Source organism: Thermobia domestica, chromosome 4 (assembly GCF_964235325.1).
Source record: "Thermobia domestica chromosome 4, izTheDome1.hap1.1, whole genome shotgun sequence".
Taxonomy (NCBI): Eukaryota; Metazoa; Arthropoda; class Insecta; order Zygentoma; family Lepismatidae; genus Thermobia; species Thermobia domestica.
In genome coordinates this window covers 248,458,241-248,602,419 of record NC_137457.1, presented here as the reverse complement: position 1 = coordinate 248,602,419, position 144,179 = coordinate 248,458,241, and the positions used below count along the sequence as shown (strand labels likewise).

Here is a 144,179-nt window from a genome sequence, read left to right as displayed (position 1 = left end):
GGTTCATTATCTATCATAAGACATAGGTACATTGGTGCACCCCGGGAGGGGTACCTTGGCCCACCCCTTAAATTTTGGAAATTGCCCAATTTAAACATTTGGTATTATAGTACAGGTCCTCAATATGTATCATGATAAATTTGGATGGTCTACATCGTTCCCTTTTAGGGGTACAAAAATTGCCAAAATATAAACGTAAGTAATACGTTGTACCACGTGTTTGTTTTTTTGGTCCATTTTATCCCCTTTGATGAGATCCTATGATTACAAGGGGTCCATATCCTATCATAAGACATGGGTATATTGTTGCACCCTTCTTAAATTTTGGCAGTGGGGGTCCACTGAAATTGTCCAATTTAAGCATAGTACAGGACCTCAATATGTTTCGGTGGTCCTATTTTCAAATTTTTAAGTACAACCACGTGTTCGGTTACTGACTCAATTTATCCTATTTGATAAAGTTATAAGGTATGGACGGTATCTCCTTTCAATTTGGTAGTACCCTTCGGGTGTAGTACGGTCACGTGATCAATGATTTGGTTTTGATGCGCGACGAGGTCCCTGGTCAATGTTCTCTAGGAATTAGGTGGAAACTTTGTCCAGGGTTCTCGTCTTATATCGCACAGTTCTTTAGGAGAATCTGATAACGTTGTATATGGAATGGACAATAAAAAGACATAAATAAGTATAAATTGTATTTTATTCATTTTTCTGGTTTCTTCTTTTTCTTTCTTATTGACAATGTTTGTATATTGAGCTGGGTTTCTTCATTAGACCGCCTCCTCTTCTTGATTGTAATGATTTGTTTCCATGTTTTGCAGCATAGCACCCGTTTGCAAAGCTTCGTATTGTGAATTCTGTAAAAAAGAACGAGGAAAAAGATGATTAGTATAGAAATAGATGATGATTAAACAATACATTTGCAATGATAAATATGATAAAATTACCTGGAAGGTATATTGCAGCAGTCTACGATCATTAACCGTGGGTACTGTTGTGAACAAGTATTGAATTTCACGCAGAGATTTTCCTTGGGCTTTACAGCAGAAATAAAAATAAGCATAATATCCACATACGGATGAACCAAGACTTTGCATTTGGCTATTATTATATTTATAGTACATACAATGAAGTTTTAAGAATGCAACATGTTGTGGTACATAAGGAGGAAGGCCATAGCTGTCAAAATATTCTCCAACACCGCGATGATCAATATAAATTGCAATCCAATGACTTCCTAGTTTTGTGGGTGGATCTATATTTACAATCATTGCCAGAGGAAGAGAAATCCGTGAGGGCAACTCATCGCTTGCAAATACCCCGGTAAAATGATTTCTGAATAATGGACTACCGTGTAAAGCACTAGCTAATTGTAATGTATTCAACATCGTGAATGGAAATGATACATAACGTATACGTACCTTGTAATTTAAAAGTCCAGGATAATGTTACGCTGGTGGTCGATCTCTAGGAGTGAGGAAAACTCTCCATACACAATACAGTTTGCAGGTGCTGCTAATTTCTCTTGGAAATGAACTTCCAATCGGATGGCGCCATGTCGTTAAATTCCAATAGTGACAATCTCCAGCAGAAGAATCGGGAGTTAGGTCAAATACAAACAGTGTATATCCATTCTTGTAGTCGGCTCTTGAAATTGTATTTCCAGTATTGGTAAAATGTATGCCAGAGCCTGAGAACAATGTGTGGTACGATGAAATGTAGAGATTTTCTTCAAAGTTGGGTTGCAATGGTTTTGAAGGTACAGCTTTTCCATCCACGTACAATGTAAAGAAATTAATGTTTAGATGTTGAAATTCAAATGGATTGGTGGTAATAGTTCCACTGGATGCTTCATTCGATGTAAATCCTACAATAATACGATTTGGCAATGTTCCCATAAACAGGTTATCAATAGTTTTGGATTATATATCCTTCGGGATGGTAAATGATTTCATTTGAACCCTTGTCAGAGGATACTTTGCCGGTGTAGATTGTAAAATTTTATTGTGTGCCAATTTAACACTAGGGCTGATGCTGACTTTTTTCACCTGCAACGATGCATCTAGGATATTGATTTTTGCATTGACACCACTTTCACCGGCCATGAGACAAAAGTTTGGTTTTGCAGGAATAAGTTTCACACGTAATTCCACTCCATGAATTAAAAATTTATCTTGATTAAAAATGTCACAATGAAGATGTCCAATCATATCGAATTTCATACTTTGTTTTGTCAGTTCATAGCGTTGTTGAAATCCTTTGTTCTCACTTGTGGTTGCGTTCATATGACCAGCCGTATCTTGAAACCACATTGCTGTTTGTAAATGTGTATTTTTAGCTCCATCACTATAATTGAGCAGTTTTTCCATGTACGAACGATATGGATGATTATGTGACGGAAATGAAATCAGTTTATTGTTCAAGTAGATTTGTACTTCACTAAACATAGCATTTAGAAAATCATTGACAGGTGCAATTGCTTTATCCGTATTGGTGAAGGAGGAACCATCTGGTTTCACAATTTGTGCTTGGATGTACAATAAGGTTTGTGGCAAATCAATGTATTCATCACTGCTACCACTCACTACAAATTCTATGGTGAATTTTCAGCTATTGAACTAATTGGTTTGTAGCCTATAATACGATTGTCCAGAACACTGGTTTGCGTGGGCAACGTTGAAAAAATGTCCAATTCACTTTTTACACATTCACAGGATTGATGATGTAAGAAAGCCATCGTTGAATTAATCAAAAATATCTGGTGACGATGCCAATGATTTCTTCTTCTTCTTATGTGATAATTTACGTTTCTTTGTAGGATTGATGGTGTTGTTGATCGTTGGAAGGTCAACCTCAAACTGAGAGCAGTCATCCCATTTTCGTTTATGATATCCACTTCCCAGCATAGTTTTCAACTTATTTTTAGCTTTTTCTTGTAAATTTGATTTTGCCTCTTGCATCCGTTGATGAAACGATTCTTCCAGCGGTTGATTCGAGATCACAACATCATTAATCATATTGGCACCTGATTTTAATAATTCTTTTCCCACAGTTTTAGCTCCTTGCTTCACAAGTGGTAACACTGAACGAAATAAGCCACCAAGGAAACTTCCAATGCCATGTCCTGCTTGATAGGGACTTCCCACATAGACGTTGCCGATACCGGACGCTTGTTTTTGGTAGTATTGCAAATACGGATCAGTCATGACGACGACGACGGAAATGTAGTTTTGTACACACCGTTCCAAAGGTGAATGGCATCCGATGACCTGTGCTATCCCTTATATCGATTTGTATTTGCTCAAAATTCATTTTTTCCACCGGAACATAATGTGCAGGATTAAAGATTTGTACTGCATGACTTCCAAAAGTATGATTCACAGGATCCATGTTGACAATTCGTAGCAATGGTACCATTGTATCTCCAACAATGACAGATTCAATAATGTCACAATAGACGTACATTTGTGATGGTAAGCCTAATCGTACATCCGGTGTATATTGTCCCTTTTCCATATCTTTTAAATCACTTTTCGGTTCAAATCCAAGCATTAAACTAACACTTGGTGAAATTTGTACAGAAGTATGGATTTCCTTTTTGGGATGTCTTATGAGGCATATATTATTAGTTGCGTCATGAGATATAAATAAATTGGTTTCTTTATGATGTATATTAATTGCATGAATAAGATCCCGTATATTGTTATAATAGCGAACAGGGATCGTTACAACCTTCCACGGTTCTTGATCATTACTACTTGATGATTTGTAATATATTTTATTGTTTTCACTGTTAATGTTCAGCAAAGAATGTGGATAATGAATCTCTACAATTGCCACATCCCATTTCTGGCGAAACTCTACACGTCGTTGTAATTTCGTAATATATGAAGTCAATGTATTTTCTGGAAAATAATCCATGGAACTATTACTGGGAAGTGTAACGTAAAAATCTTGATCAGGTTCCATTCTTCTTCTTCTTCTTCAATGAAGTTGCAGGGATCCACGAATTGAATGAGGAAGGATATCCTTTCCACTGGACGAGATACTCCTTTCTGCGACCTTTTGTTCTTGTACGTAATATTTTATCGATGAGGAACGTCGAAGGGAGCGGCACTGGTTGTAATTCTTCTCTGTAGAAAACACCATCGATGAGTTGATGATTTAAATCCTCTAGTCGATACACTGGTGGGTTTCTTGGTACAATGGCTTTTACTCTGAATATTTCCCAAGTCCAGTTCTCGAGGTAACCCTTGTCAAAGATACGTTTTGTTTTACTTATACGAACAGTATCACCAACAGATAAATCCGTATCTTGTTTTGAACGTTGTAGCTTTTTGTCGTACAAGTTATGCCACACCTCCAGTAAATTGTCCTGAGAAACGTTTGCAGGTGCCATTTTAATACTGGAATGCCGACTTTCATTGTATGCTTTTACAAGTAAAGGCAATACTTTGATGTAATTGTATGTTTGATATTTGGTAAAGTATTTCCACATACGATGTTTCAATGTCTGATTAAATCTTTCTGCGATGCTGACTTTAATATCTGGATCCTTTGTTGTAACATGTTGCACGTTGTGTTTCCTGAGAAACTTTTGTACTGTCTTGTTGGTAAATTCAGTTCCTTGATCACTACGTAGCACAATTGGTTTCCTGTCCTGGAAAATCATTTCAAATGCATTCACTATATCCTCGGCACTTTTTGATTTTAGTGGTACAGCCCACCCGTACCGACTAAACACATCAATCACTGTAAGAATATAGCGGTAATTGTCATTATAGTTTTGAAGTGATTGTAAATCATTTAAATCACATTCCCATTGATCATCAATATTGTTGACAAGATAAAAATCTCTACGGAAACGACGACGTACAGGACGGTGTAACGTGTAGGTAGGTTGTTTGTTTAACCAAAGTTTTATTTTGGCTAGAGGTATAGATTTTCCTGTGGCTTGCCATAATTTCTTTGCAGTAGAAAACGATGCAGGGTGTGCTGGATTGTAATAAATGGATTTCAACTTTTTGTTCATGGTTTGTACGTTGACCATTGTGGAATAATACGTTTTCTTTTTGGTCGGACTTCTAAAACATCATCATCATCATCATCTTCTTCTTCTTCTCCGGAAGAAAATAATTCAGGTGCCGGTTTTGGTGGTGCAGATCCTTCAGATGCTGATGTACTATTATGCTTGACAATATAGTTTAATCTTCGTGGATTACCAATCAATTCTTGAGGTGTGTTTGACGATGCAAGGTAGTTGCAAAACAATTCCCAGCCTTGAGGATTAGAATGTTTCCTCGGTCGAGTCACATCACACATTAAATCTACAATATTGGATCCATGTAGTTTATTATCGTTGATGTACACTGTTCCTTTATGATCCCACGTAATTGCGTCATCTTGTTTTAAACGACGGAATAGTAGTTCGGCTTTCTTACGATACATTTGTGGTATTGCGGCTAAAATTTCTTGTTTCGTGCTATCGTCAACATTCGGGACGTCACCATCAGGTTTCATTGATGTAATTGTAAGTGGTATTGGTTCTTCTTGTTTACGTATCACATAAAGATATTTCTGTAATATTCTATTGTACTGATTCCATTTTTCTTCATCACTTGGATACGATGTATTCAATATGGATTGCATTTCACGATCGAGATTAGATTCTCGATTTTCACTCGCACGGGATGATGATGCATGCATTCGTTGAAGCATTTCTGGTGGCACTAAAACCATCTTCTTGCTATGTTCCATGACGTTTATTGTTTAAACAAAATACTGGATAACACACTTCCTACAATAGGTGCAAGTAATGCAGGTAAGAATCCTCCTTGTTGTACGGCTAAATGTTTCTTCTTTTTATCCAATGATTTTGTATTGTCTACGAGATAGCGGAGCGTGTTCTTGTAACGCTTTAATCTTGACTTCTGCGCACTTGTCAGTGGAACATTGCCTTTTAAGACATTATAACAACATTCACAAATACTATGAATTAATGAAGCGTCTGCATTGGCAATAATAGCTTTACGCAATCTTGGTTTAGCTTTGTGCAGAGCACGTAGCAGATCAGCGTGTTTCACTGTAGGAGACATCGTGACAGACTAAGTCATTCTTTTCACATGCACAATAATTTAAACATGTTTTGTTGGTACGTAAACATAATGATGCAAATCGTCGGGAAAAATATTTGTACGAAATCGCATTTCATCGGGTGTATCTTGTTTAAGATCCATCAGTAAATAGCCATGTGGATTTCTTGTTGCGTCTGCATAACTTTCTTGTAGAAACAGTGGATGCTCAGGCATGATTTGATAACTCATATGCTTGATTTGTGACTTGTCACGTGGATTTTTAAACAACACCAAATACGAACAATTTAAACTCATATTTCTATTTGCTTTACTTTGATGAAATACATTTTGTGTTATAAAAATCACACTAATATTTCGATGATGCGATCCTTTCGTGAACATATCAACAATATCACTGTTCACTTCTCGCATATGGTCATCAATAATAATCAAATGTGGTCCATCTTGAGGCTGAAAATCTTTCATTCGTGGAAGTCCTTCGTGAAATTCTACTGGAACTGGCATTGTTGCATACATGTCTTGCCATTCTGCATAATACCAGTATATCTTACGAAATTTTGCATTGATCATGGTTGGGAGATGTGACAGTAATCGCTTCACAAAATACGTTTTTCCACACCCACTAGGCCCTGCGAGAATACAGGTAAATGGATGTTTCCACTGTGTATCCATGATGAACACTAACACCTTGTTTCAAAAATGATGCGTATTTAAAGCGAGTAAAATTTTTTTTTGTTTTAGTTTGTAAATTCTTGCACTCACTGGTGTGGAAAGGTTAAAACAGTTCATCTGTTTATCGAGTAGTTGAAAACCGTTTATTTGTTAATCGAATAGTTGAAAACCGTTTATTTGTTAATCGAATAGTTAAAAACCGGATAAAGTTTAACGGTTAACCGTGAAAGCTGATCACTGTTTGATTTAAATTCTAATTGAAAATTTTTCGTTTGAAATTTGTTTTGAAAATTGTTTCAAAAATTTTTGTTTGAAAATTTTTGTTTCAAATTTTTTTCAAATTTTTTTCGTTTGAAATTTTTTTGTTTGTAAATTTATTGTTTCAAAATTTTTGTTTGAAAATTTTTTGTTTCAATTTTTTTTGTTGAAAATTTTTCGTTTCAAAATTTTTGTTTCAAATGTTTTCGTTTCAAATTTTTGTTTTGAAAAATTTTTTAGTTTCAAGATTTTTGTTTAAAAGTTTTCGTTTTCAATTTTTTGTTTTGATTTTTTTAGTTTGAAAAGTTGAAAAAAAAAGTTTTAAATGCCAAGAATCTTGTTCAAAGTTTCCGCCTAATTCCTAGAGAACATTGACCAGGGACCTCGTCGCGCATCAAAACCAAATCATTGATCACGTGACCGTACTACACCCGAAGGGTACTACCAAATTGAAAGGAGATACCGTCCATACCTTATAACTTTATCAAATAGGATAAATTGAGTCAGTAACCGAACACGTGGCTGTACTTAAAAATTTGAAAATAGGACCACCGAAACATATTGAGGTCCTGTACTATGCTTAAATTGGACAATTTCAGTGGACCCCCATTGCCAAAATTTAAGAAGGGTGCAACAATATACCCATGTCTTATGATAGGATATGGACCCCTTGTAATCATAGGATCTCATCAAAAGGGGATAAAATGGACCAAAAAAACAAACACGTGGTACAACGTATTACTTACGTTTATATTTTGGCAATTTTTGTACCCCTAAAAGGGAACGATGTAGACCATCCAAATTTATCATGATACATATTGAGGACCTGTACTATAATACCAAATGTTTAAATTGGGCAATTTCCAAAATTTAAGGGGTGGGCCAAGGTACCCCTCCCGGGGTGCACCAATGTACCTATGTCTTATGATAGATAATGAACCCCTATACATGACCATATAACCATATAAGGTAATAGAACCTCATCAAAGGGGGATAAAATGTACCAAATACCAAACACGTGGTTGTACTAAAATTTTGGCAATTTTGTACCCCTAAAAGGGAACGAGGTGGACCACCCAAATTTATAGTTATCTATATTAGTGTCCTATACTATAATACCAAATGTTTAAATTGGGCAATTTCCAAAATTAAAGGGGTGGGCCAAGGTACCCCTCCCAAAAATTTAAAGGGGTGCACAAATGTACCTATGTCTTATGATAGGTAATGGACCCCTATACATGACCATATAATCATATAAGGTAATAGGACCTCATCCAAGGAGATAAATTAGGTCGAAAACCAAACACGTGGTACAACGTATTGCTTACGTTTATAGTTTTGGCAATTTTGTACCCCTAGAAGGGAATGAGGTAGACCACCCAAATTTATCATAATACATATTAGGGTCCTATACTATTATACCCAATGTTTAAATTGGTCAATTTCCAAAATTTAAGGGGTGGGCCATGGTACCCCTCCCAAATTTTTCAAGGGGTGCATTAATATACCCATGTCTTATGAAAGGTAATGGACCCCTGTATACGCCCATATAACTATATAGGGTAATAATACCTCATCAAAGGGGATAAATTAGGTCAAAAACCCCCGAAATTTGAATTTTTGGCAATTTTTTACCCATGAAAGGGAACGACATAGACACCCAATACTGATAGAGGTACATACTATGGTCCTAGGCTACCATACCAAATTTTTAGATTTGGCAATTTCCGAAATTTAAGGGGGGTGGTCCTATGTACCCCTGCCAAAATTTAGGGGGTGGGCCAAGGTACCCCTGCCAAAATTTAGAGGGGGTGGTCCTAGGTACCCCTAGGTCATTGACCCCTGGCCTTGGGGCCCCTCATTGAGGATAATCCAAAGTTAGGCCAAGTGGGGCGATTACTACTCTGAAATAAAAGTTATTTTCTCCTCTGATGATTCTTCCCGGAGTAGTTCCCACCCGGAGATCCGAACGGGGGACTATTTTACCTCCGGAATGTTTTTCCTCAGGAAGAGCCATCATATTTCTTTATTCTCCTCCTTCGTCCCTCCTGGGAAAAAAGATAATGTGGTAGTATTCCCATTTCCTTTCCACATCTCCATACCGTTGACCATCTAGTGGTTCATCCTCCTTTTAGACAGTTTCCCCTCCTAAGGATAAGAAGGTGCCCTGACCTCCACCCGCTCATCCGCCTTCCGAGAAGGCCGTTGGCACTTGGTAGAAGCTGACTCCTTATCCCGGGAATCGGTCGGTCCCCACCTACGTTAGCCGCCAAAGACGTTGTCCGCTTTCTTCCGCGAGGAGGTGTAGGTTGGGATTTTTCCTTCGTTTAGGATGAGACCCGAAGGCTTTTCTCAAATCTCTCCAGTACTTTTAGAAAGCCATCCGAAGTAGTGAGGATAATTGGGAAGTCTCAATAAAACATAAGCTGTAATACATCAAAATGAAGTAATTTGGGAGAAATTTATCGATTAAAATTATTTTCTGATCATATTATTTAAGTAAGGAAACTTTAGTGATTAGTTAAACTTACCCACTTTTACCCGTTTATTGTTGAACGATTTCAACCGCAAACAGTGGTGATTATCAGGAATCTCTGAAGAAAGTATACATTATTATATCAAAATCGAAAATATTTTATGTTGATTATACTGGAAATTTGTGTTGTTATTGCATTATGAATATTGTAAACTTGCAACACAGGGTGGGTTTTCCCCCTCTTTTTACTCCTGTTATTTTTGACGAATTTCAATATCGAACAATAGGTTTATTTCCTAAAGTTTTATTGAAATCGGAAAAAAAAATACGAGAACTAACTATCGTGGAAGAGACAGTCAGGCAGACATAGTTGATTGAGTCAGATTGTGGAAGCTAGTTTAGGATCGCTTCAATATTTGGCGTCACCGCCTTTATTGGGGGACTTGGGTTCGATTTCAGATGGAGCTCATATGGTTTTAATCCAACGTAAAGTTATAGATCTATGTCTCATATATTAGCACATCTACCTTCACTGGTTGTCTCAAGTTGATGGCGTTTGTGTACCTGCCTTCAGTGCGGCAGACACGGGTCCAGAGCTGGATTTAAAATTTAGATTGGATAAGACCCTAAGCTATTGAAGGTAACGGGGTCCTTTATCTGTCCAGCTGTCCGTTGTCAATGATCAATTGTCTGCATTGCTGTGTGCAGCTGCACGCTACATGTTGTCATGCAGCCAGTTCATGAAGAACGTAGGCATCCTACAGGGACGTACGAAGAGGGTGAGTCCTGGGGATTCGGACCCCCCGAAATTTTGATTTTTGTGTAAATTTAGCCTAAATTTAGGGGCAATTTTAGAAATTTTAATATAAAATACCCTCATATTGAGTTTGCCGAAATAAATTCCTTCGTACGCTACTGGCACTCTAGGTGTAGAAATGAGCAAACTAGTGATATTTTTGGGAGCATGCTAGCAGGAGGGGCCCCATTACTTACAACATAGGAGACTAAACAAAACAAAATATTGTTATGTATTCTATGCGTCTTATAATTTTCTTTTATTATGTAATTTGGAAATGTATATCAACATTTATCTGTAAATTTTTGGGCCCTGAAAAGAGTGGGGCCCTAAACTATAGGTTGTTTAGCTTATACATAAATCTGGCACTCCACAGGTCTAATGCGCCGGTGGGAACTCGTATGGTTTGAGTTCATGCTAAGCAATAGGTCGATGTCTCATATAGCCTTGGTGCTGGAAAGGGCCGCTAAACTCCAAACAATCAAACCGGCCAATCACAATATTGAGTCAAAAATTATGTGTTCCCGACGATATTGCACTAACCGAAGACACGTGCTCCAACCACAAAAGAACGTGTGTAATTGTTTTATTTTTTTGAAATGGAGAGGAAAGAGGAAGAAAGCTGAGGTGGAATTTGTATTTTGATTCAGCCAGGGGTAAAAGTGGAACTGAAAAGGTGGGGGGTAGGTAGCGGCATGACGTCATGCCGTCCCCCTGCCTATTTTTGCCCATTGTATTTTTTTTAGGAACTGAGGGGACGCCGTTGCATATCTTGTGGAGGTGGGGGACGACATTTTTACGCATTACCCTTCACTTTTACCCCTGGATTCAGCAAGAAAACTGGTACTATTGATTACGCAAAAGTCTAGGATATGGAATTGATAAAGTTATTTGATTATAGAACGAACGCCACTTCTAACTTGAAAACGGTAGTGCTGCAGTCAAAGTACAATCCAACGTGAGGAAATGTTGTCATGCAGAAGTATGTGTAGTTGGATGACACACAAGTTAATGCAATGCATTTAGAAATCCCAGTCGTATCCAACGATGAATACAAACCAGGAATAGCACGTGACAACAATACAGGGCCGAACATTCCTTTCTGTTTCCAATATTCAACCTACCTACATAAGGAGGCGAGTTGATGAACGATCAAGAATACTCAACACTGTTCATTGTTCTTTTATTGTATAGAGTAATCGAAAAGTTATCTGCTAGTACTGGGGATTACGTTCATTGATGAAAATATATGAATCCCAATAAAAACGGGAAACATCACACTAACCCTAATAATAAATAATCAATCATACTAATAAATGTCGCTAGCTATATTATCACTTGCCTGCAAAATGAAGTCTTTAAATAATTATATACAGTAAAGCCCGGATTATTCGCGAGCGTACGATCCGCGAGTGCCCCGAAAAATTTTAAAACTAATGCATTCGCGATCAATTATTTTTCATAAGTAGTCGCTGCGAACTGACACTCCGCATGAAAATAACTACTGCATGTTACAAAACATAAAAATAAATTCCATTATTCTAACAATAGGGCACGTTTCGAAGTGCAACTATACTCTGATAGGCAGAAATCGATTGTTGTAAGATATGAAAAACGGAAATTGGGAAGAGTGATTTGCGTGGTAGTAAATTATATTCATTGTTCAGTGCTGAGTGCGAGTCAGTGGGCGAATGGAGGGTTAATTACTTTTTTTTTTTAAGTCCAAGCCAACAACTGGGAATATACAGTAGGCTCTACAATGCGAAGGTTGAAAATTACTTACAGGTTTATCGTGCATTATAAGCCTTCTCGGAATTTATGGTCTTGTTCTTTTCTTTTGGTCATGGCTAGAGATGCAAAACAGCCGGCTTTTTTGGGAAAAAAACGAGAATTTTGGAAATTTTGGCTTTTTTCAACTTCATGATTTTTCTATCTAAATAGCTTTCTTATAGTATATTCTATAGTTAGATAAGAATTCCATGACCTGAATGTGATATTTCGCTCTGAAATTCACCATCAAGATGGATGGAGCACATGTTTTACGAATTAAAGCTAACATGAAGAATTTAGTATTTGAGGGTAATTTTAGAGGCTATTTAACTTTATTTTAACTTTTAAGTTATCGACATCTTTTTTCTTCTCTAGTTTGTCATCCGTGTTTCATTTCTAAGAGCTTTTAGTACTCTAGCTTCTAGCGCAAAAGTTAAACTTGCCCGTTTTTCTATTTATCCGTCAAAGCGTACGTTTTTCAATATATCCGTCAAACCGTACTTCCACATTTCTGTTATACTGTAGCTGTGAAGTGATTTAGCAATAATTTTCCGGACACAACCTTGAATACCAATTTATACAAATAATCAGTAGCGGATTTAGAAAAGTACTTTAGGAGGGGTTTTTCTGATTGTTTCGTTTCCTAAAAAGTCCTAATTTTATTTGGGAAGTGCTTGAAGTTTATGAGTAGAGGCATAACTAATATTTCGTTTCGTTTATATGTTTAGCAATAGGGATGGTATCGCGACGAGACGAGACGAGACTTTGTACAGTCTCGGTCTCGTCTCGGTTGATAAATAACGGTCTCGGTCTCGGTCTCGTCTCGAGTAAAAAATCACCGTCTCGGTCTCGTCTCGGTCAACAGATGCTTGTCTCGATCTCGGTCTCGGTCTCGAGTACCAAATCTCGGTCTCGTCTCGAAAGTATCGAAATAAATAGTGTGAAATTAAAATAGTGAAAGTATTATTCTCGTACAGTCTGTCGTTTCCGCTTATTTTTTCCTTTCATTTTGACTTAGAATTATGGTATGGTGTACCTCTTCATAGCTAATTTGCTAGTGCTAATGCTTTCCATGCGCGTATTCCAGGTTCAATGATCAGTGGGTATATCACGCTAAAACCCTAATAGAACCCATATTTCACTTTCAGCGATAGACTTTGTCTCATATAGCTTCAGAACTGCGTATACAATTAAACTCTGTTAAATTAACTCAATTACTATACAGTAGTTTATTTCCTTCCTTTGAATCAGAATTGTTCAATACCTCCTAACGGATAACGCAACACATAGCAGCACGAATGTATTTAATCATACCGAAATTGAAATTTTACAATTTCTCATTTATTATTCAATACATTCTGCTTTGACTGTCATTTTAAAAACAAAATATAACGTTCATTATCTTAAAAAATAGGGTAAATTATTACTACAATATACGTATTTTGTTTGAAATTGATGAAATGCTATATTACCGTTTCACATCTCTGTGTTTAATTGACACTTTATAACACGAACGTCCTGAACCTTGTGGTGGGAGCTACTACACTCATCTTTGCTATGTGAGGTCTCGAGTTGGATCACAAAACAAGTTAGATTCAAAGTCCGATGTTTCGCATAGTTCGCGTCTCATTTTAAGTGCATTCTGTTTCTTATACAAGTTCATAAGGTCGTAATGCATTACGTAAGCACATATCCAGTGCTGTAACATAGATTAATCTTATTCCTGAGCTCTCAATGGTGCATGAAATCTTTATTCGAGAAAACTAATCTTGCGTTCATTACTTTGAAATTTTATATTGATTAAAAATTACTTGCGAAACATGGACATACATATTACATAAGTATATAGGTAATTTGAGTTATCTGTATCTATTTTTTCTCACTCGCCAAAACAAGTGATTCTTAACTTTCTAGTTTTTTTTTTGTATTAATTTTCGTAGTTTTGCTGCAACATGATGGATTGAATAGTCAAAAATATTTTTTTCGCTCTATGACTTTCATTAAATCTTGGATCCATTTTTACCCTACCTTACCTAGTAAAAGTTATATATTTAGTCTTAGTCGAGGAACCGGTTTTTCGCTTCTGTAAAATTACGAAATTATGACTTGGTTTACTTTACCTCCGAGGTCCAGATATAACAAAATCATCACCATCATCATAATCAACCATTATCAATCCATTGCTAGATGAAGGTCTTTCCAAGTCTTCTCCACAACTATCTAACTTGGGCAATTCTTTTCCAGGTTACTCCTCCGTGGTTCTTGATTTCGTCACACCTTCTTGTATGCGGAGGTTTCCTAGGCTGTTTTTGTCTCGTGGGATCCAGTCTAGAAATGTTTTCGTCCGTCGATCATAATTTCTTTTTGCAATACGTCCAGCACACTTTCCAGCTCATATTAAATTATTTCATTAGCACCATCAGTATTCATTTCTATATATTTGGGCTACAAATAGTTCGAATTCGGTACTTTCGGAGTACAGACACGCTACTTTTTAATCTTCAGATCTGACAACACTGATTTAAATCAATACAATGTGAGGATCCCCATTTGGTCTAGCGGCTAGCACTCTTGATTTCGGTTCGCGTGGTCCCGAGTTCGATTTCTGGTAGGGGTAAAGTTGAATGATTGAAGTGGTTTGGATTCCACTATAATCATTAACTCTACGTCTCCTTTAGCCGCCCTAGCATAACTGGGACGTTAAACTAAAACAAAACAAAACAAAAGTGAACACTGTGTATTACTAACTGTAAGTTCTTGAATAATTGCATATAGCTATATGGTATGTATTGAGTTTGAGGTGGTCGCTGGTCAAACTAAAGCAAGTGAAATGTAATTAGGGTGTAATTAGAACTTTTAATTAAGCACGGTCTTAATATAAAGTGTACACCAGGCCTAAGTCTTAGAAGGAACAACTACTGTTATTGAAAATGTATCCGTTACAATTTGTATTTACATGTATTGCTGGAACGAAGACTTAAACATTAACATCATAAGTAGTCCAAAGACTATGAAAAACGTCGTCTCTTGAAAGCATTCTTGCACCATGAAACAAATTACGAGTAACTTTAAAATATTTTGCAGTTTATCTACGTTATTTGCACATATTTAGAATAATATTTAGCAATTTATTTAAGTGGGCAACACTGCTTAAAACAATGTAACTGCGACTTGTTGTAATTAAAACCACCCAAAACTATTGTTGTAATGTTATAAAAGCAAAGGAAAGCAATAATCATTATAAAAATTTAATACAAATACGTCATTATAACAATCACTACCAATGTGTTTGATATCTCTGAAACGATTTGAAATAACAATTGTTGTAAATGGCGTTATAAGCATTTAAGTCTTTTGGAAGCATCTGCATGATGAGACGTGATATGTCAGCGCGTTTTCGAAGTAAAGTCTTTAGAAACATTTAAATTTTTCGTTTCTTGTAACTTTGTTCCTTCATTCATTCCAAATATATTATACTATGATCACAGTATTTGACGCTAAGGTACAGTGGATGCGCATTGCACCGTCCATGCCATTTGCGTTATTTGAGATTTCCAAGCTACACTAAATAATATATGAGCTATTGTGTTTTTTTTAAAATAACTAAATTAGAAATATGTAATATTTTACATTGCGCAACTTGAGAAAATACAACTTTATTTTGATTTAGCAACATTGCTTGTTTATCTAGTGATATTGCAGAGTATTTCCCAACTTGGTACAAAATTTCAGCATTTTTAATATATATATATATATATATATATATATATATATATATATATATATATATATATATATATATATATATATATATATATATATATATATATATATATATATATATCGCAGATTCTAGGGGAGGGCTATAGGGACTATAGCCCCCCTTTACGCTCAGGTATGCACTGGATAAAATTTATTTACACTGGATAAAGCGGCAAACCATGGTTTAGCCCCTCCCTTGATCATATACTGGTCCGTGGCTATATATATATCCAAGATGGCCCATTTTAATCTTTCCACGGAGATATCTAAAAAAACGGTTGAACGTAAATGAACCGAACAAAAACTCAAATAGGAAATGCCATGGGGCACACTGAATGGTGTCGCGGCGCCTCCCGGGGCCGCCTTTCATGGGGTACCAGGGACAAACTTTAAAATTTTAAATGGAAAGATGGGGCGAGTAATACCTCGCTCCATTGATCTTTAAAAAGGAAAAAGCGTTGTGGCAAAAGATTTTTCATATCGGTCACCGTATTCAAGATGGCCGCCAATAGGCATGGGCGCGAGACCAAACGAGACGAGAACTGAAACAAGTCTCGTCTCGTCTCGCAAAACCAAAAGCTCTTCTCGTCTCGCGTCTCGTCTCGTCTCGCAGACCTAAGTTCTCGTCTCGCGTCTCGCAAAATTTTGGAAGTCTCGTCTCGCGGTCTCGCGCGAGACTTCTCGCGTTGGTCTCGCGGTCTCGCAAATCAATACTGGAATAATGTAGTCTTCATTCGACCCTTTTAAAATAATGTATACTCAAAGTTTACATGGTTTTGTTTCATAGTTGCATTGTTACACAATGCTTATCCACTCATTCCGATTCACAATGCTTGATTTTACACCCCACATTCTCGGTATTAAAAAATGCCAGTTTTGGGTAGTCTCTATGTGAAGTATGAATGAAATCGGCATGTTATATTTGAGTAATCTTACTTGCAAGATAAAAGCTTTCAAATAACTTGGTAAGAACGGTAACTCTAATAGCCGTATTTATAGTAAACATGCAGCGTTAGTAATATATATATTTCACAACTTAAATGCACTTTCATCTAAACGTTTTCTTAACAATTGAGAGTTAGAGATTAATCTTTAATAACTACAAGAAAGACTACAATGAGCTTAAATAAAAATTTATTATTATTATTATTATTATTATTATTATTATTATTATTATTATTATTATTATTATTATTATTATTATTATTATTATTATTATTATTATTATTATTATTTAGTCTAACCGAATTACATACAAGATTTCCAATACTTGGAATTATTGTCACATGGAATTAAACAGTTACAATTTTAGATCTAACTCTATTACAAGTAACACACGTTGGAGATACAGAAAGCACAATGCAGAATCGATGGTCACCTTGAACAACTAACATAAATCTGAATCTTACTTACATACTCTACAAAGACAATCACAAAATATTACCTAAGAAATTTAATATTATCTAAGAAGAAGCAGATATCAGTTCTGGTTTTGGTGAGAGGATCCGTCTTGCAGCCATAAATCCATTTATCCTAAATTTATGTTTACGGAAAGACACAACTGCTTTATTTTGACTAAAAAATTTTCCTTCTTAAACAAGCCAATAGGCCCTTTTTCTGCCTTCATAAAACAAGTTACCGTAAGAAAACAATTTGGTGGGCAGGGGGAACAAATATGTTCTAAACCCAGAGGCTTTACATCACATTGGAACTAAACACGTGTCTTTTTCCCTCATATATATATATATATATATATATATATATATATATATATATATATATATATATATATATATATATATATATATATATATATATATATATATATAATGCATTGAAAATAGGAAGAAGAAAGTCAGAGTGTCAGAGACAGACAGAAACAGAGAGAGAGAGAGAAGATATGGTATCCTCTGACGACGCCTCGAATTTCTGCACTGAAGGAAAATCAAAGCGAGCCGTATATTTTTGAACTAGGATATTTTTACTGAGGGTGCAATAACAGAAGACCCGAAACCGCAGCCGCGAATATGCAATGTTACCTAAGTTCATTGTTTCCGTCTACAAAATTTTCCGAAAAGACAGCTTCCAAATATGTCCTCAATAAAGAAATAAATGAAAAAAAAATGTATTGTACTGGTGTTTGCTATCCTGCTTTTATGATTTGTCAAGATGTTGTCTCATCGTCAGGAGGATGGTGGATACACAAGACAAAACGTGTCGTTTCCCCCCCATTTGCCTCCCCCTCCTCAAGAACTTTACGACCAAAGATCTTGGCTCACGACCCCAAAGAGAAAATAAAGAAAACAGTGTAGATAATGGAAGAATCTATTTTATTACATTTTGGGATAGTAGTGATAAAGAAAAACTATCACAATCTTTATTTCTTGAATCTTTTGTCATGAGGAAATCTAAAATAACTAGATCTTGATTAACCTTGTTAACTTAAACCTATCATGAAATCAGTAATTGTGACAACCTGACCAAACCATTTCAAGAAACAAGAACAGCTAACTAAGCAACTATCAGTATTGCCGAAAAGTCACAACACTTACTCCGTTAACTAGATACTTTGAAACTACCAAAATAACAGTAAAACATTAAAAAATCAATACAAATTTCATAATACAAAGGAAAATTGTATTTTTTTTTATTTCCACTAGTCGACATAATTTATAGTAAATGTTCAAATAAATGCTAACCCAAAAGTTTAGAAATAAACTATTAGTTACTGACTTGCCTTCGTCTGCGATTATCTCTACGATTTCAGGTGATGATGTTGTGTGGAAAGGATGTTTCAATGAGAACCATGCACTTCTAAGGTATCAATTTTGTAGAACATTAACATATGTGGGGAGTTCATAATTATGACAGCATTGTTCTTTACTGCAAAGTACAGCACGAACGCACAATATTGATTTACCTTTTCTGGACCCATTCTGTTCGAGGGTTGGGGACGAGCAAGTTCAAACAAATTTTCTTTAAATTTGGCTTCACTCGAAATAAAAATATTTTATATCCACTCGTGAACTCTGTTCAAAAAATCTCCAATTCGACTCGATATTTGCTCAAGTTTCGAGTAGTGCCGGGTCCAAACGAGTTTAATTCTATAATATTAGTAGTTTTTATATTAACTAGTGGTGTTCATGAGATGCTACAAGAGGAAAAATTAGTCTATCTTGAGATGTCGTTAATGTATTATCTCGAAACAAATGTGAACTGTTTCTTGAATATCACCAGTCCTGGTCACGAGGTGAGACAGATTTGATTTTGCCTCGCCCAATCTCTATCTCTCGCCTCAAAAACAAGATTAAACAAAACAAAATACGGAAATTTAGCTGTTTGTTTAGGCAAATAGTAAACATTTTCACTTTCGGTATGACCAGGCCTGAATTCAATTCATTTTTGGCCTTTATTTAGCGTGGTAATGGTACAGGAGGAGTTATATAAAGAATAAACACTCGAAATCAGTGGACAATTTACTGACGATATTTTCAGCGAAACAATTGTTATTGTTCTCCTTCTTTTGCGAAAGCTTCATCCTCAACCATATAAGTGTCTACACGTTCAGCCGAATCTTTATCGAATTCATCGTCTAGACCGTCTGAATTCTTGTCAGCTTGTCAGAATTTCTCTCGAAACTGTTTTCGTATTGAAAACATGGATGATAAGTTCCGAAGGCTTTTGGCAACAACAGATCCTTTCATTTCTTCTTTGGGCAAATCATTTCATAAGAAAATGAAGAATTTGTCATCTGAAGCTGTAAACCTTTTAATTATCTCCAACACGGAAGCTGACAAAAATTTAGATGACATAAACGAAGGTGATTAAGGAAATAACTTCCATGGAGATTCGGCTGAACATGTAGACAATACCTATAGAGTTATTCCATGTGGAAACGACAAATTATGCCAAAATCTTCGTGCAGTCGCATTCGAGATTTGAGTGTTTGTCTGAACACTTATCAATATGTGATAGGAAGGAAAATGGAAAGGTTTGTAATGCACGCCATTCATGTTGAAGATACGGCCGTAGTTGAATCTTAAGTTATGTTCATTTTCTTGGAGCTCTATCGAAAATGAAAAAATAAATAAATAAATAAATTCAAAATTGCACTATAGATATGTGGACAGTCTTTTTTTTTTTTTACCATGTAGTAGTGACGCAAATACGCATTTTGGGTTACGAAATATTTGGATCTTTTTAGTCCAAGTCGATGAATTAAACCAAAATTATATTTTCGGAAGAAATATTGAAAAATTTGTTGTGTCAAAGGGAACGTAATTTTGAGAGAATAATAAGTATCATCTGTACTTTCTATAGAAAAAAATCATCTTTTGTGTTTCTAATTCCTATTAGTGCTAGTGGTATAAAGTATATAGTGCATAGAGAACGGATGCTGAGCTATGCCCCCTCTAACTTCTGATCGGAAATGACTAAAACGCTCAAATTTGTTTCTGAGCCTCACTCAAGTATCATTTTTCATGTTGTCACTTTATATTGTTGTTGTTGCTCCAAAATTCAAAAAAAGAAGAACAAAGAAAGAAAGAAAGAAAGAAAGAGAGAGAGAAAGAAGGAAAGAAAAGAAAGCAATACATATCAATCTCCAAAAGAGATATGACTATTACAGCCTTTTGAAGCTCCAATGCTACATCAAGATTGTTGTGTTGTCTGCATTCCAGGGTCTGAAACCGCTACAAACAAAATCAAATTTTGCAAGCAATTACAAACAATCGTGAACTGAGTCTACTAAAAGGAGTGAAAACAGAAAAACACGACTCTCGTTTGTGATTGCATTCCTTTTTCCGGACTTTGTTCACAAGAATGTTTTTGTGGAATTTTACAGCTGCTAAGGAACGTGAAGCAGCAAGGAACGTGCAGCCACGTAAACACATGCCGGGACAGAAGTAAGTCGAAATACAAATTGAAATTTTCACCACTTGTGGAGGAAGCATATTTCTTGCTGGAATCAAAATATTGTTAGTATTCCACTGTGCCTTTTTGTTCCACACGGTTTAGAACTTTATATATATTTCTGGTTATTATCATTCACATAATCGACCGTCTTGCTCGATTTTTCGCTTTCAGGTGGAATGACTCTATATGGTTGAGGACTAAGCTTTCGAAAAATAAGGGAGAGAAGAACAATTGTTTAACTGAAAAATTAAAATGACTTCATTAAGTTATATTTTAATTAAGAAATGACTGGTAGATTGACTCTGTCCTAGCTATTGAAGTAGACAAAGTATCTTTCCCTCTCGACTCTCAAATTTTTTCAGACGCAGTCCGCTATATGGATCCGCCATTTTGAATTTTTAAATTTTAATGTCAAATTAGTAAGTTTGTAATCAACAAAGTCAAATGCACCAATGTACCAAGTCCAGTTCGCCAATTTTACTTTTTCCAAATTTGGTCCTCCATTTTTTTTTTATTTGATGTCAAATTGATAATTAACAAGATCAAAAGCCTCATTATAGCAACCTTTTGTCCATTTTTACTGATTTTGAATTATGCGTTTCAAGCATTTGATCCATAGTTTATCGATCTCTGTGCGTCGCCCTTTCGGACCGTCGCTCTCCTGGCTGTCGCTTTCTTTGTGTGTCGCCTCTTGACCCGTCGATCTCTTGCCTAACGCTCTCCTGGTCGTCGCTCTTTTGCCATCACTCTTTTTGCTGGCGCTCTACTGTCGGTACACCCACGTTTATTACAAAACTTGATCCTGACATTATTAACTATCTTCTCTTCAATATGTATGACGGTACTTGCAAAAGAATAGCATATCAATATCACAAATGTTAACTATGCGAGACCGCGAGAAGTCTCGCGAGACTTGCTGAAGTCTCGTCTCGCGTTCTCGTCTCGCAAAAGATATCAGGTCTCGTCTCGCGTTCTCGTCTCGCAAAATATTATAAGTCTCGTCTCGCGTTCTCGTCTCGTTTGCGAGACGAGACGAGACGAGACTTCTCGCGTTCTCGCGTCTCGCGCCCATGCCTAGCCGCCAAGACATGGTGCCTGGATCTGATAAAACGTCCAGTACCATTAATATGAAAACAGTTGGAGATAAACGAACAGTCAGAAAGTGAAACATGAAAGGCATGGGGCGCGTCGAGTAATGTTCTCGCAGTGCTCCCAGGGCTGCCTTTTAAGGGGGCCAAACTTAGAAATTTTAAACCGAAATATGGGTCAAGTGATACGTCGTTGGATAAATCTTGAAACACTAAACAGTGTTGTAGCAAAAGATTTTTCATATAAGTCACCGTTTACAAAATGGCCGCCAAGACATGGTGCCTTTATCAGATAAAACGTCCAGTACAACTAGACCCCTAATATGAAAATAGTTGGTGATAAATGAACAGAATAAAACTCGTATAGGAGAGCACAGAGGGTAATTATCATTCCATGGCTCGAGTATAATGCAACGGGGAAAAAGATTATTAAAGTATAATTTACATGATGCAAAAGAGGAAATGATAGAAAATTATCTTTCCGATCTCTGCCCGTAGGTAGGTGAAGCGGAAATGAATGGTAAAATCTCAAATGAGAACCTCAGTTTTATTTGCAATAGATATGGTTTGTCTGAAACACGTGTGTACAAATGACTGGTACTATAATAAATAAACATAAAGTGAAATAAGGTGAATAAAAATAAGGTGAAATTCAAGTTTAACAACATTTTACCGACTCTTCGCCCCTGATAATTTAACGCATTGCGTTCAAGATTTTTGGAACATATCTGCATCAGTATGTACCGTTTCGTTACTAAGGATCACAACTGAAATCACCGTTAAAAGTTATTCGGAATGTAACTGGACATCTCAGTGAAACTCATATTCTATCACATGCAAGAAGACATAGAAGGAAAAGAAGCGAACCAATATCACGCAGACGACTGTTGAACAAAACCAACGTTTGTAAACATTGTTCTAAAATTGCATTGTTCGACCAATTGGTTTCGCATTTCAGTTGATTCATTTTTGCATCAAACCATTGCCCCCAATCAAAATGGAAGGTAACATTTAACAAGAATTTTACATACTTTATCCCATTACAGAGACATTTATCTCTTATAAAAACACATTTCAAATAACTTTGTTTCGTAGATACAATTTGCAAAAACTAAGGCTCTCATTTGCAATTTCACCGATCTTTCCCGCTTCACTCACGTACAGAGTGAGGTTGGAGCGATACTTTTCTAGGAGTTAGATTTCTTCCTCTCCATTATGGCACTTTCATTCTAATCATCTTTTCGACTGTTGCAACATTCCAGAGCTATAGAATGATAAATACCCTCTGTGATTTCCTATTCGAATATTTGTTCTGGTGTTTTCATATTAGTGATACTGGACGTTTTATCTCATGCAGGTACCATGTCTTGGTGGTCATTTTGAAAACGGTGACCCATATGAACAATCTTTTGCAACAGCACTCTTTAGTTTTTCAAGATCTATCGAACGAGGTACTACTCACCCCTTGCTTCCATTTAAAATTAAAGTTGGGCTCAGGGAACCCATACAGGGCGGACCTGGGTGGCACCGCGACTATTATATATATATATATATATATATATATATATATATATATATATATATATATATATATATATATATATATATATATATATATATATATATATATAGAGAGAGAGAGAGAGAGAGAGAGAGAGAGGGGGGGAGAGAGAGAATTCTATTTGCATCAGCAGTGGATTCGGGAGAGGCTTGAGGAACGAGTAAGAAACATTTGCGTTGTACGTGCAATGCAAAATATTATCACAAATTTATTTCGGGAGGGGTTTGAGCCCGATAACCACCCCGTAAATACGCCACTTTACATCAGTCAACTGTTCTCATATTATCTAACACAGCAACGAAACACATTTTGTGTGAAGGCAATTTTAGCATCTATCAATATCAATGTTCGAGACGAGACCAAGACTTTCGAGACTGACCTAACTCTCGTCTCGGTCTCGTCTCGATTTATAGAGGTCTGTCTCGGTCTCGGTCTCGTCTCGGTATTTAAAAGTCCGTCTCGGTCTCGGTCTCGTCTCGGTATATAAAAGTCCGTCTCGGTCTCGGTCTCGTCTCGATAATTCGAGACGATACCGAGACGAGACCGAGACTAGTCTCGGTCTCGGTACCATCCCTAGCAATAATCTTCCGGATACAACTTTAAAAATCATTTTATACTGAGAATCAGTGGCGGATTTAGAAAAGTATTTTGGGAAAGGTTTCTTACTAATGTTTAGTTTTTCTAAACATTCGTAATTTTTATTTATCGAGAGCTTAAAGTTTATGAGTAAAGGCATAAATAATAGATATTTCGTTTGTTGCAGACATTCCGTAGCTTTGGGGAACGGGCTTCAGTCCGAAAGATCGCCCCCCTAACCTTCGCAAAAGCGTCACTGCTGGTAATTAGTAATAATAACGATTTAAAAACAATAAAAAAAGGAAGTCGCCCAACTCACAGTATACGCACTATTTCTACATTCACAGATGGAATGAAGAAAAGCTTTGTCAGAATGGTCGAATGCTGGTTGAATCCCGGACTTCCCGATAGAAGCGCAAAAGCTAATCACTCAGTCATGTTTGTTGTGCAGTTGTATTTAGCTTAACTTAAATATATTCCGTAGTCTATTTTTTTTTGGGGGGGGGGGGGAGTTCCGTAATGATATGTTGAATCCCTCTTGTTAAAAATTCAGAAAACTTGAGGATTGGGTAAACTGTGATGGTGGTTCTATAAAACTTAACTGTAGAATTTCAAGAATATACAGAACCAAAAGCTCTAGATGTGCAGCCTTCAAGTGTATCATATAAATCTAAGTATTTCTCTTATGTTTTATTTTAATTTTATTTTGTTTCAAAAAGAGGGTATGGAATATTTTGAAGTAAAAATACTACATACTATTTTGCTAGTTATTTGTGTATTCTTTAAAAAGAAGTGTTTACTTTTAGGGTTACCTGGTTTACACCAACTTTTTTTTTTAATAACTGGTTTAAACCACAAAAATAAAAAGAATGAAAAATGCGAATCGTGTGAACTTCATGGTGACTTTTCCAGATATCAAACCACCTGCAATAGCTTTATTTCCCTTTCACCTTTTAATCAAGGTGTCCCATGTTCAACTCTCGGTCGAACCACAAACCTTCTTTCATGCGTAACCCAAGTAGCGGTTCGGATGTCAGTTTAAGCGAAAGTCTTCTCCTTGATAACCTCAGTATTTCGTAAGGATGTTAAGCCTAAATATACGAAACAAACCAAATTGTATATTTCTGCATGCCTAAATGCGTGTTGTTTTATAAAGAAGCCAAGATTGCTTAAATATATTGATAGAAATTGGCAAAATTTATCGATTGCCTACGTAGCTTTCAACATTAGCTTGGATTGGAATTTCAATGATATCTACGTACTAAATTTGTAATTTAATACCTCAGTTTTAGCGTACTGATTATGGTACGTTAAATTTTACATGCAAAGCAATAACAGGATTTTCCCGTTATTGTCTTACATTTCAAGTAATGACGGGATTTTCCCAATGGCTAGGGCGGGAGATTCTCAACTTAAGAAATTTACTGACCGCACTTCTTTAAGCTTATGGGAGTTCTTCCGGCATAACCCCGCTGTTGCATAATAACACCAAGGCGAAACAAACTTATTTCTGTGAATATGTAATATAAATACATAAAGCAAAAAATCTAAATTAAAAAAGCCTGGTTTAAACATCCCCCCAAAAACGTTTTTTTTGGCATTTTCAAAAACAACCACGGTTCTTGCCAACTCTGCTTACTTTTGTATATAGGAGGTTAAAATGTTCTTATTATATACATTGGTTAATCCTGTGGAATTCATAATGTAAATATGTTGAAGAAAAATTGTTTGAAATATTTTTTCGAAATTCACAGTTTATTTTCGATGTTTTATATTATTATCAACATCAACCACTAATTAAATGAAATTTTTGTGTTATAGAGAAGCGATACAAAGTCTGTTTTATCAATTTAAAGCAGTATTTTGAAAAAAGCCCAAAATTTCCCAAGCAAAAAAGCGAAGCAGAAAAAACCGAGTTTTTTTCCAAAAAGCCGGTTTTTTTCCGAGCCCTTGCATCTCTAGTCATGGCTTTCGCATTCTCTGATCACTGACCTTGACGATCCGAGTAGTAGGGGAAACTGGCCGAAAATGATATGCCATTTTATTAACGAGAAAAAAATCTATAACCAAAAGAGCTAAAAAAAAAAAGTTATTTTTTGTTCTAAGTACCAGTACATCATAACGTAACTACTCAAATTAAATCTGGCTTTGGATGTTAAAATGTAGCTGTAATTATTTTTTCTTTCTTTTTGGGCTCAATGTGTCATTTTAGGCTGATACTTGGATAAAATGACATACAGGTGTGCCATTTTGCCCTAAACGTGCAGTAAATATTCAAAAAAAATTAAATCACTTTTATTATAGAAGAAACTGTACAAAATGAACTGGAAATACAATTTTTCAAATCCAATGTGAAAAAATAATACATAGTTACTTTCTTTGTTACTTGTTAGTATTACAGAAATAACTGGAAATACAAATTCTGAAATATATGAAAAAAAGGTTTTGATTTATGCACATAGGTACTTTCCTTTGCGGTTACTACTACCAATTTCCATTTTTTTCTTTAAAAAACAGATTGTACTAACAAAGAAAGTTTTTTTTCGTTTTTAGATAATATTATATTAGAGAAAATAGACTGTGATAACTTGCAAATGCCACGGAAATATTACATCAAATAGAATATCAATTGTGTGCACGAAAGTTAATGACAAAGTTCACAAACAAACACTTCTGTTTTAGCAGAAACGTCCACACATTCACAATGTACTCATTTTTTGCGCTGGTAACACCTCATTCAAGGTTCTTTTGGACGGGACACAAAGAATAACGCGTCGCAATAGAGACATGGACAATCTTCATCATCGTCGTCGTTAGTGAAGAGTTCGTCCTCATTCAAATTTTCAACACGTAGATCTAGTTTCTACCCACTTGTATTTTTGACTTCCTCATGCCCTTTTCAATCTTCCCTACATTTTTTTCCTTCAATGCACTAAGGTATGGACTGCTAGTGAGAATTGCAGATTCATGAATCTTGGTTGTTCTTAGGATGCCTGCATGAGTCATCGGCACTGGGGAAATCTCTTTCACTGGCACATGCCGAACCTCTGAATCAAGGTGGATTGCTGTGAAACACAAGTTTCATCAGATATGACTGGTCCCTTTTTCTGAGGAGTAGAATCATCAGACACCGATGTGGATCCGTTGCTTTGGGGTCCCGCAGTTTTATCTGAGCTTTCAACTGGTTTTGCTGAGAATAGAATAATTGTTGTTTCTGTTGGTGCAAACAACTGGTGAAATACATTAGGATCAATGAGTCACAAACCTGTCTTCCGATATCCACTCTCTGCATTATGAGCCGTTGCAGTTTTTCCATGAGCTGAGCAAAAAAGAGAGCTTATCTGCTACTGAGGACAGTTCAACCTGGATGGCATTTCATTAATGTTGACACTTCTTGATTATAGTAAATCTTTAATGGGCCAAGAAATGCTATATCCAAGGGCTGCATGCGATGCGTACAGTGAGGTGGGAGACACAGAATTACGATTCCATTTTCATTGGCAAAATAAGAACCTCCAAGTTCTTGTGACTGGAATGTCCATCTACAATGAGCAAAACCTCTTCCATACTAGGTTTCACGAACGAAGCGGAATGTTTCAAAACTGTAAGAAATGCCTCACCGGTTATCCAGCCAGATTCTTGTGCAAGTCCAAGAGTACCAATAGGTGCACCATCGAGTAATTAATTTTTCCGGTTTCTCCTAGGACAGTTACTCAGAGGAAACCTTTATTTGTTTCCATAATTCCAATACACTGGAAGAGAAAATGAAAGGATAAAATGGCATACCTTAGGATAAAATAACATACTATGTCATTTTGACATAACGATAGGTATGTCATTTTGCCCTTCAACAGTTGATCAAGCAAAAACACCACGGAACCAAGATCTTTGTTTTCACATCTTTTAAAACGCTGCGTTGCCTTTCTATAATCCCACCAATATGTACAGCCATGATTGAAATGTTAAAACAACACTACGTTTTTGAACTACGAGCAAGTAGAAAAGCATATACAAATATTTGGGATACTTACTTTTCAAAAATAATTTTTTCACTACGTCTATGTCGAAGCTTCAGTACTGCCATTTGCAGAGGATCACTGTTACCAGCTCCAGGCTTACCTTAAAAATTCTCAGAGCTCTTCTTTGCACCAATCGTTCAAAACCCCTGGTATGTAGTTTTATCATGGTATGTCATTTTAGGCCAGTTCCCCCCCCCCGAATCAATTAAACATAGTTTTCATACTGAAATATTGTTTTTTTTTCTTTTTTTGTTTGTTTGTTTCTTTTTGCACCTCATTTTATCGGGTTATCCACAATTTTCGCTATCCGCGGTGCTCTTGTCAGCCAATCCCGCGAGATTTTACTGTAAATGTATGGAGGACGGTAAAACATAATAGGCCACTCTTAGGACATTTTCTTATTTTTCGCTTCGCTAGTGGTTACACAGCTCTCTATATGTTAAAAAAAAATGTTGACAATGGCTTAATTGAAAATCCGTATTTTGTGGTCAACTTTTTAAAACATCGTTTTTCGCTAGTGAACTGAAAGTAAGCTTATTTTAATTTTAGTTTTGGGGAAGGGGGTGAAAGATGGGAGCGCTTGTCTTATGTGTTTGGTCTTTGGATTTATTTACAAGTAATTTATAGCTCTTTAATCTCATTTGAACAAAGATCCAAATCAATTAACTGTGAGAAAACAATCAATATGATAGTGAATAGTAATACAAGTGCTAATAATAACCAGAAATAACATTTTTCATAAACGATTGACAATCACCTCAATTAAAGACTAAATATAATCAATACAACTTCAACTTATTGTTATTCACTTATTTGCTAACAACATTACAAGGGTATTCGACCAATACATAGTATACAATTTATAGAAATAACGTGTTACTTTTTAAGATTTTAAATCAGAACGTCTAATGCAAATAGTAATGGACTATACTGGTATTGTATATCATAAAAACAGTGCCATTAAAAACAACATAATTATACAGTAGATTAAAACAAATTCAGATTGTGGACAATTCAGAGAAATATCACTACTGATGTAATATTACCTACCTCCCGAAAAATTATATGCCTAAAACTACCTATAAGTATAAAAACATTTTTAGATTTGTAGCACATAAGAATGTTGCTCGTCCAGTGCAACAATTATTATTACCAATAAACGTGTTCAAGGAAGGAAGGAAGGAATTTACATCATGTGGTAACCATAAATAAATAAATAAATAAACATTCTTGTTTTTTTTAGAAGTTAAATGAAAACAATTAAAACTGAATTAAATACTAAATTAAAAGTATAGTGCACAATGGGCCAAATGAGTAGAGCAACTATTGTTGTATAATAAAAGGTACGGGCTAACGCACTGAACATTCTCGCTTCAATTCCTTGAACGAAATCATTCCTACTAGCAGAGACAACTTGCAAACCGCTTCCTGTAAGCTTGCAGTGGGAGTCAGCAAGCTTACATGGGGGCAACCTTGCATTCAGTGTTCCATTCAACCTTGACGCAAGCGTTTTACAGCTGGCGGCATGTCAATAGCCAATAAACGGCCAGTGATGCTATGACGAAGAATCTAAATTATCGCTTGCAAATATAACAAAAGGCAGATTGTATGAAAGCACGCGTTGAAAGTGCAAGCGTAGAAAGCCAAAAGCCAAGCACGCGCCAACTGACCAAAAGCTTTATTGATACTTGGTATGTTGTGTTGCAATTATTAATGAAACATTTTCTTATGAAATACAAACAAAATTTTGATCCAAGACGTTTTCGGAAAACTTCATCGAAAGGCAACTTGAAATAGAAACGCTCTAGCTATTCGAAGGCAAAATATCCTAAATTACACAGTGTCATGTAAGTAATACAAGTAAGATACATTGTGGACGAACATTATCCTACTACAAACAGATGGAAGTCGCAGTTATTTTGTTTTTATTTACGTTTTAACGGTTTGGTTGACAGAAATGTTTAATTACCGCTAAAGACAAAAATGGCTAGAAATTGACAATTATGCGTGTAGAATTGGCCAAAATTATAAGTAATAGATAAACTAATTTTTTATTGGCCAAACTCCATGTGAAAATAGTTACATTTAGCTATAAAATGTCTAAATTGGCAACACTGGTCAAGCTTAATATAGTTAACGGTCTTGTCCTATTTTGTAATAATTGAATAAAACAATGCACTTTTCTAAGTTGCAATTACATTGTCGGAATATTTCTATTTATTTATTTTTATGTCCTTTATATATATTTGGGGGTATTACCAATATATATAGCCTTAAGTCCGTCAATTATGAGGGATGAGTCCTTTGGCAAGCACACTATCAGGAGAAGAAAGAAGGAAAAATGAGACCTGGGATCGTATGTTAGGTACATCCCAGTCGTTATCTGGTGTGGTGAAAAAGGAAAACCGAGGATGACTGGGCTGAAAAAGCCGTTACACCCCAAGTAGCAAGTAAACTTTCGGCCAGTTGGCGCATGCTAGGCTTTTGACTTTCTACGCTTGCCCTTTTAACGCGTGCTTTCATACAATCTGTCTTTTGCTGTACTTGCAAGTGATACTTTGGATCCTTTGCAGAGCGTCATAGTACCACTGGTCGTTCGTTGACTATTGACTTGTCGCCAGGGTAAAACGCTTGCGAGCTGGGATCGAACTAGGGAACTCACGCATGAGAAGTGAACGCTCTACCACTGAGCCACCGTGGCCCTGTCTCAGTCTGTGAGTAGCTCTAATTGCTAACAGCTAATACTCTCCTCTCCACTACATGGTCTACCCTCACGGCAATGTATGGTGGTAGCGTGCAGGCAATTTGAGATCTAAAGCTGTTCCTCGATTTTCATGCGAGCGGTCCCGGGTTCTCTTCCCGCTGGGACTCTCGGTTGGGAACGTCCCTAGTAGCAGAGACAGCTTGCAAACCACTTGCTGTGAGCTTGCATTGGAAGTAGGCAAACCTTGCATCCGGTTTGGTTGGAAAGTGTGCATGCATATTGCAAACTAGGATTCCAGTAACAAAGTTATATGGAGGTAACCTTGTATTCAGTGTTCCATGGTATTAAAAGTTTTAAAGTAGGTCTAAAATTTGGAAAAACTTACTTAAACGTAGGGATTTCGGAGAAGGGTTTTCGTACCTTCAAGATACACCTCTGCAACTACCCACATTTTAAACAAAAGCTTTCCACTAACCTTTCATGTAGAAAGTGTTCTACTGTATGGTTTAAGAAAAATAACTGTAATAGAAATAATTGAATATCAATCAACAGTAAGGCATATAATATACTAATTTTTAGGATATGCAGAGGTAAGTATAAAAGCTTTGCTAAAAAAAATACCTACACAGACCATAATTCAATGAGCTGTAAAATACAAAGTAACAAAAAGCTTATAAGATTCCGTCTACAGAGCAATTCTTACTTAAACAATGGACATGCACTATTTCTTGAATCGTAACAAGACGAGAAATGTTTACGATACTTTTTATCTCGTCTCGATTCTCATCTCTAAAGCGACATGATAATTTGAGTTACCCTTATCCCGTCTCGAATGTAAAATGATAATTCTCATGTTATAGTGTTTGTTTTAGAAACAAGACGAGAAATTTCTCTTCTCGTGGGCAACATTAAACAAAACCGAAATATTCTTGCCAAATGTCACGTTTCTGCTTATAACGGTATGACCGGAGCGATAATTAGCTCCTAGCTTTTAATCTTCTACGAGATAATTATAAGTATTATTATTACTATTATTACCCCTGAAGATTTGATAGTTCAAGTACTGAAACATCCGAGTATTCAAATATCTGAATATAATAAAACGTGTGTCATCGTCGATCATTCGCCATCAAAAATCCTAAAGTAAAAACGTGCCCGATGCAGATTCGAACCACGAACCTCTAGATTACTGATCCAGTGCCTTGACCACTCAACCACGATCAGTACGCCGAAAATAAATCGTCTTTAGTCTTGTTACGTTAGGTTTCTTTGCCTCCGCTTGCAAAGTTGTATGTTATATTTCTTCGTTTCAGAACGTCTTTCGTATTTCTTTTATGATGATATAAGTGGATAATCTCCGGCAAAGTTTACATTAATAACTTGAGTTGTTCTTAAACCTTTGGTTCACAAGTTTGTTTCTTCTGCACACGAAACTACAGATATGACAAATTTAATTCTCATATTTTGCACTTGCTTTCAAAGCAGTCACCATTAACTGGTAAAGCAATTTTTCCATCAGGATTCATGAATTTTGTAACAAAACACGTCAAGAAATGAGTTAAATGAAGGATGGAAGAGTTGATATCAAAGTTGAGTACTGTAAACTAATGAAAAGCATGTAATAACGTCTCGTATTTGAAAATAATGTCAGCTACTTTTAATTCACTAACTGGTATTAGATTTGGTTCAAGCTTGAAGATCTGGAATGCACAAACTCAGTGTAGCTAAAAGAAAAACGCAAGAAGAATAGACGAGATTCGAACGTAGGACCACCAGCAGAAAACCCGTTCACTAACTTCTCATCTATCAAGCCAACACGTTTTATAAGTTATAAATTTGCATGCAAATGATACCATTATACGCTTGTGCAATCAATGTTTTGCTCTTTTTTCTCTTCAAAAACGTAACATGTATACGACGATTCGTTTCGTTTTCCATTAGGGCTTTGAAAGACATAATTTGTGTTTGAGTATAGGATTTTCCTTTAAATAAAAGGCAATACATTGATATAAAGAAAGTAGTTAACGAATTCCTCTCCGAAAAAGATCATCTGTACACTTATTTTTCAAATGGTAATTTATAATTATACTTACGTTGGTTGAAATTTCTCCATAGTTATGGGGACGAGACACTGACACCAAGAGGTGAAGATGACATGTAAAAGACGTCAAATACGAACGATATTAATGTCGAATTCATGTGTAAAGATGAATAGTGACACTGTGGATGCTGCGTAAGTCCAAATTAAGTCTTGGTAGGCATGGAGTTGACAATGGGAGAGTGGCAGGCAAAAAGAATCGAAAATATCCTATATTTGTGTCGAATGGATAGTTTTCGGAATCACTGAAATAACACGTGATATTTCAGATGTGGATATGTCCAAGGTTGACCCTATTGGCATGAGGTCATAGGGGGAATCAGTGAAGAATTCAGAACAGTTTCTTTTTAGTACGTTTCAATACACTGCGGGTGAAAAGTGATAATGCAGATACTGATATTACACTCGGAATTATCGGAGATATAACTTCTGGGGAAATATTACTGCTAACTTTCTAAAATTTTCACTGCTTTGCAGGGGCGTAGACAAATCTTTATGAGGGCATGTTTTACTAAAATGCCTATCATCATCTCTAAAATTAGATATAATTTACAGAAAAGTAGTGATTTCGTGGGACAGGAGCTCTGGATTGCCAATGCCTGCATTCTGTGTATGTCCCTGCTGCTCTGAATTGTCATAAGCTCCTCTTCAAATGTAAGACGTAAAATGTAATTAAGAAACGTATAACATAGAATACAATATATATAGAAAATATGTTATTATAAATAAGAAATACAGTAGAAAATAATTATAAAACATAATGTTGAAGGACAAGCTTTTTTAAAAAACAATCATACTTGAATGTAAAGTATACTTTTAAAACAATTTTCCATTAATGTAAGGCTACAAACAAGTGAGGAGTGCCGTCTGGTAGCCACTATTCATGTCTTCGAACCAGAAAACTATGAATTTGACACCAATATTTTTTTTATTCTATTACTTTGTTTTTTACTTATAACCCTTTTCCCTCCCTGGAATGGTTTCAGTGTCTTAGCTCCTACAGTAGATTGTAGAGATGGTAATTTATACGTATAGTAAATTCCTCCAAGAGTCAATGTTGCACTGTACGTTTTTTTCTGAGTCAAACTTTCTAAATATATATGCATACATTCCAGTAAGAACTGAATTTTGTATTAACGCCTGCCTGTCGTCGTTGTGCAAACATTCATGATGATATGCCGTAGGGAAATGAGTTGCATTAAGGTTGTAAGATTTAATATCAAGTTTGAAACATCGTAAGTTAAAGAAACGCATGTAATAACAAATATCATATTTGAAAATAATTTCGAATTAAACTAGCTGTGACTACATTACTTCAAAATTGAATTTGCGGAATGCACAGTGTAAGCATAGCTCAAAAAAAGTAATCAATAAGAATGGTCTTGATTCGAAGCTCGGACCATACACGTAGGAGTAACTTACATTAACCATTCACCTAACAGACAATGACGCACAGGGTTTGGCACTACTTTATCAGATGGTTCTATCAAATGTGACCTAATGAACACAATAGTAACAAATTTTACTGCCCTCAAAAGTGTTCTGAACAAAGAGAAGTTTATTATGCACAATGTAACTAAGTTACAAGAGTTTCATATCCTATCCGAACGGCGCATCCACCAAGTCAACTTTTGGAATATTTCATTAAATTAGCTTTCAACGTAGCTAAAGGAAACGTATGTGCATGAATACAGAGTTCTCCGTAGCAGAGTGGATAAAGTCATAGTTCGTTAACTACTAGGTTCACGGTTCGAAACCCGTCTCGGAAGCTTCAGGTTTTTTAAATTCTTAATTCCTCAGTTCTCAAGATCTTCCTCTCCATTCGTAATCATCTGATGCTCTCAAAAGTGTTCTCCACCTTATTTCGACAACAGCCTAATGTGATCCTCGCAGTTCGAAACCTTCCCTTCTTCTTTTTCATAAAATTACAATTTTCATCATAATACGAATGCTGTCCGATCTTTTTTCCCCAGTTCTAAATCTGTGTATATAAATCATTCCTCTCTGTCTCCATATTTCAATCCCTCTCTCTCTCTCTCTATGTCTCTCAATGTCGCCCAGGAACTCATATGGCTTGAGATCAAACCTTCGACTCTTGAAACCAAATGTAAGCTCTGTAGCAATGTGCTATCGTAACTCAATAGGTTTGTTGCTAAAAGCAGTGTCATTTTAGATCTTATTTGAGGGGGGAGAGTCTCCGTCGACAAAAATTTTTCGCTTTTTTATTAGTGTATTACTATATATTTGCTCAAACAATATGTATTTATGAAGCTCAAGGGAGGGGAAATTACATCCTTCTGTCCTGCCCAAATGACGCTCTTGGAACAGTTTGCTTGCAATTACTGAAAAGAAATGAAATGAATCATTGAATAACATTCATTTCTGTCAGTAGATATTCTCGAGCTCTGTGCGCGCATTACAGACTTTAGGACGCACAAAACTTATTGCCGTTATTGGCAATTTCCATAGATTTCTTAGGGAGCATCTTACTAGCTTGCAGTCTTTAAAGAAGGGAAAGAATGAAACTAAAGGTATTAATGAAGCTATGGGAAAATTGTGTGACTTTTTTTTTTTTTAAAAAAAAAATAGGCTCTTAAAAGATGTTTCAGAACAAACGAATGAAAAAGACTGTCTTAGAGCTATAACATTGTAAACTTGATTCCTTTTTTTTTTTTTTTTTTTTTTGTCTGAATGGAAAGAGTGTATTACGTCGCATACGCTGCTTTAGACAAGGAGAGGTGGAGGAGGGAGGGAGTTGGATTGAAGACAAGAAATAACTAATCGATCGAGACATGTATTTCTGGATTGCATAAGAGAACGGGGCAAGAGTTTGTTATTAATTTGGACTTAGAATTTTTGTAAGAATTTCTAAGCCGCGGACTGTACCACAAATATAGCATTTATATACCTGGCTCAGTTTCGCACTCTAACAGTCATTTGTTTTTATGTCGTCACTTGAGACATATATCTGTCATGTTCTAGGTATGCCCTTTAGATACATACTGTTTCAGATATTCTAACAGCACAAGATGTGCTAGGTATGCTACATTTAGGTGTTCTAAATTTATCTCCCACATTTGATGCATTTGTTTCTTCTTTTTCTAAGCGATTGTGTACTAGAAGCAACAAATGCATCAACTTTATTAGATTACAACTTTCGCCGATCATTTGAAAGTGAAAAAAAATATGGAAGAACCATGAAATAAAGTAAATAGACACTCGTCATTTTGTTATAAAATTACATAGTGAGCAGATTTTATCTGCTCCCAAACGGTTATCGTCGAATATATGCAGTTAAAGGAGCACTCTGATTCGCCAAATTCAAAAGACCTCAACTATTTATTCCTTTACAAACGATGTTCTTTTCACCACCTCCGTGGGCAAGATGGAAGAGCACGCGGTTAGTAAGCCAAATGTTTGTGGTTCGCCTCTTCCCTGGGGTACTTTTTTCTTTACTTCTTTAAAGTGTTTTTTTAGACTCGCCTTAATGTAAACACATTACGCATATATGCGATTTAACATATTTTGTGGGAGTAATTTTGTGATTCATTGACGTTTACGGCATGGGGAACAAACCTAGAACATACTAGGCACGTTCCCCAGGTACATATCAGGCATGTGCCTAGGAGCGGACATAGATTGTGACTATCATTTGCCATTCATGTGATTTCTCTCTGAGTTACATAAGGCACATACTGGACACATTCCCATGTACCTGAGGGAACATGGTAGGCATATGCCTACTATGTAATTATGCTGTTAGGAGAGTTTGGCCAATAAAACTTTAGTTTAGCTATTAGTTATAATTTTGTCGATTTCTAGTCATTTTTGACTTTAGCGGTAATTAAACATTTTTGTCAACCAAACTATTAAAACATAAGTAAAAAAAATAACTGCGACTTCCATCTGTTTGTAGTAGTCTAGTATTCGTCCACAATATATCTTACTTGTATTACTTACATGACACTGTGTAATTTAGGATATTTTGCCTTCGAATAGCTAGAGCGTTTCTATTTCAAGTGTGCCCTCTGAAAATATGTGAAACATACTTCGGCCCCCACTCTCACTCTCTTACGGAGGAATCCCTTCCTTTGCTTTGGGGATAGAAGTGAAGGGCTTCGGTAGTGTTGTCAATTTGTCATTCAGTCGCTTGTTCTTGGTGAGTGAAGATCGTAGGCTACTTAGAATGGTTAACAAGACAATGCACAGCGAAGTCGGTGAAATAATTCAATGTGGCAATCCTGTCCGCATCTTACTATTGAAGGATTTTGGCCATAGCAACTTGGCTGTCCTCTTTCGAGGGAGGTACATGTAAACACACATCGACGGCAGAGCCAGCAGGGTCACACTTGAAATAGAAAGACTAAAATTTCAACACATGATTAAATTACGTATTAGTGTTTCGAGGGTATTTTTGGCTAAGAGTGTGTACTTTTATTGTTGTGTTACATCAATAGTGAAGCGATTTATAGGCAACATTACCGCAAGAAATCAAGGGATATTTACAGTAGTAGGGATATTTACATAGTCAATGATTCATTCCTTAAATAACGAAGAGTTAAATCATTTGATTTGAGAATATCAGGTAGAATATTACATTTTTCTTTAAGTATGTACAGTAAACTTTAGGAGTTTATTGTAATAAAGGCGTAAGCAAGTTCACGCCCTTTTTGCATCAAAAGCCAATTGCATGTTTCAGACTTACGTCCTTATTGTATCAAACTCCTTAATTATGAAATATTCTGCTTATTTTATTATTAGGTTGTGTTAACTATAAATTTAGTTATAACTCTAGAAGATATTGGCTATTTTTAGCTTTATTCTGCTAGTCGTTTAGCTACTTTTTGACGGCTTCTGTTGGCAACAGTGGGTTTGACCATTAATATTTGAGTACGTATTTCTACAGTGATGATTCAATTAGGAACTTATATTGTATATGCATAAATGACGATAGAAAAAAAAAAAACTTTAAATATCATAAAAATAGCACACTCGTAGGCATTAGAGCACTTGTCATTGTTTCACACTAATAGATCTATACTTGAAAGCATAAAATACATGTTCCCTACATTATATAGAAACACCCCACCGATGGGTATTAATATGTTTCCATTCATCTTTCATATGCACTCACTCATCTTAAACGTAGTATAGCATTTGCAATAGTTTGACGTTTGTAACTTTACATCATATATATAAAAGAGGCCTACTTCTTTCCTATATTGTGCAGAAATACTCCGCCAATGGAAATTAATATCCTAGATAATTCACCTTCACATGCACTCACTCATTTTAACCGTAAAATTATCATTTTTGTGATGGTCTGTTATAAACCTCCACCGAAAAATTCTTTTAAGCAAAACGATAATTGTATGCATTTTAAATGAATAATTTGTGATACTATCCCAGTTTAGGTATCCATTCTTGAATTCATGAATCAATACTTCTTTCTTCAAGAAATGGATCACTAGTATCTTATGGTTTCTTGTGAGGGAGTGGACTTGAATTCATGCGTACAGATTCATTTTAGAAGGGAGTAACTGTTATATGGCATATGTCGTGCGGACATATGCCGTAAGAACGATAGTCCAAAAAACACGACAGGGGTGTAGCCAGAAGGTTCGTGTTGGGGGGGCCCGTCGTTTTTGAGGGGGGGGGGCAGCTACAATGTACAAAGCCAAAAAAATGTGTTGCTGCTAGTGTTTTTGAGGCCTGAATGAAAGGAAAATTTTGGTTTCCTACTGGAAAACTAAAAACACTATTTTAGCTTCTTCTTCTTCTTATTATTATTATTATTATTATTATTATTATTATTATTATTATTATTTTCTCCATAAATTATATTCAAGATAGTTTTTATTATGCTTAACCAAGAACTACTGTCCGGGACCAAACGCTATACTTTTGTGCATAACTATAAAGGTAACCAAGAAAGTTCTGTCCCTTTTCGTGGAGGTCTGTGTTCAATTGGACCTCACACCGTGAGTTGAATGCGAGTGGAGATAAGACAAAGGTCAGTTGTTGGTGTGGGTATATCCAACATACTATCTGGTTGTGGCAATTCAGATACACCGTGAACTTACATAAAGACAGAGGGAACATGGGACATCCACAGAGCGTCATAAGAGCATGTATGCTGAACGAGTTCAAATGGAGGTCAAACACCGCTGTAGCGGGACAGAAGATATGCAGGGCCTTTAGTGAGGGTGTCGTGACGACGCGGACAGTGCAGCGATGGTTTAACAAGTTTATGGACGATGACGAAATACCCGAAAACACCACGTGCCGGAAGACCAACACATTTACAAAGAGGAACTGGCGCTACAATTCAGTGTGTGGAGGAACCATTCGGCAGCACATCCATCAACTTGGGAAGCACTACAAGTTGGGTCGATGGGTCTCACATGGTTTGACTTCGGGCCAGAAGGCAACGCGACAGTCGCCTGTGTTTATTTACTATTTCGGAGCGATTTCTGGACAGGGTGTTGACATGTGATAAAAAGTGGGTCCCATACGAAGCTCCACGGCGCCGTCATCATTGTTTAGCATCCCATGAAGCGATTTCAAAACACCCAAAACCAGCACAGTACCAAAAGAAGGTCCTTCTTTGTGTTTGGTGCATCATGCATCGGGAACTGCTACCAGCTGGTCAGAGTATCAATGCAACTGTGTAGTGTCAGCAGTTGAGCTGTGCTCAACAAAAACTCAAAACTCTGGAGCCATCACTTCTGATTGCAAATGGGTCCTCGTTTACGGAACAACGCTAACTCCCACGTGGCTAGGATGACTTAGGACACCATTCTCCGCCTTGGATGGGAAACAATATTGCAACCACTATATTCCCCGGGTATTGAACCGTCCGATTATCACCTGTTTCATTCTTTGGACAATCACCTTAGAGGACGCCAGTTCAAATCCCTAGTAAAAGTCCAAAATGCACCTGATACCTTCTTGGTTTCACGGCCCACCAAGTTCTACCGCGATGGATTCCATGGCCTCCTAGAACGTTTTCAGAAGGTCGTCGATGCTGATGGGGACTATTTTTGATCTTCCAGGTTAGGTGACATATCGATGTTCGAAGGTGGTGGGTGAAAAGCAACAAAAGTTTTCTTGGTTACCTTTATATTTAAATTTAAGACCTTGTATATAGAACCTATCTACACAAGATTGATTTTCTTTGAAATTTCACTTAATTTCTTTACGGTTTCCTGACAAAAATATTTATTTATCATTCGTGACTAAATGAAAAACATGATTATTTTATTACATTGAGCAGAAATAAAAGAGAGAGCGAATGAAATCCAAATTGAATAAAAACATTGTTTCTCACCAAATTTTCCATCCTCTATGTCTTTTAAAACACTTGTTAAAGCATATAAAAATATACCGTACTTACAAATCAGTTTAGTACCTTTGTTTTATGGCTGTATTTATAGTATCTTGTTAAAATGTTTGTCTTCAAACTGTCAAATATAAATCGCAGTAAATTGTGTAATCTGCTGTCACAAAAAAAGTATCCTATTTTTCGATCGGTATAAGGAAGAGATACCATACTATTTTTCGATCGGTATGGAAAAACAATATTTCCCCATACTATTTTACCGTAAATTATGAATTGTCAATAAACTTTGTTACTTTTAAATGAATGAAGCGAGTTAATTTTACTATGATGTTTTAAAAGCTGGTCATTTGGGGGGGCCAGGAAACCATTTAGGGGGCCCGGCCCCGATGGCCCCCCCTTGGCTACACCCCTGAACACGAACCAACCTCTGATAGGTGACCGCTAAAAAGCATGAATGTTATCGAATAGAATTCAGGGCGGGATTGCGTCCTCGGGGTAGCGCGATGTTGCGTGCGAAGGAAATAGGAAGCTTAGCGAATGTGGGATGCGTGTATGCAAGGATAGTGGAAACACACCGTGTTCCTCATGTTACTGGATGCTTTATGTATCAGACAGCTTTCTCGTTACAGATCATAGCTTTAATACACAGCATTGACATTCGAATTCAGTTCATTATGACTTCCTTGTTGACTATTATGTGTTTAAAAACTTACACTTTGGGTTACTTTAAAAAAATATTATTAATTATGTCAGAAATAAGGCGTCCATGTATTTTGATTTCCTTTGACAAAACTATTTGGTATTTCTTCTGAAATTTTTACAATTTTTACAAATTTAAGAGATTATTTAATGTGCGTGTCATTTCTAGGATTGATGATCCTATTCCATGCTTCCTTTCCACATTTATGTTCATATCGTATCGTATGGAGTAAGAATATTTTATCTTTAGGTTGGCCCCCTTGAATGGGAGGGCAGTTGCCTAATGCCCCCATAAGCTACCCTGCTAGACACACACAGTATGAAGTCAACTAATTAATTATTCTAAAACTATTCTAAAATTGGACAGTGCAAAATTCGTGAAGGTTTTCCGTCATCCTACATTTAATAATTTATTGCACTAAAATACATGTGAAAATATTATTTTTCGTTCCTTTCCTTTAGAAGCTAACGTATATATTGCGTTAATAGTTAATAGCTATCTGTGTTTAAGTTAAAATGATTAAATTATGGCTTCATTATCATATCTAATCTCTCTCTTGATTTAATAATCCTTCGCTCCGGCAATGAAGCGGAGGAGAAATTTTTGGTGACTGAGTAGTGGTGACAAGGATTTGTGACAAAATATAAAGAAGAAAAAGACAACACTATATACCGTAGTGCCCTAATTCCGTATAATCTGTGTTGTGCTTAACAAGCTATTTATAAAGAGGTTCGTGGTTTTCAGATGAAAAGGAAGAAACCGAGATAGAACACGGTTTTAAAAAAATATAAAAAGAAACTTTTTTCTTGCTTAATCCAGAGAACATGTAATCCATTGGTAGCAGAGTGGAAGGTACTCGTCCATGGAATCATCGAATCAGTGGTTTCCATGTCAACGCTAGATGTTACCTGGCAACGCTGTATCTACTTTTAGAGTTCCCAGTTTCCTGTCAATTTTACTCTTTGTTGGAAATTACTTGCGGTTGCAGAACTCGCCTCCAGGTACGTGAGAATCAAAAGTTTGTTTCTCAAAAAACATATTAGGAAAAAGAAGTCACATTTTTCCTACTCTATCAAGTGTATATATGTACAGTATGTCTACAAGCAAACGATAAGGTTGGACATTTAATTGAATTAACAAGGTATTCTTTCCTTTTCAAGGCTGCGATCGAAGAACCTAACTTCCTACCGTCATTAGTGTTTCCTTCTTAAGATAAAACAACTGCATCAACTTTCTTATTTTTTTTCAACGTTTTTTTTGAAGTTGCAGTGCCATGTATCTCTCCGTAGTAGCCAATGCAATGTACAGTCACCACCAAAAGTAATATCCCCTGACAGGCATGTAGCCAGGATTTCGTGAAGGGGGGGTCCGTGATATGAAATACTGTGGTCATCAAACCAGCGGCGCGATCATTCTAAACTTTTTTACTGGAACATAATTATATTGGTTCGTTTAGCAAGAATTTGGTAAGGGTGGGGGTGGAGGGGTGACATGAAATTCTGAAGGCCCAGGAGCTCGATCAATCTAAACTACTTTACTATCAACATATATTGGTTTGTTACTACAATAAAATGAGGATATGTTGGTAAGTATTTTAATAACGAACTATGAAGAAATCTCGAGCAAAATAATAATAATAATAAAAACTATTGAAAAAGATTATAAACTATTTACGTCCTTCCTCTGTTTATTCAAATATAACAATTTTCCTTTCATTATGACCTCAACTATTATAAAAAGTAGATATTCACTATTATAAACAGTACATACTCAATAATGTCTTGTAAAGTATTTTACAATATCTGCGTTCCTTTCTCTGTTGAATCAAATGTTAACAGAACTTTCTTTCCACATAAATTTTTGTTTTTATTATTCCGTCAACTACTGTCTGTTCCAAATGACAGGTTAAAGGAGCAGTAGAAAATTGTTTTTGAAATAACATGTTTGATACTGCAAGGATGCGATGAAAAATTATGATTTAAAAAAAACGTCCACGAAGTTACACAACGGCACTATGCTTTCGGAAGCATGAAATCTCCCTGACTAGTAGCAGAAATTCTGACAATTCCGTAACTTTTCTAGAAATTGCAAGTTCCCTGACTCTTCCAGGATATCTCGCTCACCTCGCCACTATGTATTGCAAGTAATACAAATCTCCTCATAAGAAAGAGTAACCAAAAGCTTCCTGTAGTTTCTTTTAAAGGCTGATCCTTCTTTTTCTCATTTCGTTTTATTTCATCCTTCCTTAATTTTTTTCATTTCTGGTCTCGAACAGGGGGGGGGGGGTCCGGACCTCCCTTGGCTATGTGCCTGCCCCTGACCACTAATCCTGACCTTTCTTGGTATGACAAACGACCGGACGGATGGAATCTAACTTACACGTAACATTTCAAGCAGTCGGTAAGCCTGTGAAACACTGACATAGGCTTTTGCAGTGTACTTGATCCAATGAAAATATATCCTCTTTAAGATCAATCTGTATTGTCCAATGAGTACCATAGTCTATACCAACGACATTTCGTTGTGTTCGTATAACGTATTATTTCAATACGTACTGCAAATGAGAAGAAAGAAATAACTTAAGTTAGAAAATGATTGGAATAAACTGAAAATATCAAATCTGGAATGTCTGAAGAAAATTCGTTTGTAAATTTTTGTATCCACTCATGAACCTACTCCAATTTCCCGTCATTCCTACACCTCTTTGCCTCTCATAGGAGAATATATTACTTATCACACTGTGGATGGATTGAAATAGGCGCATGTTAAAAAGTTCAGACTTCCAGAATTCGAACACGGATCTTCGGCGTGGAAATCCCGTGGTAATTACCAAGCTAGGCCGACAATTACCTGATGTTGCACAATAACTAATAACTATTGTGCTGCCAAAATGTCTTGAGCCGTGGCAAAATTGCGAACTAAAGCTCACACCCCCAGACACCCACGCGTTGAGCCAATAAGGGTTCAGCTGTTGCTAAGCGAGAGAAAGCTAGTGGAATTCCTTCAACCGATAGCAGCGCTTGCAACGGAAGGCTAAGAATCAAGTCAATGTGGTATATCTTTAGTTGAAAACCTTTCATGTCTGAAGAGAAGATTATTACTTCAGTTAATTAATTTTCTTTATCAAATATTATTGTTTAGGTAATTGTTATTGCAATTCTGTGGGTGCATGCATGAACCTGACATGTTACATTTAAAGCATAGGCGTGCGCACGTGGGGGCAAGTGGGGCCTAATGTTTTGCCATTGCGTTTTTTTTTTCAATTTTTAAAATAATTTTCTCAGCTAATAAGGATTATATTTTACAAAAACGGACCGTGAAAGACATCTGTAATCATCGCTTCCTCCGGGCCAATAAAAATAAAAATTAAATTATAAAGAAAGTAATGATTACAAGGTGGTTGCATATCTTCAGGGGTACCACTATTGATTTGCCCCCTTCCTAATCGAAAGATCTGCCCACGCCTGTGATTTAAAACATTGTGAAACAAAGAGCTGCAAAATTTTCGGGATATAATTCATACACTTATTGCATTGATCATTACAGTGCAGTTTCAGTATTTAGTAAATGATCATAACAAACTATCCACAAATCGCTGTCTGGTTATATGCGAAAACATTACGTACACAATTGTTGGACAGAAAAATGTCACCTTCAACAGACAGTTCTTAGCGTGCATGAACCTGATATGTTAGATGGGTGTGGAGAAGAATGGTGAGAGCTGGGTCGAGCGGAAGACGGAATGAGAAAGTGTTAGATATGGTGGGGAGAAAAAAGGACAATTTAAAACAGTGGCGGCTAATGTTAGCGTTGCAGCGTTGCGCAACGACCAAAGTATTTCAAGAAAAAATATTATGATCAATAGTAGTAAAGAACAAAAAAATACTTTTTAATACTCGCATATATACACTTTAAATAACATATTTTTTTACTTCTGTAACTGTCTGTTCCGTTAATCCGTTTTAAAAAGCGAAAAATAATCCGTCACAGAGTCTCTAATTTATATTGTGTTGCAGCGAGCATACAACGACCAGATTCCTTCAGCGCGGCAATTGGAGCAAATGTTAAGTCTCCTTTCCTCTATCTCAGAAGTTAAAGGGACTGGTCGTTGCAGTGCTTCTGCAACACAGCACGGTTTCCAGAGAACGAGAAGGTTTTTCGCGCTAAATAAGATTTCTGAATTTTCTTTCACTAGCAATTAACAAATGGAATTTGTTTTTATGCATTCATATTTTTAAATGACGGGACCATACTGAAGGAAATCAATATAATGACAATTAAAAAAAGTGATTGCAGAATTACAAAATAAGAAAGAAAATATCTAATAGAGGAGAAAACAAATGAAAGTAGACCGGCATTTACAAGTTAATTCTTAGCATATATTGATAATGAAGGCTTCTTCTACAGTAATTTGTGAATCAAATATTAATGTCAGTATGTAGAATTGCTCCCGCCCCCCCCCCCCCTCTGTGGATAGTATTTTAGTATAAACATATTTCTTTTATAAAATAAATATATTTTATACTCTTGATAATTTCCACATAAAACTGTATGATGGGGAACGCCACATTGAATTTGGGACTAGTTAGCAATGCTCAGGGGCGTATCCACGAGGCGGGTCCACCGGGTCCGGACCTCCCCAAAATTTCGAAACTTGACTAACATTTGTAGACTTTTTTAACGAACTATACTTGTTTAACAGAGAAACGATTGGTGTAGGCTAAATATTTCATTTTACGCCTCATCATGTATTATTTCTTTTCTTCTAGAAATAATCGTTCTATCATTTTTTCTAAAAATATAGGTGACAGTAAGTATGAATTACTTATCGTCTTTTCGGGTGCAGAATAAGACAGGTTCCATATTATGTAGACGTATTGGACCTTCCTCAAATACTTTGAACCCCTCCCAGTTAACATTTCTGGGTGTAGAACTGCTGTTTGTTTTGATGTTCTTTGCTTTTTGGCTTCTATTACATGCTGATCCTTCATCTGGCGAGTTTCGAGGTTTCCTTTCCAGACCATATCACATTGGTAAGCGTTGTTTCGCCTCATGTATGTATTAAATAGATGTGCTTCAATCAAAGAAAGGATAATGAACTTACTAATTAATTAAGGTGATTAATCGAATAAAATGTTCTGCGTTTTTTTATTTTTTAAAAACAGAATTTTATTTAATTTAACATGTAACATAGCATTTGCATCTAAAGTTATGCTGATTAGTCAATGAGTCAACTTTATATGTTCTGTCTCTTATCGTTCGTACTGCAACATCCGAAACCACAATCCACCGGCCGCCACTGATTTAAAATATTAAGAAGAGGAAGAGAAACTGGTTGGGATATTGGCTAAGAAGGAACTGTATCATAAGGGACGTGCTAGAGATTATGGTATCAGGATAGAGAGGGAGAGGGCGAAGGAGACTACAATTAATGGACAATATCAAAACCGAAAAATCGTACATTAAAACGAAGAGATTAACGGAAGACCGTGGAGCATAGAAGCTTCTCAGTTGCAGCAAGTGACCTGCCAACAATGGCAGAATACCTTTGATGATGATCATCATTATTATCATAATCGAAAACAAGTATATTTTGTTGTCAGAAATTCAATATCTCTATCATGCCTTTGTGTCATTATTTGAAGGGTGTGAGACAAGAACATGGTAACCCACATTTTTGCAATTGCTGCCTTTTACAGCATCCGATTGAGAGCAATGAATACCGCTTCGTTTAACCTTGTCCGTTTAATCCTTCAGGCATAGTCTTATGTGAAAAATCAGTTTTCCGACTTTGAAAATGTATTGTGCAGCAGAAAACCTGTAACTTCTTAAAACAGTAAAATTGTGGGTTACCATGTTCTTGCCTCACACCCTTCATTTCACACTTAGTCTACTGATACTAAAAAGATCTTCGTTCTCGTTATATTTTGTATCGAAATTGAAAATTTATTACTTCTTCTACGTTTGATTTTTGCTTTATTTCAATCATGCGGATTAGACATTATTTTATTTTGTTCTTTCTTTAAATCCTAGAGTACAATTTTATGTTCTTGGTGGTTATTATACACTCCATAAACCAGTTCCTCAGTAACACAAACACTTCTGATAAAAATATTAAAATTTTGCATCTAACACTGACTTCATGCTTATGAATCACTCAATTGCGTCCATTTTCCGTTCTTAGAGAATTTTAGTTGCGTCGATTTCATATATAAAAAAATCCCTGGTTGTCAACAAAATATCTCTACAACTCTTTCGAAAAAAAAAAATCAAAACATTCACGTGATTGGTATTATTACATTTATAGCCTGGACTGGACCATGACACTTATAGTAGACCTATATTAATCTTACGTTACGAACAATACTTAAAACCATAGTTGGAGTGGAGGAAGTAAACACTCCATAACACAATCTACAACTGGATTTTCAAATTAATAGTTACCATTTCTTCGTTTACCCGGCTTTTGCGTTTAGTGGTGCATAAATATTTTGAACTCCACAATATTATGGTGGGTTTAGGAATTTTTCTTTATTCATTAATTATTTAAAAAAAATCATACATACAATCAATACTGATAAATATGAACCAAAGGAACGATAATTAAACAATAATAATAATAAAAAAAAGGTAATAGGTACACAAAACGAGTATATAGGGTGACAGGTACTGTACACAATACAAGTATACGTATAAGAGAAGAGTTATAAGATTTTTTGTTTTTTATTTTATTTTATTTTTTTGCTAACGTAAGCCAGCCCCACCAAAAGGACTTGGGAGGAGGTATTATATGAAATTTAGGAAGGTTTATTACTATGGTTGGGATAAGTGTTCTTAATTTATTTATTCATTTATTTATTATTAAGTTCTCATTAGTTTTAACATATTTTAAGTTTTTATGATTTTTAGATCACTCGCCCCGGGGCAATACGGGACATTGATATGAGACAGAGGAAGCCCTGTTAGTACACTAGGATTACTGTGCTTGATATGATGGAAAGATGAAAGGTGAAAGAAAATGAATCTGAAAGGCATCTAGAAGAGGAATACGGGATGATCAGGAGAAACTGTACAACGATACAGAGTAAAGAGCAAAGGGAGAGGGGTGGGGCGTAAAGATGGGAGAGAAACCAAGTCAGCTGCAGTGTGAACAGTGTCCGTGAGTAGTGGATAATTTGTAGTCAGGCGTTGAGTGATATATTTCAAGCGGAGCGATTCTATGTGTGCAAGAAAAGTAGGAAACGTAATACGACTATAGAGGTCGGCAGTGAGACTAGGCAAACATACACGATAGGTGATTCAGAAGGCATGACATCCAATAATTTGGAAAGGGGCGGCATTTATCCAGGCTGTGTAACTATGTTAGTACTGGTCGTAGAATACTTTATAGGTTGTAAGAACTGTATGGGATTTGAGGCCCCAGGTTGCGCCAGTCAAGCGACGGAGTAAATTAAGCCTATTATATGTTTTAGTCAGAATAGATTGTAAATGAGTTCTCCACGTACGGTCTTTATTCAATAGAAGCCCAAGATATTTTGCTGTGTTTAGAAGGATGAAACAGTGTGCCTAGAACGTGTATATTCAGCAGGGATGGGTTGCGATGAACTCAAGTACGTTTGCCAGGAGGAAGAAAAACAATTACTTGGGTTTTATCAGCGTTAATCTTAAGCCGCCATTTGAGACACCAGGACGAGAACAAAACTATAGCTTCCTGAAAATTTCTGTTTATTTGTAGAAAATTTTACCAAATGCCAGAAAAGCACTGCCATCCGCATATTGAAAATTACTGATGCTGCGTTGAAATGTGAGAGATCTGCCACTTAAAGAAGATAAAGTAGCAGAGGCAATGCGGATCCTTCCGAGACACTGAAATGTAGGAAAATTGGGTGGAATAATGCATTATTTATAGAGATATAAGCTATGCGTCCAGTGATAAAGTTGAATATTATACGGATGTAGGTAAGAGGTAGATGATACTTATTTAGTTTGTGAACCAGGCTGTCATGCCAAACAGTGTCAAAAGCTTTTTCAAGGTCAAAAAGTACAAGACAGGAATTCTTTGTGGAGTGGAATTGATTGGAGATATGATTGACGAGTCGATGTAGCTGGTCATTTATGCTGAACTGAGGGCGAAAACCGATTTGATAAAGCGGTAAAAGATGGTGATTGGTACAGTAAATGTGAAAACGGTTTACTAAAGTTCATTCAACGAACCTTCTGATCCTGATGTAAACATTGTAGAATGGTATTACTCCGCCAGTCATCGGATGATTGGCTATCGGTCAGCGCTTCTTTCGAGGAGCACGTGCTTGTACCCTGTCGGCGTTTTGCATATTCCCCGCACGCAACCATATTGTAAACTGTGATTCGCGCACAAGGTGGGCCAAACCCAGTTTGTACGCATGCGCATTCTCTTTTATTGCATTAATACGATTTAGTTCTTAGATAGAGTGTTGTTTCTGTTATTTCACTGTAAGTAAATTGTATTTCTGGTAATGAGCCTTATAAGCAACAAAAACATTGAAAAACAGCTTACTTGACAATGGACTATTTTCTTCTGCCGCATGGATGCGACAAGGCTCTTTAACCAATAAAATGAAACAATCACCACGTGTATTTGTTTACATGAGGTACTGAACGTTCCTTGAATGAACTTTAGAATTCGTACGAATATACTGATCGTGCTGGTTAGTTGAATAGGGCGATATGACGAAACAAGGCTTGTGGGTGTTTGAAATTTTAGAAACAGAGCTTTTGACACTTTCCATGTAATAGGGAAGAAACCTGTGCAGAGAATAAATGTGAAAAGTATGACCAGTAAATGGAGAAGACAATAGGGAGCCTCTTTGATATGTCTGTAAGATGTACTATCCATGGCAGGTGCACTATTTCGTTTTCGCTTAGTAACAGATAAGATGTTATATATGGTTCTGGTGCTGTAAGTTCGTGATTGTCGGCTAAGGGGTGGTCTAGTGCAGGTTGCAGATGAAGAGAGTGGAAGTTGACACGATCTACGGGGTATCGACGTGGGTAAGGTGGTGGGGAGGTAGAGTGAATATATCCTGTGGGTAATCAGCAAACGCATTAGCTTTGTCAGTCTCTGTTAGAAAGGGCTGCTTATTATGAATAAGAGGATATGTCGTGATCGAACGTTTGGCGGTGAGTTGGTTGAATCCTCCTAGTATTGTCGAATGCGATGTTTCAGGCAAAGTGTTACAAGTTTTCACCCACTGCCGGTGTTTATAAGCTGTAATGTAGTTTCTGACGACACGTTGTAAGTAATGGTGATAAAGTAATGAGTCTGTATTGCCTATACGTTCGAAGTCTCGGTACAATTGTCAAGATCTGCGAATGAGTGGAAGGTAGTGAGGTTATCAGTTTGGGACTATAGGGATTCGAACTAGTTGTTGGAATGTAGGTGTTGAATGCCTGGTTTATCGTCTCAGTTAGGAGATAGAGAGATTCGTACGTGGAGTCTTCTGAGGTGGGTTCGTGAAGATTTGAGAGTTTGTCCGTGGCGGTATCCGCTCCAATCTGCTTTGTTATAGTTGAGTGATGTAAGCAATAAAGTTTGGCGGTTTGAAGCATATTGATGGCGATGATTGGTAATGAGCTTGATCGGTACATGATCACTGCCGATTGGATCCAGCACTTCGATGGTACAGGAAGGTAGAAGGTTAGTAGACGCTATAACAACATTAGGTGAGGTTTGTGAGGATTATTATGTGGGCTTTAGTAGTTGATAAAGAGTTCCAGTGCTGTGAGTTGTAAGAAAACTGATAAAGTCTTGACGTTGTTGTACTGTCCCACCCAACACAAGTACATACTGATCATCTGTAAAGAATGTTCCTCGAGGTACATTGGAATGTACATGATAGGTACGTGAATAGAGCAATCATGTGAAATACACATGTAAGGAATAAGGTTACTTCCGCCCAAAAGTACGTGCATGACACATACCGAGGAATGTATCTATTATGTGTATATCACGTACCGTGTATGTACTTGACACATTTACTTGGCATTGGCATGTGCCAGGAATGTACTAGGCATGTCAGTAATGTTCCTTAGGGCAGTGCTATGCAACTGGGGGTGCGAGTACTTAAATACTAAAACCTTAACGTTTCATTTTTACGTTCGAATTTAGAAGCTTGTACTTTTAAAAAAAGCCAAGCAACTAACTCTGAAAATATATCCCCTCCTCCGGCATCTGTGTGGCAATTTAACTATCTATTAAAATACTACAGTAACATTTACGAGCGATTTTTTTTTTAATGCTAGCCAAGCTAGCTACCTTTTACAGGGTTACGCCCTGTTTGAGGGAAGTGCTGTGAGGAAACTGAGGTTTAAAGGTCGTGAGGTGGTCTAAGTGCTTTATTACATCTTATTCGTTGAAATGCTGGACTTAAGGAACTTTGCGTTCCTTAACATTTGGCTTGGAGAAAGAACGTTCACAGTTTACATATATTGATACAGTGATGAATACATTCCAGGAATGAAAGACATACATACATTCATTAGTTGTTAGGAATTACAAAATAACAAATTATTAATTACAAACATTTATGATTGTTATTTTACAAGAATAATAATAATAATAATAATAAAAATAATAGTAATGAAATGTAAAGTGAGATTGTCAGTACTGAGAAAATAATGGAAATAGCATACATAATAAGAGAGAAATATAATATGGATGAAAAGAGGTTTATTGTGAGATTAGGAATTATAGAAACGATGTAGTGTAAGATACGATTCTGTAGTTATGTGATGATGGAGATGAAGGATGGAGTGAGGTGCAATGCACAAAAACAACACAACGGTGAGATGTTAACAGACGCATGAGATTATCTTCTTGCCTAGGGGGACTCTAGGCTATGATGTAAGACGTTGGGGTACCCAAGTTAGTATACAAAGGAAATCACTGTGCGTGAAATGAGGGGAAAATGAGGGGAAGATGAGTATGAATGGTGTAATCATCTAGAAGTATAAGCATGGGATCATCGGGAGGAAGTGTGTAATGATATAACGTGAAAAGAAGGGATAATGGAGTGTGTACATGGCGTGAAGGCGTAGGATGTAGTGCTAAATAATGCATTGTGTCAAACAGAATAGGATGGTGAGCTTGAAAACGGCTACGGATGTAGGAGAGTCGGAGGGTTTCGAGGTGATATTGCAACGTTGGAAAAGAAATGCGGCTATAAAGGTCACGTGTTGGGCTAGGCAATTGTATGCGAAAGGCTATACGGAAAGCGTGGCGTTCAAGGACAAGTAGCTTATGGTAGAATTTGTCGGAAGCGGCTATCCAAGCTGTAAACCCATACGTTAAAGTAGGGCGAAGAAAGACCTTGTAAGTGTTTAGAATAGTGTGCGGTGATAGACCCCAAGTTGTACCGGCGAGACGTTTAAGTAAATTAAGTCTATTATAAGCTTTTGTCGTAATTGCTTTAAGATGTTGCATCCATGTAAGATGAGTATCAAAAGTGATGCCTAAGTAAGTTACTGTCCTGGTAGCTTGTAACGGAACCTGATCCACATGGAGAGAAAGACAACGTCTATTTCTGCGTACTTTAGATGTTTTCCGCTTCGGGAGAAAGATGATGGCCTGTGTCTTGGTAGCATTTATTGTAAGTTTCCAGTGTCTACACCAGCGGCAGAAGTCGTCTATAGCGAGTTGCAAGATACGGTTGATATGTTGAATAGATGTGCCAAGAGCAAGAAAAGCAGTGTCGTCTGCGTACTGAAAGGCGTGGACGTGATCTGGGAGGCGTGGCATGTCAGCTACAAATAGAATGTATAGGAGAGGGGAAAGAGCGGAACCTTGCGGAACTCCTGATAATAAGAAAATCGGATGAGACAGGCTATTGCGAATGGCAACATATGTAAGGCGGCCGGAGAGAAAGTTAAAGATGAGACGTATGTATTCGGTAGGTAGCTGAAGTCTAATGAGTTTGTGAATTAGGCCGAGATGCCACACTTTGTCGAAAGCTTTTTCCAAATCAAAGAGAACCAAACATGATGGATTCACTGAATTGTAATGCGTGCTGATTAGGCTGGTGATTCGTAAAACCTGATCATTTATAGAAAACATAGGGCGGAATCCTGCTTGGGTGAGAGGTAGGATGTCTCTGCGAGTGAGGTAGCTATGGAGGCGTTTTACGAGAATACGTTCAAGTATCTTGCTGAATGTTGCTGTTAGTTGAATCGGTCTGTAGGAAGAGAGTTCGTGAGGTGGTTTATGCGGTTTTGGGAACATAAGAGTTTTTGAAGTCTTCCAAGACATAGGAAAGTATCCAGTACGCAGGATGAAGGTGAAAATATTTGCCAGAAGAAGTAGTAAGGTAGGAGGACACTCTCGAATTTGGCGATATGTGATGTTATCTAACCCTGGTGCTGTATTTCGTTTATACCGTATGGTATCGCTGAGCTCTGTTACTGTGATGGGTGCGGTGATAGGTTGATTTTGGTTGAGTACATGCAGATGACTAGGTTGTAAAAAGGGGGTAGATGGGTTTATTCGATCAGCTATGTGTGGCCTGCCTTCAGAGGGTGGGGGTGTGAAGATTGTCTGGAGGTGATCGGCAAAAGCATTTGCAGTATCTGTATCTGTGGGAGGAGCAGAGTTCCCAATCAGTATGGGGTATGGAGTGTTGCTGGACTTGTCGCATAAAGCGTTGAATCTTTTCCAGTATCTCGTTGGATGACTGGTGGTCGCTAGGTTGTTGCAGGTTTTGACCCAGCATCGTAATTTGTATGCTTTAATGTAATTGTGCACTGTGCGCTGTAATTGTTTATGATGATGTAAAGATTCGGGGTTTCTGGTGCGAAGGTAATCTCTGAAAAGTGACGTGAACGGGTTATCATATTCAGATATTGTGGTGGTAGGCGTGGCTGATATGGAGTGCATTTACTAGTTGGAATATAAAGTTGACTGGCTTCCTGGATGGAAGTGGTAATAGAATCAATAGTAGAATATAGTTCCTCTTCGGTACTGGGTGATGTGAGATGAGATGTATGTTGCGTCAAGTAACTGTGATAATGGGTCCAGTTTGCTTTATCGAAGCGAAAACAAGTACGGGAAGGCATCTGCGATCGAGGTGATGCAGTAGGGTGTAGTTGAAGCGTAAACTGGACAGGAGCGTGATCGCTACCTATTGTATCAAGAACATTAAGGAGGCTATGGATGGAGAGATTTGCAGAGGTGATGACAATGTCGGGCGTTGTGTTGGAGATGGGTCGAGTAGGCTTTGGGAGAGGATGTATGATTCCAGTTGTACTTGTGGTTATAAAAGCTTCGAAAGTGACACGATCCAGATGTGAGCGACTATGGAGATTGAAATCGGCCATTATGATATAGTGACGGTATGTGTTTGAGATATACTGAACAAACTGAGTCGGTAGAGGGTGACCAGGACGTACGTAAATGGTTGCAAACGTGATGTTGAGAGATTTGAAATATATAGTGGTGATGAGATGTTCAGGTAACAGATTAATGGCACAATGATGCTGACGATATGGGAGATGCGGAGAGAAACCAATTGCCACGCCCCCATTTGCGCGTTGTGCTGGGATCTGATTGTCTGCCCTGAGTATAGTGTAGCCTGGTATGCGACATGGAGTTGCTTTTGTCAAGAATGTTTCATTTAGCAGAAAGACTGTGATACGTTCCTCCCGAAGGAGAGTCTCAAACAGGAGTTTGTTTGTGGTGAATGATCTGATATTCAAATACAGAAAGTTCAAAGCCATGAAGTAGGAGTGATTAACTGATGTGAGTGGTAGGAGATGCATGATAATGTACTGTATTACCAGAATACGTAGCTGTGAAATTAATATGAAATGTGGTTTTGGCTGCCAGAGTAATTTGCTGTAAAATGTGTGGCCGTATGAAGGGGTGAATATTCTGGAGTGCCAGAGTGAAAAAGGTTAGCAATTGATTTAATGTGACAGGGGTGTCAGTGGATGGCGGAGTGGAAGGGGCGACGGATGCCGTACGTAGTGGTACAACAAGCTCGGGATGGGCTGGTGTTTGTTCCGGCTTGGCTTTACACTTGTAACTATAAGTGGGATGGTTGTCAGGACACGTCGAGCACTTCGCTGGTTGGTTTAAATTGGTGCAGAGGCGTGTTGAGTGGGGTCCGGCACAGTATCCGCACTTGTAGTTGTTTTTACAGTCAGATGTGGTATGAGTATTGTATTCTTGACAGCGCTCGCAGCGTATGGGCAATGGTGCTAGTGAACGCGATGGTTCAACTCTGTGTTTGCGATTATAAATATATGCCCCATGAGCGAGGAGATCGTCAATCGTCTCTTGATGCGGAGTAAGAATACGGACCATGTAGGTGGGCCCACGGTCGTTACGGATCCTAAGTACTTTAGTTATAGAGTAGCCATCGAGTTTTAATTCCTCATGGATTTCATCATCGGTGTATGACGGATCTACCCCGCGGATAACCACAGAGAGAAGTGAAGGCCGCCGTGGTGGAGGTGGTTGTTTGCGAGATGAATCTGACAGTCGAGTGATTTCGGCGTTTGTCCCGAAAGTATCTATTGGGACCTTGTTGCGAATTGTGGTATAAAGATCAGGGTCTGCTGTTTTGAGAATGTACCCATTTCGGGTATGAACTATTTCTTTGAGAGCAGCACGTGGTAGATATTTGCGAAGTTGGAGTGAGACAAACTTCTCATTGGAAAACTTGCTGTCATAATTACGGAGTAATATAGAAAAAGTTGGAACACGTGAAGTTGGCGTATCGGAAGCTCCTATTTCCATATTGTCAGTACCAGAGTCTTCGTGATGATGTTTTTTCTTTGGTGGGGAATCTTGCACCCTTGACGCATAGCTGTCTTTAGACTGAGGTGATCTGGATCGAACGGAGGTCGTGGATTCTACAGATGCAACGGAAGTATGAGAATCTCTGCGTGTGCGAGAAGTTGTGGCACTTGTCTGCGCTTTTGATGATCCCTTCCGTGGCCTCACCTTCGTGGGACACACAGGAGGTTCGTCTACGACAGAAGGAAGAGTAGTATGACGACTGCTCATGCGTTTGCCAGAGGTGGTGCGTGAATCCGCCATCTTTAAAGACCGTCCGTTGGGCGATTGCCCAGATGCAAGAAACTAGCGTGACTAATGTAGATATGATGATAATGAGATGTGTGAATAATCTCAAGGTCGGACTACCCGTTTGGATAGTAGTCCAGGTAAGACAGTTCCCCTATTAATGCAGTGACACTGTACACCCTTGGCTGAGATAAGTCTGATGAACAGTGTCCTGTAAAAACGCGGAGAAAAGTCCAGGATCAGGAGAAGGAAGGTTTCTACAAAAAAATGTCACCGTTTTAGATAGGTGGCGCTTCAGAGGCGAAACCTCTGGAAAAGTATGTTTACGAGCGACCGAGCTCTAACCTATAATCTTAGAATTCCAACCTTTGATTTACGGTTATTTGTGATTTCACGTTTATAACAAAGACAAATATTTTTAAAAGAGTGTAGTTTAAATAAATTACTGAAATAAATATTTTTCACAAAGTTTATCCTTTTAAATTATTGTTCAAAGGCCTTTGCCTTTAGTAAGCCTTCTCCGAAATACATGCAAATGAATTGTGCTGCCATCTTTGGAGCTCTTTTAAAACACACATATATGTTTCTCGACAATGAGATCTCAGAAACTACAGGCTCTAGAAAGATGACGTTTTCACTGATCGATTGCAAATTTCATGTAGATTGTCCAGTTCTAATTGAATATTTAAAAAACATGGGCACTATTTCTTTAGTACATTTTTACGGGTACATTGGAAGTGTTGAAATTTCAAAAAAATAAAATAAAACATCACATCCTAATCATTACACATTCCAACACCACACTGTTGTATATAGCGGTTGTATATGTCTCCGGCATTTGTTTCATAGCCAAATAATAATGGAAAAGGAAGGATAACCATTTCTCTAGTCTAAGATGAACTTTTTTGGGGAGTGTTTTTCCCAATAAGCACCATATATAGAACTGACAATATATTAATTTTGTATGTAATGTATTTGCTTATTACATACTGCATGCAAGAAGAAAGAAAACACTGGTCGTACATGAATTAGAAACTCCAACCGGAAGTAGGCTCAAATCTTGCAAACGGTGCGAGATATTCAGAAAAATAATCGAAAAATCCCCCTTTATGATACCCCTTGGCTATTTTTAAATCAATACGTCTTTAACTTGTGTCTGTAAAGAGACATGTACAGATGTTGTAAGGAATGATAAGGCGATATATGCTCATATGCGAATAATGCGCTGTGTAGAGAGCGCAGGTTCAGCTAGTTTCTTGCAAAAATTCTTCAATCGAAGATTTATAATCGCCACTGATTTTCAATTTTGTCGATATTATCTTCAAATTCCACAGAAGGTGAAAGAAGAAGCTAAATCAGTAAAAGATGTTTCACCGGTTTCAAGCTTATTGCCACTGAAAAGCGACATTTCCTGAAGGATGTTTATATTATCAGGCTGAATTTCTTTAAGGAGTTAGTTTATAATTAAACTTACGTCTTCCCGACAATTTTATTTAACGTCTAGTTTTAACGTACAGGTTTTGAACTAATTCTCTGCTGTGTAACGTCACAATATAACCATCAATGCTAATTTTATGAGGACAATTCTGACAGTGGGGTTTAGAATGTTACAACCTAGAGAACGCATCAAACGTCAGAAAATTGCAAAATGACACACACAATATATTACAATGTGGCTAAACTCAGAAAGTGGCTATAGAAGTGAAAAGCATATGGCTAAAAAGTCACTATTGGCTCTTTGGAAATTATGTGACTAACGACGTTCTCAAAATGGCCAGATCTCGTCACAAAGTGGCTAAATTGGCAACCCTAGTCGCAATACGAAGCAACTTACACACAACCATGCCATGGTACATGGGGTATGTGCCATTCACATTCCTCACATTCCAGTGAAGCATGTAAAAGTACCTTTCAAGTGTCAGAAATTCCTCGAAAGGCACGTACCTAGCGACACGTGCTATGCATATGAAATGTACATTTTTCAAGTACCAGGTACGTAAACGGTACATATGGAACTTAAATGGCACGTTCCTAGAATGTACCTGGTTGGGTGGGGTTCTACTATGGATATTGATGTCGGCCATAATTATATAGTATTTGAAATTATGCGAGATGTACTGAAAGAAGTCTGTTGGAATGATATGACTAGGTCGAACGTAAATTGTTGCAAGAGTGATATGTAACTTTTCGAAGTAAATAGTGAGTATAAGATATTCTGGTAGATTGAACTGTGGAAGTTGAAAGTGACGACTAGGCATAGAGGGGGGAATCTTATAGCAACTCCGTCATTTGCACGTCGAGCTGCCATATTACTGTCTTTACGGTTCATAGTATAACCAGATATTCTGCATGTAGTTCGGGCTGTCAGGTGCGTCTCATTGAGAAGAAAAACTGAGTTAGTTGTTCCTGCAAGAGCAATGAGAAGAGTGGTTTGTGCTGAATGATAGAGCTGATGTTTACAAATATAAAATTAAGTGCCATGATGATAGAAAATAAGTAATGAAGAGGTTTAGACTTTGGTTTTCAACAGGTTGATATGGAAGTATACTTTATTTCCGCTATATGTTGCATAGAAGTTCATATGAAAGATCCCACGTGTCGAGTACTGAATATTTTGTAGTATGTGGGGTCGGTGAAAAGGATGAACATTTTTTGAGTGTGAGAGATATGAAGGCAGTAAGTTGTTCAATGGGGACAGCCTGGGTTTTGTCTGTAGGTACTTGAGAAAACATCGTAGTTTTGTTGTGATGTTGCAGCGGAGCAGTCACTTCAGCTTATCTTGGCTCCGGAGGTGCTCATTGTTTGCATTTGTAGCTAAACGCCGGATGTTCCTCATAACACGTTGAACAATTTTGGGGCTGTTGAAGATTTTGACATTGGCGGGTGTTATGAAGGCCGGAGCAGTAACCACAGATCGGTTAATTTGGTCACTTATCGGTAGAATGAGCGTTAGATGGCTGGTATCGTTAGCAACGTAGTGGAAGTGGGGGCTGTGACCTAGAAGGCTCAATTCTACATCGTTTACGATATATAAATTCCCCATTGGACAATAGATCTTCGATCGTCTCTTTGGACTCAGTAAAAACTCTGACCATATACTTCATGCCGTTGTTGTTACGAATCCTGATGCACTTGGAGATGGTGTAGACTTCTTCCTTGAGCTCATCGGCAACTTCTCGGTCTGAAATATCAGTGTCTACCCCACGAATGACAACTGATAAAGGTTCTTTCCGTGGTGGGGGCGGCTGTTTGAGGGCTTCTGAGCGAGTCGAGTGAAAGTGGTGATTTTTCCAAAGATTTCGAAGCCGTGCTTTGCTTAGTGTTGTACCAAAATTGTAATCTGGAGTTAGTAAGATTGTGCTGTTACGTCTGAGTATGATTTGTGTGATGTTGGTTTGTGGCATGTACTTAACCAATTGCTTATACAAATGATGTGCCTGCGAGTATTTAGGATCAAAATTATAGAGAAAAATTGATGGATTTGTGGGCAAACTGTTTCCCTTAATTCTGGGAATTGCTCGTGGTCTATGACAAGACCGTGCTCACTTGAAATATCAGAAATGTCGCCCTGATGGACTTTCTTAGATGGTTGTGACTTCTGGTTGTCAGGGTATGGCTGGCCATTAAGAGATCTAGCGGGACTTGTTTCACGGCTGGCCCTAGGGTTGCTTGTACTTTTTCGTTTTCCACTTGTAGCAAGAGATGTAGGAGCGGCTACGATCATAGGTAGGCCTTGATGATGACCGAGGCCCCGACCAGGAGGTATGGGCATAGTCCTGATGTGTAGGCCCAAAGGCCAAGATTATAGCTGTGTAGACTACTATGTATATGAATGAGATGATTAACAAAGGTAAGACTACCCGTTCGGATAGTATTCTAGGGTGAATAGCTCCCGTCGCCTTTACAGTAGAACAGACGCCCTTGGCTGGATCAGTCTGACGACAAAGTACCCAGGATGAGGAATAGGAAGGAAAACAATACAAGTACAGCTTCTGGACGTCTGGTACGTCTACAGCTGATATGATCGATAACAGAATCGATCTAGAGTAGGAGGTACAAGCTTTTTTTTAGCTAGCCGCGGCTAGCCACCCGTGCAAAGGTTACGCCCTCTGTAGGAAGATAGGTGTAAGGGAAATGAGAGGAAGAACAGTGAGAGTTGGTCTATGAGATATTTAAATACTGAAGTGTGGATGGTTAGGGAAAAGTGTGAGGAAGGAAGTGGTGAAACAGGGAAGGAAAATGTGTAACTTACTGTTTTATTTATTTATTATTCTCACTTTTGGGTGGAACATTGTAAACTTTGGACCACAATCATGAAGTATGATGGAGGTGATGAACCTAATGCGATGAAGTGCAATACACAGCAAACATAATACATGGTTATGTTAGTGGACAGATGCAGGTTATTCTTTTTGTTGGGGGCTACTCCAAACATTGATGATAAGACAGGGGGAGCCCAGATTGGCAACAAAGGAGTTACTGTGCTAATGATCGACATATGAAGAGTGGGATGTCGTCGCACTTCAATTCTGCGGCTGAGAGCAGATCTTGGTGATTTTGAAGAAGAGTGTAAATAGAGTGAAAAAAAGCAGCTCTAATGATGTATGCAGAGTATGGGTACGAAGTGGAAAGTCTATGTAAGCTGTCATCGTATCGATGAGGAGTGGGTGGCAATCTTCAAGACGAGTGGTGCTGTACTTGAGACGAAGAGACTCAAGATGAAAAAGAATATGTGGAAAGGGCATACGTTGATAAAGTTCATATGTCGGACTGGGTAGTTTGATTCTATAGACAATGTGGAGTGCATATCGTTATAATATCTTCAGTTTATTGTAGAATGAGAGAGGTGCGGTAATCCAAGGGAGATGGGCATATGTGATGACTGGACGTAGAAATACCTTACAGGTATTAAGTACAGTTGCTGGACTGAGACCCCAAGTAGTGCCTTAAGATGTTTGGGTAAATTAAGGCAATTGTAAGCTTTGGTTGTGATATGCTGTAAATGAGCCTTCCATATGAGATTCGTGTCTAAGGTAAGTCCTATATATGTAACAGTTTTGCTGACTATGCCGCTGACTGTGAGATGAAGTAGTTTGGGATTTCTCTGTACTTTAGTGCGCTTTTTTAGGAGGTAGGAAAACTATAGTTTGTGTCTTGAGATCATTGATCTTCAGTCGCCACACTTTACACCAATGAACAAATAGCGATTGCATGGAAATGTTCAGTTGATGGATGGTTTTGCCTAAAACTAAAAAGGTGGGGTCATCGGCGTATTGGAAAACATATATATAATCAGGTCGAGTTGGTAAGTCAGCTACATAGAGAAGATACAGCAGTGGAGAAGAGATTATCCTTGAGATACACCAGAATGAAGAAATATTGGATGAGAGAAAGAGTTATTAATGGTAACATATGCTAGGGAGAGAACAGGAAATTATATATGGATCTGATGTAGGTAACAGGGAGACGAAAGTTGAGAAGTTTATATACAAGGCCCTGGTGCCAAACGTTGTCAAAAACTTTTTCAAGATCAAAGAGAGTTAAAAAAGATGGCTGTGAAGTATTATAGTGACTGGTGATGTAGTTAAGTAGGTGTCATAACTGATCATTAATGTTGAATTTTGGACGAAACCCTGCTTGATATGATGGTAATAAATTATATCTGGTAAGATGTGTATGAAGACGTTGTACTAGTACCTTTTCTAAGATTTTGCTGAATACTGGATTCAATTGTATGGGTCGACATGAGGAGACATAGTCAGAGGGTTTGTTGGGCTTGAGAAACAGTACCTTGGAAGTCTTCCATTGTAATGGTATATAACCAGTGCGGAGGATGAATGTAAAGATGAGAGAAAAACTATACAGTACTGCGTACGGACTTTCCTTGATATGTCGATATGAAATGTTGTCAGTGCCTGGTACGGTGTTACATTTTCGTGCGATGACTGTGCTCATATCTTCTCGAGTGATGGGCCTTGTATGAATGAGGGTGTAATATATTGAGCGGATGAGGACTGTTTGACTGAAGATGAGGTGAAGAAAAGTCTAAGCGATCCACTGGGTGATTGCGAACAGGATGTTCGGGAGTAAGCGGTGTAAAGATGTCTTGAAGATAGGGGCGAAAGCGTTTGCTTTGTCGACATCGGAGTGAATTGGTGAGTCATTTATGATGAACAGGTATGAGGTTTTGGTATATTTCTCTACTCATTCATACAGATTTGAATTCTTTTCCCAAAAATTGTCTTGTATCATTGTAGTGATAATTATTGTACTTGTAACCATATATAATTTTGTTAATTACCTCACCTATGAAATGATTATAGTCGCAAAGACTATACTGACCCAGAATATAAAGAAATAAATAAAGAAATATTTCATAGCCCAATGCCTATCACCATAACTTCTCTCATTTCCTTTACAACCCTTTCCTAAAGGAGAGTGTAGCCCTCTACAGGGTAGCTAGCCCAAGGGCTAGCAATAAATAAATAAATAAATAAATAAAAAATAAAAAAAATCAATTATACACCAACTATTACATACAGCTGTGAAATAGAGTACAGTTATCTCCTTCAACAGTGCATAATCTTTCTTCAAATATTCGTAAAGTAAATCCGCAACTTTCTTACCGCGTTACCGTTTACGCTATCCGAGTCGTAATAATAGGTCAATTGTAATATACTTCAGAATATTTTTTCTACTAAATTGCATTATAGTGAAAGTAAGTGATAATGTGAAAAATCAAAAGTACATTCAATGAAATGAAAATAAAGTAATTAGCCATGTAATTCTTCTAATTTGGAAAATAAAGTAAATAAATGGAAACAAATTCCTTCCCGGGAAAATTCCGGGAATATTCCCATTGTTTAGTTTCCTTCCCACCGGGAATATTCCCAACTGCTTATCACTAAAAGTATTGTCTTTGCGAATGATCGTATACCCTGGTATTTTGTATTTAATTTTTGGAGTAAGATTTAAGATATGTTTCGTGGAGCAGAAAACCATTGACTCTCTCTTCGAGCAACAGTTGTTCAAATCAAACACTATTTCATGGTTGCAGGGAGAATGTTAAACAAACAAACAAAAAATCACATTATTTTTTTTTTTTTTTTTTTAGGGTGAAGGGTCAGGGTGTTTCAGGTGGTACTTTATTCATCAATTTTCATTCTCAAAATTAGATGATTCGGTGTATGACTCCTAGCCCTAGCCATTAGAGGGTTACGCCCTCTCTTTGGCACAGAATTGTAGATATTGTTGTTTTAAATTATATATGATGGTCTAAGTGCAGTTTTATGAAAAAATAGTGCTGAAAAGTAAGAAACAATAACAACAAAAAAAAATATCAGGTGAGTGAATAAATATACATATGGATACAAGAAAACAAAATACAAATCTAAATAGTGCAAATATAAAGGGAACTGGTATAGAAGGAGTATGTTGTGCTTTTTGAAATAAACATGATGATGTCAAATGAAATGCAGTGCTTACACGCCACAGTCACAAACATAGTGTTAGATAAACGAATGCAGTTTAGTTCTTCTGTCTCGAAATCACATTACTTTGCGCTCAAACTAATATAAATTACATAATTGCAAATAATACCGAGAGTTTGAGTAACAATAGTAGTACTTCATAATTAGTGAAACATGTTTACATTATTTTCAATATATTAAATAAATTTAAATAGCTAATTATTAATTTGAAAAAAATGTTTGATATTGCATTATAAATGTTAATTTTCTCTGATGCACGACTATTGGTTATATGCTGCCATCTGTTGTCAATATTATTTAAGAGACTTCTTTTTCAAAACAGTATGAATAATGGAATTTAAGTGTTGTTAAATTTCTATTCTAAATGATTTATTCTAAGTTTCTTAAATTTCCTGATATGTTTATACTATGTAGTCTACAAATCGCCAAAGTGAGCTCAAGTTAAAAAATGAAATATTTCAGTTTTGCGTTTTATGCTTATGCCAGCTAGACTAAACAAAACAGTGATGATGAGAAATGAATGAAATGGTGGAATGAATGAAGTGCGAAGAAACGGGAGAATCCCGAGAAAGTCATGCACACGGTTTTGTCCACCACAAAGTTCACTTGGCGCGAGCTGAGATTGAACCAGGGACCCCACGCACCAAAGGTGAACGCTCTACCACTGAGCCACCGCGGCCCCACTTGAGCTCAAATTGAATGTAGCGCAACTTATCTTACCGTCAACTTTTCAATCCGTGCTTTGTTTATACGTATATAGCTTATTTCCTTGGCTCTCTGGAAAGACATGACAAATATATAAACGTAATCACCTGAAAATATTTAATGGTTATCAGTTTTTTTAATGCGCTTTTTTAAAAGTAATATTGATATCAAGGGGAAGAAATGATTCGCCTAACTGTTTCAGGAGTGCCGTGTTTTGAAAATCAGAAATGGTGCTGTTATTCACAGTCCGAAATCATTGTTCTGGAGTATGGTATATCCCAGGCTTATCGAGGAAATCTCCCACATAAAATTTGTAAATGGACTGTCTTGCAGTAGCAGATCCAGGGGGGTGGAGGCGATCGGGGCGATCGCCCCTCCAGAAGAGAAAACTTTCTTATTTTATATATACATAAAACAGTTTGGAGCTCTTAAAAGTAGCTCTAAGTAGCAGTATTACAACCCACTGCCTCCCCCAGAAGTCCGTCCTGGATCCGCCCCTGCTGTCTTCATAATACAGTTTTAGGTATATTTTAAAATGAAATTGGATTTTTTTTTTTTTTTTTTTTAATTTTTGCAGTGGAAAATATTCTTGAGTGAGAGCACGGCGGCGAAACTAGAAAGATTCTAGTTTGGTTCTGTAACTCTCGATCTTATTTCTCGTCACGCCATTGTGAAACCAAACCTTTGGATTTACGGATTTTAAAAGATCGAAGCAAATTAAATTAGTTAAATAGATCAAGAGTTAAGCGCACATCGTTGTATAATGATAATGTGGACTTGTAAAATGGAGCAAGTTGAACTGAATGGCTTATCTTTAGTTCAAAGTTTTTGAATTATTCTTTCACTCATTAAAAAAAAAAAGTGTTTTATCAGACAATTCGATACTTTAATGAAAATGTTAACCACAGTTTCGAGGTAGAACTTATTTTTCGTTTCTAGTCTGTGAGCATGCACAATAGTGTTTTTGCTTTCTGTTTTTCTTTTTTTCTCTTTTCAGTTGTCTGAGTGCTGAACACTCCCAGAAAAGTTGAGCACCGGAGTAGCCCCTATATTATTTCGCTGACGCCTCTATATTAAGAACTTATTTATTAAGCTGAAATACCCATTCTTCGCATGGGAAGGGGGAGGTTGTATTTGGAAGTCAACGCCTGTTTTTTTTTTTTTTTTTTTTTTTTTTCATTCGCTCAGCCGCGTTACTGTCAGCCGGTGCCTTGAGCATTCAAAACCGGCGAAGTATCATCATTGCGTATGATTTCTCTTTTGGGTTTATTTATTTCATAATTTTGAAGAAGGAAAGGGAAGCGGAAAAGGACGTGAAACCTAAACAAGGGATTGAACAAAAAAAAAAAAAAAAAAAAAAAAAGATGAAACGAACAAAAAACGAAAAACAAAAAAATAACTAAACTTAATATTTGCTTAACTCTACTCTCATTTCTAGTCTTGTGAGATTTTGTGTGTTTTTTGTTTTATTGAGTTTAAGTTTGAGTTTAAGTTTGTTACGTGTGTGTTGTTTTGTATGTCGTATGTTTTGTGTTTTCGTGTTTACCTATTGGTCATCTTCTTTCTTCTTTTCTTCAGGTTTTCACTCTGTATGTTTGGTTTCTCTGGTTTCTGCCTGCATTTCTCTCCTGTGTGTTCTATTTCACATTTGCACTATTTACACTGGCTTTTCACCTTTATATTTTACCTCTTTTCACTATCCTGCATCAACACTACACTACACTCACTATTGACACTGACTGCTTTTGATGAAATCACTAACCTTCACCAACTAGTACTTACACTATGAAACACACACGCTACACTTACTTTTATCTAAATTTTCACATTTTCAAAACTTTTAATTTTCTAATGCTTCTATATAAGCGTTTCCTGTTACTTTTGCTTTGATGCTTTAGTGTTCTCAGTTGCGTATCAATGCCAGTTTCCACCCATTTGTGCTGGCTTGAGGTCCAGGGCCCACTCAGAGCACTTAGTGCAGGGCCTGGTCCGTTTTATCCTTCGGCCGGCACGCCCGGGATGGGCCGTCCTATTGGCGAGAGTTGCTCTATTATTTATCTCTGAGACACTATCCTCGCTTCACCTCTACTCATGCACTCACGCAACATTCACTCTTGCACCGGAGTTCCTTTCCAAACCGAGAGGCTGGAGGTGCAGCACGCATTCTGGTCCTCGGCGAAAGCACGGTGATCCAGTGCTTGGATTCCAGGAGTCTTTTCTCCGGTCCGAGGACTTCTTCACACATTCTTCCACTTGCACTCATCCTTCTATTCTTCTTCTGTACGTTTTTCGTCTTAGTTCGGAGTATTCATTTGTCAAATTTTCCAATTTCTTGCAGTCTTCCTCTACTTCTATTATTTCTTTCAGTGATTTTTCTCTTATTTGAGTTCTTAGTTCTAAAATTTCTTCTAATAATGGACACCACATGACATGGTGCTCAGGAGTTCCTTCTTCTCCGCATTCACACGTTGGGCTGGGTCTTAACTTGATTCTGTGGAGGTGTTGTTCGTATGGTCCATGGCCTGATAGATAATGAACCAATCCATATGTTGGATTTAAGTGGTTTAATTTTAGTCTATCGACGATGCTAGGAAAAATTCTATGTAATCGTTGCGCTCCACTGTATTCCTGCCATTCTTTATCCCATAGTTGTATTATGTTCTCGTTAATTTCTTTCTCATCTTTTAGATCCCTGTTAAAAATTTCTCTAATTTTCCTCTTCTCTTCTTTCCTTAACCAGTAATTAATTGCCCTTTGCAATAACACATAGTTCATTGGTTGGATACCAAGTATTATACAGAGTGCGCTATGCGAAGTAGTGTTAAAAGCTCCAGACATTCTGATTAATAGGTTTCTTTGTGGTCTATTGATTTGATTTCTGTAAGTCTTATTTCTTAATAGTCTATCAATCCAAACGCTGGATGCGTACACCATGGTAGCTGACAAAATAGTTTATTGGTATAGTCTTAGTACTTTTAATGGTAGCCTGTATCTGTTTCTTGCAATAGTAGTCAATTTATTCGCTACACTGTTTCCCCTTTTTACTATATATTTCAAATGTTCATCAAATTTTAGTCTATCGTCTAGCACTATGCCAAGGTATTTTATGCTTTGCGCTCGTTCTACTCCTACTCCATTTAATTTTATAGTCGGGTTTCTTTGTAGTTTTGTGCCGAAAATTAGATATTTGGTTTTCTTTGATGATATCCTTAATTTACTCTCCATACTCCATTCTTCAAGTGTTTCTGTTATCTTTTTAACTTTTTCTTCCAATTCCTTTCGGCTGTTTCCTGATGTTGTTATTACGACGTCATCGGCGAATGCCACTATTTTATCGACTTCTTGCTTTTTGTTTATTTTTTCCAAGCAAGGTTGTAATTCTATGTCCCATAGTAGGGGTCCTAATATTGATCCTTGCGGGCATCCTTTCTCTGTTTTAATTATTATGTCGCCCTCTTCATTGGGTATTATTATTTTTCTGTTTTCTAGATAGTTTCTTATCAAATTCAGTAAGTATGCTGGCATTTCCAGTTTTTTTACATTTTCAATTAAGGATGGAAACCATAAATTATCAAATGCTCCTTCGATGTCAATGAAGAGCGCTAATACATATTTCTTTTCGTATATCTTTTCTTTGATATCATATAGAAGAGTATTTATGGCGTCTTCTGTTGATTTTCCTACTCTGAATCCAAATTGTAGTTTGTCTTCAGTTACGTTTCTGTATTTTGAATTCTGTTTAATATTACTCTCTCAAAATTTTTTGATATATTTTTTAATAAGAATATAGGTCTATATGAGTTTATTTCTGATGGATCCCTTTCTGGTCCTTTTGAGAGAATAATTAATTTTGATGCTTTCCACGGCTCTGGAATTTCTTGTTTCTTTATTAGTAAATTGAAAAGCTTCGTTAGGTAGGGGACCCATAAATCTTTAGTCTTCTTGTATATTTCGTTTTTGATGCCATCTATACCCGGAGATTTCTTGTTTTTAAGTTTTCTAAAGATCTTTTCTATTTCTTCGTTAGAAATCTTTTCTATTTCCTGTGGGGGTATCAGCATTCATCTCAGCGACCGCGAAAACTATGGATTTGACACTAATATCGATCATTTTGGATTATTTTTACATGTCTCGGTACCCCCCTCCGCCCCGCAGATAACCACCGGCCCCCATACAATGGTAGCTGAATTTGAAAGTCATCGCTAATGGAAGTGTCACGATTGATCTCAGCAACCGCGAAAACTATGAATTCGACGCTAATATCGATCATTTTCTACTACTTTTACATGTCTCGGGAAACTCCCCCTGGTTCGAATTTTGAAAAAAAAAAAAGCTTCGTCTTGGTCTGTGGCCTGGATCAAGGTACCTGTGTAAAAAAAAAAAATAGTAACTCTCGGTCCACTCGTCTGGTCAACAGGCTGCAGACAAACAGACACACAAACAAACTCTTTATTTTATTTATATTAGAAGATTTTTCTTTTTTGTTATCTCCAGCAAATATAAGCTATGTAAACATCTTAAGCAATAGAAACTCGAAAGTATGAAGTTAATAAAGCTAGATAAATTTGTTGGATTTGAGCAAGTGTTACATTCTATTGAGATTTCTTGTATAGTCAAGGTGTTAGCATTGTTCTAGGGGACCCACAGCTTCGATTCCCAGAGGGAATTCAATGTTTTCGGTGCTGATCCACATTCTGAGAAAGTTGGTGTTACGTGAGTTAAATACTAATGAACTCTGATTTAAAAAGCCGCCTTCGATATACTGACCACTCATCACGCAATTAAACATGCACCACTTTGACTTCACAGTGGCGGCTCTTAAGGGAAGCTCACATCAGAGGCGACTCGTGAAGAAAGTTGCATTTGTAAAAATTTTAAATGTATCACTATGTGGTAAGGAAAGAACGCTTCATATAGCTTCAGAAAATTTTATATATAAGAATTAGTAATAAATTGGTTAATATTCCCTCATTTGGCTTATACAAAAAAAAGTCCCGTTGAGACTTTCCTCAAGAGCCGCTAATCGCTTTCATTAGTAAAAGTTGCACTTCTACCAAAAACAACGGGTAGAAACAATAAAAAAGGTAAAACCTAAGTGAGTTCTAATTCTTGCATCTGTCCCTTCGGGGCTTCAGTAATAAGTGTTATAACATTTAAGTTCGTGTAATAACATTTCAAACACAGATGAACAAAGAAAAAAGATTAGAACAATTGCAACTAAGAACTTGCAACTTGCACAGTGAATGGTTAACGTTGATTGAAGTCTTACTTCTTTTGTGCAACAGCGAAGTTAAGAAGACGGGACCTATCATACTCCGAACTAGAGATGACCAATTCTAGAATTTTTACTTTCCGGAATCCGAAAATTAAAATCGGAAAAATGGATTTCGGGAAAAAACCGATGTCTGAAAAATTACGGAATTCGGAAAAATCCGGAGTTTAAAAATTTCGATTTCGGAAAAATTCTGAAATTTTTCCGAATTCCAGATTTTTTCCAAATTCCGAAATTTATTCAAAACCCGGAAAGTGAAATTTCCGATTTCGGAAAATTTTGGCCATCGCTACTCCGAACCAAACTGGGATTTGAATTCTTTATTGTTTGTAAAACTACAGAGCATCAGCTCAAATTAACTCACACGGAAGAGCTAGCTCCTTTCCACCAAAGTTCCTTGTCTTCAGGAGAGAGCTATATCACAGAATACAACTCCAGCACAAGTCTCAGAGAGAAAAATACGTCAAACTGGCTGGATGCTGCAACATTGAACAGGTAAATTCTTAAGGCCGACCGCATATTGACAGAGGAAGGTTAGCCAAGCCGAGGCAGAAGAGGATCTGGAGAAAGATGACTGAGTGCATTGACCGTGTGGTACAGTCACAACGGTTAGGGAGACCTTTGGCTAGCACGTGTTCAAGTGCATCTGCGGTGCAAGGCCTTGTTTCGTTGCTCATAGTACTGAACGTTGGCTTGTCTGTCCTGTTTTCTGACCGACATAAGCGATGATTTCGTTGCCTGAATCATTAAGACTGTCCGTGTCAAATGCTGCGAAGGTAGAATCCTAAGGGAAATGGGGAAGCATAAATTATAATCACGCTCGACCCTAGCCATAGGAGCTAAATACAAGGTTTTGATTGGTGGAAAACATCCGTTTCTCGCCACGTAGCATACATATAAACCAAAGTTTAGCTGCTGTCAGATCTCGTTGCTGAGCGTGCTAGCGAACGGGCTAGTAATGAAAAAAATCACGTTTGTTGTGGGTTCAAACCCAGCCCGAGCAATTTTTTTTATTTTTTTAAATTTTCATAACACTTTTATCATTAAAATAAGGTAAAAATAATACTCATTTACCCTTGTACGTAATATTATAATGCATAAAAAGTGATTTACATACGTTACGAAACACAGCTGAGCGGGCGTCAGCGAGCGAAGGGGGTTAAAAACCCCGTAGGGCTTGTTTTGTTCCACCTTGACTTCCATGACAATACCACGTGACATTACGTCACACTCGGGTAGTGCAATTTCGAATCTCACCCGCTTCCTTGTGACAAAACAGTTGGTTAGGATAGCGCGCGAAAAAAATACATTGGGGACAAGATATATTTGGTTATTGGGCTAACTTGGGCTCACTTTATATTCTTGATTGCTTATTTTTCGAATATGTGTTTACTTAAACGCACAACTGAAAGTTTAAGGGAAAGTTGAAGGTGTGGTCGTGTTCAAACTGAGCACACTGTCCATGGCCATCTGTCAGCTTCAAGGTGATTATTCTTTGAAAATAATTTCTTAAAATTTCGAATAGTTTATTCTCGGAGTACCACAGTTTCCTTCCACAGTCTCATTCCACCAATTATTCTATCATCATTCACTTGACTTAATTATTTTTCCCTTTAGCCTAAAGGGCATAATTCTGGGACGTTAAACTGAAAGTTTTCATTTTCATTTCGAATAATTTAGCAAAATTTGAACAATAAATTCTTTGAGCATTCATTATTCGAGTGTTCTAATAAAATTAGTTCATTACTTGTTGGGAAAAAATATTACACAATAAATGATTATGACAAACGACTATTTGAGTAATTAATCAATTAATTTGATCTAGCTTTCTGGCTTTCCTTTAGTTACACTTATGTTGTTCGCAGGGGCGGATCCAGGACGGACTTCTGGAGGGGGGGAGTGGGTTGTAATACTGCCACTTAGAGCTACTTTTAAGAGTTCCAAACTCTGGGATGGGTTTTGTTCATATATAAAATAAGAAATAGTTTCCTCTTCTGGAAGGGGGGCAATCGCCCCGAGCCCCCTGGATCCGCCCCTGGTTGTCCAAATATTGAATGAGGAGCGCGGTAACTCAGTGGTAGAGCGTTCATATCTAGTATGTGGGGATCCTGAATAAATCTTCAGCTCACGCCAAGTGGGCTTTGTGGTAGACAAACACAGTACGTGTGGGTTTTCCCGTGAATCTCCGATTTCTCTCACTTTCTTCATTTCGCCATTTTATTCATTCTCATAATTACTGTCTCATTTACAGGGGCGTCATTCGGGGCTTCAGTGGGGAAAATGCCCCGTCTCCGCTGAATTTGACATTTGTATACATTTTTATTCCATAAGATAATAAAAATACCATGTCCTCTCAATTAAAATTTGAAATGATGCTGTTGGTTCTTTAGCCTAGACAGCGCATTGGAGATAATAGAGAGAGATTTTCGAATATCGAATAAAAGAAACCTGTTGGCATAAGGTATAGTTGAGGTAAGTCAGCACACACCCACATACACACACCGACACCGACACCCACAACACACACACACACAAACTTTAGGAAGGTGATCAAGAATTGATAATCTACAAGAAGCAAATCGTTGGATAAGAACGATTAAAGTTATAAATTAGTGAAGAAACCGTATCTTCAGTCACGTGCTCGAATCCTTATTCAATAATAATTACGATTATAAAATTAGCTTGAGGAAAGAGCATCAGATGTATACAAGATTACAGTCAGAGTAATCAAGGTTTTCGACCACACCTCCAGACACGTACCCAGATAAATAAATAAACGCCAAATTATATTAAAATTTTTATAATTATCCCTGAAATTAGACTAAATTTACAGAAAAGTAGGAATTTCGGTGAGTTCCGGACCCCAGAATCTACCTCCTCCGTACATTCTTGCACACCGCTTTTGAAGCACGTTTGTTTATTTATTACAGGGACTTGAAAATAATTTTAATTTTCATTACTCAATATGAACTTAACGAATTTCATGATTCTGACTCGCGACACCCTCTCCCTCACTAGACCTAGATTGAAAATTGTAACGTTATTTCAATCATAGCATAGTTCAACACAATGAACTTGAAAATGAATTAATTCCGTTTAAAATGTCCCGCGCACCTGGATGCATATCTCGTCTATCAAGCATCTCGCATATCTCTGACCTATCCTAACAGACCACCAACTGCCATCTGTTGTTTATATTTGGAACTAGAATTCTTGGCGATAGAAAGCAATAGTTTAAATAAAAACGGCCCATATATGGAAACGTAGAAGAATTTAATGGAATGGGGATTTGATATAAGAAAAACTCAACCCGAAAGTTGTATAATTTGTCTTTCTTATGCTTGAGGTATATTAAGATAAATGCAATTTGCTATGTGATAATTCGCTGAGTCGAAGTGCAGTACGATCCTGTGGTAGGAGAGACATTTTGCATTGTGTGGGCGATCAATGTCATTTATTTCCACTACGCATGCTTACAAGTTTGTATAAAATTTCCTACACGTGTTTATTTATGTAATACATTCCATGTGTTATCTACAACATCCAAAACCTGATTTCTAAATAAATGTTTGGTTGATTTTTTTTAAAAACATAGGAAGTCCATGTTCTGTAATAAAAAGGAGGATATTGTCAAAAAAAAACAAGAATTTCTGTTGTGTCTTACGTATTTATATTTATTTAAATCTTCAGGAAAGTGACAACGTTAGAAAGGGACAAGGGGCAGATGCCCTTGGTGGGCACTTCTGCCTTCCAGATAAACTGAATTGTAATTAGGATTATCAAGATTACGCAGATGATGGGTCCTGAGGGTTTAGACCTCCTCTCGAAATCCAAACTTTTAACATTTTAGGGGTGATTGTACAAATTTTAATGTAATTCATACTCATATTGAATTTGAACCCCCAAAGAGCTTTGGATCAATCCCGAAATAAATTCTTACGTACGTGCCTGAAGATTACGACCTTTCAAAGCACAATGTAGAGACGCTTCATGCAGCTAGTAGAGTGGGGAAGGGTAGATCAATCGTCCTTTGCATAATAATGTAATATAAGCCTTCCAAGTATATTATATGTTTAATTGATAAAAGGAAAGTGAGACAATTTAAATTATATCATATATTAATACAGTAAAAGTAAAGATAATAATCAAAAGTAGAAATTAACGTAAAAATTTAATTCAATAATAACAAAAGCTGGGATATTTCAAAGCCCCGACAGAGCCACATCGTGACTTGAGGCATTTCCTCTGAAATCGAAACGGTTGGTGACCCTAACGTAGATCAAGTAATATAAAACAATCTTTTTCGGTTAAAAAAAGAAAGAAAGAAAAAGAATTAACTGTCCCCAAAAGTTTCCGTCCCTCCCTCTGTCTGACTTCCAGGAAATTAAACCTGGTGTTGTCACTGTTTGAGGTAGAGCCTGCGATCGCTGGAATCACAATCAACAACAGTGGTGGATAAGGACAAAAAATCAGAGCATAAACTTAAAAGTAGCACATCAGCACACTTTGTTGTAAGGATGTAAAATCTGGAAAACTCTCAGTCAAGATGGTCGATCATCTATATCGCGGATATGTTGTTAACGTATACGCTTTTCGTGCGAGAGACCAGAATTCGTTTCCTGGTACGAGTAGGCTTTCTTCCAGAAAAGAGCCATGGTTTCGAATCCCTTATTAATGAGTTGATTGATTTTGACTTCAACGTCTTTTTCAACAGCAAGGCTATGAGACGGGACCTACTGATTAATGTGGCATCCGAACCACATGAGCTCCTGCTGGAGAACAAACCCGGGTCTCACACGCCAAAGGCGCGTATGCGAACCGCTTAGCCACGAATAAGCTCGAATCCCTAATTAAATTGTAAGTCCATGACTTATGTAGTCTTTGTGGTGAAAAAGATGTTGAACTCCAGACCAACAGATTTGATTTCGGTATTGTCCGATTCGAAACCAAAATAGGCCTACTGTCAACAGGCTACGTATGTTCAGTATAAGATTTTAACAGCTCAATAATTATTGAAAATGCCACTTTATACAGTAAAAGCTTGACAATTTCAAAAATTGATCTGGGAATTTTCCTTACATTTACGATCGTGATCAACATTATCTATAAATTAACAAGGAAACAGTGAATAAGTTTTAAAATATTTTCCTTTCCGGAGTTGTAAGGATGTTCAGGAGGATACGTAATGTGTCATGAGAAGATGAACACATTTGCCGGGATCTATAGAAATACTGTTCCATTATTCTTATTCTTATCCCTATTCTTATTATCTCAAACAATGTATTCCCCGAAATGCTTGAACTTGTAATCATGCACATAGAAAGTAATGAGTTGTTGGGAAATCCAATTTAGTTTTTCATTGTGCATAGAATAAGACTTTACAAATGCGCATTGATTAATCCTAGGAACACTAAGGGGGGGGGGGGGATATCGCAGGCCCACAAATTATTTTTGTTACATTTTGTAACCTTTCTAATTGCATTTAAAAAATCTGAAAAAAAAAAGATATTGTCAAATTTGAACCCATTCATCATAAACCATACTTGCTTAGTTTTTAGTGATTTGTTTTTTCGATTTATAAATAAAGAAAATGCTGTGAACCTTAGAGGTCCCCCCCCCCCCTCGTTGATAGTACTAAAGGGTTATTCACCGCATACGCTAACTGCTATATTCGAGTGTGTTGGCTATTTATTTTATTTTCCTTTGAAACAATTTTGATATGACAACATGCAGGGGCAATCTGAGCTATTATTCTAGTGCAGTGTTGCCAACTGCACTTATAAAAATTTAGTATATACATTTTTTCTAATTATTTTTGGGCACCTAAATATTCTGTTCCTATTAGTTTATCCCTTGAAACTAGCAAACACCTAAATATGTCACTTTATATTATAATCACACACACACACACACACACACACACACATATATATATAAAGAAAGAAAGAAACAAACAAACAAACAAAGAGAGAGAGTCAAGTTTCAATAGTGAGTGGAAAGAACAGCATGCAACACTGACTGAATACTGATATTTCATAGGAATTTGAAAGTTTGTTATTCTGTGACTGTGACTGTATGTGGGAATCTGCAGCAGCATTGGAACAATGGCAAATCGTGCTCTTCGCCAAAGTTCAATTGAGAAAGATCTTAAAGAACTTTTAACTTAATCTGACATAGAAGATAGTGAGCTCCAATATAGCAAGGTGGAAATAAGCCTGTCAGATTTGGGTGCAAAAGACAGTGATTTGAACATTTTATTTGATAAATAAAATGTAACAAATGGAAGCAGTAGTACGTTTCTTGCAATGAATCCCTTGTGATATTCATGATGTTGTAGTGGTGTTAGTTTACAAAACTGACTGACAGGTCGAAGCTTGTTTGCTTACATTTTACATGTGCATTCCATAGGCGCAAAATCCTGACATTGTGCTACTAGAAAAATTGTAACTTATGTTGAGTTGGCAACACTGCTTCTCTGGTGACATCTCCTATAGTGTCCAATGAATGTCCCTCACACTGTCTATCTTTTTGCGGACACAAAATTTGAAAGAATTTCGCCATTCCAAGGATAATCGAGATGGAAATATAAAAGACTAATCTTGAATTCATTGGAATACTGAAGTATACCCCACTCTTCCCTATTCTACCCTACTTTACTGCACCACCACCAAAATGCTTTTAGAAGCCGCCTTTGTATATATACTACACTGTATTAAGTTGCTATTGATCTGTTTGATAGTTTTTTTCTACACAAACAAATAAAATAAATAGGTCATAGTTACTGACATAAATAAAAAATGGTAATATAACAATTACATATATATAGTTGGCAACACTGTATTTAGAAACCTAGTAACTAAAACTTAGAAGAAGTGGCAAGAGCAAGTTGTGGCTTTGTATTAAATAGAATGTGGTTTGGTGAAAATATTTGTAAGTTAATTTCTGGTTTATCGTCGACTCCGAGTAGGTGTGTTTATGGATTGCAGTTTTTAAGAGAGAAAAGTCAAAATGTTCGATAATTGAAGTGTGTGAATCAACTCAAGTCCTGGCTGAATGTGCATCTGTACAGTGGGCTAGCAGACACGCTGTCGTTTTTGTTTCTAGCTTAATAGTGTGAAGAATGTTTGTCAGTTAAAGTGAATTGTGTGAATTGGAGAAATTTGTGTGTATAAATTGTGTGAAGAATGGTTGTGAATTGAAGTGAATTTTTCTTGGAAGGCAGGTTTCCGTTATTACTGGTCAGTGTTATTACTGTATAATAGTGGAACTTTGTGCACACGAGTTTATACAGTACATAAGGAAAAGCAGCGATTATCAACAATCTGAAATTGGTGGTTAAACGATATAAGTGTGTAAGTGGACAAATTGTGCCCTTGTAGTTATAAGACTTACATAACCAAAACAAGGTTTATCAAGAAACTGAGTGGCCTACTTCAGAAGTAAATAGTGATATCCAAGAAACATAAACAGAGTATAGGCTTCTTGAAAATTCTTCCACAAGAAAAGAACGTAAATTAGGTGGTAAAGTACATATATAGATTTATATAAAAGGGTGTAAAAAAAACATATAGTACCAGAGGTATTGCAGCATGTGCATCGGGTGTAATTAATACTTTCCGATACAGCTAATAATATATTATAGAAAATTAATACTTTAGTAGATAAAATAGTGCATGTTTTTTTTTTTTTTTTTTTTTTTTTTTTTTTAATAACAGGAATTGGGAAAAGAGTTACCATATTTTAAGGGTAAATTTAAGTAAATATGGATAAAAGTTAAAATACTTTTTTGCTTTCAAACATGTAAATACAAAGGAAAGGACAATGGAGAGAAAATGGTTGCTTGTGATCTGTGTGGTAATTGGTTTCACCTACTCTGTATAGGAATAACAGCTGATGAAACAGAAAGTAGAGACATAAAAGGAAGAAAGTAAAAGGTAAAATAAAGGAAAATGAGATAGAAGGCTTTTGGAGCTGTGAAAACTGCAAACGGGAATGGATAAACCAGGCACGTAGCCAGGATTTCGTAATAGGGGGTTCATGACATGAAATACTGTGGTTATCACACCAGGGGCTGGATCATGTTAAAATATTTTACTGGCAACATATATGGGTTTGTTAGGACAATATAATGATGATATTTTAGTATTTCAATAACAAAATATGAAGAAATCTCGAGTAAAAGAATATTTAAAAAAAGTATTGAAAATTTTTTTGCAATATCTAAGTTCCTTCATCTGTTCATTAAAATATGACAATTTCTCTTTCATTATGACCTCAACTATCATAGAAAGTACGTATCAGCTATTATAAATAGTACATATCCAATAATATCTTTAAAATATTTTACAATAGCTGTGTTCCTTTCTCTGTTGAATCAAATCTTACAGAACTTTCTTTCCACATAACTTTTTGTTTTTATTATTCCATCAGCTACTGTTTGTTCCAAATGACAAGTTAAAGGACCAGTAGAAAACTATTTCTGAAATAACATGTTTGATACTGCAGAGAAGAGATGACGAAAAATTATGATTAAAAATGTCAACACCATCACAGAACGGCACTATGTTCTCCAAGGCTTGAAATTTTCATGACTAGTAGCAGAAATTCTGAGAATTCCGTAATTTTACTTGAAATTTCAAATTCCCTGACTTTTCTAAGATATCCCATTCATTCGCCACCATATATTGCAAGTAATTCGGGTAATGTGTTTCTAGTAAGGCTGAAGTGGAGAGGAAAGAATGAAAGGGGCATATGCCGACAACCTGTGCTCAAGTTTGCGTCTTATTGGCTACTGCTTATTTAATTTGTGATTTGGAACAGACAGAGAAAAACACACATCAATAATTTTCTCATTCAGTCTGACAAATATTTACAAAAGTAATCTCATTTTCCCTCTTCGTGCCATTACATTTAACAACTAGTCAGGGGTGAGGGCACAGGCACAGATATCAGAGCCTTGCTGTAGTTTTTTATTTTTAACGATTCTTCTTTTTGTTTCATCCTTCCTTATTTTTTTCATTTCTGGTTCCGAAGATACCTGGATAGATCTAAAGAAAGGGAAATATAGTAAAACAGAAGACGCACAAAACCTATTAACTATAATATGGTAAATTCAGACAGAAATAGATGAAATGAAGAAAGAAATACGAGAAAAGTCATGTACATGCGAAGATGAAACCAAACAAACAAACATAGGTAAGTACTTAGGAGATAAGAAATCAGATACGGAAGATGATAAGAAACAAGAGAGAAAACAGAAATGAAGAATCGAACAAAGGAGGCAACAACGTCAAAAAACAACGAAAAAAATTTTAAAGAAGCCCCGAAGTAAGTAAAAATGTAAGTGAAGAGAATACATACCTGCAGAGAGAGAGAGAGAGAGCATACCTGGAACAGAAACATGTGAAAAATTCAACACCAAACAGAGTAATCCTGAGGAAAGAATATACATAGAGACAATTAGAAATAAGAAAGTGAAAAAGGGGAAAAATGAAGTAAAAGAACAGGATAGAGAACAAAAAAGCAAGGAAGAAAAACAGCAAGTTACACAAAACAATAAAGAACAGACAGTAAGTGTACAAGAAGAAAAATACTGGAGAACAGTAAAAAGAGGAAAAAGATCAAATGCAAATATAGGAAATAAGCAACAAAATCCAAATATTAAAAATATTTTACAAGATGGAGTTGTATTAGCAATAGGAGATTCAAAAGGTGCAGCGAAATTCTGTGAAAAACATGGAGTAAAGACTCAGGTTTTCCCAGGAATTAGAATAAACAAATTAGGGAAAATGTTAGAGAGTAATAAAGAAGAATATAAAAATCCAAAAGTAATAGTAGTGCATGTAGGAACAAATAATATATTAAGAAGAAATGGAAAGCATCTAATCAAAGAAATGTGGAAGTTCCTAGAAAAAGGGAAGGAACTATATCCTGAAAGTGAATGGGTTGTAAATAGATAAATATATAGAAATGATATTTATGAGGATACTATAGAAAAGCTGAACGATGGCATAAATTGGGTCTGTAAACAGCTAGAGACGGTATATGTAGATGCAAATAGAAGACTAACCATTATGAAGCAGCAAGTAATGGAATACACCTGAACTGGAGAGGAGAGTGTTTCTTAGGACAACAAATCTTGGAAGAATGCGGAAAAATTCTTAAAATAAAAATTATGGACCAGAATTACTGACTGAAAGAGAAAGAAAAATGGAGTAAGGTTGCCAGAAATGAAGAAAATAAATAAAAATAATTCAGTAAATAACATAAAAATAGGTTATTTAAATATTCAGGAAGGGGGAAATCAAATAGAAAAATGGGAGGAAATTATTGATAATATGGAGGAATTAAATATGAACATAATGCTAATTAGAGCAACAAACATGAGGGATGAAATTACCCCACATTTGGAAGATACTAAGTGGGAAGGAAGCAATAGAAAGACTGGAGATATTAAAGAAGGAGGAGTTGGAGTTATAATAAATAAAAATATGTGTTATAGAAAATAAATTAAGATGCAAAACCAAGGCCGTAAAGATCATTTATGGATTAAAGTAAAATTGGGAAAAAAGGAATTTTATTTAGGTGTAATATATTGGAGACCGGAAAAAATCTAGGGTGGAACACGGAAATATATAATTGTGTAAATGAAGAATTAAATGAAATACGAAAAGAAATGTAGATTATATAATAGGAGGAGGTCTAAATGCACATTTGATAGAAACGGAAGGAGAAAGAAACAAAAATGGGCAGCTTTTATACTCACTAGTAAAGGATTTTAATTTAGAAATAATGAACATAAGACAAACACCAGTTAAGAAGACACTTCAAAAGAGAAATAGCTACTACTATAGATTACTTTCTTGTTAGTGAAAAAAGCAGGAAAATGGTTAAAGAATTTCATGTTGATGAAGAGGGAATTTGGAGTGTAGGAAGCGATCATAGATTACTAAAAATGGAACTATTTGATCAAGAGGGCAAGAGAAATTACTCAAGAAAAATAAATAAAAAAGATCAAAACAAACCTACTATTAGAAAACTGGAAAAAGAAGAAGACAAAGAAATATAAAGAGAAGTTAGAAAAAGAATACATAAATGAACGAATCTCTAGAAACAAAAATTAAAAGTGCTGCAGCTGAAGTCTCAAATGTAAAAGAAGGTAAGAAGGGTTATAGAGAAAGTAAGAAATTCGATTGGACCAAGTGGGCCGCGGTGGCTCAGTGGTAGAGCGTTCACCTCTGGTGCTTGGGGTCCCGGGTTCGATCCCAGCCCCCGCCAAGTGAACTTTGTGGTGGACAAACACCGTGTGCGTGGGTTTTCTCGGGGTTCTCCCGTTTCCTCCCACTTTCTTCATTCCACCATTTCATTCATTTCTCATTAGCCTAACCGGCATAACCGTGGGACGTAAAACTCAAAGATTTCATTTCATTTTCGATTGGACCAAAGATACAGAAACAAAAATTAATATAAGAAAAGAAAAAAAAGTCGAACCCATAGATTAAAACTAAAGAAATTCAGGAAAGGAGAAATTGGGAAAGAAGTAATTCAAGCATGGAACGAATAGATCTATATAAATAGCAAGAAAGATGCACATATACATAGCTAAAATAAAAGAAATAAGAAGTTTCAATGAAGAAATAGCAGAAGAAATTAAGCCAGGATGGAGAGAAGCAGGGAAAAAATTTTGGAGATATGTTAGACAAAAACGGAATGAAACAGTAAAAAACATTCTTAGAAATGAAAAGAGAGAAATGCTGAAAGAGAGGACGGAAATTGAGGCGTACTTAACAAATTCAGCGATAAAGCAAAATTATGAAGCACGGATAAATGAAACAAATAAATTAGCAAAAATAAGTAATAAGAGAGTTAAAGAAGAAAGTAAGGAATTAACATATAATATTGAAAATATAGAAATAGAGAGGGCTAGGAAAAAGCTAAGAAGAGGGAAAGCAACAGGAACGGATGAGAACAAATAAGATGTTAATAAACCTAGATAATAAATCTTTGGAAAGTTTAAAGAATATAATGAGTAATATACTTGAATCAGGAACCATTCCTCCAAGTTGGAAACAAAGATTAAGTTAATGTATAAAGGAAAAGGAAAAGATAAAAATGACATAAAAAATTAAATTATAGACCAATAGTTATTACCAGCTGCGTATATAAGTTCTTTGCAATTGTTCTAAGAGATAGATTAATGAACTGGCTAGAGAAAAACAAAATATATTGAGTGAGTTACAAAATGGATTCAGAACAGATAGAAGAACAAAAGATAACATCTACAGATGGTGATCAGAAGAATGAAAACACCTGAACTAAATTGCAACTTACCAGATTAATATGGTGTCGGGTCACCTTTCGCCTTCAGAACAGCCTTGATGCGACGTGGGATGGAGGCATAGAGGTCGTGAATGGTAGCAAGTGGAATTTTACAACATTCCTCGTGCAGGACATCGGACAGTTCTGTGAGAAAGGATGGAGGTGGAAATCGTCGCCGGAGTCGTGTTTCCAAGACGGACCACAGATGTTCAATTATGTTGAGATCTGGGGATTGGGCGGTGTTGATCTTCATCCCGATGTTCCTCAAACCACGCTGCAACAACGCCAGCTGTGTGAATGGGTGCATTATCATCCTGGAAGATGGCGTCATTGTTCGGGAACAACATCCGGACCATAGGATGCAAATGGGCTCCTAAAATTGCGACATAATCGTTGGCAGTAATTCGTCCGCTAAATGTGACCACAGGACCCAATGGAAACCATGATATAGCGGCCCACAGCATCACCGAGCCGCCGTCATGTTTCACAGTTGGGCGGAGACACTGCAGATCATAAGCTTCTTTGGACGTTCTCCCCACATAAACACAGCCCGTGGTTGGGAATAGGGTGAAGGATGACTCATCCGACCATATCACACGTTTCCAGTCCTCAACGGTCCAAGTTGCATAGTCGCGGCACCATTTGCGGCGTGCGAATGCGTTATGGTACCTGATGAGCGGTTTGGCCCGTGCAACACGACCCCGTAAGTTCATGTCATGTAATTCGCGGCGGACTGTGATTGTCGAAACAGGAAACAGGGTGGGGGAGGTGCTGATTGAGTTCCTCCGTCACTTGCTCCGCAGTGGCACGACGGTTCTGCGTGACAATGCGCTTTAATACCCGACGTGACCTGTCACTCATGATTTTCTTCCGCCCACTGTTCCGCTTCCCCGATGTGGTTTTCCCGTGTGTTGTGTAGGCCGTCATCACCTTCGACACTGTCCCAGGCGACACACCTAACACAGTAGCCACTGTCGTCACACTCACTCCACATAACCGCGCACCAACAATTTGCCCTCTTTGGAAATCTGAGAGGTCTCCCATTTTACACTACCTCCGTCTGCTGCAGCTACTGGACACTGCTGTTCCACTGCGCCTGACGTAGTATGGAGACCGACCTAACACACCACCACCAGCGGTCCGGCGCTGCGGGCGCCACGACACCACTGCCAACCCACACATCTGACGTGTTGCCAACTACAGGTGTTTCAAGTTTTCTGATCACCATCTGTACATTATAACACAACTGATAGAAATATGCAGAGAAACGAAAGATTTCATGATAGCATTTATTGATATTGAAAAGGCGTATGATACAGTCAAGAGAAAGATATTATGGGAAGTAACGGAAAACTTAGAAATCCCAAAGAAATTTATTATGCTCCTTAGGGAACTATATAAGGATAAGAAATACAGATATGAAATGGGAAACATAAAATCAAAATGGATTAACAATAACAAATGTTTGAAACAAGGATGTCCTCTATCACAAATTCTGTTCCTGATATACATACACGAAGTGGAAGAAGCATTAGTCGAAACAAACAGAGGGATAGAATTAAGATTGCAAGCGAAAAAGTAAGAAAAATCCCTTGTACTCTATTTGCGGACGATGTGGCTTTGATGAGTAATAATACTGCATATATTAAGGAAATGCTAGAAACAGTAGTTAGGAAAGGAGAAGAAATTTGTTTAAAAATAAATGAAGAAAAAAGAAAGTTCATGGTTTTTAGTGGAGACATAGAGGATCAACATATAGAAGGAGGAAACATAGTAAGTGACAGGACTGAGGAAATAGATTTTTTAGGAATTACACTGGAAGAAAGAGAACAATACTTACTTGAATACGAGAAAAAACTGAAAAATAAACTACAAAAATATACAGCAATTATTAAAAATAAAGCAATGTGGTTGAGGTGTCAAGAATACTTTGGAAACAAGTAGCAGTACCAGCGCTAACATATGCAAATGCAGTAATAACTTTAACGGATAAAATCAGGAATATTTTACAAGCACAAAATCAAATAGGAAGGTTTGCCCTAGGAGCAAATAAATTAATTGCAAATGTAACAATAACAGGAGAGATGGGATGGAGTGATTTTGAAAAAAGAGAAATTACGAGTAAAATAAAATATCTTGGAAGATTAAAATTTATTTAAGAAACAAGATTAGTAAAACTTGTGCATGAAGCCACTAAACATATGAGAAAAGGGAACACAAAATGGTTTAGGAGAGTTAGGAAATTAGAAAGAAAATATGATCAAACTACCCGCTGGCACAGAGAAGAGAATTATAAAAACGGAAAAATCATCGAAAAACAGTTAAAGAAAAACCACAGGAAAAGTGGTATGAAAAACTAGTTAAGAATAGCAGTTTGAAAGGAATATACAGATATAAAAAGCGTTATGAGAAAATAAATTATATGGACAATGATTTACGGAGCATTTTACTTTTCAAAGCCAGGTCAGAGAGCCTTAAAACAGGAGTAAGATTGAAAAAATTTAAAGAAGTGAACCAAAAATGTCACCTATGTTTCAAAGAAGATGAAACACTAGAACATTTAATTTTAAAATGTGAAGAAACCCTAAAAATAAGGAAAACATGGAAATGGAACGATGACATGGAAAAGGAAGGGAATTTAGTTAAATTAGTTTGGAGGCTAGGCTTTAATGTAAATGGGAAGGAATTAAGTGAGAAAGAAATTAAAAAAAAAAGAACTTCTCGAATTTTGGTGGAAAAAGAAAATGGAAAATGTTAAATGAAAAAAAGCAGTACATGTTCATTTTTTTCTCGTAATTTTATATTTTTTTTCAGGAACCAAACTACCGAAGAGAAGGAAGAAAAATACCTTGAACCTGAATCTGAAGTAATAATAGAGAATAAAAATATATGATGGGGGCTGCGGTGGCTCAGTGGTAGAGCGTTCACCTCTGGTGCTTGGGGTTCCGGGTTCGATCTCGGGCCCCGCCAAGCGAGCTTTGTGGTGGACAAACACCGTATGCGTGGGTTTTCTCTGGGTTCTCCCGTTTCCTCCCACTTTCTTCATTCCAACATTTCATTCATTCTCATCATCACTGTCTCCTTTAGCCTAACTGGCATAACCGTGGGACGTAAAACTCAAAGATTTCATTTCATTTTCATTTCAAAAATATATTATATCTTAGACATCCCAAGTTAATATTAGACAAGATAATTATTTACCGTGAGAAATAATGACATTTATGCTGTGGCCCTTAGAGCTTTCCCCCCCCCCGTTGGTGTTCAATGTAATCCAAAAATACCTTGGTGTTCCTAGGGTTAAGTTAAATTTAACATTCTTTTCGGAACCCAGGCCATACGAGGCAGGATATCGGCTATATAAAGTGGAATTCAAACCACTATTCTTAACATATTATTAATTTTGTGTACCATCTGAAATGAATCTGAGTATGCATACACAGAAAGCACTTGCAGTAGCCACTGGGGCAGATCAAAATATTTAACATGTAGAGAAAAATGCTAATGTGTTACAAATTTACATACTATTAGCTATTCTTCATTCATAAAGTTGTGTGAGTAGCAATCACTTGAATGACTATATGGGCCTTTTTCCACAATGGTTTGCATCAAAGCAACGCACAATCTGCGTTTTAGTTTTCGAAAGTGGACGTAACAGTTATAGTTGATTTTCTTAGATTTTGCGTTGCGAACTTACCAGCAACGAATGTTTTACATTAATTAAAAGATGATAATTATACTGACTATGAATTTAGAGATGTGTGCGTATCTTTACCTTATGGTCCAATAATCAGGAATTTTGGATGCGTCTTTAACACTCAGTTACTCGCCTGCCTACGTTTAATGTCATTCGCTTCGATTAATGTAATTTCCTGTGGGGTCACGAAACAAATTCCCTTCAGGAATTGGAAGCAAACCTAGTAACTTTTTTAAAATCACTTTTAGAATTAACTTTTAGAACTTTATATATATATTAGATTTGGATGTGGTGTCGTCTTCTCAGGCCCGTATCCAGGGAAGCAAGGGGGGCGGGTCCCCCTTAAACTTTGGCTGCCCCCATAAAATTTCACGGTAGGCTTGCAAATAAACTATAATATGGTGATGAAGTATAATATGATTGGGTCGGGCTCCCCCTTTCTTCTAATTATAAGAAATAATGGCTCCGTTGAAGTGAACTACACTTTCTGCAGGACAGTTTCCACTTGCCACAAAGGAAATTTATGATCATATAGAAAAAGCGCGTCATTTCGTGCGGGTTTGCGTCAACAGCACGCAAAATGTGAGTTTTCTTTGCGGTAGTCGGCATTGCAGTTGTAAATAATTGTTATATTATTTGCATTGCGTTAGGGTCAGCATTTTAAGACGGTCGTTACGTGATGAAGAGGTGCAGAGTTTGGAAATTTTTACCATCAATATTCTTATTTTATTGTGAACACTGGCGATTTGAAATCATAAAATAATAATGCTCTGGGAAGAATGTCAGTTTATGTTTGCTGTACTAAGCCTCATAGGCACTGTCACAGTAAAATGTGAAACTGTAAACACGTGAAGTTATCCATGTGGTGAAGTGTATAGAGATTTAAATTGAGAGTTAGGCTTAAGATTTTTAACATTGAGAAGCAAAGATAGAGTAGAAACTGTTTACCTGTGTATATTTTGTTGTATTGAGTGTACATCATGCCTAAATCTAAACGTGACAAGAAGAGTAAGTACATTTCCTAAAATAATACCTAATTGACAAAACAAGCAAATGTTTTCGTGTTTGTTGATACCTTGTACAAATTAAGAATATGGTACCGAGTAGATAGTACATATTAGTACTTTGCATTTTTAATATAAAATATTGTTGGTACCTCCAGCTGTCGTATCTTGTGGGTGGTTTTACATTCCGCAGCACAGATTAACTTGAGGTGGGTATAATTGTAATAGGAATAAACACGGTGTTTGTGTTAACTGCTGTATCGCCGGACCAGATGGATTGAAGAATCATTTTGGTTTGTAAGGAAGGGCGAGTCAGTCAGGTGAGGGGAATAGTTAAAGTTAAATATGTACTTGTTTATAATGTAACCGCTCGGCGCTGTACGTGAAGGCGGAAGGGCCTATTCGGCGTAGAGGCACACTTGTTAGATTTATGGAAAAGGGACTGTGGAAATCGTGCGTAAGTAACAAGATTGTCCCATATCGTGTTTGAGTTTTATCGAGTTATACAAAGATAAGGAGTGTCAGTCGTGCAGATTTGGCATTTATTTCGAAGTTGGTCGTCCGCTTAGTCTTTGGTTAAAGACGTAATAATTGGTTCCTTTGCCGAAGTTTACTATTTAATTCACATGGTATTCCCGAGCGAGCGTTAGCGAGTAAGAGGCCCGCAGGGCACGTTGTTTTCTGTCTTCATTACAGATAAATGGGAAGGAGGATCTGTGTTCTAGAACTTTGCCGCCATGTTGGTTATGTTAACCGTTCCATTGGAAAGTATACCTTTTTCCACGTTTCTTAACAGTTATTTGCTTACCGCATTATCTACAATTTATTTTTCGACTTGTGTCTTACGTACTTTTAATAGATTTTCCTAATTATTACCAGCCATGTTTACAAAACAAATGCTCATAATCTTACCATGAAGTAACCTTGCGCCAAGTAGTTCCCTTCGCTTGCCGAATAGTTCAATGTTTAGAACCTAAAAGAAAATAAACACAACTGTCGCTCTCCTTATACATTATCAAGCACACAAACGAGCAAATTAAACATTTCCTCTCGGAAAATTTTTAAAATTTTGCTAGAAACGTACAACCAGCTTTGGGACCTAACCCGTAAATTGTATGAAAGGCATGGTGTACTAAAAATGCAGACAGATTATGGAAGTGTGGAAACGAATTGGAACTGCAGAAAAGAAGAGGAACATCTCTAATCAAACTTAATCGAATCTAACCTAATTTAGTACCGGTACATTTTGGTACTTTTTTGGATGGTATTTAGTATCCCCCAAAGTTGTACAACACAAAAGACATTCATTTTATATCATACAAAGTGTTTTTCCACTATCCTCGTTTAAGCATATACCCACTGCCGCTGGGACTCTCCTGCTTGACTCGGTTAGATAACATTCGTGCTTTTTAGTGTCCACCTAACGCAAGTTGGTTCGTGTTTTATGCACTGGTTTTTATGCCATATGTCCACATTGTATTTCGAACAATAATCATTACCAAGTGAGCGAGAGTCACAACCTATTATTTTGGGGAAGAAAGTAAATACTTTTTTTTTTCTTTCTTTCGATTTGCGTGTGGTCCGGCGATGCATCAGTAATGCTCGGCGTTTTATGAAATGAGAAGGAAGATCATTGATATAGATAGCACGTAATAACTTGTATTAATGTTTACTGTAAGATATTTTTATCCAGATTAACTGCAAGATGAAGGTGGTGAGCCTGGGTAGGATATATCCATAGGGAGCAGGCGCGAAGCTGTGGTGGGTATGAGTGTAAATAAACACCCGGGCGAAAGGAAGGCATAAGCTTTTGCTCTAGTTGGGACTACAAGTTAGCTTTGCAGTAGAAGTCCAACTTCTTACACTATTTGTGCATACACTTTTTCTACCTTCATAAATAGCTTAGTATAGGCTAATGTTGCTCTTTTGTTTTTAGTTAATACACTGCATAATGTTTCTCTAATGGAGGATTGTATAGTTCACGCTGTTCATTTCTTTGTAATTTTTCTTCACTGTTATTTACCTTATATATGTATGTTTGCTGCATAAATTAATTGCTTGTGCAATACTATTTATTTCTGATGTAGTACGTTTTACCTGTAAATTTTATATAAATTTTATAATTTATAGAAACCACATATAAAACATTCCGAGATGAAAGAAATAAAACAATTCACAGTAGTTTGTAGTTTCCGTATTGAAGAGTGCATCGTAGGCGGTGTTGATTTTGGTTATGTGGTTTCTAAATCCAATATCCTTTGCTTGTAATATAACGTATTTCGCCTGTAAAGTCTGCGAAACTTTGGCCCCATATATTTTTCCTTTGCATCCAAGTCCGTTCACTCATTAGTTCTGTAACCTTTTTGTAAAGGATTTGGATTGGGTTATATTTTTATATGTTTGTTTGCAGTCATTGTTTTCTAGTTTACCGAAAAATTTGTGAAGCGGACAACAGGCAAGTTGCACAGAATGTTGTGCTGGACGATGTCCAAAGTCTTGGTTGCTGTGCCCCCCCCCCCCCCCAAAAAAAAAGTCCTTAAATTTATAGACAGTTTCGCTAAAACATGTTATCTAATTTCTACTCAGTCAAGTAGTTGATCCTTTCAACTTTACCTAGGCCTATACTTTTTAAGAGAATTCATTAAAAGAATATGAGTGAATTTAGTATTTCGGAACAACTTACTGTAGTGTTTTCAAAACTAGAAACAAATTGACATTTGCAGAAACATGTGGTACGCTGTTGCCACCTCGTGCACATCCCGGTGGATCATCAGCTGGAACTGTCCTGAGTTAAAGAAAAGGAAAATCTCTAAATATATATAATGGATGAGAGTTTTTTTTTTTTTTTTTTTTTTTATACATCACTTCCACGCACAATGAAATGAAAGACTAAAGTAGCTTCTTTCCTTCTAAAATCACATGTTTATTAGCGGCAACATTGGAATTGAGGTCTATTATCAAGGAAACCCTCCACCCACTGTTGCTAAAATGACGTTTATAATTCGACCCTCGCTGAGTGACCGCAATAACTATGTGACGTAGATTCCCTTCCTCAAAACAAATCTGCACGTGTTTTTAAGCTGCCAATTTGTTTTTAGTTTTGACAGCACTTTAGTAAACGCTAGTGACTTGAATTGAATTGTGAGTTTACATCATAATAACAGCGCCCATTCTTAGATGTTAGGTGAACAATATTGCACTGTTGCTGAATAACTGCCACGTGTGAGAAATACCATTCAGGAAACGCAACATAGAAAACGGGAAATTCCTGATTTCACTTTTATCTTAACAGTACCTTCGTCATCATTTTCTTTACCTTCGAAACAATAGTGGGCAGAGTGAAAAAGTCATTATTTAAAAAAAAAGTCATTTTTGGTGATTTTTTAAAAAATTTAAATGGGTTTTTTAAAAAAATATCAAATCTTTCTCCTTATATGCGAACTGAAGAAAAACATTAGGAATTAGTATTAAATGTTAATTATGCCATTTAAGTGAAAGTATTGGGGTTAAATTTTGAACTAATCCCTGATCATTAACCTATTTCGATCGCAAACAATGTTTATTAAGTATTAAGGAAAACGTACAGCAGCGTTTATCAACGTGACACTTTTTTCCACGAAAGTTACTGATATTTGGCAGGGGTATACTTTTAAAATGTCGGAACTAGATTGTGGCATGAAATACATATAAAATACATAAATTTCTGCTAAAGTTATAAGTCTAGTTTAAATGAATCCCAAATAAAGTCTGGATAGGAAAATCATTGTCCACGAACTTTCACGTCGAGAATGGCCTGAAAGGAGGAGATGCGTTGTCGCCATTATTATTCAAATTATGTCCTGGAGTACGGTATTATGAAAATCAATGATAGCAACCAGGGCCTAGAGTTGAATGGTTTCACCAGGTTATGGCGTATGCCGATGATGTAAATTTAATAGGGAATGATAGGACAACATATAAAAAATGGGATACGAGTTTAGAAGTAAATGCAGAGGAAACTAAATAAATGGAAGTTCATCGGGATCGTAATATGGCAAACTATGGATGCGTTAAAATATCAAGTAATATTTTTGATAAAATGGATACTTTCAAATATCTAGGATCACTATTAACAGACGAAAACCATATTCACGAAGAAGTTAAATGCCGAATAAAAGCAGAAAATTCTGTTATTAATCAGTTCAAAATCTCTTGTCGTCGCGAATTCTGTTGAGGAATTTGAAGCTTAAAGTACATAAAACTATAATCATGCCTGTTGTTTTATATGATTATTTGCGAAACATGGTCGCTTACTCTGAGGGAAGCACATAGATTGAAAGATCCTGATCCTGAGAACGAGATCCTGAGATGGCGCAAACTTCATAACGAGGAAGTACATACTTTATTCAGTTTACCAAACATTGTTGGGGTCATCAAATCTTGGAGACTCAGGTGGGTAGGTCATGTAGCCAGAATGAAAGAAAGTGGGAACGCTTAACTGGAAGTCCAATCGAAAAATGACCGCTAGGACCTTGGCGCAGATGGGAGGACGATATTAAAATGGATCTTGCAGAAATAGGAATACAAAGTAGAAACTGGATCCAGTTGGCTAAGGACAGAAGTCAAGGGAGGAAGGGGGGGCTTTTGTGAACGCGACAATTGAATCTCCGAATTCCATAAGCTATAGAGTCAGTTAATTCTTTTAGTTATAAAATCTTTTCTTTAAAAAAAAAGGGGGGGGGAGGGAGATCGAACCCTTCTGAATACGCCCCTATTATCTGGGAGCAAACAAACAGACACGCACTCAAAAAAAAAAAAAAAAAAAATTCGTCTTAAATGTCCATGAGACTTCCCCGTTGGAATACAAAAACCTTATGTTACGAAGAGAAGAAAGCAGGATTCCCCCGTTACCCGTTCAAAACGGAATTTTTCCTGATCATTCTCTGCATGACACTCGTTTTCATACTGTGCTGTACATACATTTGAGTCACATTGTATTATAATTATTATCTTCCATAATCGAAAATACAGAACAGAAACGAAATTTTATTTGTTTTCACTTTAAATTAATTTATTTCAGAATTTGATTTAAATCAACGGTTTTTATTTTTAAAAATCAAGTGATTTTAAGTCGTGATTTTAAATCAAACTGATTAAAATCAATCCACCCTGATAGTGGGACATTAAACTTGGGGAAGATCTTAACATGGCACTCCAAAATCCTTCCCACTTCTGTTTTCAGTGACTTCAGTTCAGAAGTATAAATAATGCCCCACTATATTACTATTCAAATGAACATACTGGTACGCAATCACCTGGACGTACGAGGTAATATAAAACACGAGACTCATACTTTCCATAAATCAGTGAAAGTCGCAGCACAAGCAACTTACGACGATATACCGGTGAACGGGTACAACACGAAGTATGATATGAAATTACTTAATGACGTGATAAGAGATTATATTGAATAAGAAAATTTTGAACTTACTTAAGCACCCGTGGTTTTAACTTGTCCGTGTACGTATCAACTACTACCTGTCGTTATCTTTGCTTTAGTACGAATCCATTAAGAAATTTCGGTACGTGACGTTTGGGCGCGGACGTTTGGGCCCCGCCGTTTGGGCGCCAGACGTTTGGGCGCGAGTTAAAAAGTCGTTATGTTAGGCGCTGAGTACTAAGTTCGAATCAAGATATCACAAGGTGTCTACTGTAGTGGAAGTCCTTGAATTATACTGGATTTTGTTTTACATACTAGAAATACTGGAATTTCAAAATTATAAAAACTGAATTAACAATTAAATTTTGTAAATTTAAGTTTCAACGAAAGTTAAGTGTGCTTTTTATTTGATAACTTTTCAAGCCAAATGTAAGTCGACCAGACTACATATGATTGACTGCATTACATACATAGTGAGCCTATTCCATTAAAAAACTTAAAGCAGGCCTTCTACTGTAGTTACGCAATAAGTGTGAATGTCAAACACATTTCTAGTGGTTAAATGACCAATATATGTACACTTAACTATTATTTTTCACTTTGAAATCGTTGTTTTTTTTTTCTGTCGCCACTTTATTTAATGCAGATTAAATGCTTACAATGGGACGAAAAAAATTTGTGTTAAGTTTTGATTTTTATATTGGAATGTTAATAAAAAAAAGTGATACCAGAAATACGGCATACTACAGTTCCTAAACTCAATGTGTTAGACATCCTGTATGCAAAATATGTCTTAGACACCATGTATGCAAAACATCTTTCCCTCAACTCGATTAGGATATAGGATTTTTAGATTTCTGGGCTCTCGGCATCTAAGGCCATTTAGCCCGTCACGTTTGAGGGAGCACACTATCCGGGGAAAGGGAAGGAAGAAAGGATTGGGGAAGGAAGGAAGCGGCCTGGACCTATAAATTAGGTACCACCCCGGCATTTGCCTGATGTGAATGAAGAAAACCCAGGAAAACCTCATTCAGGGTGGCTGGCCTGAAAGAACGTGTTACACTTTTTCGACCGAGTGCCCCCACCGGGAATCGAACCCGGGACCGATCGCACCGAAGGCGAGAGTGTTAGCGACTACGCTGCAATCTTTTATTGGTAGTTCTTTATTGGACTTAAGGAAGAGAAGAGTTTGGCAAACGTAATACGAAAGAAAACAAATTTTAATATTCATAAATATGTAATTATTAACTTTCTTTAAAAAAATAAAAAATTAAATCAATATGTTTTAATTAACATTAAGAAAATTAACAGTTCGTCTGATTCCTTTATTTTCTAGCTTTCTTATATAATACAAAAATTAGATCAGAAGTACAAGAATCGTGAACAAGCGAAAAATCAATCCATGACGAGGTTAGGCAACAAATGCCACAAACGCATTAAACTATTTAATTTAGATGAATAAATAAGATAGAGATAGAAAATATACAGATAAATGAGGTGAGATAAAGATAGAAGTGTAGGAAATGTATATATCTTGATTGGCGCTTAGTTTTCAGTGCCTAGCTTACTTTATATGTCGTAAATTGTGATTTTTACTATGTACCTCGCGCCCAAACGTCTGGCGCCTAAACGGCTTTGCGCCCAAACGTCCGGCGCCCAAACGGCAGCGCCAAAACGTCCGCGCCCAAATGGCGGCGCCCAAACGTCCTGTCCCGAGAAATTTTAACGTTGGTATGTGAAATCACATCAGTGGTGATATTCCTTTACCGGTAAAAATTACTGTACTTCGTTAACCCCGAACACAATACTGAATTTACTTTGGAAGACCCCACTTGAATGGTTAATGTACTTCACTATCGCCAAAATAAGTGCTATCCTGTTCAATCACGGGGATGAAGACATAACGTTTGGAATCTGTGACCATAAATCTAAGACTTACATGGCTAGAATTTCAGAAAAACAAATTACAGTGAAACCTCTACTAACGGACACCTCCCTTAACGGACATATTTTGTAATCCCCAAACACTGTAATAGGAAAAAACATATTGGCAAACCTCTCTAAAGCGGACACTCTCTAGTACGGACACGGACAGTCTTTTCTGTCTTTTATAAGTATTATTTACCTCCGTATTACGGACACTTTCTCTAGAAATAACTTGAAAAGTGTAGTAAAAATACATTTTTAGTAATTCATACATGTGTCACCAAGGATGCATTGTGACAACATTTTGCCTCCTCAACTGTCTGCTCAGCAATCCAGATGAAGCGTCTCTGTTTAACAACACTCTTATGTCCTTTGCTTGCATCCAATTCCTACCCAAGCTGTTTTAGACACAAAAGTGATTGACCATTGCCCACCGTTAGGGATGACACGTTATAGCTACTGTCCGTTGGAGTCTCTAACCAACCAGAAGACAAGTTCAGTATTTTTTGCCCTCAGGTATATATATATATTGTCTCGAAAAGGACACTTCAGGACTGCAATTACCCCACAAATTATAGTGCCATACTGAAAACGAAGGAAGTACTGATAAGTGTAAAGTGCAGAGAACTATAACATGTTATTTCCACGTGTGGCCCGAACATAGAGTATTGGATGACAGGGGATAATGCATGTAATATTCGTAAATACGTGATTCATGCAAAAATATTTTTTTCTAATTGTATATTACCTTGCTCACTAATTTACATAACAAAATACTGAAACCTCTTGAAGGCGGACACCTCTCTATAGCGGACAATTTTTGATTCCCCACGGCTGTCCGCTTTAGAGAGGTTTCACTGTATTAGGAAGTAGGCTTACTCGCTGTTACCAGTAAATGTGAATGTATATGCCAACGTAGAAATTTCGTAAGAGATACGTACTGAAAATGATGACATACATTCGTTGAGACGTATACGAATAAGTTAAAAGCATGGGTATTCAAATACGTTCAAGATTAATATTTTATTATTGAAGTATGACTTTCTAGCCGATACATTCCAGCTATATGAATCTTTCACTAGTTTATCTCTATGCCCTTTTGAAAAGATTTTCACTGGTTATGACATTACACTTGCTTGGTAAAGGTAAAGTTCTGGACTATGACGAAGAAATGTAAATATGTGATTCTGATTTAAAAGTTTTCCTCATATGCTGTGGATGCTGATACTCTGTTAGCAACTTCCTAGTTTTAAAATATATATAAGTAAAGTTGAGATGTTCGTGCACTTGACTGAGCATAAGTTAGGTACTTGGTGTAACTTCTGTGAATTTAGGGGTATGTTCACCTATACTTTAGGTCACTCAAGAATTCAGATAGCACTTTAACTTCTTGTGCACATCATATATATATTTCTTTATTTAAGAAGATTTTGTGGATCAGATTAGGCAAGGAACATTGTGGATGTTCGAAATATGTTGCAGTATTTATAGCATATATGTATAGTCTGAATATTAGTACCTGATTAGTTTCACTGTAATTTTAATGTTTTCCTTTGTTAATTTCAGTTTCCTTAACTCGAACAACCAAAAAAGGACTTCAGTTCAAACAGCAGCTGGTCCAAGATATAAGAGATTGTGCAGAGAAATACGCGAGAATATTTGTTTTTTCCGTTCAAGATATGAGAAATGGAAAACTGAAGGATTTACGATCTGAATGGAAGCATAGCAGGTAACTAAATATATGTGAACGTTGTGGAAGATTCAGGAAGTTCTGACAAACCATAAAATGGAGAATTTTATTTAGGAGACGTTGCAGTTTTATAACACCGGAGATATGTAATTTCTCTTATAGAATACTTCGATTTCATAGCGCTTTAATCTACAATGTAAAAGTTAACAAGTGCTGTACGTGTATGGTTATATTTGTTTTCATTGGACTTCTATACTTACCAGCAAAATAAGTGTTTCATTTACTGTTAGACCAAAAGTGCATCAGTTATTATCTTCAATCAAATACTATATGCTGTGTATATGTATGTCATAAAACGACTATATACGTCCGTTCGTTTTATCATCTGATATTAGAACAAAGATGGCAAGAAATAGGAAGAATAACTTCTTTATACTTATTCAGTGTATTTAGAAAGTGTTGCTAGAATATGTTCCATTTCCTCCCTTACTTCCCTTCTAAAACTGTAAGGCTAGAATTCCCAACCAAATAAGTGTTCGCAGGTTCTCTTGGGGGAACAGATATAAGCATTGCTGTTGAAAGAAGGGTAGGACAGGAGGACCCATTGAGTTTAACTTATTTAACTTAGTGATGGATGTCGTGATTTGTAAATTGTTTAATACAGGAAAAGGGTCCAATTTTAAATATGGCATAATACCGGTGATGGCTTACGCTGATAACATCCTAATAATTTCAGTTTCGAAGGAAGAGTTAAATGAGCTATTAGTGTTTAATGAAATGTTTGAAAACTTGAATATGCAAATATCTGCTACAAAATGTGTAACTTTTAGAGTGAGACACTATAGAAGGTCCGGGGTAGTAGATAATTGTGCAGTTAATGTAAATGGAGATGATATTGCCAGCTTGAAGGTAGATGAGGAGTTGGATTATCTTGGTTGCAAGTACACGTTGGAGAAAGGAATAGAGAATAAGTATCATCGGGAGGAATCAGTAAAAATGTTAGGAGTTGGAAAATTAGATTTGAAACCTAGACAGAGGATTATGTTATTACAAACTTATTTAATTCCTTAATTTTTTATATATGGATAAGAAGCTTCGCCACACCGGATTTTTCTTGATTTTGTGGATGAACCAGTACGAAGATATTTAAACCAGTGGTTATACCTGCATACTGATATATTTCTTTTATATTAAAAAACGGGATGAAGGCTTAGGTTTTCCACGTGTTGGTACAATAATAATGCTAACGCAGTTAAAATTTATTTATACACTTCGAGCGATAGAAAATGAGCTTTTGTTAACTTTAGTAGGAGGGTCAAATTTGAATACATTTGAAGATAAATTACTAAATAAGCTAAATATTGAAAGACCATACAACCTTATGCTTTTAAATAAAACTAAAATAATCTGTAACGATAAACACTTTGAGGAATGGTGCCCAAAAAACGAGCCACTGGAAGGAGATCGAATATTTTAAAAACTACCCTGTTAGTGATTTTTTTTTTTTTTTTTTTTTTAAGATGAATTATTGGTAGAAGATAGATTCATTGATGTATTAAGAGTCAACACCAACACTTACGGAGTAAAAGCGACATTAGCTGAGGCACAGAAAGGAATTGAGGTTAATTATAGAGCATGTGGAAAAATGGTGGAAATAATGGCGCATGTAGTAGGAGTTACAGACATGATTTTATGGTTAATAAGTTAAATAGGCATTTACAATTTAATGAGTTTAAGACGGGATATGAGTAAGAGTTTTGTATATATATAGAGAGAAGTTAAAACCTGATTTCGTTGTGGAGGATAAGACTAACAGATATTGATGTAACGATACGCATGGAGGATGAGAATATGGAACAAAAGGCAAAGGAAGAGAAGATTAATAAATCTACTTAATTGCGTACAATATTTAGTGATAAAAAAGTCTAAAGTGTTATCTTTAGTAATAGGCTCTAAGGAAGCGATTACTAAATCTACAAGAAAGATGTAAATTTGCTATACCTAAGTTCCTTCAGAAACAGCTGGTGATGATTGTGCTGAGATCTACTATTGAGATTCTTAATGCACACATTAGTTATAATTAAGATAGTCTGCCTTTGTATCCGACATGAATAAGATTTTTATAAATTTGTGTATTAAATATACTTGACTACGTAGTTGTTGAAATTCTAATACTCTTAGAGTTTCTGTGCTAGATTAATTTAAAAGAAAGAAAACATGGCGAACAGGGAGTATTTATTATAACTAGATAATATTGAATATGTAAAAAGTTATTACTACTTTGATTTTATGTAAAATATTAATGTTTTAAATAAGATTTTCTTAATATTGTCTAAAAGGGTTAAAGCATTACCTGTTAGGGTTGCTCTTTGTGGTTTTAAAAATAGCAATGTGAAATTCGATTTGTAGATTCTGAAATAAGAATAAGGGAATACGTGTTTCAGTGTTTTCAAAATTTCTTCTCCCAAGGTGTGGAAAGGGCAAATTTATATGGCATTGAAGTTTCCCCTCCTTTCTTTATTGAGAAAGTGTCCAACTTAAAGATTTGCGTAAGTGTGAAATTTGAAAATCGATATATAAACACTGAAATACAAATTAAATACGTACGGTATTTCAGCATATGCGAAAATTTCGCTTCTGAAAAGAGTAAGGAATCGATTTCTGTAATAATTAGATTACTTCCTACTTATTCAAAAAATGCTTAATGCAAGAATTCACTTAAGTTCGTTATGTAAACCCTTAATTGAAAATGAAGGAAACACGTATTTCAAAGTTTTCGAAAATTCCGCATGTTGAGGGGAATGAGGCAAAATGTACGATTATATGGAAGACTGAAAACGATTCACTGAAAATTCAGGCCATACTAATATATGTAGAAACGTGATACTTGGACAGAAAACTCCTTTTATTACGAGATCAATGAATAAGAAATATGATTTTGTTTCTTTGTTTTTAAATAGTTATGCTAAGGAAAAAAAAGCGATTTAAATGTTTTACCCAGAATAGAGTATCACATAAATTCCAGAAGTTAGGGAGATGAAACTCGGCATATAAACTCCTCATTAAAAATAAGCGGACGTGTATCCTGGCGTTTTTTTTTTTTTTAATTCGTTTTTGAGAGGAAAGAGACATTGTCTGTTATTTCTAATTTCCGCATTGAAAGCAATGATGTTTGGTTTTTGATCACATCACAGGAAAATGGCTGAAAACTTCCAAATTAATTTTGAAGCATACTGTATTTTCTCGAATATAGGCCGCACCTAAACTTTTGACACGAAATTATAGAAGAAAGTAAATCTCGAATATAAGCCGCGGTACTAAATTTACGAGAAAGTTCAATTACTTAGTACTTCGAAATATCTCTCTCTCTCTCTCTCTCTCTCTCTCTCTCTCTCTCTCTCTCTCTTTAACTCTCGCATAATTAAGGGTGACTCATAAAGATTATCTTCTTTGTGATAGTGACTCTGAGCAGCATTCTGGATCGTCTAGCGAGGGTAAGAATCAGACGTTGGTGATACTGAAGTGGTGGGAAGTTATTGTGTGATTTTGGTGGGTACAAACAAGCTGACACAGTTTTGGGAAACAAAGTTCATTTTGTTTTTTCAAGAACAGCTACTGTATATAGATATTTCGTATATATTGTATATACTGTATAACAAAGATACATCTTCATGTTAATAGAACTATTAAGTGTACAGTGCTTTTTGTGCAAGTGTAAGGTGTTACCGGTAGCCACTGAAGGTGGCAATTTTTGCAAACAAGGTATGCTTTTGTGCTAATTTCTTCTTAAGTTTTTGAAGGTTTACAAGCGTAACTGCATTAACTTGTAATGGTATTAATTTCAACCCACAAGATACCTGTACATGTCATTTTGAAATTGACGATTTATGATCTGAGAGAAAATCGCGATTATAGGCCGCACCATGATTTTTCAAGTCAAAATTTATGAAAAAAGAGTGCGGCCTTTATTCGCGCAAATACGGTATTTAGTATCTGCCTTCGGCTAGGTTTCGATCACTTCTTTGATTACTGGCATATCCTAAGGGGTATGAGGTTCAAAATTAATTAGGTAAATAGAGTGTCTCATGAACCCCGTCCGTCTCGTGAACAATTAAACAAAGATAGCTTTTAATTTAAACACGAATGCAATTGTAGATTTTAGTTTAATATTGGTTTGCCTCAGAAAAGCAAGTGCACGAGAAGCAAACGTGCAAAATTTCTTACTTATTTTCATGGGCGCAAATGGGATAGTTACTAAGTGCGAAGTGATGTAAGTATACACAAGTATAAGCTACTGAAATTCTAACAAAGAATGTTATAAGAATTTTTTTCTTTCTTTCAGTCGTCAGATATTGTTAATTTAAAATGCATAATGGTTATATTAACATAGTGGAACATCCGCATTAATCTTGCATTTTAAATATTCAAATTTCTCTTCCTTTCGAAACATGTAATTGCAATCAAATTTAGCTTAAAATATTTTTTTGGGGGGAAAGTCTAATTTAAAAATAGAGGAATATTTTTAACATCTCATGATTATACATGGAGGCTGAAGGAGACGATGATAATGAGATGGATGAAAATGGTAAAATGAAGAACGTGGAAGTGAACGAGAGAACTCCGAGAACACTCACGCTTGTGATGTTTGTTCAGTGCGAAGTCCAGAGACTATACATACACCAGAGAGAGAAGTAAGAAACAAATCAAGCTGTTTTATCACATAACTGTAATGGTATTATTTTTTTAAAAAACAACGGATTGGCACCTTGCCGTGCTGGCAAGGGTGGGTTATTAAATTTAACGTACTTGTAGACATCTTTTGACTTATACAATTTTCCAGAAATACTAATTACAATTTTAAATAAATGAGCTGATAATTTTAAGTAACACACCTAGCATAAAATTAAAATTTCAAAAAAAGAAAGAAACTGTAGTAGTGCATCAGAATACTTCGAGACGGAGAGGTAATAAACATGAATTTTAACAAATTTTGGTAAATTATTTCTTGCGGGTGTTTTTTATGTTTTTGTTGTAAATGATATTTCATTTTTGACAAGGAAGGAACAATTGAAGGGTTGGATGCAAGGACCAGGTAAGTCCACTTTTAGAAATTTTTCCGCAGTTGCCTGTTTCTTGCTCTAACTTCACGATGAACACTGTATGTAGATATCTTCTTTGCATTATAACACAGTATATAATCAACAGATCCGCATGATTCTTCCACACAATGTAGAATGTTCTTTTCCTACTGGAACATGTGAAAATCTCAAATTCGCTAATAGAAAATGGATCTACCTGGTTCTTGCATCCAACTCTTCAATTTTAGTCTTGATCTAATTGAATGTCTGTGTGTGTTTAGGAATATTACCACTGAGTGTTGTTAAATATTTCCTGTTCATTTTAGATTTTTCTTCGGAAAGAACAAAGTGATGGCTTTGGCACTAGGACGAACCCCTGAAGAAGAAATTCAACCGAATCTTCATAAAGTCTCTGAACAGCTGAAGGGCCAATGTGGGATGTTATTTACAAACAAGACAAAAGATGAAGTTGTGGAGTAAGTTTATTATTAAAATTAGTATCGTATGCTATTGCCCTATGTTTTAGTTGTTACCTTGATATCATTTGCATCGTTGGCTTAGTATGGTATTAGTTTTAAGGTCAGTTTTAATGTCATTTGATAAGCCATTGCTTAGGAATTTTTAGGTCAACAATATCGAGGCCTAAGGGGACACGGTGGCTCACTGGTAGAGCGCTTACTTCTGGTGCGTGGGGTCTCTGTTTCGATACCCGACGAAGTAAGTTTGTGGTGGACAACATAGTGTCCGTGGGTTTTCTAGGGGTACTTCCCTTTCCTCTCACTTTCTTATTTCACCAATTCTTCCATTTCTTTTAATAATCGTTTTCCTTAGCCTGACAGGCATAATGGTGGGACGGTAAACTGGAAGATTTCATTTCATTTCAATATAGAGGCCTTGCTCGTTACCAGGTTTATCATTTTAGGGCGGTTTTCGTAGGAGAAAAGAAGGGGGAAGACTACTAAAATAAGGCGAGAAAAAGTCAGCAAAGGTGCTATTTCTAACTATTCTGACAACTGCTATTTTATCTAATTGAAGACAACTTATAGACAACATTTCTATACAGGGTTGGCTGGTTTAAACCAGCTGGTTTTTTCAAAAAAACCAACTGGTTTAAACCAAAAAGCAAAAAAAATGTTCGTAAAAGTGTAAGTGTTTGTAAAATCTTGATGAACACATATTTGTGGGTTATCACGTTTCACTCCCGTATATTATTCGTATTATATTCAAACCTAAATTCCCATTCATTACTCAAAAAGATTATATTACAAAAGCAACTTTTTTTTATAAGTTTATAAATGTTTATTTTGTGATTTTTTGTAGTTATTATTGTTATGTAATTGCAATCGAAGAAAAATTCTAAATATTGTTTCGTTTCAATGTTTACTATTGATAAAATACATCGAAAATGCCATACTTTTAGTGTGTGTGTGTGGGGGGAGTCGTACAGACCCCACGAGAGGCATTTAGTGAAATAAGTATCTTTGGTATCTATTTATGTATAAATGAGTCTGAGCCAAAGTGGACTCAAATAATTCGTATCTTTATTCACTTTTCTTATTGATATGCAGATTAAGTTAGTGTATTTCTTTAATTTGGACCAATAAAAGTCGTTGGTAACTAACTTGAACTAAATTAGTTCTTCTGTACTCCGTAGTACTTTGAAATTGTTCGTATGTAATTCTGTGTAATGGTTTCACTTGTGCAACTGTTTATCTTTTTGTCCTTCTGAAATGACTCTTGACAGTTATATTAAGAAGCATGTAAAGATCAGTACAACTTTTTTTTTTTTTTTTTTTTTTTTTTTTTATCATCATCAGGATTCCTTCGTGAGTGAGTCGGCAGACGTATCGCATTTGTGGCCAATTAATTCTGGTTCCGAGTTTAAATGGAGGACAATTTCTCTCGGATGTAACTCGAGAAGCGGTTTTTATTCCGCTTTAAGCTTATGTGACCCCTTCCAGCATAACCCGGTTGTTGCATAATAACATCAAGGCGAAACAAACTTATTTTTGTCCATATATGATATGAATATAGAGAGCAAATTATTTAAACCATAAAAACCTGTTTAAAAAAAAAAAAAGTTTTTTTTTTTTTAATAAAAACCATGGTTTTTGCCAATCCAGTTTCTATATTAGGAAAGAAAAACATAAAACTGTTGTGCTTAAATATAAATATAATATTGTGTAAATTGTTGCTCTGTTGTTAAATATAAGTGCATTTTTATTTGTAGATAAAACATCTTTTTAGACGCTAAAGCTTGTTTTTCCTTATCAATTGAGATCAATGGGGCAATCTTCGTTTTCATTTAAGTGACAATTCTTTTGTTGTTGCTAATTTGGTAACATTTGGATTCTTCTGAAGACTAACGTCAAACTTTTCTTTTATAAAACTATTTAACTTTTGTCTGACGGAAGTAAATAGACGACTGATCTTTATCCAAACGTTGTTCCAAGGTTTATAATGGCAGCCGTCACAGCCTTGGAAATTGTGGAAATTGCAGTTACGTCGTTTAGATCTAGACAAAGTGCAAATTTTTTGATCTTGGCAGAATTCCCACATAAGAAACAGCATACACATTCTCCATGATGACCAGAAAATTTGGAATAAAATTTTAAACTAGTAGCAGTGAAAGAAGAGGAAAGGGATTTGGGGACAGATTAATTGAATAAAGAGAGAAAAAACTCTAAAAGGGGAAAAAGATACTGGAAAATTATTTCTCTTCCCGATTAGAAGTAACATTTGACATCTCGGATATTACGGACAACTCGTTTATACCATAAAAGATAAACTGATAACCTTAAATTCCTAACCTTAGTCATTTTTAACTATAATCGTGTATTATAGATATTCCTTTTAAGTTCGCAATATATATTTTCTTGGAAAACTAGTCAAAACGAAAATAGGCTTAAATAGAAATAAAGTTAAGATTTTTAGATCAAAGATGGTTTTAAGATTTTCTTTAGTTAAATATAACGTTAAAGTAAATGGTCTTATTATTTGTTTTTCTGTTAAAGTATGTAATTTCCCAATTTGGTTATATGGCCCTACAGTAGATATTTTCCATTGACTGTTGTGTGACGTAGGATTGGGCTTTTACGATGAGACCCAGGACAGAGAGAATAGGTTAAACAAAGAAGGGGAGGAACGAGGTAGGCGGAAAGGTTTACAATGTGCAATTAGTCATGAATCAGCAAAACAATTGACTTACGTCTTACTTGCCTCTCACCACTGTCTCCTATGTACGCCGAGTTGCTGTCACTTTCTTGATCTTCCTTTGTCATGGTTGACTGAGAATACGAGCAGCAAACTGTGACGTCATAGAGCATCTAGTGGGAGATTACTGCTCTAAGTAACCAACATCTGAAAGATTTATCATGACACAATTTTTCATTTTCTGTAACGAGCGTTTAGTGTAAAGTTTTCAGATCTTGACAACTTTTGGACGTTAATAAAGCTAAGTAAATGCATTTCAACCGGTCTTTGTGCTGAAGACAGTAAAGAGGCTCAGTATTATTTGGATCGTCGTTTTCTAACATCCACCATGCTGTGGCGTAATGAATGAATGGTTTATAAAAGTTGTGAAAGAGAGTGGTTGCCTTTAAAGCTGTTACGTAGGCTTTTAGTATGTAAATACGTATCAAAGGCGTTACAGCAAACGCGCGAAACCACTACTGAGCGAGTAGAATTCTGACTACTGTCTTGTGTGTGGGCTTGTACCCTGAAATATCGTTCGTGAGCCGAGGGAGAAATTGGTCACAAAATTTGTTTGCGAACCGATTTGTTTGCGATTAGAGCAGATCGTGAATTGTGGGTCCACTGTATGTGAATAAAAAGAGTGTCGTAAAAATTGCTGCGTTGTCCATTATGATAAGATACGAGTTCTGTTTATGTCATGATTATACACACGAAGATTTGGCTATACATCAATACTCCCACTACTTCGTAGCACGATAGAAGTATGCCAGTTTTAGACTAACGTAAGTCAGAGTGTGTATCCCGAACCCTACTTCAGTTAAACCAACACTCTTCTCTTCCTATTAAATATATAGATATCTATATCGTTTAGTATAAACATTACTACAATCAGATACATACGTACGATATAGCGGGACTAATGTCCAAGTTATCCATTTTTCCTGTGAATTTTATAAGTATTTGTACTTCTCTTCACTATGCGCCCTAAATTGTCTCATACCGCTTTCGTTATAGCTTTGTATATGGAAGACGCACAAGAAATAATCCTTTCTCATTCCCTGTTGTCATAGTAATGGGAGTGATGTATATACATTTATAGAAAACTGAAAAAAAAAAAAAAAAAAAAGTTCGTCAGAGTGGCCTGGATGCAAAAATATCATGCAAAGTAGTTCTGAAATTGAAATTTGTATCTTGAATTAGTTTCCCTTAAGCATATGGAGTTTATTAACTTCTATAACTTCGCTTTTTTCTAGTAGGACATGAAAAATATATATATATATATATATATATATATACATTAGAAAAACAAATATTCAGTATACAATTTAAATTAAATAACTCAGTGGTAATAGAAACTTACCTGTAATAAACTATAATGTATAAGTTCTAATTCTCGTGAATTCAAATACACATTAATCTAATTATTTTTAGGGAACCTGAGCACAGAAATTACTCAGAGAGCAAAAAATATTTCATTATCTAATATCAGATGTACAAGCATTGTTTTATTTTGTTGATGTATGGGCAAAAAGATTGTTGAGTGCCCAAAACGTAATTGTGCAGTGCGTTGGCAGTGGTTAAGTTTATAGAATCAATGCGGAATAGAGTGTAGAAAAAGCCAAAGTGCAGAAACGTATCTACACGAAATACTGATACTCAACAAACAGCTGAACATAAGTGAGTATGAAAGTAAATAAAAGGCAAATTGCATTAAGGAAAAGGCAATGTATTGTATATCCTATTATGCTATTCACTGTTTTACCTAAATTTAGGTTAATTTCAGCTGTTGTAAATGTTCACTTTACATGAATCATTTTACTGTATTTTCCAGATGGTTTAATTCGTATTCAGAAACAGACTTCGCTCGTGCTGGAAACACAGCGACTGAAACACACATTATTCAACCTGGACCGTTACCGCAGTTTCAGCATTCGATGGAACCATATCTGCGTAAATTGGGATTAAAGACAACTTTGAAGAAAGGTAAGCACCAAGTGTAACGTTGTTTTTAAGCTTTGTCGTGCTTTCAATAGACTGATTCGGATAAGAAAGCACCGACCGGTACTAGTGTTGATATATCTTAAATGCTCATTTCTGTTATTCAGTATCATTGTGTTTGTAAATGTTATCTTGATAAATAAAAATGAAAGTGATTTTGTTTCTAATCCATCACGGGAAAACGGCTAAACCGTTTAAAGATGAATGTTTGAATATAGATAATACTTATCTCGAACTGAGTTTTTGTCACCTTTATTAAAATATGTATCCTAAGGAAAAGAGAGAATTCAAAATTTATGACAATAATCAGGGTGGAAAAAAATCATGATTTTTTTCAAAAAAATCATTTTTGTTGATTTTTTTGATTTAAATCGATTTTTTTGATTTAAATCAAATCTTTTCCTTCGTATAATACAAGTCGCGAACTGAAGAAAAAGCATTAGGAACTAGTATTAAATGTTAATTATGCCATTTAAGTGAAAGTATTAGGTTTTAATTTTGAATTAATTCCCAATCGTTAACCTATTTCAATCCCAAACAATGTTTCTTAAGCATTAAGGAAAAAGTACAGCAATGTATATCAACATGACACTTTTCTTTTCACGAAAGTTGCTGATATTTGGCAGGGGCATATTTTTAAACAATTGGAACTAGCTAGCGGCACGAAATACATATAAAGCACACAAATTTCGCCTAAAATTAACTAACTCACTCTATGACCTATGGAACCCGGAGGTTCAATGCCATGTTCACAAAAGCTCTCCTGACTTCTATCCTTAGTCAACTGAATCATCCAGTTTCTATTTTGTATTCTTACTTCTGCGAGATCCATCTTAATACTGTCCTTCCATCTGCGCCTGGGTCTTCCTAATGGTCGTTTTCCGATTGGGCTTCCAGTTAAAACTTTGAAAGCGTTCCTACTTTCTTCCATTCTGGCTACATGTCCTGCCCACCTGAGAATCCAAGATTTGATGACCCTAAAAATGTTTGGTGAACGGTATAAATTATGCAATTCCTCATCATGAAGTTTTCGCCATTCCTCATTTCCGTTCCTTTTGGTTCCGAATATTCGTTTCAGGATTTTATTCTCAAATACTTTCAGTCTGCGTTCTTCCCTCAGCGTAAGCGACCATGTTTCACAACTATACAGCACAACAGGCATAATTATCGTTTTATATATTTTAAAGCTTCAAATTCCTTGACAGAATTCGCGACGATAAGAGATTTTGGACTGAATAATAACACGAATTCCCTGCTTTTAGTCGATATTTAATTTCTTCGTGAATACCGTTTTCTGATCCCATATATTAGCCGATGGCAGAACTCTCTTTGTCTTTATGCGATGAGCTTTTGTAAGTCAAAAATTTTCTGCAGGAATTCCAAAATAAAAAAATCAAGATGATCAGTTCAAGCAGAAGAAACACTTGTGATTGTTAAAATATCCTTTATGTGACGTGAAAAACAGTTCAAATGCAAGTTGTCCGTGCATTTAAGACATCTATACATAGCAGGCACGTTTTTATACTTTTCTGTTGGCTATTTTATTTCCTCTGACAATTTTTCGTGCACAGGCGCGGAAAATTTTCTGCGATCACATCTGCAATGGGGTCAAGTATCCACTTTATCAAAAGTATTATTTGATATTTTAACGCATCCAAAATTTGTCGTATTACGATCCCGACGAACTTCTATGTATTTAGTACATAAATTTCGCCAAAATTTTAAAATCTATTTTTTTTCGGAGAGGGGATCGGACCCCTCTAAATACGCCCCTATTATCTGGAAACAAACAAATAGACGTGGACACAAAAGAGTCTTCATCTTAAATGTCCATGGTGATTTCCCCGTTGGAATAGAAATTTTAAAACCCTGTGTTACAAAGAGAAGAAAGCAGGGTTCACCCGTTACCCGCTCAAACGGGATTTTCCCTGATCGTTCCCTATATGATACTCGTTTTCATACTGTGCTTACATACATTTGAGTCCCATTGTATTATGATTATTATCTTCCATAATCGAAATAACAGAACAGAAACAGGATTTTACTTACTTTCACTTTAAATTAATTCATTTCGGAATTTGATTTAAATCAACGATTTTTATTTAAAAAATCAAGTGATTTAAATCTTGATTAAAATCGTGATTTAAATCAGACTGATTTAAATCAATCCACCCTGACAATAATACAGTATCTCACGAGTCCTTCAAGTTAGGGAGATGAAAATTGGTATATAATCTTCTCATAAAAAGTAATTGAGAACGTGTTGCAGGATTCTCGAAAAATTATGCTTTCTGAGGTGTTGAGAGGGAAAGGGGCTTACTTTTTATATTCTCCCCATGCAAATCCATGTTGTTCGTCTCGCGTTACGGGAAAACGGATGAATTGTTAATTTTTGAACAAAGTTGGCACTTGAGTTTTTGTCATGTTACTTTCATTAAAATGGGTATCCTAAAGAGAAGGAAGGAATGTAAAATGAATGTTGGGGCCGCGGTGGCTCAGTGGTAGAGCGTTCACCTCTGATGCTTGGGGTTTCGGGTTCGATCCCAGCCCCCGCCCAAGTGAACTTTGTGGTGGACAAACACCGTGTGCGTGGGTTTCCTCGGGGTTCTCCCGTTTCCTTCCACGTTCTTCATTCCACCATTTCATTCATTACTCATCATCACCGTCTTCTTTAGCCTCACCGGCATAATCGTGGGACGTAAAACTCAAAGATTTCATTTCATTTTCATTTAAAATGCATGCCAAAAAACACAGTATTTCTCGAACCCCTCACGTAGAGAGATGCAACTTGATGTATAAAATCCTTATTAAAAATCAGTGGACGTGTACGTCAGTTTCTTTTGAAGAAAAATCAGCTTTTGAGAAAGGAGGAAGAAGAGGGGAAATTTCTATATTTTCCATAAACCCGTTCTACCCGAGCGAAGATCAGGCATTTAAAATAGTATCGTATAACTAAAATTCATATTAGATGGTGAAACAATCTTAGTATGCAGTTTCATTTCCAATTAGTAGCATTAAGCAGTTAGGGTAAGTAAACGATGTTTTTAACTCATTGCAATCCCATTGCAGAGTTTCATTATATTGTGAATTAATTTGTGGTAGGGGCCGCGGTGGCTCAGTGGTAGAGTGTTCACCTCTGGTGTGTGGGGTCCTCGGTTCGATCCCAGCTCGCGGCAAGTGAACTTTGTGATGGACAAACACCTTGTGCGTGGGATTTTCTCGGGGTCCTCCCGTTTCCTCCCACTTTCTTTATTCCACCATTTCATTAATTTCTCATCACCGTCTCCTTTAACCTAGCCAGCACAACCGTAAGACGTAAAACTTAAAGATTTAATTTTTGGTAGCTCGTCTTTTAATAGTGCTTGGATTTTATTTCATTTTATTGTATTTTATTTTTGTAAAGTTCAAATGTGAATTCAGATGAGCGAATAATCCCTATTTCTTTCACAGTAGCGTACACTGTTTTCTTTGCTTCGATTTTGATAACAAGTTCAGCACCGAGTACAAGAACTGTTGTGGTTTTCGGAGAGTGTAAGATTTGTAGGATCCGACGAGACAACCGTGAAGGTCTGATAGTTCTAGAGTAGTTCGTTCTCACTGAAATCAGTAATAATGTTGACTGTGAAGAAATCGAATAGACTATAGATCTGTATTAATATTATGGCTTTAACTGAAGGCACAGTGGCTCATAGGCAAAGCGTTCATTTGTAGATGTAAGGCTTCCTGCTTTGATCCGTTAAATATCTATCGTGTTCGTGAATTTTCAGGAAGCCCTCCCATTTCGTCTCACTTCCTCATTCCCAGTCATTTCGTTATCGTTCACTTTCACCAATTGATTCCTTTTAACCTACACGGGTAACCTTCGGACATTAAATAAAGATTTCATTGTAATAATCATTACATTATCTTCCATAGTAGTGTACCTGTGCTCTTCTCTTAGGTAAAGAATTTTGATGCATGTGGATACAAAATACCTTTAAACGTACCATACCAAGCGAAAGAGAATATTTCAGTGGCTTTTTGTGCTATGGATTCTGATGATGACTAGCGACAGTTTGTATGGATAAAGTGAGGCCTCAGTGTTTATAATAATAATATACGTGTTTGTGGTTGGATGTGAAGAAGCTAATGTTTGTATATCTATAGTTTAACGTTTCACGATTATACTGCAAGGGAAACGGCAACAATATGATGAATGATAATATTGGAATGAAGAAGGTGTGAGAAACCAGGAGAACCCCGAGAAAATCCACGCACATGGTGTTTCTTTGCCACTAAACTCACGTAGCGAGAGATGAGATCGAACCAGGGACCTTAAGCACCAGAGGTGAGCGCTCTACCATTGAGCCACCGCGTCCCCAAATGTGATTTAATATACAGTGTTGTGTATATGGGTTGTGAGATTATATACACGGAATTATACATGTAAAGAAGTGTTTTGCAGTTCCAAGTATAGTGTTTCTGGCTGATGTTGTAATTAATTATTTGCATTTATATTTCGTTCCTTTTAGCTTACAGGGTATAACTGCAGTACGTTAAACTAAGTATGCCGTTTTGTTCGTATTGTTTAATGAAAACTCATATCTTCCACGCTTACAACGTACATATAAAAATTGACAAAGGAGTATTTGTATCGCGAATTTTCATGTGGCAGTTCTCCTCCACGTTTTCCAATTCGGTGTATACGTTATTTAGATTTTAGCAGTATCATGGCCTTGTTTTTCTGTCGTTAATAAAGCAGCGAAGATAATGCCTTTTAGAGAACCCTTTTGGAGAACAGCAAGAATAAAATGCAAACTAACCAACTCTATGGCCTATGAAACCCGGAGATTCAATGCCGCGTTCACAAAACCTTTCCATTAACTTTTGTTTTCAGCCAACTGGATCCAGTTTGTATTTTATATTCCTATTTCTGCAAGATCCATCTTAATATTTTCCTCCCATCTGCGCCTAGGTCTTCCTAATGGTCGTTTCCCGAGTAGACTTCCAGTTAAAACTGAAAGTTTCTACTTTCTTCGATTCTGGCTACATGACCTGCCCACCTGAGCCTTCTAAATTTGATGACCCTAACAATGTTTGCTAAATTATGTAGTTCCTTGTTATGATTTTCCCGTCATTTTCCATTGCCGTTCCTCTTGGGTCCGAATATTCGTGTGAGGATCTTGTTCTCGAATACGTTCAGTCTACGTTCTTCCTTTAGAGTGAGCGGTCATGTAAGGATAGAATGCTATTTATTTTAGTTAGTTTGTCCTTCGCATGAAGACTTGTTACATGTTTATATGTGAGTAATCCAGGAGAATGGTGAATGACGAGTTCGTTTTGGTGCTTCTTGATATTAAGAATGTTACCAAACCTTTAATTAAAATAACATAGCATTCCGAGAGCTCTTTTCTTATTAGTTTGTTCACACTGTGCCAAGTTCTATTAAACCACTATATTAACATGTGCTCCATGCTGAATACCCGGTGCCACCACCTTAACATGTGCTACAAATTTCTAACTGAAATAACTTAATATCTAAGAAACTTTTATGCTTGGGGGCAGAGCATAGCTCATCAGAAATTTGTAACACCGTGTCTGAAGACAAGTTAAGGATGTATTTAATGAATTTCTTTGGATATTTTCAACATCACACCAGAAGCTGTCAGGACTCGAAATTATCTTAATTACAAAATCTACTAAATTGTAATGGCACAGAAACTTAACTATTATGTCTATCGCAACATCGTAAACAGATGTAATACTCACTGGCTAATTCAGCTTTGATGAATCTCCTAACGCTGTCTTCTCACTCTCAGATCTTAATTCGAACTCCTCGACTTAATTCCCCATTTTCAAGCAGCACCATCCTCTTCCGGAATCCAGACTCTTCCTTGTTGTAGCGAAGAGCGTAGCTCAGACCTTCTTATGATATTCTTTATTCTTTTATTTCCTTATAGGAAAACTTCCAATAACTATGGTGTGGTGCCTGCGTTACCTGTTATTTCCTTAAACAGATAGCTTGATTATCGTTTTCTTATTTTACAACAAAAATAAATTTCCAAAATATGTGTTTGAATTTTGTATACTTGACAGTATAGCCTTTGAACACGTTAAAGTAAATTCACATAGTTGTGAATAAGATCACACATATTTAACAAACAATTGAATTCGTTTTGCGTTGTAAAACTGAAACTGTGGTAGACTTCTAAGTTATAGAGATCCAGTATCTTAAACAAAAGTTATAGATTTTATCAGTTCCAGTTTTAATAGAGGAGGAAAAGGGGGATAGGATTTTCGATATTTACTCGCGTAATAGTCGCACTTTTTGTACCATTTTTTTTTAACGCGAAAATCCAACTGCTACTAGGGTAACTGTCCCAATAATTGACAGTGTACCAGTAATTGACACTGTCGTTTTTTTTTTTTTTTTCGCCGCAACAAGACTGCGAGACTAGATACCAGCAAATGCTGCCACCTGTTATTCCTTTGTGGTGTTGTCAATCCTACACTACTGTTAATATTTGTCACTAGGTGGTAGTACTCCAAAGGAAGCAGAACATCGATGGACAGTGAGAAGTCAACTGTTTTTTCAGCCTTCTAGTAACGGTTACGCTTAAGAAAAGTTGTTTTTGTTTCCGGCGCATATCAAATAGACCATAATAAAGATCTTTTAATGCAATTAAAGGACTAATAGATAAGACTAAACCAAAAATTTTAGCTTCTTGAAAGTTAAACCAAGTTTTCAGGGGGGATGTCAATTATTGGTCACAGGTTAGCTGCAATCACCAGTAATTGACAGCCCTATCAATTACTGGTGATCTGCCTAAGCTCAATGAATATCAGTAGAAATTTGTATACCATGTATTTCAGTGAAGTTCACTGGTAGAGTTAAAAACATTATTTCTTATAAAATCCCAGTAGTTGACAGGGGGTGTCAATTACTAGATCCAGGGTTGTCAATTACTAGGATACTGCAGAAAAATTGTACAATTTACACACCTTTGTGATTAACAGAGAACCGACCTCGCTTTTTAAAAATAATTACTTGAAGTGGTAAATATCCCCTTGATACGGAGTTAAGTGGACCTAGCCCTTTTCACTTATTTTTCTTTGTCTTTCTGAGCGTTCAATATGACTTTAAGCAAGTGTCTTCCCTTAATCTACAGTACGTACTACGTTATGCGCAAGATCAAAAGCTCATACCGACAGATGAAACTATCATAAAGGTTTTCTGGCATCATTAGACCATTAATTCTTGTTTTATGCGATGCTGTTACATTAGGGCCGAGGACATTTCAAATAAGATAATATTTCACTGATAGTATTAGAAAATATTTTACTTTTCCATTATACAATTATTAGTATTTAATTTTTGTGTCATATGTCAACTGGAAACAAGACTATGTTATCAATATTTGTATTATTTTAGTATTAACATCCGCTGTATGCAAAAATAATATCTCAAAACTGTTATAAATTAGCTTGATAAGGTGGTAGAAAATTATGTAGTTCATTCGAAGTAAGATATTAAGAGATGTCAATTACTGGGTCACGATGTGTCAATTACTGGTGATTCTCCCAAATCACAGTGTCAATTTCTGGTACAATGAACAACTTTTCGTATATATATATATATTTAAAAATAATAATTATCAGTCTATATTTTTTCCGGTGGTGTGTATGGATGAAGGAAGGATGCCTTCGTACCTACACGAGAGTTAAGTAAGTTAGACTAATTTGAAGGGTAAAAAAACATGCAATTTGTCAAATACTGCTCTTATACTGTCAATTATTGGGACAATTACCCTATTACGCGAGGAAAACGGCCATTCAATTATCGTTATGACCAAAACAATTTCAAATTTTGATACATACAGCATTGTGTTAACATAAAATGAAGGGTGAAAGTAGTATGCTTGATCTCTGTTGACAGAAGGGTGTGTCGTTTCAGTAAACAAGAAAAATTCTTTTACTCGGATTCGCGCAAGATAAGCAATTTCGAAGTAAGTCTCGTTCATAAAGACAAAAGTCCCGCAGACTGCGATTTTTATGCGGGATATTTTTTTGGGCGAATATTTTTTACTTGGAACTTAAGGTGCGACTATTACGCGAGTAAACACGATACTATTGGGACTCTATATTTTAAGAAAAAAAATACTTATTATCTCTTATCAGTTTTGCTCTGAAAATCCGATTTAAAACTGGAAGTGACATTTACAACTTAGAGTTTCGGTAGAAATATTTATAATGAGAAATTGAACCTCTTCTTGAATCACTAAATTCATATGAAAAGAAAAGGAGTTTCTTGACATCTGTTATCCTTTTCATCCTATTAGGTTTAATATTGAAACCGGAAGTGGTAGAATTATGCTACTTTGGTTACGATAGTACAGTAGAATCAAGATTGTATCTGGGAGCCGCGGTGGCTCAGTGGTAGAGCGTTCACCTCTGGTGCTTGGGGTCCCGGGTTCAAACCCTGCTCCCGCCAAGTGAACTTTGTGGTGGACAAACACCGTGTGTGTGGGGGGTTTCCTCTGGGTTCTCCCGTTTCCTCCCACTTTCTTCATTCCACTATTTCATTCATTTCTCATAATCACGGTTTCCTTTAGCCTAACCGGCATAACCGTGGGACGTAAAACTCAAAGCTTTCATTTCATTTTTCAAGATTGTAACTATTCTATGGAGACTATATTCATTTAGAAATAACGTTTTCCACTGTTACAGTGGTTGTTCAATGGATGTGAGGATCAACGGTGGGGACACCCGGTCGAAAAGTTGTAGCAGTTTTTCAGACAAGTCATCTTGAGTGAGGATTTTTTAGATTTTCTCATTCACACCAGGCAAATGTGGGGATGGTACCTAACATAAAGGTCCCTGGCCGCTTCCCGCATTCCCCGGGTTGTGGGCTTACCGACAGACATCATCTGTCATACGTGCCGTAAGTGCCGGTAATGTCCAGAAATATGTATAAATAAATAAAATTGGGGATCAGTATTAAAATTGGTGGATTTTATCACTTCTGGTTTCAGTAGAGTTGTAATGGAGAAGAGGGGGTCTGTTTTGAAGTCGCTGAGTCTATGTTGGAAAACCTCTGCTTGCTATTTTTAAATGCTTTTTCTCTATGGCGATCAACATTGGGAACTGAAACGATAGATTTCTGTTACTTCTTGTTTTAATAGAGGTGGTACAATTAATCAGCTACTATATGTTGTCATATTTTTCTTGTACGCAGGTTTTTAATAATCTACCTTAGTTAATAACAGTAGCATTGACAAATGAAAATTGCATTACTTTTTTTTTTTTTTTTTTTTTTTTTTTTTTTTTTTTTTAATGGCCTCATATCAGTGTTAGCATTTTTCTTCTTTCTTGTAGGTGTTGTAACGTTGTTAGAGGAGTTTCAACTTTGCCAAGCAGGTACCATACTTACACCCGCAGAATCTAGGCTCTTGGTAAGCTGTAATTAGAGTATGCTAGAGAGAATGATTTTTATAAATTGGCTCTTATGTCTATGAATACAGGGTGTCCCAAATGTAATGGTAAAAACTGAAAGCAGAAATTCCGTTGCACCAAACCAAGACAAAAGTTTACCTCATAAACAGTCCAGAAATGGACAAGGACGGAACTAGACACCGCCAAAAGTGTGGGAAAAAGATACTTTACACCTGCCTACCATGATGGTGAATTCAACTAGGAACACGGTACACAGGTACATGACACTTAAAGAAAAAGGCTAATGTGATGGAAAGAAAAATTAATTCTAATTGATACACAAATATATACTTTGGCTATTTTTCGACATAGTCACCATGAATCTCTAGACATTTCTGGTATATCCTCTCTGTAAACATCTGCCACCTGAGAGTGCAGCCAATGTAGAACTGGTGTCTTGAGCACTTCACTGTCGTTGAAACACTTCGATGCAAGCCGCTTTTTCAGGTGAAGAAACAGAAATAAATCGCTAGGGGCAAGGTTGGGTCTGTAAAGGGGATGATTAAATAGTTCCCATTGAAATCTTTGACTTGTCCAACAATACGAGAAGTTGTGTGTGGGGCGGGCGTTGTCGTACGTCACAAGAATTCCAGAGCGTAGCATTCCTCTCTGTCGATTTTGGATGGCATGTCGCAGATTATTCAGTGTTCGGCAATACATATCTACTGTACTTGTTCTTCCTGGTTCAGGGTGTCTATCGGTCACGACAGTCACGAAATCAAAAAACGGTCATGAAAGTAGAGATGCAAAAAAGCCGGCTTTTTTGAATCGATGTTTTTTTTTCACATAAAAAGCCGGCTTTTTTGGAAAAAAAACGAGAATTTTGGAAATTTTGGCTCTTTTCAACTTCATGATTTTTCTATCTAAATAGCTTTCTTATAGTATATTCTATAGTTAGATAAGAATTCCATGACCTGAATGTGATATTTCGCTCTGAAATTCACCATCAAGATGGATGGAGCACATGTTTTACGAATTAAAGCTAACATGAAGAATGTAGTATTTGAGGGTAATTTTAGAGGCTATTTAACTTTATTTTAACTTTTGAGTTATCGACATCTTTTTTCTTCTCTAGTTTGTCATCCGTGTTTCATTTCTAAGAGCTTTTAGTACTCTAGCTTCTAGCGCAAAAGTTAAACTTGCCCGTTTTTCTATTTATCCGTCAAAGCGTACGTTTTTCAATATATCCGTCAAACCGTACTTCCACATTTCTGTTATACTGTAGCTGTGAAGTGATTTTTGATATTGTGAAGTGGAAAGCAATAATTTTCCGGACACAACCTTGAATACCAATTTATACAAATAATCAGTAGCAGATTTAGAAAAGTACTTTAGGAGGGTTTTTTCTGATTGTTTCGTTTCCTAAAAAGTCCTAATTTTATTTGGGAAGTGCTTGAAGTTTATGAGTACAGGCATAACTAATATTTCGTTTCGTTTATATGTTTAACAATAATCTTCCGGATACAACTTTAAAAATCATTTTATACTGAGAATCAGTGGCGTATTTAGAAAAGTATTTTGGGAAGAGTTTCTTACTAATGTTTAGTTTTTTTAAACATTCGTAATTTTTATTTGACGGGAGCTTAAAGTTTATGAGTAAAGACATAAATAATAGATATTTCGTTTGTTGCAGACATTTCGTAACTTTGGGGAACGGGCTTCAGTCCGAAAGACCGCCCCCCTAACCTTCGCAAAACCGTCACTGCTGGTAATTTAATAATAACGATTTAAAAACAATAAAAAAGGAAGTCGCCCAACTCACAGTACACGCACTATTTCTACATTCACAGATGGAATGAAGAAAAGCTTTGTCAGAATGGTCGAATGCTGGTTGAATCCCGGACTTCCCGATAGAAGCGCAAAAGCTAATCACTCAGTCATGTTTGTTGTGCAGTTGTATTTAGCTTAACTTAAATATATTCCGTAGTCTTTTTTTTTTTGGGGGGGGGGGGAGTTCCGTAATGATACGTTGAATCCCTCTTGTTAAAAATTCAGAAAACTTGAGGATTGGGTAAACTGTGATGGTGGTTCTATAAAACTTAACTGTAGAATTTCAAGAATATACAGAACCAAAAGCTCTAGATGTGCAGCCTTTAAGTGTATCATATAAATCTAAGTATTTCTCTTATGTTTTATTTTAATTTTATTTTGTTTCAAAAAGAGGGTATGGAATATTTTGGAGTAAAAATAATACATACTATTTTGCTAGTTATTTGTGTATTCTTTAAAAAGAAGTGTTTACTTTTAGGGTTGGCTGATTTACACCAACTTTTTTTTTTTTTTTTTTTAAAATAACTGGTTTAAACCACAAAAATTAAAAGAATGAAAAATGCGAATCGTGTGAACTTCATGGTAACGTTTCCAGATATCAAACCACCTGCAATAGTTTTATTTCCCTTTCACCTTTTAATCAAGGTGTCCCATGTTCAATTCTCGGTCGAACCACAATCCTTCTTTGATGCGTAACCCAAGTAGCGGTTCGGATGTCAGTTTAAGCGAAAGTCTTCTCCTTGATAACCTCGGTATTTCGTAAGGATGTTAAGCCTAAATATACGAAACAAACCAAATTGTATATTTCTACATGCCTAAATGCGTGTTGTTTTATAAAGAAGCCAATATTGCTTAAATATATTGATAGAAATTGGCAAAATTTATCGATTGCCTACGTAGCTTCCAACATTAGCTTGGATTGGACTTTCAATGATATCTACGTACTAAATTTGTAATTTAATACCTCAGTTTTAGCGTACTGATTATGATATGTTGGCCTTTAAATTTTACATGCAAAGCAATAACAGGATTTTCCCGTTATTGTCTTACATTTCAAGTAATGACGGGATTTTCCCAATGGCTAGGGCGGGAGATTCTCAACTTAAGAAATTTACTGACCGCACTTCTTTAAGCTTATGGGAGTTCTTCCGGCATAACCCCGCTGTTGCATAATAACATCAAGGCGAAACAAACTTAGGCTATTTCTGTGAATATGTAATATAAATACATAAAGCAAAAAATCTAAGTCAAAAAAGCCTGGTTTAAACATCCCCCAAAAAACGGGTTTTTGGCATATTCAAAAACAACCACGGTTCTTGCCAACTCTGCTTACTTTTGTATATAGGAGGTTAAAAAATTCTTATTATATACATTGGTTAATCCTGTGGAATTCATAATGTAAATATGTTGAAGAAAAATTGTTTGAAATATTTTTTCGAAATTCATAGTTTATTTTCGATGTTTTATATTATTATCAGCATCAACCACTAATTAAATGATTTTTTGTGTTATAGAGAAGCGATACAAAGTCTGTTTTATCAATTTAAAGCAGTATTTTGAAAAAAGCCCAAAATTTCCGAAGCAAAAAAGCAAAGCAGAAAACGAGTTTTTTTTTTTTTTTTTTTTTCAAAAAAGCCGTTTTTTTTCCGAGCCCTTGCATCTCTACATGAAAGTCATGAAAAAGTCACGAAACAGTTTTTGGGTCACGAATTTTTTTTTTATCTGTACAAATATAAGTGCAGATCGGAAAATTGTGTTCTATAAAACGTCAAAATTCACCACCAAAAATGTCTATGGTCGGTTTTAGACGCTACCAAATCGAAACCAAAGTATGTTTCTATCGCATGTTTGAAAATTCGGCCTAATTTGCACTTGAGAATGTTACGATATTTTATGGTTTGGTAAAGAAAAGGTCACGAAAAAGTCACGAAATTTCATTTTGAAATTTTAGTAGACACCCTGTGGTTCCAAGAATTCTACAGAAATCACACCCTTTCCGTCCCAAAACATAGTTGCCATGATTTTGTGAACTGATCATCTTTGAATTTCTTCGCTTTAGATAACAAAAGTGCCGCTATTGCATTGACTGCTGATTCCTCTCTCCAGTGGCGTACGATATCCAGGTTGCATCCCCAACATCCCTCCAGCGGGAAAAAAACTCATGTGCAACTGTCATTCTTTGCACTTGTGGTCTGTCAGCATTTTTGGCACTCAACCCGCACACAGTTTATGATAAACCAACTTACCAGTCACAATTCGATGCACTGTTTTCGCAGACATTTCTGGAAACTTTGACGAGTTTAGTTATTGTGAACTAGCGATTGGATCGCACTTTCTCGTTAACATTTTCCACCAGAGGTGTATTCCACCATTGAACTTTGCAACTTTTCACGTTGCAAAATTTGAGCTCCACCATTATTTTTGAAGAACTTTGCAATTTGATGTTCTGCAAAGTCTTTGCAAAGTTATTTACTCATGAACAGAAAAAGAGTTTCGAGATATGAATGTAATTGAAACGTGAAGAACAGTGTTTAGAGTCATAAATTATAGTGTATAGTGGGAATTTTATTTTAGAGTCGACAAACATGACATAAATGCTTCCCTCAAAATCCATGTGTAATGAATAAATAACGTTTCTGGTATGAAGTAGTAATTATTAATTGACTTAATTCATGTGTTCCAGTAAAGTACGTGTTCCTATTATTTCTTTAAACTGAGTTCTTTTACGTCCAGTATTTAACAAGTTAGTGGTAATTTTTACTATGAAGTGTTATGGTACCGGTTCCATAAATGTTATCCTATTTATTTTGAATCATGTTTGTTCTTAAGCAAATATTTATGCAAGTAGGTCATTTCGCAATCGCCTTCATGACGCACATATTACTTTATTATGAACAAGTACAGAATAACTTAAAAAGGGTATGTTTACTGAATGCATTTTATACGAGAATTTATTTACTTTATACTTCCGTAGTTGGTATCGTGTCTTGCAACAAACCTAATAAATTATGAGTTTAGTTGGGTCTCAGTGACAATTATTGTTGTATAGTAAAATGTATATACAAATCAGTTAATTAAAAAATAGGAATATAAAGTCGAGGATTTTGTCAATTTTTCCTGTGCTGTGGACTTGGAGAGTGTTTCCCCTTGTGTGTTTGCCAAGCGTGCATCTGAGTAATTATAGTGTTAACTTGGTAATTGTTCTGCATTGGGCTCCAATACGAATTCTACTTGCTCACTTGCCAAAGGAAAGCATTCTTTAAACTGAAATAAATTCATGCCGTGAAAGTTGATTCTGTTTTTATACACTTTCTTAGAAATCTTATCCTTACTTGATGGATGTAATAACCTCCGAAACATTTTCAAACGACAATGGCTCTTATTCAATCATTCAGGCAAAGCAAACCTTCTCTTTGCAAAATACGACACAACTTTGCAAATTCTTCCTTTGCATTTTTCAGTTTAAAGATGACGGTGGAACAACAGTTAGAAATTTCTGCGAAGTCTTGGCAAGTTTTCGCTTTGCACTTTTCACTTTGCAGAAATATATTTTCGTGGAACATAAACCTTGCTGCAAATTGCAAAGCGCAAAGTGAAAAGTTGCAAAGCAAAGTTCAATGGTGGAATAGGCCCCAGATCGTCCGTCTAAACACTAGGCCTTCCGCTACTCTCATCGTCATGAATATTTGAACGCTCTTCCCGAAACTCGCTGCACACTACCTGACCTTCCCTTCAGTGATTATTGTCGGTCTGTAAATAACACAAAGCCCGATGGATGACAGCGGCATTCCGTCCTTTGGCATTTAGAAATCATATGACATATCTTCACATTTGGCGAGGGTTCGTATTACGGCAGCTATTTCACCTTGCATGCACATACGCATTTCCAATCGTACGATTCTATCTCTGTTGGAAGTACAGAATACTAGGGCATGGTCCTGCACATCCTCAACTTCATCAGTGTTGCAAACTCCGCGTAATCTCCGTGTACTTAAAAAGACACTTTATCTGCTTTACATGGGAAATACATGTCCAAATCTGTGACTAAATGTGCAAGAGATTTCCCATACGACGTCTAGGGATTCACCAAATGAATATACTGTAGGGGGAATGAAACGTATAAGATGAATTAAGATGAATGCAAAAAAAAGTTGAGACATGTATGACAACACAGTTGCATGCACATTTAAAATGACGATCAAATCAGAGCACACTGGCCGTAGTTTCGTAACCCCAGGGACAATGCAATGTGGTATACCCATAGAGATAAAGTGGTTGTAGCCAGTGGCGGCTCGTGCTACTTATACTTAAGAGGGCTGCATAAAATAAAGCACCTTATTTAGAAATTAATTCCATACGATGGTCCTTCCTTGTAGCAAACTTTTCTATAACTCTATCATTGAAGTTAGGGATCTTTTCAACCATTTCCTTTACTATTGATAACATGGCAACTATCGTTAACCATTCTTCTCCCATTGTATTTCTTAGAAAGGTTTTCACTCTTTTAAGGGTAGAAGAGCATCATTCAGGTTCACTTGTAGTTAGGGCCAGCGTTATAAATATTTTCAAAAGTTTTAACACTTCAGAAAAAGTGGAAACAAGACTATTGCTTACAATATACTGGAGGAAATTCACAGCATCACCAAGTTTTCTGATCTCTTCTCTTGCACTAAGTTTAGTATGAATTTCATCTTTATCAAAAACAGGAAAGAGCTCTGTACACTTAAAAAAGATTTTTTCGGGAAAGGAAGCACTAAATTTATCAAACTTAGATTTCTGTAGAAGTGAAGATATAGATAAGTAGTCTGTAAAATGGAAGCGCAAGTTTACGTGGTTTAAAATAACGTCACACTTCTTTGGCTGCGTCTGCTCTTCACTGTGTATTTGAAACAATTTTCTTGTGGTTATGATTTTACGTTTCGGTATCAACTAGTCCTATTGATTCCCTGATTTTATTAATTTCAGTAGTGAAAGCAAATAAATATGACTGAACTTTTCCTGCATCTATATGATGACTATGTAGTTGGTTATGTAGAATATCTAGATGTTACGTAACCAAGTAAAAAAAAAAAAAAAAAAAAAAAAAATCTTCAATTCAGTAAGCATTAAGGTGTCTCTCTCTCACTACAAGGCAGACGCTTCATTTATTGTAGTGCTTGAGGTCTCGAATACTGACAAAATTTGGAAACATTCTTTTAGTTCTTCCTGCTTTTCGTACACCACATTAACAGTCCTAGATTTAAAATTTTATCTGGTTGGTCCACCACTGGATATCCGCTTTGCAAAACAGGAATCTAAAACTGCTGTTCTGTTATGAGAGCGAGAAAAAAACGCGATAGCAGCAAGATTAGAAAAGAATATTATGGCTTTAGTGTTTTGTCTGGTGGCTCTTTCCATTACAAAATGTAATTAATAAGCAAAACAGTGCACAAAATAAGCATTAGGATACACCTCTCTCACTTTGGCCTCGACTCCATTTATATCCCCACTCACTACAGGTGCGCCATCATATCTTTGGCCAATAAGAAGGTCACTCATAAGAACGAGACAGACCATTCTAAAAGAACTGCAAAAAAACTAATTATATAGTTTCATATTTCATAAATTTTTTCACTTGTCTTTTGGAAACACTGATACAGAAGATAAAAATCACAAGTAACACCATGCAAATACTGAAAAAATTAAAGAATTAAATATAATCGCATTTTGAAAGAATTAAATATAATCGAATATTGCACAGAATAAATAAGTTGCCTACTAGAAACACCCCGCCAGCAGACAAACAAACAAACCCCAAACAACATACGTATATTCAGCGTTGCTAATCAAAGAAAGGGGGATTATGCCACTCGAAGCTAAAATCAGAAACTAAAATTTTGTATAGGATTGGCTAGGGGATATTTCCCTGGAGTTGCAAGCCTGAATATACGTACTCATCCATGTACTCATCGCTGATCAAAGCAGACGAACACAAAACAAGAAGAGCGCGCTTGCGCAAACTCTCAAGCATCCGAAAGGACTGCATGTGAAGCAGTCCACACATTACCAGTATAAACATGCTGAAAAGAGGAGGAAGTAGAATCACAGCATCGTAAGAAAGGCCAGGCGAGATTGTACTGACAGTCCAAGGGGGTGAAGTGGAACAACAAATTTGCTTCAAGGAAGTGAAAAATTGAACAACAAAACGCGCGTAAAAAGGGCATAAATATAAAGATTGATTATTAAGTCTCGAATCGGAAATATGGAATTACGTTGGGGGGCGGGGAAGGCTGCAGTCCTGCAGCCTTCCCCCACGGGCCGCTGCTGGTTGTAGCTGAAGCTGGAAGTGCCAGGAGATGCTGGCAGAGCCTAGAATGGCATGACTTGATTGACCAATCACCTTGTGATGGCAGCAAGCAATAAATAAATAAAATACCTAACATATTAAGTACTAGAGACAGTAATCAAAGAAATAAATACATGATAACGTACGGGATGGTAAGACACGTCCGCCGACCAGTATCAGTGTCCCACATATACCAGTAACGGTGCGACTCCCAGGCTTGGTTTCAACGTGCACAATAAGAATGGCACTGCCTCTCTTGCCCAAACTGCCCAGGCTTGGTTTCAACGGCACTCCCCCTTTCCTCTTGTATACCGGACAGGAACATTTTTCCCGTCTGCTTCTTGAGCACCATAGGTAGTGCGTGTGTCTGTTCCAATATTCAGTGAGCTGCACACTGCACACAGTACTACGTAGAATGCTGCACGGCGAGACAATCTCTTTTGTAGTAGTTTAGTGTTGTTCAAAGAGCAAAATGACGCACCATTATAGTAAAGAAGAGTATGCAGAAATGTATTTCTTTTATTGAAGAACAAACGGAATGCGGGAATGGGTGCTGCAACGCGTAGAGGTGTTACCGAGTAGTTCGACGAGGGAAATTCATACAGTATCCAAGAGTGACGTGTGCCGCATTCATCGCAGTTTGTTACCTTTAATGTGTTCAACAGGGTGTCTATCGGTCACGAAAGTCACGAATGACACGAAAAAGTCATGAAATCAGAAAACGGTCATGAAAGTCACGAAAATGTCACGAAATTTAGCTTTTGGGCCACGATTTTTTTAACTGTACAAATGTAAGTACAGATTGGAAAATTTCGTTCTATAAAACGTCAAAATTCACCAGCAAAAATGTCTATGGTCGGCTTTAGACGCTACCAAATCTCAAGCAAAGTACGTTTCTATCGCATGGATAGAACGGCTAATTTGCACCCGAATTTGCTCTTGAAAATGTTAGGAAATTTTATGATTTGGTGAAGAAAAGGTCACGAAAAAGTCACGAAATTTCATTTTGGAATTTTAGTTCACCCTGTTCAAGGACTTAGTGAGGCGGACCTAGCCCCAAGAGTACTTTTTGTGAATGGATGAGAAACCAGATTGCAGTGCATCCAGTTTGAGTAACTTTTGTTTACGAATGAAGCAGGATAATTTCTACAATACACATATTTGGTACGACAAGAATTCTCATGCTGTGCTTAAATCGCAATACCAGCAACGGTTCTCATTGAACGTATGGATAGGGGTAATAGGAAACAGTACTAGGATCGCACATACATCCAAGAAACATTAATAGGCCAGGATACCTTCATTTCCTTCAGCATGAACTTCCATGTTTTCTCGTGAATATTCCTCTTCAACAGCGGAAAACTGTGTGGTTTATGCATGATGCAGTACCAATCATTTTGCTGTATGTACCTGTTAGCCGGTATCGTACGCGACGCTGTGGGCATCGTGAATCGGCTGCAGTGGCCCTGTAGTTTGTTCTCCCAGATCACTTGATTTAAATGCTTTGGATTTTTATGTCTGAGGACACCTCAAAATACAGGTCTCGTATCACACATTTGCCGACTTGCAACACCGCATTGAAAACGCACGTGAAGAATTGCACAACATACCAGGAGTGATGGAACGAATTCGGAACATTTTCTGTAGGAACGTTTTAGTGTTTGCACGTACGACCTAATAGTGTATAGTGCTGCTTAATGTAAGACGTATTTACAAGTACAGTATGTTATGTATTTGGCCTGTTCTTAACTAGACATTAAACGAAAAAGTGCATTCCGTCTTCTTTCTGCGTGCACTCTGTTTGCTGGTTTCTGTTTTCTACACTACTTTCGATTGCCCCTGAAGTTATGCAACCATCCTTAGTGTGCTTTCCTTTCATCGCCAATTTAAATATGCATGTAATCGTGTCATCATCCACGGTTCACATTTTTTTTCTTTCTTTCTTAAATCTTCACTGCATCGTTTCATTCCCCCTGCCGTACATTCATTCGGTGAATCCTCAGACAACGTGCTTGGAAACCCATGCACATTTATGACACAGATTTGACTTACATTTTTCAGATAAAACATATGTTTCTTTGTAAGTACTTAAGTACAGACTTCATAGCTCTTACCATAATAATAGCAGGCAGGTGTGAAGTCCTTTTTTTTCTTTCGTAGGTGTCTCGCTCCGTCCATGTCCATTTCTGAACTGTTTGTAAGATACACTTTTATTTATTTATTAGCTGAACCTGCGCTCTCTACACAGCGCATCATTCGCATATGAGCATAAATCTCCTTCTCATTCCTCACAATATATGTACATGTCCCTTTACAGACACAAGTGAAAGACGTCTTGATAATAATAATAATAATAATAATAATAATAATAATAATAATAATAATAATAATAATAATAATAAAAAAAAGGCAAGGGGTATCATAAAGGGGAGATTTTTTCGATTATTTTTTCTCAATATCTCGCACCTTTTGCAAGATTTGAGCCTACTTCCGGTTGGAGTTTCTAATTCATGTATGACCAGTGTTTTCTTTCTTCTTGCATGCAGTATGTAATAAGCAAATACATCACATATACAATTAATTATAATGTCAGTTATATATGGTGTTCATTGGGCAAAACACTCAAAAAATAAAGATTTATCTTAGACTCGAGAAATGCTTATCCTTCCTTTTTCATTATTATTTGGCTATGAAACATACACCTGAGACATATACAACCCCAATATACAACAATGTGGTGTTGGAATGTAAAACGCGTTGGATATGATGCTTTAGTTGTTTTTTTTTTTTTCCAACGCTTCCACTGTACCCTAAAAATGTAATAAAGAAGTAATGCCCATGTACTTTTTAAATATTCAATTAAAACTGGACAATCTACGCAAAATTTGCAATCGATCAGTGAAAACGTCATCTTTCTAGAGCCTGTAGTTTCCGAGATCTCATTGTCGAAAGGGTTGGCCACAAACATATAAATTTCCAGAAACATATAGTTTAAAAGAACTCCAAAGATGGCAGCATAGTTCATTTGCATTCATTTTGGAGAAGGCTTATTAAAATACAAAGGTTTTGAACACTAATTTCATATCATAAACTATATGAAAAAGATATAGTTAACTAATTTAGACTATTTAAAGTACAAATACTTAAACTATTTGTTTCTGTTAAACGTGAAATCACACATAACCGTAAATGAAAGATTTGAAAGCTAAGGTTATAGGTTGGAACTCGGGCACTTTTAATTGCTATTGTAGCATTTTAATAGATAGATTTTTGGTGTGAGAAATCTTAGGTTTCAGCTTTTACCATTACTTTTGGGACACCCTATATAATGTAGTCGTCAAGAAAAATAGATATCTTACCCCTCTGCATGTTGTTTTGCCAGGAACTTTTGTACTAAAAGACGAATTGGGAATACAATGCTTCTTTGTATAAAGAAAATTAATTCTATTAGCTCACTGAAAACTGTACTTAAATTGAAAAAAATGAAATCTTTAAGTTTTACGTCCCACGATTATGCCGGTTAGGCTAAAGGAGACGGTGATGATGAGAGATGAGTGAAATGGTGGAATGAAGAAAGTGGGAGGAAACGGGAGAACCCCGAGAAAACCCACGAGCACGGTGTTTGTCCACCACAAAGTTCACTTGGCGGGGGCTGGGATCGGACCCGGGATCCCAAGCACCAGAGGTGAACGCTCTACCACTGAGCCACCGCGCCCCCTGTACTTAAATTGGCCTATTCGTTGCGTCATATCGCAGTTTGGTGTTTGTTTTCTTTTGCTGGTGACTGCACCTTTAATAGGATTATGTTTAATATCTGGCTGTTGAACCGTTAGTTCTTACGATCTTGACTGCCGTACATGTGTTTTTACAGACAATTCAAAACTTTATAGCTTGGTATTTTCAGCTATGGTGAGTTGAAGGAAGAGAAGGAAGGGGGAAGCATAAGTTTCAGATTTACGCAACATGACTTAGGTCACTTAAGAAATAAAAACATTACAACAAAACTTAATCCTGGCGTTACGGCCAACGGTTGAATCCCATTACGAAAGAAGTCTGGAATCTGAGACACGAAGAAGTTCGCAAACTGCATGCTGTACGCCCCAGTCTCAGGGAAGTTCTTCTGTGTCAGAAAGTGATCAGACAGATGTCAGAATAGGTGGTACTTAGTGGAGGAAAGGTCACGAGGATACGCAGGATGAGGGAGAATTTGTTTTGAACTGCAACTCATGGAGAGTCTACATCGCCCTTTGAACAACATTGTAGCTGTACATTTTTATACATGAAGACAACATGTCTGCTGAATATTGCTTCATGCTTGTAGATAAATTTGCTACACATTTCATGAAGTACCGCTCTGTAATTATCCACAGTAATGGTTTCACCTCGATGGATCACCTCCATAGTAGACCACTATCCCAGCAACACCTGTGGATAGAGGCTGGTTGTGGAAACTATCCCGAACGTTGGTCACGATCCAACCATTGTTCATAGCAAGCCTGCAGTCTCAAGTTAAAAACCTCACCCGTTTTTCTGTTCAGGCATAATTCAATCTATATCTTTAAAACAAATGATTCTATCGAGAAAAGTCTAAGGATCTTGTGTAGAATTTTTATAAACCACAATTTTCCTCATATCTATTTTCTTCGAGGAATTGATAATTTTTGGGATAATTGCGAAAAAAATAGAATGCCACTTTTCTCTCTCTCCGAAAAGAACAAAATCTCATAGTTCAAATCAAGGGAACGTTTCAGGATATGTTTAGAAGATCAGAATAAATGTCTCCACAGAAAGCCAGCTAGTTTGGCGAAGTTTCGCTTTTTTTTTTCCTTCTAATTTTACTGGGCTAATGCGTATGATTAGAACAGGAATTCTAGAAATCCCAGGCTTGTAAAGGAAAATAAAAATAATTGGTACATCTTTTACAAGATGATCTAGAATAATGATGGGCATACTGTGGTCCGCGGCCTCTTGAGAGGTTCTATCCAGCGTGCTACGTGATACCTGATCTGACGAATTTAGCTTTATGTGTGGTTTTTTTTCGGGGTTGCAATTTCCTCTCACTTTCTTCATTCCACCATTTGATTCATTTCTCATCATCGCCGTCTTCTTTAACCTACACAAAATAACCATGGGACGTAAAACTGAAAGATTTCATTTCATTTTTGCTTCTGTATATCAGTCTTTCCCAGTCTGGTCCCCTAGGAATATTTGGAAGATTTTGTCGTATAAGTTAAAGGAGGTGATGAAAACAATAATTCAGTCCATCCCCATGTAAAATCGAATGTAGATCTGCCGCACCAAAGCCACGCTTTGTACTAGATCAAGCATATGTAGTTTGTAAGGTTTACAAAGAGAACAGCAAGTGAAATTGCAGTCCTGTGTTGTAGATGATGACTATATCTATATATAGATGTGCAGATCAGAATGTTCGTTATAATTCCCAGCTACTTTTATACATAGATAAGGAATATTTTGCACTTTTATTAATAAATGTAACCAAATAAAATCAGTAAATAGCACCCATACATGTATAGATGGGAAGTCGAGTTGAGTATTGGCTTGTGACATGACAATATTAACTACAATTGAAGAATTGGTCCACGATGGCTCGGTAGTAGAGCGCTCACCTCTAGTGCGAGGGGTCCTTGGTTCGATCTTAGGTAGTTTGTGGTGGACAACATTATATCCATGGATTTTCTCGGGGTTTTCCTGTTTCCCCCCACATTCTCATTCCAATATTTCCTTTGATAATCATACACTTTCTTTATGCATTCTCTAATTTAGTCTAAAGAACATAACTGTAGGACTTAAAACTTAAATTTTTCATATTGTATTTACAATTCAAGAAATATGTACAGCCTTGTTGAAAGAGAAAAAAATGTCAACTCCCTATCTCTGTAAAAAGCCCTGCCCTCTTGCGTACAGTTGGAATTAAATAAAACAACCGTGGCTTTTCCTTGGCCAATTGAAATATATTTATTTAGAGCTATAGTAGTAGAATTTCCTACGTACTATTGCCACTACCGTGTATAGTTTTCTAAAGCAAGATGGGTAACCAAGATTTTTTCAAGAAGACTGAACGTATTTTTAAAATTAATTATTGATTTTCTACAATTTTTGTGTGTTTAAAAGGATTTTCTGTTCTATGCAGTTCGATTATTATTTTTTCATTTTTGTTTATTCATTTTTTTTAAATAAATAAATTCAATTTGATGCCGTTGCAAACAACGAAGTTTTACGTAGACGTTTCATGCAACCAATTAACAGCGATACGCAAAGTGACTTCTTGACTTCTTTTCCATTTTATTAATTCATTTATATATTTATTATATGATTGATTGATGTTTTTTTGTTTTCAGAAACTCTTCGGCTATGAAATGGCTGAGTTCAGAGTGATTCTTACCTGCGTGTGGTCTAATGATGGCTCATTCGAGATTCTTGAGGATCCTAAGCAAATTAAGGAGTACAATGGAAGACCGAATTCAGATAAACACGCGGATGATGACATGAATGGTAGTGACGGAGAACAGAAAGACGACGATAGTGAAAATGATTAGTAATACAAAAGATTTTAAGTGTGTTAAGGACATGAATGTATGCACATGGAAGATGTTGAATATACTGTACATATATGTATAGAGCGGAATGACTCCTCAAACAAATTTTACTCAATGGTTCTGAGTCTAATATATTGGGCTCCAGAGTTGAAATCGTACGAGTGTCGATTAATGGATATTTAGCTCAGTGATGAAGTGTAGTCTCAAATTCAAATCCACGTCCTGCGATGTGAATTTGATAATAGACCAACTCTGTTGTATTTTCATTTTTTAAACCATTAATTCATCATCATTACGCCATGCAATACGCTGCGTAACAGTTGTTATGGAACACACACATTGATCCATAGCTTTTTGAAATATGATCCGAGTACAATTGACCAATTTATAATGACAAATATTAGTTTAACTTTATTGTCAGAAATAGTGGCTGGGATTCCCAGTCATATTAAGAAATGGTGTGATAAAAAAAAAAAAAAAAAAAGGGAAAGTAACATGGAGAGAGAAGGATACGGACAAAATCTCGCGTCCGAAACATCGCCGCCCTAAATATCGCGGGCCAAAACCTCACGTGGCCAAAGCGTCGCCGCCCAAAATGTGGGCCAAAATCTCGCATGGTCAATATATATTTCCAAAGCACGCATTAGAATTTTCTTCTTGTCATTATTTTAATGCAATTATGTGTTATTACCAAATATATACATACAGCATTATATAAAACATTCTATATCGAAGAACTCATCGTGACGTGGTACTGACGACATTTCTTCCCAGACAAGATTACGTTTCATGTAGTTTAGGCTAGGCGAGGTTTTGGTATGCGAGCTTTCGTGGAGGAAGGGGTGGGGAGGAAGTTTTGGCCAGGCAAGGTTTCGGCCCGACTAGATTTTGACCTGCGAGGTTTTGTATCTAAACCGAAGAGAGAATATGAAGTGCAATTTACCTTGAGGACAGACAATTTTCTAACCATATCAGTGAGGCGTATGGCCATCTCGGACAGCATAGTACTTTGGATATCTGTTGTCGATGAGTGTGTTCGGGAGAGCCTGGGATATATTGTTCCATTCTTCCTTAAGGGCAGTTTTAAGAGTAGAAGATCCGAGGCGGTGGAGTTTTCTGTGCTATTTGTCTTCTTAGAACATCCCAGGCATGTTCGATGGGACTAAGATCTGAGAATATGCTGGCCAATCCATACGATTGGTGTCCTCACTTTCCAGTGTCCCAGTAACTTGGGTGAGGACTTGTACTACGGAAGAGACGAATGTGTCCTTTCAGGATCTCGGTACTATACCGTTCTCCAGTAACGTGTCCTGCATCGAAGATGTGCAGTGGTGACAGGACCTCCATACCTGTCACATACATTGATGTATTGTGGGCAATATCTCTGTTCTTTCCATAGATGTGATCGAACAGAACTGTGATTGATTTGAGAACACCACATTGGTCCATATCATTTAGTCCACTATAATATACTCTACCACTGTAATCTGGCATGACAGTGGGCGGGGATAATGAAATACGCTTCACTGGCTCCCTTGCTTAAACCTAACAATGTTCAGTCGTAAAATTTTTTATGGTAACACATGAACACCAGAAATATCGGCAAACACGTGACCAATTTGAACTGGAGTAGCAGATCGATTTTTCTTGCACACTTGTGTATCCTGTCGAGCCGTTGTACACATTCCAAGATAACCATGCACACGCACATTTGTTCCTTGGAATGACATCCTTTGATACTCTCTTCACATCTGCAACCTTTGTGACACTTTGACCTGCCTCAAGCCGACCAACAGCTCTGTCATAATCATAATCACTTAGATGAGCCCTTTCCGACATGTTTCAATAGACCATTCCTTTGCACACAAGTATTGCACTGATAGCGGTTTTTCCGTTGGGTACCACTCTCTCACTCAGTGTTTTCTTGATGATGATGCACACCGAGCACACTTTCTTTTACTGATGGGCGCAACGTGTCACTAAGGACCTTTACTGGAATCTATATACAGACGCGGAGCAGATCAAACCAAAAGCGTGGTTCAATATGTGTTTGTTCTCTAGAAGTGTAGAGCGGTGTATTACTGGTATATAAGGCATAAGATTTCATTCATGCAGATTAGTATGTTATGACTAGGTGTTCCAGACAGTAAAATATGAGGACAGTCTCAAAAGTTCTTACATGAGATTGTATCATTGGGACTTCGAGACTAATTTGCTAGGACAATCATAGCTCCGGAACGAACGTTCTTATTACATTGTAGTAGGATGATTTTTTTTGTAATACTACAAAAATGTAAGTGGTAAAGTTTGAACGGGGAGTCACACCGCATTCTTTATATTTAAAATGAACTTACATATATATACATAAATCTTCTTTCCGACGAATAAAACTGTTATTGTTTCTAAGTAGTGTTATGTATGAATTAACCTAAAGCTGAACATCGTTTGTATGTGAAATAGAAAACTGAAGAGAAAGGAAGAGAAGAATTTAAGTTCTTTAATAGAATGCAAATAGATTTCCATTTAATTTTCCACAAACAGTTTTGTTTTCTGAATATTTAACTTGGTTACTAATACTGTCTATTGTAGTGAAACCGCGGTGAATGAATGAATGAAAAAATATATACAAGGTGTTTGAGAACAACACCGACAATGTGTGGGAGGTGATTCCTGACACCAAGATAAGACAAAAAATATAGACCAACCTGGGCGCACAAATGTTTCCTTTCGGAGTTATAGGCTACCGAAAACATGGAAAAAAATAAACTTTAAAGGCCCATAGCCAAAACTTTAAAGGCCAAAACTATGGGACTTACCATAGTCGGGTCAAAACTTCACTTAGGAAATAATATGTGCCCTATCAAAAATTCAAGTTTCACAATCCTGCGGTACTTCCGCAACAATTTTTATAGAGGTAGTTGGTGAGCATTTCAAATTATATTTCCGTAGCCAAACTCCCTCTTTGAAAATTGTTGCGTGAGTACCTTATTATTCTGAAATATGTATTTTTGGATAGCGCACATATGAGTTCCTAATTGAAGTCTTGACCCGACTACTGCGGTAAATCCCATAGTTTCGGAGCTATAGACCTTTTAAAGTTCATTTTTTCATGTTTTTGGCAGCCTATAACTCCGAAAGGAAGCATTTGTACACCCAGGTTGATCTATACTTTTTGTCTTATTTTGGTGTCAGGAATCACTTCCCAAACGTTGTAAGTATTGTTTTGAAACACCCTGTATATAGTATTCGAATATGTTTTATGATGTTCTTATGACGTGGATGGTGAGAATTCCGTATCTTGTTTTTATAAAACAATTTAGAGAATGTTATTGTCCGTAGTACGCCACAAGCTCTGTTTTTGTGATAATAACAGAATTAAGACTATTTTCAATTCCTGTAAAATGCATTGTTTATCGCTCGCTCTTCGTATTGATAGAAATGGAATTTTAAGAAAGTACTATACTTGTTACAAACTAAATATTGGTAGTCCTTTATTTTTGTAGATTTGCTTCATCTGCATTATTATTAATTAACATTTATGAATAATATTTAATTGTTTTCATTCATTGATCACGGTTTCATTACACTATTACTCATTTTTTTTAATGATATACGTGAATCAGGTAATCAATTAAAAATAATTAGAAAATGCGTAATTTTTGAGATATTTGTGGATTTTTGTTCTTACCGTAGTAGGGTCTTACCTCTCACGGTTGTTTTATGTTGAGTTTGACTTTTTGTGTGTGTTTTACATCCTCATTCAACACTAAAGCTATAAAGGTAAGCACTTACTATTGACGTGGACTTTAAACCACGAATAGGACTTTAATCTAGTGCGTAGATCTAGCTCCCGTGTGGTTGAGCCGTTAACACACGTGCCTTTGGCGTGCGAGACCTGGGTTCGATTCCCGGCGGGAGCTCATCTGGTTTGGATTCCACGTTAAACTGTAGGTCCACGTCTCATATAGCTTCGTTGCTGAAAGAGATGCCAAACTGAAAATCAAGTCAAATCAAATCAGTGCATAGACCATCAAGCAAGATCTTCCCCTTAACAGTATAGACCAGCGTTTCCCAACCGGTGTGCCGCGAGGAAATCGAAACAAAATTATTAATTCTATAGCAACCAAATTGCAAGACATAGGGGAAAAAATGTACATTTTAGTATTTCACATTACTATGAATTTCTACCATGGAAAAAATTACTGTAATTGTAATATATTTCTACATCTATTACTGTGTAGCAGACTGTATTTCGGCTCGTACACATTTCCACGGTTAGCTGCTATGTTACGCTTCAATTGAGAGTCATACTAACACCGAGAAATAGAAGCACTTGTACGGTACGCGTCAAGGAAACGTTCGTAGAACACACTTTGGCACGTGAATGGCAGAACAACACTTTGTTCAACAGCTGTGTTTTGACTTCGACGCATCGCAAGCTCTGTGATTGCAATAATATGCACCGGTTTTGGTTAAAACAGCAAAGTTAAAAGTACAAGACATTTGTTTGTTTGTTCGTTCGTTATTTAGTGATATTCGTTCTTAGTGAACGGTTGGATACTGTTTCCAAAAAGAGAGCGTATTTTTAAAAATCTGAGTTCTGTATTTCATTGTAATTGTTAAGCACAATGAATTAGCATAGGGGAAAACCAGTAATCGAGCTTTCATCTCTGTGGAGAAGGAGATCAGTAATCACAAAAAAAATTATCATGGTATTTTATATTTGCAAATAATAATAATAATAATATCTATGAGTGTGCCGCGAGAATTCAAGTTACACCCATAGTGTGCCGCAAGTTGAAAAAGGGTGGGAAACGCTGGTATACTGTAGATCATTTCCTAGTACACTAACTTTTCAAGGGCTAGAGCTGGATTAGAATTACGTCACCACTCCTGGCTCCTTTTTATCTTTCATTACGTATAAGAATTTTCCAAACTTCCGATTAAATCATGAGTTTTTAAGTAAGCATAGCTCTGTGTCCTATGAGATGACCAACGGTGTTAGTCGGGTATCTATGTTATTAGAACAGCTGGTCGCAGTATGTGGTAAAGTAAAGGCTTATATATAATAATTTGATAGTTAAGTTATAGTGATGAATTATAAAATAGAGAGAATAATGAAGCATATATTAGTGAAACCAATTTAGACCTACGGACCAAATCTTCTGTAGGTGCGAATTTAATAACATACAAAGAGTGAAAAAGTTATTGACTCGGGACTCGAACCCGGGATCTCCGGCATACCGTGCCGTTACGTTAACCACTACACTCCCCAGAACAGCCAAACACCCTCTCAGTTCGATAAAAATAAGTCTAAATCGGTTGCTTCTCCTTTTCATTAATATATTAAATGATAACCGTCAAAAGGTGTTCTCAGTATATGGACATTGAATTGTTCAAGCACAGCAGCTATGCTATGGTATAAACCATGTGATGTGATTAAAGAGCACCAACTACAAAAGTAAAAGGGTGTTTGGTTGTTCTGAGAAGCGGACTGGGTGGCATAGTGTTTAACGCGTCATATGCCGGAGATCCCGGGTTCGAGTCCCAATCCAGTCAATCACTGTTTCACTCTTTGTATGTTAATAATGAAGCATGTTTAACTGAAAATTACAGTAGTGAATTTGTCCTAAAGAGCTAACGATCATGCCACTTGTCCTTGCTTACATAAAATTCAAATTGCGCTTTTAGTACTAACTTGCGATACTGAATCCAGATAAACTATTTTTGACATATCCGATCATGGAGTCACGAGATTTATATTGATATTGCAAATTTAAGATTGCTTTTCTGCACACTCCATGGACGCTTATGTTTAGAAATACTTTCATTGAATCTTGTGGTCTAAAATTAGTACTTGTTTTTATAGAGTAAATAACGTACAGTTAGAATTGATCAAAGCGTTAAAAAATGGCGAAAACACGCCTTTAAAAACAGAAGATGCAAGAATTTGTGAATGACTATTGAACGAAGGCAATTTCAAACTACGTTCCATGCTTTTTGGTAATTTGTCGGTCAATGAAATATAAAAAGAAAAACAAGAAAGAAGTGAAGAAGAAGAAAAGATTAATGACACTTGAGAAAATAGGTATTTAGGTACACTTGTAGGTAAATTAATAGTTTAGGAGAAATATTGCACTGTATATGCCTTATGCACAATCTTTTTTAAATAACCACCATCTTGATAACACGTGAAATGTGCATTCTGCTATTATAGTGTTTCCAGTTTAAAAATAAAATATGACTAAATAAACTAAGACGTTAAAACTGTGTCCAACTACTTATAAATAAAATCGTCATTGAAATAGAAATGGAGCTAAATAAAGGTCAAGAAAAGTAAATTATATAACAATACATTTTTATTTTAGAAAGAAAAATACAACAAAAAAGTTCTTCGTTGGCGATGCTGATATATTGTATAGCTGGATGATCATTTCCGGTTTGCCATAAGGACCAGACTGTCACGTGATCAGGTCATGTCACGTTGCGTGCTAAATCGAGTGTGGAGATTTCAAATCCAGATTAGATACTTCAGGCACATAACCTCTGCGTGGGGCGCCCTGGGTAATTCGCAGAAGATGCATATACTTTATCATTAGTATTGATTTTACTCAAAGAACTTGACTTTTGACAATGTTCTATCCATATTTACTCTACGTGCTATACATAGTTTTTAAGTTCTTCATTATGTCTTTGTAATAAGCTTTCAATTAGCCATACCCTTAGTAAAGTTTTTGAGATAAGGGGACGACTTCATTCTTTTCATTAATTTTCCATTGACCTTAATGTTTTTTTTTTTGTTGTTGTTGTTGTTTTTTTGTTTTTTTTTAAAGCCCGTTCCATCTATTTTTGAACAATTTGCTCTGGAATATAGAATTTACATAGTCTCTTCTACATTTGAGCTGAATATGAGCCATCTCTCCCAAAATCTGTTCACGTCATTGCAACTGGATAGGCCCTTTGATGTACCAGATAGGTGTATTACACGAAGATCTGATCTCAATGAAAACAAAGTGTGTCATCGCTTAATGATTTCTTAAGATGAAATGCTCATTACTAATCAAAGCTGTGCTTATCAGAAACACCCAGATTACAAATCTCACCGTGAACGTTTCGGCGAAGGGTTATTGCCTTCCTTCCTTCGGAAAATAGGTTAAGTTACAACAAAGTGCATAAGTTATTATATACACTAGAGATTAATCAACAGTGCTGTAGTTCGTCTTGCAACACTAGTTTCCTGAAAGGATCCGTGCTGAGGAATGAAATAATTATTTTCCTAAATATTCACAATGAAGACACCGTACAAAAAGCATTGCATTTCCTTGTCTGTCCGATTTGGGTGAATTTGAGATATGTTGTAGCTGAGGACCCCCTGGTCAATTATTTATGTGGGACCAACTCTCTATGACCAACCTTGTGACCTCCAGAGGTTACCAAAGGTCACACCGTACAAACAACATTACATTTCCTCGTCTGTCCAATTTGGAAGATTTTTAGATATGTTGTAGCTAAGGACCTCCCGGGAAATTGTTTATATGTGGTCAACTCCCTATGACCAACCCTGTGCTCTCCAGAGGTCATGAAAGGTCACACAACGGGTGTTGGTAGAACAGGTTCAAATTTGGCATACAAAAAATAAATGTGTGTTATACTGGGCTACGGCAAATGAGGATAGTTCACGTAACGGTCCTAAGGTACTCATGCAACAATTTTTATAGAGGTAATTTGGTTTCGGGCATATAATTTGAAGTATTCACCAACTACCTCTATAAAAATTATTACAGAAATATCGCAGGATTCTGAAGATTGGATATTTGGATAGGGTACATACTAGTTCCTAAGTGAAGTCTTGATCCGACTACGGTAGGTGCCATAGTTTAGGAACTATGGACCTTCAAAGTTCATTTTTTCATGTTTTCGGCAGCCTATAACTCGGAAAGGAAGCATTTGTGAACCCAAGTTGGTCTGTACTTTTCGTCTTATCTTGGTGTCAGAAATTACCTCTCAAACGTAGTCGGTGTTGTTTTGAAATACTCTGTGTATAGATGTGAATATATATTTAGTCTCTTACCTTATCATTTGGACAATGTAGCTTCAGTTATAGTATTTTATTTCCAGGTAGATCTTTCCTAATTTTGCTTTGACTTACTGTTCTAATTCACTTTATCGCTTATGTTCTCTTTCCAGTCATTGTTCCTCGTAATACTAATTTCTCTTCTTGTTAAAGATACGGTAAGAGACCCTTCTTTGGTAGTTCTTGCACAAGCGCTGTTAGATCACATGACAATCCTATGCCAACTGTTCACTTCAAGAAGGTAAAGAGAAACTTTTTCCTACCTTGAGAATTTCATCTTGTTACCAAATACGAACACATTCGGAAGGCTCCCGCTCCTGTATAAAATACGAGCAAGAATTTATTTCCTAGACTCTGAAGGTAAAGAAAAATCCAAACGGACACGAATGATTGTGTTTCAAATGTAATTAATGAAATAATTCACAAATATCGTCGTTATGCCATAATTGAACGAGTCAAAATTATGTTAAGTTGGTAATAATTGGGGAAAGATGACTACCTCCATTTGTGCCGCAGATGTACAGAGTTCCTACTGGTCAGGGAAAATGGTGTAGGTCAAGGAACTCAGGGAAAAGACTGGAAATCAGGAAAAAAGGAAGAATTAAACACTGCTGATACGAGGAAAAGAGAGAAGCAGCAGCTTCCCTAAACGATGAAGAAATTAGAGAATGAGAAAAGGCGTATGATAGTAGAAACAGCCGTAAAGCAAAGGGATATTACAACTCAAATTGATGACATTAAAAACGAGATAAGCAATATTGCACAAGTCACACATCTTAACTGAAACGAAATGTGGATATTTTAGTGCAGTCTTGCCACTTTATTAGTGAATGTATAAGATCTCATATGTAGTATGTGTTTCAGTGTCAGATGTTTGTAGGTAATATAATAATTGCAATACTGGATATGTAAGAGATCTTTATTAAAACTGGATATGAATACTTTAAAAGAGCTTTGTCATTATTAAATGAATGTATAAAAAGTATCGTATCTTCAAAGTAATTGATTGTCAGACGTTTGTGGATAGATATTAATGATCACAGTATGGGACGTTGCTTAGATTTTTATGGGAGGTAAGTGGAATGTACGTATGAACAATTGATTACTATTTGTCTCTACAGAATCAATGTTCTCATATATATATATTCACCGTTATTTATTCCCTATTTATATGTAAACGTCATTCGACACTTGTCATTAAAGTCAGGGAATATCCTGCCAATGGTTAGGGAGAAGTAAGGAAATAGATTTCTCTACATCAGTAGGAATCCTGATTAAAGCATTAGGGTAAGGGGAAAAAACAAGGAATGTCACAAAACTACATTTTCGAGAAAACGGCGTTTTAATATTGAAAACCGCGTACAAAGAATAGGCTTATAAAATCTTTTGCCACTTTTTACATGAACATTTCTACATCTACGCATGCATGGCATAGATAGTCAAATAGTGCCAAGAGTCACCAACAGATAGGACAAAGCACCCGATAAAGCACATACCTGGACATTCCTTGTTTTTTCCCCGTACCCTTCAAATATAGTGAGATACAATAAAATACAGAACTTAGTTTTCTTATCCAGAATTATTTTTAATCGCACTTATATTTTCAACAGAATACATAGAAGGTCCATTATAATATTTAGATTTATTTCATCGACACCATGACTACAAACCAGTCGAAAATTTTGTTGAGAATATATGAACAAACTTTGATCATATCATGCCTGAATGCGGCCACATCCGTAACATTTTTGCTTATTTTAAAATATTTCATCACATAAGCACGCAAAAATTTGTTGAATAAATTCACGTAGGTACACGCTGGATTGTCTTTGCTTTGGTTGAAAGTGATGTTATCCTTTAGCAGAAATGATTCTATTGATTTGCTGCAATGACCTGTAACTAGAAAGTTAAATTGTAAATCAGGTCAGAATAGCTTGTTTCTTGTACCTTTATCTGATGTAATAGATTTTAAATACGAGCCTTTTAACAGTAAATAAGCAAAATCTTCGAACAGTTTCGAGGCACTCCTTAAGCTGATTTTGAGTTTAACGCCCCTTTCAGCAGCGAGGCTATATGAGACGTGGCCCTACTGATTAACGTGGAATCCGAATCACATGAGCTCCCGCCGAGAATCGAACCCGGGTCTTCCACGCCAAAAGCGCGTGTGCTAACCGCTTAGCCACCAAGGAGCTTTTATTTATTTATTTATTTATTTATTCACAAATCTTATTACACACCAAGTACTACTAGAGTGCGTATAAAAATTTGAAATTAAATAGAAAATCTGTCAACGTATATTAGAATATCATCAGTTTGCAAAATGATTCCTAGTTCAAGACTGCTAATTGAATGTTAGTTCAAGATCGACAATTACTCGAATGTTGGTTATTTGTGATCTTACGTAGCAATTACATGGCAAGAACTTTTCGTTACCCATCAGTTAGGAAGAGAAGTAAATCTTACAACCAAACTACACATTTACTCCATCTCTTTTTTAATCTACAGGATAGACAAGTAGAATATTTTACGTAATTACAAGTTATTTAGATATGCTGAAGAAGAGCTGAGGAGTGCCTCGAAACCGTTTGCAGATTTTGCGTGTTATGGATTTTTTATCGAATGAATATTTTTATTTATTGTTGATGGATATGCTCCCTATCGTATAAACGGTTTAAGACGCCATTTCAGTATATTTTTTCTTCAAACTGAACTGCTTTGCAATATATTTTATTGTAGTATCTTTACTATTCAATGTTGTGTATACTTCATTTCACAAAGCAAAATCTCGCAAATGTATATTGGACTAGCGAATATTCACAAAAAAATCATTTAGTTTACGTCATTTTGAACTTCGTAATTTAACTAATAATACTAATAATAATAATAATAATAGGCGTATCTCTATCAGAAAATGTCAGGCTTAGTCAACGAGTTCAACGAAATCGCATGGTACTTACATTCTTTTGACTTTTGTGTAAAGTGGTTTTCTGCTCCACACTAGTTTTTGTTTATTTCGGTACGACTGTAAGTTTTCTATAAAGATTTTGGCGTTGCAGGTCTTGCAATGTATAAAAGTATTTTCCGAATAAATCATATTCGATTGTACGTCCTAATTACTTATATAAAACAGTTTGAATCTTTGAAATGATTGTTGTTAGAATGATCGTAAATATTTTCATAGGAGTCTGGATATGAAAACCCGCTTAACGCAAGGATTTACTTATGTCATGTGAAATATGAACTGTAGAGAGCTTTCAATGCATAGGACCCGGTACCTTAAAAAGGTTAAATAAATACGTAGTTTGAGGTGCTTCCTGTAACACATATTCCATCGAAAAGAGTGAACCTGACAAAAAGCTAACCAAGTGCCTTAAAGGATAGCCTATAAAGGTGAAATTACGTTATTTGGAAAGTATAGTTTTCTCTTACCCCATCTGCAGTTTGCAACGTGTTTATGACTTCACTTCACAAAGAGCAAATAGCACTTTACCCACTTATTCGATTTAGTACTTTTCATGGCGATCACTTTGCTAACGCTTTGACAGGTTCACTGATTTTGATGGAATGTCACTCTTTATTTATTTATTTCATTTTCCGCCGTAAGAACTTAGCGTTCATGGCTTCGTCAAGAGATACAGTTACTATTACAATTAATAATAATAATAATTACAAGAGAAACGCTACAATTAATAATACAATTATTTAAATATATATATATATATATATATATATATATATATATATATATATAATAATACATTATATATAATAATAATACAAAACATATACGTAACAATAAAAATAAAAGTGCATTTTTAGAGAAAATATAAATTGTATCTTGTTTTATATATTTCAAAATTAAAATAAATCTTAATATTTACATTATAAAGAAAGATCACACTGAAGATATTCATCTAAACAATAGAAAAGATGTTTAATTAACAGTAACTTGAGGTGCCTTTTAAACTGCAAGTTTGGCATTCGTTTGACACGATCTGGTAATTTATTATAAAGTTTTATTCCTATGTGATGTAACGAATTTTGAGTTCTTGTTAGGCGGAAATTTTGTATATGAATATGATTGGTTGTTCTTGTGTTGTATTGGTGTAGGTCCGAATTGAGTTGAAAGTTACTTTTATTCATATGTATGAATGATGATGTTTCGAGAATGTATATACACGGCAATGGTAATATTTTAAGTTTCTGAAACAGTGGTCTACTTGGTGTATGAAACGGAACTGATAACATTATTCGTAATATTTTCTTCTGCATTGTAAATACTTTCTTCGCATAACAGGTATTACCCCAGAAAATGATTCCATACGATAGAACTGACTGGATCAATCCGAAATAAATTGTTTTCAGGGTTTCTGTAGTTAGAATCTTACTAACTTTACGTATAAGATATATTTTCGCGCTTAGTTTCCTCAACAAATCATTCACGTGATCATCCCATGGAGTCTAATTTTAACCCTAAAAATTTACAAGTGTCAGATACCTGTATGAGTTCCCCGTCTATACGTATTTGATGTATATTTAGAGTGTTCAGTTTTCCTTCATTGAAACTCATTATAGTTGTTTTCGCTGTATTTAAGTTAAGTTGGTTTGCTTTTATCCATTCTGTAATTTTATCTGTCGTGTTCTTAAATATGAAATCCTCGGTGCAAATGTTATTTGGAATTTCAACTAAAATGTTTGTATCATCCGCAAAAAGTACGCTTTTGTTTGGAACTATATAATCGGGAAGATCGTTAATGTATATAAGGAAAAGTATAGGACCTAATATTGATCCTTGTGGAACTTCGTGCTTAATGTGTCTTACCTCTGACTTGGTTTCACCTATTTCTACATATTGCATGCGGTTTGTCAAATAGGATTGGAACCATAAATTAGCATGACCTCTAATACCATAACTACGCAATTTATTCAATAAAATTTTGTGATTAACAAGGTCAAAGGCTTTTGTGAGATCCAGAAAAATTCCATATATTTTATTTCTTCTCTCTCTCGCTTTATATATATCACTTAGAAAAGCAACTACAGCATTGTTAATTGATTTGCACTTCCTAAACCCGAATTGGCTCTTCGTGAAGATATTACTCTTTTCCAAAAAGGGCACCAATCTGTTATACATAACTTTTTCTAAAATTTTGGAGAAAACAAATAGAATAGAGATAGGACGATAATTTCCTGGGTCAGTAGTTGATCCTTTTTTGTGTATAGGTCTTATTTTTGCAAGTTTAAGATCTTCTGGAAATGTTCCCGTTTCAAGAGAGGAATTGCAGGAATCTATATATATAAAGAGAACGTACAAAATCCTTTGTCCGCTCATCACGCTAATACGGCTGAACCAATTTCTTTCATTTTTGGGGGGTTGTTAGGATTTGGACCCTAGATGGTTTTTACCATATCACTTTAATTTTCAATTACCAGTGTCTTGAGATAATTGACCATTCAGGTGTCCATACGTACAAATCCTTTGTTATTAGTTCATCATAGGTAAAAATAAACGTATTTATATGCAACCCGCATGACCGTGCGACTCGGCGGGTTAACATAAATGACAGGCGCTATAATGTTAACATTTACTGCAATTTGAAAGCGAAAAAGTAAAAATTATCTAAGTAACAAAGTTTATTGCGTTCCGGGGTGACCGCAGCGAAGAAGGGCGGGTTAACATAAATGACAGGCGATATAATGTTAACATTTACTGCAATCTACTATGGTTTTTATCATATCACTTGAAAGCGAAAAAGTAAAAATTATCTAAGTAACAAAGTTTATTGCGTTCCGGGGTGACCGCAGCGAAGCGGGGTGAACGCTGCTAGTTGCATATATCAGTGAACGGTATAAGAAAATATTCGGCACACATTTTAAGCAAATAATAAGGAATATCGTCGGGCCCAGAAGATCTTTTCATCTTCATTTTTTTAATAATGGATCTTATTTCTAACTCTGTGGTAGGTATTAAGTATATAGATACAGAATTACTAGATAATTTTATGTTGTTCGTATTTTCAGACTCAGAGTTTGAGTATGTTTTCGCAACGTTGGGAAAAAAATCATTAAGTAGGTTTGCAATATGGTGTATATTGGTTATTTCTTGGCCATGGTGTATTATTTTTTTTAATTCCTATTTTTTGCGGTTTTGATGCGGTTGATTGTTCGTTTACTACTTGCCATAGTGTTTTGTTCTTGTTATCAGATTTAGATATCCTATTTGATGTGTTCATTTTCTTTGCTTCTTTTATTACTCCTTTAAGAATACTTCTATATTTATTAAAATATTCTTTTAGTTTCCTAT

General features: G+C 36.3%; 1 protein-coding gene across 1 annotated transcript; it reads left to right on the top strand.

Moving 5' to 3' along the window:
• Positions 1 to 86,144: 86,144 nt before the first annotated feature.
• RpLP0-like (ribosomal protein LP0-like) lies at positions 86,145 to 132,207 on the top strand. Its single transcript, XM_081755692.1, has 6 exons — positions 86,145 to 86,376; positions 95,284 to 95,446; positions 100,812 to 100,961; positions 105,512 to 105,663; positions 115,033 to 115,109; positions 129,604 to 132,207. Exons 1-6 carry the CDS (start codon positions 86,349 to 86,351, stop codon positions 129,799 to 129,801), a joined length of 768 nt encoding a protein of 255 aa, XP_081611818.1. The 5' UTR covers positions 86,145 to 86,348; the 3' UTR covers positions 129,802 to 132,207.
• Positions 132,208 to 144,179: the final 11,972 nt, after the last annotated feature.

What these genes read in the sequence shown, in the direction of transcription:
- RpLP0-like (XM_081755692.1), top strand. Translation starts at nt 86,349, where the DNA reads ATGCCTAAATCTAAACGTGACAAGAAGA. An exon ending in ATCTAAACGTGACAAGAAGA is followed by an intron (nt 86,377 to 95,283) that starts GTAAGTACATTT and finishes TGTTAATTTCAG; the next exon opens with TTTCCTTAACTCGAACAACC. An exon ending in ACAAAAGATGAAGTTGTGGA is followed by an intron (nt 100,962 to 105,511) that starts GTAAGTTTATTA and finishes TGTATTTTCCAG; the next exon opens with ATGGTTTAATTCGTATTCAG.